Below are 144,179 nucleotides of genomic sequence, written 5' to 3' on the forward strand. Positions count from 1 at the left end.
ACAGCTAGATGTGAATGATAATCTTTGGCTAGGCTGTCATCCTAATAGCATTGGCCAAGAACAAGAAACTGCTGGCCTCTTGAGTTGAACTGCTTAAAACTGTTCTGAGTGTCCTCAAGATCCCTGACCTACATGGCTGTCCTGCTCAACTCTAGGGAGGCAGGGGACAGTGGGGAATCAGAAAGGGCAGATCTACTCTATAAACTTACATCGGTATAACTACATCACTCAGGGGTGTGAAAAATCCACACCCCTGAACGATGCAGTTACACCGACCTAACCTCCAGGGTAGACAGCACTATGTCATCAGGAGAGCTTCTCCTATCAACATAGCTACTGCATCTTGTGGAGGTGGATTAACTACGCCAACGGTAGAAGCTCTGCCATCGGCATAAGTAATGTCTTCACTAAAGTGCTACAGCAGTGCAGCTACGCTGCTGTAGCATTTTAAGTGTAGACCTGCCCAAACTCTATACGGTATAGAGAAATGAGTGGGGCAGCTAGGTATCAAGGGACATTGGGGTATTTAGCAGCTTCACAAGGCACTGGGGGAAAGTGTATGCTTTGATGTGAAAAAGATCCTTAACCTTTTCTCCTGGCAGAATCAAAGTGGCTCCAAACTGAATTACAGAAATGCTTTAACTTGTCAACTTGTATTGACTGAAAATTAGAGCTGGGCAAAATTCTTCATCCAAAACTTTTTTTCACTGAAAAAATGCAGATTCAGGTCAACTGAAACATTTTGTGAATTCCGGCTGAATTCACTGAATTGTTTCAGTCAAAGAAAAAAAATTGAAACGTTTTGTTTTGACATTTTCAGAATGAAATATTTCCATTTTTCAATTCCAAACACCTTTTTGTTTGGAATTTTACTGCAATTTAATTTTTTTAAAAGGGTTAACAAAACCTGAAAAGGAAACAAAACATTTAATTTAAGATTAAACTAAACATTGAGTTTGACCAGAAACAATTATTTTTTAGTCCAGCCACCAAATTAAAAAAAATCAGTTATTTGCACATCTCTACTTAATATATAAATGTTTAATGTTAAAGGATTCCTCTCCACTGTGTTTGCTTGTTTGGTGCTCACTAACCTCTGCGTTTGTCATTAGTGCTTGAATCACTGAAGGAGTGATCAGGAGTTCAAGGGACAAGGTCAAGCTGATGTCTGAATTACCTGGCTCAGCAACCTCAAAGACCGGATCTTCTAACTGCTACAGACGTAGTGTCTGGGAACAAGGACTTAGAATCTAATTCAGAGGCCAACTTCTTCAGTATATTCCCTGCCACCGAAGTTGGGAGCTTTTTCTCTTGGCCCTGTTTGTTCACTTGGTATCAGGGAGGAGCTGAATGCTTGAGAATGACTTGTGACCACTCCAGGCGATTACCTGAGGTTTCCTATAATAAGGGTAGGTTATTATCTCTTTCAGTGCCTGCTCAGAACTTGAAGACAATGGCATCACTTATGCAGAGATCTGAAATTCACCAGGGTTTGCTATTCTGTAAAAGAACAGAACTGTGGGCCAGTTGCCAGCATCAGCTACAACTGTGATTCCTGTATTGCTTTTCTGGTTTGTCTGGGGTGGAGCAGTAGAATGAAGAATTTCCAGGCATGCAAAACTGCTTGTATATTTCCAAACTTATTGAAACATAGGTGCAGCTAGGATTACCAAGAATTACATTACAAATCTGTTACATAAATTAGAGACAGTCTTTCCCTGCCTGCCATGCCAAATAATTTGGCAATTGGCATAGTCAGCACAATATTGTAATTCTTGCTATGGGCTACATTATTTCAAAACACTGCAGAGAATAACACCTACATGCATTGTGCAATTTCTCTGTATGCAGGCTACAATAATATAGCATTGTGAAATGCCCTTTTTATTTAGGTCGCATTCTGTAATCGCTCTTGCTGATAAGTAGAGCGGGTGGGAAACAGTTTTCCTGTCCCATGAATATTTTCAAAAGTTCAAAAAATGTTCCCAGCTCAAATCAGGATGAAAAATTGAAATCTCAAAAATATACAGACATAAAAACATTTTTTTTAATTTTGGGTCAATCGAATAGTTGATTTCAATAATTTAAAAATGTTTTTGATTTTTACCCTTTTTGAAACCCTTGTCAGTCTCATTACCTTACATTTTGAAATGAAAAGTCTTGAACCAGAAAACTGAAATTGAGAAAATGTTGAAACAAAATGTCTCAACAATTCAGAAACTTTTTTTCTCCGCATTTTTTCAAATTGGGAAATTTGTTGAACCCAAGCCTGTTTCACAAACAGTTTTGGTTTTGATGAACTGGCATTTCTTGACAAATTCCTGAGTAGCTCTACTAATAAGTATCATATGTATACTCCTTGCCATTCTGAATTAGGTGCAAAACAGCAACATCCCTCTGACACAAACATATCTTAATTATATTTAGGGATATTTTATGCTTTAGGGGAGGATTTCATGGGAAGTCTATTGTTGTGGGGAATCTCTGTAGAATGGAAGGGTGCTTTAACTTATGTTCTGTAGAATGCATCAACTACAGTGGCAAAAAAGTCCAGAATAAAATCCAATTTCTAGTGTTAGGTAATGTATTGTATTTGCTTAATATAGTTATCCTTAAATTTTACCTTGTTTAATCATGAATGTTGGCAACCTCAGAATGTACAGTTAGGGCCTGATTCTCTGCTGTTCTGTATCTTATGCAGTCATTATATTAGGGCAAAATGAGTGTAAATCAGTAGCACTTTGAGTTGGCAGCATTCTACATCCACTTGGCAATGATACAATTGACTCCTTAATGTGCAGGGAAATAGAAAAACAGGCCCTTAGGCTATGTCTAGACTAAAATTTGTGGCCCTGTTTTAATGAGAGTTAATTGATTGCTGAGTAAATTAACACATCTACAAAAGCGAGTCTTGATAATCTACATACATTTGCTCTAAGACACAAACATTTGTGGCTTAGGCTAGTATACAAATGTTTGCGGCGCATTTGGACTACCATTTATAAATGTATTAGTGAATTTCAGTTAACTGGCAATCAATTAACTGGAGTTAAATCACAATCCAGGCAAATCCCAAGGGACATAACCTTCCTGGAGAGAGAGCACCACCTGTGTCAATATTTTATTAGGTCTTCAAGATGGTTTGGCTGGACATTCAGATGCAGCCTGGCCAAACTCCCCTGGAAACAGGAAACCATGTCACATATTTACCGTTAATTAAAACAGTTTTCTGTTCCATTACAGAGCTCTTCTATCAATGATTCTATCAACCCAAGGGCACTAAGTTGCCTTATCAGATGCCACACACTTGCTCGATGCACTGAATCAAAGGCCTGATGGAAGTCTATAAAAAGTGCTGCACAGAGCTTATTAAATTCAACCATCTTCTCAAAACATTATCACAAGGTGAAGATCTGATCAAGAGTGGGATGACTATGTCGAAAGCCACAGTAAGTGTCCCGGCCTTTGCCACAAAGTAGATAGCTGATTCCAAACATTAACACTGAAGCAAAGAATTCCCTTTGCCTCTATAATTGCTACATTTATCACCCGTTTTGAACAGAGGCAAAATAATACTCTTCTAGTTATTGGGGGATGATATTAGTGCACCAGACTGGCTGGAAGAATCTATGCAGCCCCATCACAACAATACTCTCATTTGTCTTTAGCAACTCAAGGATGATGTTACAAACCGCTGGTGCCTTCCCAAACTCGAGCCAATGGACTGTGATCTGGATCTCTTCTTGATTGAAAGAAGGTGGCTGAACCAGAACTTCCTGCCCAGGGGCAGCTCTATGTGTTTTGCTGCCCCAAGCACAGCAGTCAGGCAGCTTTCGGCGCCATGCCTGCGGGAGGTCCGCCAGTCCCGCGGCTTCCGCGTACCCACTGCCGAATTGCCGCTGAATCCGCGGGACCGGCGGACCTCCCGCAGGCAAGCCGCCGAAGGCAGCCTGACTGCCGCCCTCACCACGACCGGCAGGCCGCCCCAGGCACATGCTTGCTGCGCTGGTGCCTGGAGCCGCCCCTGTTCCTGCCACACTTCCAACTGGCAGTGGTCAACAATTTGAGTTAAAACAGGACCACAAATGCTAATCTCTGAGGCTTGTCTATACGAGGACAAAGGTATTTTATTCAGTCTATTTATCTTAGTCAAGCTAGTTTAACTCAATTGGAAATGTCATTTAACACAAATGTAGGTACAGTTTAACACCTTTAGCTTCATTCAAATATGTCAATTATAGCTAAGGCAGAACCTTAGGCTGTAAGTTGATCTGCTAACGCTTGATTGAAAAAAGCACCTTTTTCCTAGTCTAGACCAGGCCTAAATGTGTATCTAGACCAAAGCAGAGAAGCCATCTGAGGGTTTGGCATGAAACAGGAAATAAATTCTGGTTCCTGGGTTAAGCTTATTCAGAGTCAAGAGAGCAGTTCATTCCTGGCACAGTTCCAATAGAGAGCTGCTCAGTCACTGAAGAATTTGTAAATTCAACTCTTAAATATTAAGGGCCAGATTTACAAAGATATTTAGGTGCCTAAATATAAGCTATACCCCAGTGGGATCTACAAAAGCACATAAGCAGGTTAGGCACCCAACTCCCTTAGGCACTTTTGGAAATTCTACTAGCTGCCTATCTGCATCTTTAGGTACCTAAGTACCTTTGTAAATCAGGCTCTAAAAAATTACACGATATGAGGGTCAGTACTGACATCAAAGCAAGTGAAATTCAAAAAATACTGCAAAGAACTGGGTGTGCTGAAAGGAGCAGCTTCTGCTTATATTCTCCAGGCCCAATGGACACTGCTTCAGAAACCCATGTCTCTACAAATACTTTACAGAAGCAAGAAATAGACACAGACTTTGACTTGATGAGCTTACAGTCTAGTGTTGGAGAGGGTGAGAAGAGTAGGGAAACAAACAGTAAGGAGGGATGAGTGAGGAAATGTTATAGTGATAAAAATCTCCCAGCTACTCCGTGAAGGCACATGCACATCTTTGTTCAAGTCATGCCCCCCAGTAATAATAGGTAGTAATTATTAACTGACTTCTTGAGGATACCATGGAAAAAGTGAGTCTTTCAGAGGGAATAGATAGAACAAACAGAATGTAGAGGCTTAGTGGATCAGAACCAGGAAGGTAATTAAATTTGTTCCAAACTGTGATATTAACTCCTTCCTTCTTCCCTATCCCTCCAACCAGCAACCTCTTGCCTCACCACCATCTTACTATCCATATCTCCAACCAGACAAATGTCCAGCCCCATTCAGTATAAAGAAAGGTTCAGGAACATTGGCTGTGCAGATCCCAGGGGGCTCCTGAGGTTGTGAAGACATGATGTTGCTGAATCTCCTCTGGCTAATCCCTATGGAAATTCTCTTCTTCCCCAGGGGCTAGGGCTGGGCAAATATTTATATCAAATATTCTGAATTAATTACAATCTTTAATTTAAATATGCAATGGGCAAGTATATATTTGAACAGCACATGGGAGTACTAGTCACGCTGGGAGACAGTACACAGTATATTATTTCATCAGGGAAAGTACTCATTCACGTTTCTTATCCATTATTATATGGTGCTGAGCACAATCCAGGCAGTCAGAAAGCATACACATATCCTTGGCGACAAGCATACACATATCCGAATTGGCGGGTAGTAATCGATCTATTGGGGATAGATATATCGCGTCTCGTCTAGACGCGATATATCGATCCCCGAACGCGCGTCCGTCAACTCCAGAACTCCACCAGGGCGAGCGGCGGTAGCAGAGTCAACGGGGGAGCCGCGGCCGTCGATCCCACGCCGTGAGGACCCGAGGTAAGTCGAAATAAGATACGTCGACTTCAGCTACGCTATTCCCGTAGCTGAAGTTGCGTATCTTACATCAACCCCCAACCCTAGTGTAGACCAGCTCTAAATCAAACATAGGTGTAAGTGGCTGGGTTGGATTTCTGAGATCAGAACTCAATAGCACAGCCTTCCTTTTAATTAATTAATGTGAGCTGATTGCATATTTTACTGCAAAATATGGCTCCATCAAGTTAATAATGGCTCTTTATTAGCACACTCTAGCAGTGGTGGCTTTTGGTAAACTGAAATACATTGTGTAATGAAATCACCATATTCTAGTAAATAGTGGATGAGGAAAAGGAAAAGTAGGCACTACAGTTCCAGAGTGCAATGCATAGCTGTGTTGTTTACAGCAATGATCTCCAGAATATAATGAAAATACTAACTGTGATATTTAGGGCCACATCCTCAGCAGCTCTAAATCAGCACAGCTCCATTTAAGTCAATGAAGCTACACTATTTATACTACTTGAGGAGTTGGCCCCATAGGGTCTACTGTCATAAGTAGACGCTCAACTAAGAACACAGTTTGTCCTTTTTAGATATCATAACACCGTATGAACATATGATGATGAAGTGCAATAAAATCCCACAAGGAGTGCAAAGCATAATTTATGCTCCTTGTGCAGAGGGGAGTTAACAATGGTATACATTCTTCTGCACAAGTTACAGGCTGCAGGAAATCATTCTTCAGATTTGACTTACCATGGATAACATTTGTAAATCATACCAAATGCAGTTAAGGGGAATCACATGCCCCCAGATCAACTCACATATCAGGCTGTTCAGAAAGATAGCAGAAATCGGGGTAAGTGTGGATAGTTTGTTCCTTTATTCACTATACTCATAACGAGGCTTTGTTTGTTATACTTTTTGTCCCAATAATAGCTGTCACAAAGAACATGATGCGATCATGAAATAGGTCACTGAAGTGTATCAGTTGAATATATGAGCAGAGGCTGATTTTACCTTTTGCAAACAACCCTTTATTGTGCAACATATCAAAACATTAAATATTTGCTTATAACTAACATTTCATCCCAACTGGTGCAAGTGCTATGGGTGATATTTCTTATGTTGTTGATGTGGCATACAGAGCATCTTATTTCAGATTAAAGCTAGTGAGCTTACTATAGAAGGTGTTGCAGAAAAGGAACAAAAACACAGATTTATTCACAACTCTGAGTTCTTAAAAACTAATGTCTGGGCCCTGAGCTGTAGATTTGCAGCATCAGAACATCAAGTTTATTAGTAAAGTGGGAATTACTGTCAACATATCTTGTTTGTGAAATGCAGCGACTGCTACATTTGTATGTTTGTCATTTTACAGCTAACACCAGGCGCTCTCACAGTAGTGGAAAGACACTTTCCTTAAAAAAAATATGGGTTTTTTTTTAATCCAACCCCCTGTCAGTCTTTGATCCCACATATAGGTCTGCTATCCACCTGAAGCTACCAGTGGGGCGGAGCATGCAGGTACAGAGTTTGACTCTGCAGTATGCTACTCTACCTGTGTGTCTGATTCACCCAAATCTAAGAGGGCTCATTACACAACTAGAAGCCATTCACTGCTCTGTTTGTATGAATGTGCAGGGCATTTGTCCTTATTGTGTTTCCAGACACTTTGACACAGACCTTCAAGATAACTGCTAAACTGAAAGTAGTTTCGGGGATCAAATGCCATTTGCATGGTGTGGATACTTTGCTTTAGGCAGTATATGCACCACTCCTGAGTGCATGGCTCCTGGTTACGTGCTTTCTGGTGCTCCCTCCTGGGTTCAGTGTTACCTCAGAATTGGGAACATAACCGGTGGGAAAGAAGGGGTATCTTTATGCAGCCTTTCTACATCACCCCCTGAAGGCAGGAGGAATAAGCCCTGCAGCAGCTGACACTTCTATCTCTGCCTCAGATTATGCATGAAGCTAGACCCGTATGACCAGACCAACCACAGGAGCTACAGCAGGGAAGGTGAAGGAATGGTTTAATTGGGGGCTATTACAGAGACTAGCAGCAGTGGGAGGGAAAGAAGAAAAGAAGCATCTCCTGTTTTCCTCATTGGCACAAGAAAGTTTGGTGTGGACTGCACTAGAGGAAGGAAAGTTGTAGGGCTGAAACCACTCATTCAACCCATCCCATTCCCCCCAGTGATTGTGTAACCCACACACCTTCTGGGTGTGGTGTTCTGTCCCATCTAGTGGCACTGAGACCACTTAAAGAAAGAGCAGTTGGTGAGTCTGCTCTACAGCCTTAGCTAATAGCCAGTTGGCTTTTAACTCATGTGGTAGAAGCTCATGCACTAAACTCCAGAGGTCCCTGGTTCAATCCCACCTGCTGATGACCAGTGTCTGTCGGTGTTATAATTGCACCTATGTTGTCTTGGTTTACTTTTATATTTTAAAATATATTTCCTATATGCCATAAATTACACTGTATTAGCTTAACATTATTTAAACTTCATTATTAGATTTCTGGAATAATTTTAAAGTAGTCTACAAACAGCTTTGTTGTAATTAAATTAATTAGGGAACAAAGTATGGTGAATTTTGGTTATCTAAGTCAGCCATTTCACAGAGATGAAAGAGAATCCACTGAGGTATCCAAGTTAAGCAGCTTCTATGGCGTGTAATGGTCAATCATCAGCAAGCTTTGATCCTTCCATGTGCTGGGAAATACAAAAATCTCAACCCTGAAGATATAGGCTGGTGTCTACTTTTTATGTTGCCTTTTCTGTTCCACTGCCGTACGCAAGGCCTGCAGAATCAGGTGTGAGTTATTCAGGATGTTGTATTCACTTAGATTTACCAGCTGGTGGTAATTCTCATCAGTGTATCTCACTGAGAATGTATTATATGGGGAAGTGCAACTAGTAACATCAACTTTGCCCCCCTCCAACTCTGAGCAGCAGCGCTTCATACCTAGGAAAAAGATTCAAAAGGACATTGCTGTGGTATTGGGTTTATCGCAGTTGGATGACAACATTTTACACTAATAATAAACAGATTTGTGAGAGACAGAATGAAACATGAGACTGAAACAAGGGCTGAGCATCTCATAGCAAGGGACAGTTGATGATACAAGTAACAATGAAAATGGTAACTTTAACCAGTGGAGAAGTTCATGGAATTGAAATGACCAACGGGGACCCAGCCAGTAGAAAGAGTCATCAAATGAGAAATGGGGATCCAGTCAGTGGGTAGACCGGCCATGCTGACCCTTAGTTAAATGCTTTGCAGCTGTTAACAACTTACCAGGTGCTTTATAATATTGGAAGGTGTCATTCACAAGTGGGAAAAATACCACGATGGGGCTTCCTGGGGTTTCTGAATCTTGAAACAGGTAACACTCCTTTAAATTTTTCCTATCTTCCTCACTCAGGAAAACTTTGGGGAATGGGATTTTCTGATCTGCATAGTATTTACAGGCCTGGTCCAGAGGCTAGAGCATTACAGAAGTGAACAGTATTAGAGCCCAAAGAGGTTAAGATTCTAGGATACCTATAAGATACTCCTGGCACACCTGTGAGGCTGCATGTAGTTTGAGACCCATGGACTATGTTAAATAGCATCTACTATGTATTGTTGCTACCCTCCCCCCCACACCGCGAGTACTCAACACAAAATCATCACATGATACAAATAGAACTCAGTAACTGTTACAAACTGTAAATAGAGTTTTAAAGCTAGACTTATAACTTGAAATATAGATTGATAAGAATTCTTAAAACAGGGTCTTGAATAGGACCGCTATAACAAAAGTTTAGAGTAAAGCATGAAGTGTCAGAACAGGAAAGAGGCTGCATTAAATACAATTTATGGAATTCAGTCAGAAAAAACTACATTAAGAAAATGTTTTGGTTTCATGGTTAAGTGCTCAAACGTCAGGAAACAAAGTTTGGTTTGCGCATGCAACCCCATACCCTTGTATATAAGTATCATGATAATATTTTTAATTTGATTACATTTTCATTAGCTATAATACTCTGACTCAAGTAACATAATATATCTTACTTGATTCACAACCTGAAATGCACACATCTAGCATCTATACTATTCTATATATGCTAAACAAATAGAAAATAGTTTGTATCAACATGCTAAAATCTCAGCATCCTTCCTACATGAAACTCATTTTATCCCAGTGGATGCCATAAGATGAAATGATGCTTTGTTAGGCGTACATACTGTGTATCATATAACTTGAAAAGTAGGGGCATAGCTATTGTCACTCACAAAAAAAACAGTCTATTCAAATATGTCAATAGCCTCATGTTACAAAGATGGTCAATGTAAGCACATGGCATTCCCACGCAGTCCCTAACAAAGTAAATACACTTAATATAAATATTCAAATTTACTCCTTCCCTGGGCTAAGGCTTTATAGGTAACTTAATTAACTTAACCACAAAACCTAAGATTCTGCTTCAATTCTCCCCCAAAGATAGCTTCCAGAGCTTTCCCTGTAGTATCCCCCATTCCCAGCCTGTAAAATTCTTCTGCTCCAGAGAGGCTGTCATGTCATAGATATAGATATACACATACACACACACAGATACATTATTACACACACACATATATATACACACATACACATCTAGTTGGAGGCAGCAGAAATTACTCTTCATCTTTATTCACACTTCTAGAATCTGAGTTTAGTGTGACTCAACAGAAGATCCTTGCATTCCTATGCAGCATCTTTGAATTTTCCACAATATTAGCCATCTTGTCTGAGCTGAAGTCATAATCAATTCAGTGTATATCACGACAGGTCCCTTTTACAACTCTGGTGGAAAACAGACTGATGTCTTTCAGAAGATTCAATACATTCATAAATCAACATCAGACATTCCCAGCATAATAGAGGGCATTGGAACAATTTCATTAACTGCTACACTGAAAGACTCACCGCAGGTGGAATGCATCTCACAAATCTCTGGCACTAAAAGAATTCTACAACCATATCCTTTCCTTTTTTTTTTTTTTTTTTTTTCAGTTTCTAAGCCCTAGTGATGTGTGATGATGAGATCACATGAAGATGGAAGTGAAATGTTTTAATTAACTGCAATGTGTGGATCAATGGTCTGAAACAAGGATTCATACCACTGAAATTGGCAGCTGAATTTTCTCTCTCCTGGAATCACCTTCCTCTTCTAATGCTTGGAAATGGAAATATAGGGATTAAAATGTAATTAATTTAATAAATTAGTTGAAATAACATAATATTTTTAGCTATTAAGTATTGGAAGGTCACAGGCAAAAGGCTATCACTGGAGAAAACAAATGATAAATTGACTCATCTCACCAATGTCTGCGATCCTGCACTGTAACTTAAATGCAGGATGACATCCACTTTCCTCTCTAGCCTTAAAAGTGGTGGGCAGCTGGTATTGATGAAAAATCCAGCATCTACCATGCCAAGGAGATCTGGTTGCTCGCTCAGCTGGTTGGGAGACATGTCTAACACAGTATCTAAAAGGCAAATATTTTTTGTCATAAGAAAAACAATGTATGAGCAAATCTGCAACTTCTTTAAAGAAAACAGAGTTGAAAAAGAAAGGGCTCATCCCACACTGCCAATTGAATTTCATTGCCATACTACTATAGCTCAGCTTTATCCTAAAGAAACAACCTTCTCTGATTTAGGATTCTCTGTGTTTGTTCTATTCCTGGCTCCCTTAAACAGTTCAACCCCATCCTTGACCTGCAGGGGGCACCCAACTCTCTCCTTCTGCCTGCCCATGGAGCCCCAGTCCAGCAAAGCTCATAAGCACATGCTAATCTTTAAACACATACTTGTCTACTTTGCTGGATTGGAGCCTTAGTCCTTTCTTTCTGCTCATAGAAAACTATGAACTTTGCTAAACGTCAGTTAGTTAAACTCAGTGACTGTACTCCAAGGAGACAGGAGTTAAGCCCTATCAAACTGATATCACTACAGATTTTCAGCCTTGCACAATTCAGGTGTTTGGTCAAACAATTGTTTTCTAAATTAGATTCAAATTTTGCTACTTATGGTGGGTTAGAAATTGATGCTCATACACTCTCCTCCAAGCCCAGGCCGCCTCACTAAATTCCACACCCGAAACCACCTCAAAAGATGCAGTTAAAAAACCCAATGCTATTACCTTTCCATCTACAAAACTTCTCATTCCCCAGGTAGTCATTATGCACCTGGAAGCCCTTGAGGAAATTGTGATATTGAGCAACTGACAGACGATCTGTTAAAGCATCTCGAAGAGCACTGGAAAAAGGGCCTTCGGGAGTGAGCATGCGAGTTTTCACCTCATGTGGCCTCGTAGGCAGCATAGGCTCTTCCTCTGTACAAGGGAGACAAGGAGAGGAAAAGCTTTGGTTCCATATAATTATTTTGGGGTGTTGGCCTTGTATTTAAGTGATGGTTGAGGCAGGTGTGAGGATGATTTATTTAACCAACAAACAATAACTTTTAAAGTAATCGTGGTACTGTTGTTGCTGTAATATTGCCTAGTTTTAGTCTCTGCGTTGGTCTCTGAAACTGGTTCTGGTCTGTGTGTGTGCTGGTCTGTGAGATTCAACAGCAAATGTGATGCTGCATCCTTTTCTGCAGGATGTGTGGCAACTTTCAACTGCCTGCTGAAGCTTAACCCTTTTTAACACACTCTGTAGTTTTAGTAATTATCATAATTGCAGCAATATTTCCTCCTGATTTGAATCCTCCTCCTTTAAGTCCATGCATCATGGTAATTCTCTTTCAGCTGAGGAGGGTCCCATCAGTGCTGCTCCTAGACCAGCCAAAAGAACTTTGCACAGCAGCAAAGGCATCCCCCTAGCTCCATCTGTGGCTTCTGCAGTAAGTGTTTAAAAAAAAAACCTTCCTGGAGAGAATATGTTCACACTATGTGACAGGCTTCACATGTCAGACAGGCATGAATCTCCAATTTAAACATGAATGAAAGGCAAAGTTGAGGTATACAAATGTCTCACCAATATCAACTATTCTGTCTCGAGTCCACCTGTGCCAGAAGTCCTCTGAACTGTTGGACAAACTCCAGATGTATAACAGGTTCAGAGAAAATACACTGCTCCACATGCCTGTGAAGGGAAAAAGATTTTATGGAAACTAATCTAGTGAACATTTGGAAGCATCTAATTGAAAACTGCCATTTGCCTTCCCCATCAACTTGTTCAATTTTCTTCCAGTTAATTTTTGAGGGAGCTTGAGGAGCATAATTCAAACATTCCTAAACCTTCAAGTTTTAATGTATTTGACATTTCAAAGGTGCTGATTTTAACTAATTGAAGAAGTCAACCACAGGGAGTGTTATATCTCTAACTTACCACAAGTAATGTTGCACTCGAAACAGAGGAAGTGATGGGAGAGAAATCCAGGTGTAGAAATACTCTCTCAGGAAGCTGAATAGAGCTTTATTGCAATAAGCCTGAGATCATCCCATCCACTTACCTTTTCTGGTGGTTCCCTAACTTCACTGTCTGTACAAAAGTCATCCCAGCCTTGAGTTGCCCTGAATCCCCTTTGAATGGGGATTCTCTGGTTGTCCAACAGTTTACCCTATCAAAAGGAAAAGTCCCCCTGGTATGTTGAAGGGTTGTGCCTCCCCAAACCCTCCCCATCCCCCTACATTCCAGCCACTCTTTTTTATCAACTTTTCTGCCCACACCCTCTCTCAAACTTCTCAGACTCGCACTTTTGGCATCTCAGATGGGAGCTGCTCTGAACAGCTCTCTCAAATGGTCCCATCTGGAACCACATGTACCATTTTAACATTACCTTTGAGCAAAACACTCTGTTTGACTTCGTTTTAAACATGCTTTTAGGATATGTAGGTTAAGACCTTACTACTTCCCAAGGAAGAGAAGATGGGAGTCAGCATGTGCATAGAATGTATTACCATCTCATTTTTAATACTGCTGATAAACCCATATCTCCATTAGCTGCATGCTGGCTAGAGACACGGGGTCAAAGCTAAACTTGGCTGTGGACTGAGAACTCAGAATGTCCTGAACTTAAGACTCTTTTTTTCCCCAAATAACTCCATTCTAACGAGGAGCTGGACGGTACTGGAATGAGGAAACTGGGGAAGGTGACTCTGATGTAGTAGGGGCTGACAACAGATGAAGATCCTGGAAGGGGAGACTGGGATGAGGCTCTAGAGGGAGTGACGGCTGGGGCTGGCCAGGTGCAGAGCCTGGGACAAAGATTCAGGAATGAGGTAGGAAAGAAGAGACAGGACTGAGACAGGGACAGGACAGACAGGTATGTGTCACCAATAGAGAACATTCCCTTCCAGACCAGGAATAGAACCAAATATTCCTGAATCTTATCACCCTCTGCCATCAGCAAATATCTATGAAACCCCTCTTGCAAAGTATGTGTCTCATCCTCTGCTAGTTCACATAAAGGATGACAACCTACTACTGCTACCAGTTATTCCCTTAGCTCAAGTGACAGAGGCTTGTGTGGTGGTCCTAAAGTTTCTAGCACTGCTGATGACCCAGGTGATAGTCAATATGATATCCTATGATGGATTTACTGCTTTTTCTTTTGCTTTTTTTAAATACCCAGGAAATTATATACAAAAACACTATGTTAAAGGAACATTAATTTGCCCTGTTGTGCATATGTATTATGATAGAATCCTCTATTACAGGATGGCATAATATTTTTTCCACAGAACCCTGCCTCATGTAATGCACAGGATGGACTTGCTCTGGGGATGAATCAGGGTTATGTAGTGAAGGAATCCATGTCTTGTCTGGTGCAGAAATTGAAAGGTGAGTAGTGAATGAGGCAGAGTATTGCAGAATGAGAAGGGATGGTCTTCTGTATAAGGCAATTGAATTCTGCTCTGGAGAATTGTATTCTCTCACTGCCTCTGCCACAAAGTTCCTGTATGATGTTGGGCAAATTACTTAAACCAAACTACTCACACGTAGTCACTAATTGTGTGTGCCTCACTTTCTGGGCGCCTGACTTGAGACTCTTGCATCTAATTTGCAGAAGCACTGAGCACACACAGCTGCATCTGAAGTCACTGGAAATTGCTTTGAACACATGAAGTGCTATCTAATGCTAACTACTCTGAAAAATCAGGCCCTAGGCATCTCAAATTGGGCACCCAAAATTAGTGGATGCTTTTGACCTTAATCTCTTTGTGCTTCAGTTCCCCATCTGTAAATTGGGAATAATACCACCTTCTCACCTCACATGGGATGTTGTGAATCTAATTCAAATAATGGTTTTGAAGCACTCAAATACTTCAGAGATAAGCACCACAGAAAAGCCCATGAGTTCATTAATAATCCTGTATCCAGAGCAGAGTTTGAATGGTGTGCAGTAAATAAGGCCTGGGGCCAGACATTGAACAATGAGGAGAAAACAAAATATTGAATAGTTGCTCATTGAGTGAGCACCATCCACTCTACAGACTGTTGGAGGCAGAGGTCCTGTGGAAAAATAGTATGGAAACGTCATTAAAGACTCTATCATAATTAAGAGTGGGGTGAAATTTTTTGTTTTAAACTTTTTTTCACCAAAATATGCAGATTCCAGTCAACTGAAACATTTCACAGACTCGTGTCAAATTTGCTGAATTTTTTCTGTAAAAAACAAAATACTGAAAAAATCTAAATCTATTGTTTTGACATTTTTTAAATGAAAAGTTACAATTTTTCTATTCAAAATCACTTATTTTGAATTTAATTTACTTTTTTTTAAAATAACCAAGATCAAAATGAAATGTTTCATTTTGGGTAAAGTGAAATGTTTCATGGTACCTGAAACAAACTGTTTTGACTTTTTTGTTTCACCAAAAAATGTGAAAAATATTTGGTTTGGTTTTGATTTTTCTGTTCAGCCACTAAACCAAAAAATCAGCTTGTTGTACAATTCTATCATATTGCATATGAACGAGGAGGCCAAATTATAGTTGCAAAGACAACTTTAATTGTGGCATTTCCTAACTTTTGATTACTTTATTTTGCAATCTTAACATTCCTTTAGCATACTTATTTGGATGAGATAGATAGATAGATAGATGGATGCATCTCCTGGCAGGCACTATCCTAGTACTGAATGTTACAGACCAACAAATATCCACTTCCTGGTTATGGTTTTGTGTTATTACAGTAGGTTGACATTTCGCAGGACAATACATCACCATGAAGGTAACAGATCCGGGTTTCGGGGAGCCTCCTTAACAGACGTCCCATAAAGAACTCGCTTCCGAAATCCTCCGTGCGAACAAATGCTCCATATTTCAGGAATCCTACCTCATAAGGAGTGAACTCAACCCATTCTGCAAACAGAGCCACAAAAAAGAAATTTAGAAATGTCTCCCAAATGACTGGAAAGAGAGAAACTGCTACTAAACGAATCAAAGAGTTTGAGATGGAATAAGCCTTCTGTTTTCTATCTGATCTTTGCAAAGTATAATTTACAAACTACCATCTAGATTGGACATTAGTAAACACTATTTCACTAGGAGGCTGGTGAAGCACTGGAATGGGTTAACTAGGGAGGTGATGGAATCTCCATCCTTAGAGATTTTTAAGGCCCGGCTTGACAAAGCCCTGGCTGGGATGATTTAGTTGGTGTTGGTCCAGCTTTGAGCAGGGGATTGGACTAGATGACCTCCTGAGATCTCTTCCAACCCTAATATTCTATGATTCTATGATCTTCTGGGCCAGATTTTCAAAGTTAGCTGCATGAAGCTGAATTCATTAATTTGTGTCTCTTTTATATGTGAAGTTACCTTATATGCAAGTTAGGCAATTAACTTGGCATGTGCACACACAAATACATTGTTTTGTGTGTGTACTCTAGGCCTGATTCTGCTTTCACTTTCACTGCTTTTACACCAGAAGTATTCCCCTGACATCAGTGGAGTTAGCAGAATCAGGCCTATTGTGCGCATAAATTAGGTGTATACAAATGTATACATGCAATTCAGCAGTGAAAGGAAGCCCAGTACTTGATTTGCTTTTTTCTCTTCTTGGCTGAAGAGAAAAAAACTGAAGTAGTGATGAGCAAGATTCAGTGAAGTCCTCTTGGGTCATGAAAACAGCATTTATTTCTCAAAATGTTTCCAATGGTTTCTTCTTCCAATCAGGCCAGATCATATTCTGAGAACAGCCTGTCATATGATATTTCTACACTTTTACTTCTAATCCTGATCAGAATCCTGAAATTTGGAATCCCCAAAACTCTCCTTGGCTATCTCTTTGGGTATGTCTACACAACAACCATGAGGCACAACTGCAGCACATGCAGGCATACCCGAACTAGCTTTGATCATGCTAGGTCACTAAAAATAGCAGTGTAGGCCTGGCAACATGGTGATGGCATGGGCTAGCCACCCAAGTACAATCCTGCCCAGGGCCCTATGTACATGTTCAGGTGGCTAGCCCATGCTATGCTGCCTATGCTGCCATGGCTAGCCTGCTATTTTTAGCAAGCTAGCTCCATTACGGCTAGTTTGGATAGGCCTACATGTGCTGTCCTGATTGCAGTGCACACATACCCTCTGCAAATGTTTGTACAGCACAAATGGGGCTGCGGTCTATAAGCGTTTCCAGAGCGCAAAGAACAAACAACAACAACTGAACAGGTATGCCTATGACAAAACCCAAACCGTGGTAGATTTATAATCAAACACATTGCTTGAACATCATTGTTACCTTTGAAATCTAGAGTGCTATATTTGTCCCGGACATTGACTGCCACATAGATGGGCAATGGATTCTGACCCTCTTTCACCGCTTCCCGCTGGTCCGAGAGTTTATGGTTCTCTTTCTGTTTTTGAAGAAAAATAGTTACCTGAGAATGCATGAAATGACACAGGAACCTCTCTACTGTGAACTAGATTGCAGCATTTATGCCCCAGCCCTGTACGCAAGGTGGCACAGAGCCTTGCCACCTTAGGAGAAACACTGGCAATGATTGTTCCTCAGGCAGATACAATCCCCCTGGGCTACTCAATGCACACAGGTGTACCCAGTCTGCACTTCCTGATATTTCAGCTTTGCTTTGTGAGCTGGTACAAGGAATGGAAGGAAGGGAAGAGCCACAACCCTGTCATCTCCCCCAACCCCTTTCAGGCAATTTGCTCCCCAGGGCGGAGTGGGGAGAAAATAGTCCTTACTTTTCTCTGACTGAAGGGATTGCTATCGAGGGAGACCCTTCAGTGGTCATATAAGGGGATGGTGAGTAGGTTTCTTCCATGACCCCATCACCCAGTGACTGCACAAGGGCCATCATAATCTGGTGCCTTGTCTGGTTTTAGAATATTATAGTGAAATATCTGAATCCCAACCAAGTTCTTCTCTATAAGGCTGTATTTGTAACCAGGGGGTCTGTCTGTCTGGGATATTCCAAAGTCCCATGAACAGCAGACAACTTTGATAGCTGCATGTCCTTGAAGATTATGGACAGTTTGACAGTTAAATAAACATGGTAGAGATTATTCAAAAGGAGGAAAAATTGGCTAAAGTGTGCAGAAGATTTCATATGATCTAGCATAAGACAGAGCCACCTAAACAGTATACACGCTAGTTTAATGAACAACATTCCATAAACAAACACACACATATATTATAGCGTATCAAGAGCACTGTATTTCAGTGCATCACTTAAAATGATAGTATAAAACTAACCTGTTTGCTATTCTGAAATATGTATAATTTAATTATTTCTAAAAGAAAAAAATCTACAAAATATAGTAGTATGCTTCATATAGTAGACCTTTTTGCAAGTTTCAGAAATGCTGATTTTGAGTTATCTAAGCACAAAAACAGCATAGAAAATCTTTAACTGGTAAAAAGTGTCATTATTTCACATTTGGCTATCTCAAGCCTGGGCAAAAAAACATTTTATGCTATTCTGTTGTAAAATGTAGTCTTGCACTTAGAACAAGCATAGACAACTTCACCCCCTAGTAATATTCTGATGAGTGTTTCCTCAATTACAGTTATAGCAGTGCTGATGCAACCCTAATTTCCATAGTGATTTTAAAAAGCATGCTTTACTTATTAAAAATCTTGTGATAACCTCCAGCTATATGAAATGCAACACAGAAAAAGCATCAATGATGTTGCACATGCCCACGTTCACTCACCTCTCTCTTAAGGTTGAGATGACATCACAGTGTACTACACAGATAATTGTGAGCTATAAGTCAAAACCCTGTGGCCATTCGACAGCTTTCAAAGATACATTTTCAATTTAAAAACTATACCTGAATAATCCCAATAATCCCAAATGGGGGTCACAAGCTATTGTGGTGGAATTTCATGGCTCCTATGGTTCAAGGCTGAATTTGGAGAGTGACCACACCTTTGCAGGTGCAATATCCACTCACAAAATTTGCACTCACACTTTTGTACCTGTAATTAAACTGTGGATGCAAAACAGGGTACATACATCTCTAGCTATGAGACTCTGGATGTAGATTAGGAGGTACTACTACTACTGCTCATAATACCTTGCTGTTACATAGGATTTTCATAGAAATGAAAATATTGTGATCTGCACCGCCAACTCTTTTTGCATGTGCAAATTGCATCTGCAAAAAAGAGGTCTGGCCTCCAGTTTAACATCACAAAGAAGTTAAGGATCTGCCGCACTTTCAGTGTTCCTGCAGCCAAAATACAATGTATTTAATGTCTGGCAGGGGTGTCCAAACTGGTTCATGAGCCGCATGAGACTCTTTTACAGTTAGAGTGCAGCTTGCTGAGCCCCCCATGCGCACCCCATTCTCCACCTACCAGACTGGGGCGGAGCTCAGGGCTTCTGCCCTGCAGAGAGGGGAGTCTTGGGGCTTTAGCCGGGTGGGGAGTGCCTTCCAGGGCTCTGGGCTTCACCAGGAGTGCAGCTGAAGCCCCCATCAGATGCGCCCCGTGGGGCTGAAGCCTCACTCCGGCTGGTACACCCTGGCTCTCGAACTTCTGAAGATTGTCATATGCGGCTCGGAGGGGCAGTAAGTTTGGCCACCCCAATATATGGTATCATTTTATACCTAACCATTCCAAAATAAATTTGATTCCAATAGAATTTCCTGATGCAGATAACTCTACAGCACCGCAGGGCATGCAATCTCTCCTCACAGATTTATTGCTCCTAATTCTTATAGAGAAAACATCTGCAGCTCTCTGAGAAAATAAATAGATACTGTACCCCATCATGCAGCATATATTCAATGATCAGCCCCCACAGATCTATAAATGATGTCCTGTATCCCTCTTGTTTACGCTGACACAGCTGCTGGTTAAAATATTTCATGCGATCCATAGAGAAACAACTCATCTTGCATTTGGTCGCACATTTCTGGGCTTCACGGATTTTCTCATCTAGATCCTTCTGTGACCAATAAGCATCTTTATACAAGTGTGACATGGTCCTGGGGAAAGGTAATATAGAAAGAAAAACATTAACATAAACAAAAAATAATTTACAAAAATTCTGTTGTTTTGTTAGAGTGTCAGTTTTAAGTGTTGTAGTTTGTGCACTACTTGATTTTTTTATAGCAGTTTGTGGGGGAAAATATCATTTGAGGTTTCTATGACTGTTCTATAAAAGGCCTGTGTGAGTAAAATTTTTTCTGGTGTTTGATATTTCCTTTTTCCAATGACTGCAGCATTTTAAAAGGTGAAATTAATAGGTGTGAATCTTTAGTTTGCATAGATTGGATAATTTATTGTAGAGTTGAAATTTTATTTTCTATGTTTATTTTTCATGATAAATATAAGTTCGTTTTGACTGATAGTATCCTGGCATCATATTATAGTCAGTCAGCATCAAGTTTATGGCACTCCTTAGAATATGGCTTTTCTGGATTCATTTCCTAATGCTTAGCAACCCCTTTGATTTTGCTGGCCTTGTGAGAGGAAAAGGCAAGATGAAATGTAGTCGTGTGGTTAAGGTCATGCCCTAAGACATAAGCAATATGGGTTCAAATCCCGGCTTTACTACAGGGTCTCTGTGTGATGATGGGCAAGTCATTTCTGTACCAAATGTGATGCCAATTTTGAAAAAGGGCTCCAGAGGTGATCCCGGCAATTACAGGCCGGTAAGCCTGACTTCAGTACCTGGCAACGGGATGAAACTATAGTAAAGAACAGAATTGTCAGACACATCGATGAAAATAATTTGTTGAGGAAGAGTCAAAATGGTTTTTGTAAAGGGAAATCATGCTTTACCAATCTACTAGAATTCTTTGAGGTGGTCAACAAGTATGTGGACAAGGGGGATCCAGTGGATATAGTGTACTTAGATTTTCAGAAACCCTTTAACAAGGTCCCACACCAAAGGCTCTTAAGCAAAGTAAGCTATCATGGGATAAGAGGGAAGGTCCTCTCATGGATCGGTAACTAGTTAAAAGATAGGAAACAAAGGGTAGGAATAAATGGTCAGTTTTCAGAATGGAGAGAGGTAAATAGTGGTGTCCCCCAGGGGTCTATACTGGTATCAGTATTAGTCAACATATTCATAAATGATCTGGAAAAAGGGGTAAATGGTGATGTGGCAAAATTTGCAGATGATACAAAACTATTCAAGATAGTTAAGTCCAAAGCAGACTGCAAAGGGCTACAAAGGGATCTCACAAAATTGGGTTGCGGGGCAATAAAATGGCAGATGAAATTCAATGTTGACAACTGCAAAATAACGCACATTAGAAAACATAATCCCAACTATATATATAAAATGATGGGGTCTGAATTAGCTGCTACCACTCAAGAAAGAGATCTTGGAGTCAATGTGCAGCAGCAATCAAATCAAAAAAGCTAGCAAAATGTTGGGAATAATTAAGAAAGGGATAGATAATAAGACAGAAAATATCATATTGCCTCTATATAAACCCATGGTATGTCCACATCTTGAATACTGTGTGCAGATGTGGTCACCCCATCTCAAAAAAGATATATTGGAATTGAAAAAGGTTCAGAAAGTCAACAAAAATTATTAGGGGTATGGAACAGCTTCCATATGAGGAGAGATTAATAAGATTGGGACTTTTCATCTTGGAAAAGAGATGACTAAAGGGGGATATGATAGAGGTCTATAAAATCATGACTGGTGTAGAGAAAGTAAATAAGAAAGTGTTATTTACTCCTTCTCATTACACAAGAACCAGGTGTCACCAAATGAAATTAATAGGCAGCAGGTTTAAAACAAATAAAAGGAAGTATTTCTTCACACAACATACAGTCAACCTGTGGAACTCTTTGTCAAAGGATGTGGTGAAGGCCAAGACTATAGGATTCAAAAAAGAACTAGATAAGTTCATGGAGGATAGGTCCATCAATGGTTATTGGCCAGAATGGGCCGGGATGGTGTCCCTAGCCTCTGTTTGCCAGAAGCTGGGAATGGGCGATGGAGATGGATCACTTGATGATTACCTGTTCTGTTCATTCCCTCTGGGGCACCTGGCATTGGCCACTGTCGGAAGATAGGATACTGGGCTAGATGGATGGCCGTTCTTATGTGAGAGCCACAGCTCCTTGCTTTTCTTTGATCACACACAGTCCCATTGTTAGGAGCATGTGGCATGATTACATTACCCTAATACCACTGCTTATTAGAGTCTCTCATCTTCCTGCTCTTTAATATAAGTTTGGGGAAGTTCAGAGCCACAGTCTGAGCCCAAAGTGTGAGGAAAAAAGATATGAGCCATAACATTTTGATGTCACATGATTTTTTGGGGGGGAGGCACTATATCTCAGAACCCCCTACTTCGAATTACCTCAAATTTGGATCATTAAGCCTACTCTGGATCCTCATGTTAGACAACAATTTTTAAGACACTTAGAATAAGCACGTGAGCCTGGTTAGCTCAGTTGGTAAAGCATCAGACTTTTAATCTGAGGGTCCAGGGTTCAAGTCCCTGGTCAGGTGATAAACTATTCACTAAATTCTTAATCTGTCTCTTTGGAGTCCTGCTTGATGTTACTTCAGGGGGGAGGGATAGCTCAGTGGTTTGAGCATTGGCCTGCTAAACCCAGGGTTGTGAGTTCAATCCTTGAGGGGGCCATTTAGGGATCTGGGGCAAAAATCTGTCTGGGGATTGGTCCAGCTTTGAGCAGGGGGTTGGACTAGATAACCTCCTGAGGTCCCTTCCAACACTGATATTCTATGTGAAATTTTAGAGCACTTAGAAAAATCAGCTGTTAAACCATGCTGATTAAACTTTCTCACTCTGGGCCAAAGGCTGCCAGACAGACAGACCAATGTTTAGGGTGAAACGGAACTGCACTGGGAGGGATAGTTGATCCCATCCCAAATGTATGTCATACAGGACGAATATGCACACTGCACTGCCATGCTTCCATTGTACAGCCAACCAGCCCCACCTCATAGTAGTGGTAGTCCCAACCAGCAACGGACAACAGTGGAAACAGGTTTGGACCCAAAGCTATAAACAACAACAAATCCCTAACAACAGTGCTTAAACACTACCCATTTTCTTCAGATACAGCTGGTGCAACATATTAAAGGATTTTAACTGCAGTAGATGGAAAGCTGGAAGATGTAATAAGTCATTTTGAGCAAGAGGCAGATAAAGAAATGTTAGACAAAGTCAAACTTTCAAATTAAGGTAATATTTAATGACCTGTAACTGAAAAGCAGTGTTAGATTTTCTTCAAATTTTGCAGAATCTTCACAGCCATTCTGGCAATTTTCAGACCAAACCAAAATGTCAAGACAACTTATGGGGAAGGGCTAAAATAAGGTTTTATAATGGAAATTGGTTGCACCCTGACCTATGGAGGCTCTCCATAATAGAAATAGGATTACAATCTTTATGATGGAGAGCTGCTATTAGCATCTCCATGATATTTTTTTACCAGAGCTCTTTGTATCAACATCTTACAGAAAGATTAAATAAAACCCCTGATTGCGTTCTGCTTACCACGTCGTGCCAGACAAACCACTCAGGTATGTTGCACAGTCTAAGACATTTAATTTCTTGAGACCCAATAGACTGCCATATGTCGTTGTAAATGATCTCATTCCAACACCTGTTGTCATGATGGCCACCACTGGAATCTGTTCAACACAAAGACAGAAAGATAGTGCAAACCAAGCGCACATGATTACTCAGAACTGGAAATGGACCGGAAATGGAACACTGGACCCAGTTCAATTCCAAAATTTCATAGTTAAGGCCTCTCTGTTTATTGGATCAGAACTGGAACAGCAAATCCAAATACATCTTCCCTCGGAATCAGATATGGATCCAAACCCAATGGGTCAACCCCGCCTCTATAGAGAAGGGCAGGAATCATAGTAAATTCAGGTGCTTTTATTAATGCAAGAAATGTAGTATTCACCCCCAGCCATTTCATTTCCTTATTGCTTCATTCTATTCTATTCCCCCTTTCTTTTTTTAAATCTCCTTATCAACCTGTGAGAAAATTCAAAAATATTGTTTAATCACCCCTGACAGGGACCTTTTTTTTTTTTTTTTTTCAGGATCATTAAGTTACTTAAACGAACAGAAATTTTGCTTTTGGAATTTACAAGCTTGCGACAGAGAGCAGGTGTTTTAAAAAATATTCACTGGAGAGGTTAACTGAGCCCCCTTGAAGGGGTTTATCACTCACTCCGCAATTGATGGAATTCAAGCAATGCATTAAATACTTGCTAATTAGTTTAGTTAATGTGCATGGGTATTTATCATTCAAGACCACTTATGGACAAGAATGGAACACACAGGTACGAGCCCCAGAACTGGAGATGGTGTACATATTACAAAATGGCCAGACATATGAGAGACACATATGGTGCTCCTTCCTCATAAAGACCTCATTGTGCTGCCTCTGCAGCACTGGGACCCCTTGCTGGGCAGTCAGACACCAGGCCAGGAGTTATATGTGTCTCATATGTGCCACTGCACTGCACAAACTTCTAAGACACAGATTGCATTTAGATACAGTAGTCTTTAATTAGCTAAGTAACTGAGGTCTTTGCAATTGGCCTAGAATTCAGGGGTTCGGAAACTCTGGTACTAGTACCACTGGCAGCACGTAAGCTTAATGTTCCATCCATTCACTTTACAACAATTTTTTAAGAAGCTAGTATGTGACTCAATACAGTTTGGGAGCCACACATAGTGTAGTCATCTTAGCCATATGGAAAATCGAGGAAACCTTCAGCAGACGCCTGAAAGGCAACTATCTAACCCAGCTTTCAAGTTTACCTCCCAAACGGCTGAGAGGATACACCTGTTCAGAAAAAGTGTCAACAACAATAATTTTTATACTTATGAAAACATAACTTAAGAGTCTTTTGGAACAGAAACACGTAGCTGCAGGGTGACAGGTTTCAGAGGGGTAGCTGTGTTAGTCTGTATCAGCAAAAACAACGAGGAGTCCTTGTGGCACCTTAGAGACTAACAAATTTATTTGGGCATAAGCTTTCGTGGGCTAGAACCCACTTCATCAGATGCATGGAGTGGAAAATACAGTAGCAGGTATATATATATATATGCATCTGATGAAGTGGGTTCTAGCCCATGAAAGCTTATGCCCAAATAAATGTGTTAGTCTCCAAAGTGCCACAAGGACTCCTCGTTGTTTTAGGTACAGGGGTTGCACATGCTCCAGCTATTATTTGTTTATTAGCCACATTTGCTGTCCAGTTTGCTGAGCACTCACATGAGGGAAGGAGAGAGTGGACACCCAGGATTCCACTTCACATACCTCATGGTCCTGCAGGTCCTCTTCTAGCTGGAGAACGTTTTTCAGGGCAGCAGCAACATACTTCTTTCTTTTGCACAGGAAATCCTTCTCCTCTGCACACAGGTCATACCCTATGCGCACATCTAGGTCTTGTGGACAGGAACAATGACTAGGACAAACACATGCATTCTTATTACATATTAATATTCATAGTCAATTTCAGGACTTACACTACAGAAAACCCTAAACATATGTATAGACAAAGCTTTTCCACACCCCTATATAATCAGGTTGATGTAACATAATAAGCAGAGAAGAGGATGATGTCAGTATTAGCTGATATTTTAATTTTATTTTCTAAAATTAGCTAAAGTTATATATTGTTGCAATTTACTGAAGTGGAACTTCTGCTTTACCTCTAAGGTTAAAAACCTAAAGGGCCAAATTTTCATAGGAGCCTCTTGAATGATGACTATAAAATTGGTGGAGTGTCATCACCCTCTTGTGGCTAAATACTACCACAGAATTACATTTACATTTTTAACATCTCTGAAGTATATGTAATCATGACGCCCTCTCCTGGCAGCAGTCCATACAGGATACAGGGTTTAATCCTGGCCCTATTGAAGTAAATGGGAGTTTTGTCATTGATTTCAGTGGGGCCAGGATTTCACTCTAGAAACTCTAAACTTCCTACTCAAGCATGGCTTTTCATAGCTAAGCACTAGTAGATTTCTTTCATGTCTAGTTTTAGTCACAAATTGCAAAGCACAATCTTACTCAAGGAGGAAAATTATGGGCATGTCAAATTTAAATTTTAAAAACAAAACTGTTTTTAAAGTTATCCAAGTGCAAAGATGAAAAGTGTATAGAAAACATTTTTTTCCTTCACCAAGATAACTCAGAAACAGGTACGTGGATTTTCTTCAGCATTTCAAATGAAATTAACTTTTGGACTAAAGGCTTGAAAAATTCAACAACAAAATATTAGTTACAAGCAGAATCCTGTGTAGCCTCAACAATCTGGACCTAAATTATTTAGCACAACTTTCTTATTTCTGTGCTAAATTCTACATTGGAATTGCAATTTCTGCTGCATTATGAAATGGATAATGAGGTTTTTATTGCAATAAACAATTTTAGAAGTTCACTGCACTGACTGTAATATTCATTTAAATATTTAATGCAATGCAAACTCGTTCTGAATTTATGTTGCGCTGGTGCAGAAGTCACCATTTACAGCAGAGTTCGGTACTGGAGTGCCATGCAGATCAGGAGTCATGCAGCACTACACTATTTTTCATTTTATATTAACATAGTTTTTGATGGTGATTAGTAGGATTATCCTTTCCTCATCAGATGCAGATCCCCATATCTAGCTGCACCAGCTATATTAAGGGAAAATCCTGTCCCTAGCTCAGTGGCTGCAGATGGCCATTGGTACAATGCTACTTGTAAGGTTCTGCGGCATGGAGAGGATGAGATCTGTGGACTCTATACAGGGAATCTGAGCTGCTGTGCATCCTAAGGACTGGCTTACAGAGCAAAGAATGTGGGCAGGACAGGGCTAGGCTGGAGGCAGTGGACCCATCACTATTCAGATCCACCAGAACATTCATGACAGAATGCAGGGGGAAGAGAACAGTGTAACACCAACAGACCCCGGTCATCATCGAGATCGAACCGGGGACCTCTGGAGCTTAGTGCGTGAGCCTCTACTGCATGAGCTAACAGCCATATGGCTGTTAGCTAAGGCTGTAGAAGACTCATTAATCTCTCTCTAAGTGGTCTCGGTGCCACAAGATGGGACAGAACATCCCACCCAGAAGGTGTGTGGGTTACAACAGCATGAGCTATGACAGCCTTAGAAGAGTACTGGTAAGCATGGAGCAGCTACTTTACACTGCTGAACCAGAGCAGAGAGAGAATTCCTTTTTCCCCACTCACAGAACCCAGCTACTTGGGCTTGGTGCAGTTGGGAAGGGTTTGCCCCTTAGGGCTGGTCTACACTGGGGGGGGATTGATCCAAGATACGCAACTTCAGCTACGCGAACAGCGTAGCTGAAGTCGAAGTATCTTGGATCGAATTACCTGGGGTCCACATGGCGCGGGATTGGCGGTCGCAGCTCCCCCGTCGACTGCGCTACCGCCGCTCGCTCTGGTGGAGTTCCGGAGTCGACGGTGAGCGCGTTCGGGGATCGATATATCGTGTCTTAACGAGACGCGATATATCGATCCCGGATAAATCGATTGCTACCCGCCGATACGGCAGGTAGTGAAGACGTACCCTTAGGGCAGGTCCACACTGGGGCGGGGGATCGATCTAGGAAACGCAACTTCAGCTACGAGAATAGCGTAGCTGAAGTCGACGTTTCCTAGATCGAACTAAATTTACTTACTGCGGGTCCACGCGGCGCAGGCAGGCTCCCCCGTCGACAGCGCTTCCTCCTCTCGGCGAGCAGGAGTTCCGCAGTCGACGGGGGAGCGCTTCTGGGATCGATCTATCGCGTCCAGATGAGACGCGATAAATCGATCCCAGAAGATCGATCTCTACCCGCCGAATTGGGCGGGTAGTGTGGACCTACCCTTAGTGATTATATTTAGTGAACTCAGTAATACAGGGCTGTTATTGGTGCTGTGACTGGAAGATAAATAAATTAATAAGCAGATATAACACTAAATTGAACTGCTTGGTATAGTGGGTATATAATTTTTGACTGCTTTGAAATTAGTTACACATTCTAAAAGAAAGTTATAGATAAGTTTATTGTTTGGCAGCCTGAGGTATTTTCATCAGCTTGAGCAGCAGAAACTAGTCATTATTGTCAGACAAGTTGATCAAGATGGCAGTGGTGGTGAGGGACTCCCCTATGAAAATCATGTGCTATTCTGCAGTGACTGCTGTACACAGAACTAAAAAGCCTTTTTTTAATGCAGAAAAAGAATAAATGTTGCTGTATTGTGATTGATTAAGGCCACGCTTCAAGAAGGCACTAAAGTACATGTTTAAGCCTCTCCCTGTTCAGGAAAGGACTTAAGAATGTATTTAACTTTAAGTAGGTACGTTAGTGCTCTCCTGAATAGGGATGCTTTCTTGAATTGGGGCCTTAATCTGCCCAAGCTATATATTACATAAGATTATGGATAACACTAAGGAAGTGGGCAACATATCAGTCAGTGTGTGCACAAATTGCTAGCTACCCTGTCTAATGTAGTTTCTATCTAATGTCCAGTGTCATATATTGGGTATGTGTTGTGCATTCTTTTAAAAAATACATTCTAGTTTTCAATCCAAAAATGTTTGTTTTTTTTAAAAATGCAGAAAGTGGCACGGGCAAAGCTTGGCTGACAATGTCACTGGCATCCAAAGAAACAGGAGAAAAGCTCTTACCAGTCTTCTGCCTTCACATGCAAATCAAATCTTTTCTCCTGAAAAACAAGAATGTAACTATGAAGGTACAATCATAGTTTTAAGCTTTCCTTCCTTCCCTTCAGCCTTGAGAGTGAGATTTATTTGCTCCCCAACAAGGCACAGCAGCCACAAAATTGAGTCCCCCACTAATCCAAGAGATGTATATAGCTTCAAAACCACTAATTTATTTGTAATAGAATTTATTCTTAGTAGCTCAGTATTCCCCAAAGGTTTCAGACAACTGTACCAATTTACCTGACTGTGACCTCATTGGCACCAGCCAGTTCCCTCCAGTGCCCATTCAATTATGCAAACCATCAAACACAATGAAGAGTGAAATCCTGAAGCTCCCAGATTCAGTCTCATAACTGCAAGACTTTGACTAGAAACAGTCAAAGATCTATTGTGTATTAGACAGTGCACAAATGAAAATAAGATATACCAGGCCCCAGCAGAAAGGCTCATGATTAAGGCAGAGAATGGAAGCCTAGCGTATGAGTCTCAAAAGCCTGAAGTACCAGAACTGGAGCTTGTTTCTGTGGTTAGGAAGCATATTGGATGCCAGGTTGTTTCAAAAAGGTTTTCCAGACTGAGAAACATTTCATTTTTTCTTAGAAGTAATATTTTTGGGGGAAATTGAAGTGCTTGTGCCCACATTTATGCAGGCAAAGCAATTAACTGCACATGCTAACCATGCTAATTGGTATTTGCATACACATTTTCTACCTGTATATGCAGTGGACAGGTTTCTGTGTGCAAATATGTGTAAGCCTGTTGCATGTGAATCTTAGCCTCTATTGTTTAAAAATGTGGTTGTTACAGTCCTTATAATATTTCTTTGTGTGTCTGTATTTTTTTGTTTTGTTTAGTGCAATGTGCTGTACATATAGTTGACATCAATACACCCTTCTGAGACAGAGAGAGCTAGATGGATAGCACTGATGGCAAGACAGATATTATAAACTGTACCAAGAAACTCCTCTTCATCTGAAGCAAAAGGACAACGGTTGCCTCTAAATCTATGAAGGCAGACTGGCCAGCTTACTGTATAGCTGAGGAGCTGTCCTGAGAGGCAGAGTTGGGGAGGGGGAGGGAGTGCGGCTGGGGAATTAAGGAGGCAGAATACATACAGGCTGGGGAATTGGGGCTCCCTGCTGTCCAGCCTGCCTCTCCTCTTTTTAAAGGACAGTTCAAGACACATTTACACAACACCAGTATTTTTTTAATCGCATTGGCCCAAATTGTCTCTTGGAGATCTGGACACTGAAAAGACAACGCTGTGGCACCATCCCCCTTCACCAGCCCCACAAAATGTCCCTTTACGGATGCTTGCTCAGTGCAGAAGGGGCTCAGCAAACTGTTTATGGGAGGTGGAGATGGAGCAAGGGAGGCGTCATACTCAGTGACACCCTTCTCTGCTCTGAACTCAGCTGTATTATCCATCTCTGTATCCTCTGTTAGCATGTGCAAGATGACCCAGCCAAATGACAACATGGCCTTGAGCAGCGCCTATGCTGCTATGGAAAAAGGAGCCAGAGAAGCTGTAGTCATCCCTGCAGCACAGATCCCAGCTCCATGGAGAAGGAAGCAGTTCCTTTCTCCAAGGTCTGAGGAGAAATTCATAGAGTTTTTCTCCCTCTTAGTACCCTCCTGCAGGTTTTTTCTGTGGGAGGGGATAATCTAGCTCTTTATTCTTACATTATAATTTTTTAATGGGTCACTGTTAATTCCTAAAGGCTGGCAGCCGGAACTCACCTCTGCTACTGTTACTCTCTCTCCCATGGGGAGCGAATTCAGCATTACAACTGGGGAGCCTGTGTTTATAGTGTAGGTACAGGTACGCTGGGGGGAAAAAAAGTTTATTTGCACAAAAAGGAAAGGTTTACCCTGCTCCCCCATCAAAATAGATCCTGTTATCTACATATTACTATTATGCTTATAAAGGACAGTTATAACATACAGCATTGTAACGCTTCTTCTTCGGTAGCATAACATTCAGTGTTGGCTCCATATACTTGACATAGTGGAACTTGGTAGGAAATGAAGGGCTAATGATAGCATCAGGGCCCAGTGTAAGATCCTGTGTTCCTTCATAGGAACTTTTCACCGTGAGGGAGAGGTCTTTCCCTGATGGAAAAAGAAAAAGCACACAGAGAACCTTATTATTATCTGACTGCAAAATTATGCTTACATGATCAAATTTAAGAAAATACTTAGGAGTTTTCTATATTGCATTCAAAGAGTCCATCTAATAAGCCAAGAAAAACATAATCCCTCTAGAAAAAGCCTACTACTCAGCTAAACAAAATGAAACCTAATGTATACAAGTGTGAAAGAACTAATGCTCATGAAAAATAACTACCATGCTTTTTCATACTAAAAAACTGGACATGGTAGTTAATTCCGGTTCACAGCTGTAGCTCATCTACTAAAATATTAATACTAAATATGATCTGCATAAAATAGTCAACTTCTGTCTGTAATAATAAGTGTCTGTATGATACACTAAACAATCTCTTCAAGCTTTTCCGCAACACACTGTATTTTATTGCCCTTGTTCCATGATTGTAATGTATGAAATACGCTCTTTTCTCTCTCAAAACACATAGGTTTACATTTTCAAAAGTGATGCCTGATTTTGGGTACCCAATTTGAGACACCTTGAGGGAGCCTGACTTTTAGGAAGTACTGAGCACCTGCCTACTGAAAATCAGGTCCTTTTCAGATGTCTTCAGTTTAACATTAATATCACCATCACTTTTAAAAATTTAGGCCATACAATACAGAGCGATTTATTCAATATGACATGGAGACATCAAAAATATTTGAATCAAAGGGATTAAAATAATCAAGCAAGATTTTTGACAAATGATATACATAGGTGGGATGTAGCTGAAATTAGGATAAGAAGGAGATTTGTATTGAAGGGGTTCATACGCATGGGGTTTTAAATGGAAATTTTTTTGCACTATATTCCAGTGAAACAAATTTCTACTATAGCATTTTATATCGTACACATTAACCAAGAGTTCTTGTTAAATGACCTCATAGACTTGTTTCTTTGGTTCCATTTGTTTTATGTTTAGTTCCTTCACAGACAATAAGTTGATATTATAATAATCTTCCTTATAGTTCTTACATGGGTTATTATAGCATCATAATGCTGACTGCTCAGCACATCTGAAAATTGTTCTGGCACTAAATCTGGATTTAGAAATCTACCTTTATGGGTTTTGTTGGTTTGTGTGGTGGTCTTGCCCCAATTCTACACCATGGCATGGATGCTCTACAATGGATTTGTTTATTGCATGTTAAACTAATACAATAGTTTAATAAATAAAATAATACAATACAAAGACTCTGAATTCCTTTCTGTAATTAAAGATGCAAAAATTTAGGGCTCTGAATTATTTCCTGTTTGCTAATGAAAACCATGTTGTAATATACATCAGCTAATGCAAGGGACCAAAGTTAAGGCTGCTATCATAGAAACATAACTCTGAATGTCCTGACACTTGTGTGATTAAAATCTTCTCTTTAGTGTTGTTTTAATGTAGGCTGTTTGCATACAGCCACATAGATGTATGTGATGGAGTCAATGTAATCCATAACAGAGATCACGCATCTTTCTGTAGTTGTTAAAAAGTTCAAATAATTTGAAAATATTATTTTATTCCATGCATTTATTGTAATGATCTATAGAACACATATCACTATAGCAGTGTAAGGATCTGGTTATTAACAGCCAGTTAATAAAGCAGTAACCTCACTTGATTTCTGCTGCTTCTTCTCATCCACCTGAACTTCCAAACAGCAAAGTGCACGAGACTGTAACAGAGAAGAACAATAAAACAACTCATCACAGAGAATGTCTCAGTTCGAGATTCCATTCCCCATCCTAATCTATTACTGTCTGAGCTGGCTGTGGGGTTTGAACACTGTGAAGGCAGCACTCTCAGTCCCTGGAAGAGCTAATTGCCTGGCACTGCTCAGCATTAAGCCCTCTAGTCAATGATGAGTGAAAGTGAAAGGCTCTGGGGGAGTCATATCTAATCGTCAGTGGGGGCTGATGACAAACTAAATGGTGTCTAGAGTTAAGTGTGTCAGGATGCAAAATGGCAGCACTTTTAGGGTCCTAACAGGGATACAAAAGACCAAACAAGGCAAAAACATAATTAGAGAAATCTACTGAGAGCACAGGAGTCATTGGTGGAAACAGCCCTTGTCTAAAATATTGTTATGAATTTTTAGGTGGCGGTAGTTCCTCTGTCACTGTATGAAATTGTGGTGGACTGATGTCTGGGGGGAGCTGACAGCTACACCTATCTCAGCGTCTCCCACTGTAGGGAATGGGGTGGGTGAACTGGCTGTGAGGAGGTTCACAGTTATACCACTTCCAGTTTTTGCAAGTAGGAGTTACTGTGTACATTTTTGGAAGAGTGCTGGCTTGAGGGAACTCACAGCTACTCCAATCACAGCCTCTCCTATAGTGGGACACTCTAGGATATACACTCTAAGAAATAGGGTGAAACAGCTGAATAGCCGAGAAATCATAGTTACTTCATTCCCAGCCTATCTCAACAGGAAAGAGAGGGTGTTGGCCTGCTGACTGTGGAGCTGCTCACAGCTTCTCTAGTCCCACCTGTATTACCAGTATTGCTATATGACAGGAAAGATCACAGAACAAAAAGTTACCACTAGTGCTCCATTAGTTATGATGGCTTCAGGAGGACCTGAACTAGGAAACAAAATGAAAAATACATATTTCACTGCTAGGTTAAATAAGGTGACCACTCTTTTCCCCCTGGATGTTTATCTTGCTTGTCACTCATATGGAAGTGTTGGGAGTGATAGCGAAGACCAGGCAACAAGAGTAACTGTGGCAGACATGTGATGCAAAGTTCCTCACAATGCTTGCTTTGACTATGCACACCTGCTACAGTTCCTGTTATTCTTGTTCTTCTAAGCAGAGCCTTACCATTGTGCCAAAACTGATTGATATGAAGAAATCACAATTTAAAAACAATTTCGATCATGCTTGATAATGGGGCTAAATAGTTTTTCACAGTGCTCTCACAGTCCCATAACCATGTAAATTGGACTCTTAGTTAAGCAAGTTAAATTCCACCTCTCAGGACAGGCCATGTTGTCAAGTACATTTAATCTACCAACATTATGCTAGTCCACTAGGATATACATGCTGGGAAGTGTCTTGATTCTAAGTGTGACACTACACCCCCATATTCTTCATAGAGATATTGTTATGATGTGATTATGACATAACTAAGATGTATTTTGGGCAAGATAAGGCATGTGAGATATCATTGGAAAGGTTATGATTTACTGAATATGACTATCCTATTTGTATGCATGTATCATTTCTGTATCTGAAGTTAGGAATATTGACTGTGTATCAATTACAAGTGGGTTTACGTGTGGGGAATGCCCACCAGTCAGAATGCAATCAGTCTAGAGCAGTGGTTTTTCAAACTTTTTTTCTGGCAACCCAGTTGAAGAAAATTGTGGGGTTTAGGGTGGGGGGGGGGCTCAGGGCTAGGGCAGAGGGTTGGGGTGTGGGGGTGAGGGCTGCAGGGTGGGTCTGGGAATGAGGGGTTCAGGGTGTGGGAGGGGCCTCTGGGCTGGGGGTTAGGGTGTGGGAGGGGGTCAGGGCTCTGGGGTGAGGCCGGGGATGAGAGGTTTGGGGTACAGGAGGGTTTGGGGGGGGCTCAGGGCTGGGGCAGGGGGTTGGGGTGCAGGAGGGGGTCAGGGATCTGGGCTGGGGGTGCAGGCTCTGGGGTGGGACCGGGGATGAGGGGTTTGGGGTGCAGGAAGGGGTTTGGGGGGAGCTCAGGGCTGGGGCAGGGGATTGAGGCACAGGGCTGGGACATCAGCTTACCTTGGGGGGCTCCCAGTCAGCGGTGCAGTGGGGGTGCTAAGGCAGCTTCCTGCCTGTCCTGGCACCGCAGACCCAAAAGACTCTGTGCCCCAAAAGCAGCCAGCAGCAGGTCCGGCTGCCAGGCACAGGCACCGCTCCCCCCCCTTCCCCCCCGCAGCTCCCATTAGCAGGGAACCAGCCCATGGGAGTGGGAAGCCAGTGCTCGGGGTGGGGGCAGCATGCGGAGCCCCATAGCCCCCCCACCTAGGAGCCAGACCCGCTGCTGGCCACTTTGAGGGGGCAGTGCGGTCAGAACAGGTAGGGACTAGCCTGCCTTAGCCGGGCGGCACTGCCGACGGGACTTTTAATGGCCTGGTCGGTGGTGTTGACCAGAGCTGCCGTGACCCAGGGCCTTACGTTCTGCGACCCAATACTGGGTAGTGACCCACAGTTTGAAAACCACTGGTCTAGATGGCTCACTGTGAGGAAAAGCCATTAGACAGAATAATAGGCCTTTGAAGATGCTAATCTCCCACCTTCCTGGGAAGGCTTCCTGAGGATGTTACAACTAGCCTTTGAGTTATGACTGAAAGGTCCTGTGATCAAGTCACCTGGTACTGGAATCCATCCTGGAATACCAGTGTTTTTCCACTGACTGGCGTGGGAACTAAGTTTGGAAACAAAGAGTTCCCGCCATATGCAAAGCTATTTAAGGCAGGAGAGTGACCTCAATGTGACTCACCTGTCATATGGAGATCTATGGATGAAAAAAGCTATGTTGTATTATTTATTTATCATTATTAATTATTAATTATTCAATTTAGTATATAGGGAAGAAAATTTCTGGGACTGAAGTGGTGCTGTGGGTGGCAAACAAAGGATTCTCAGCTTTGTGAGTATGAATTAGGATGAAAAATTAACCAAACAATTCAATTTACAAGTATGAGTCAAGAGATTTTCCACCACATCTGAGCTTGAGCATACATAAAAAGATTGATACAAATAAGTCTTCTGAAGAATATAACTAGGCCACAAATTGATGTTGTGCAGAGACTCGCCAATGCCAGGAAGAATTTTTTTACATTAAAGGTGATCAGATTATAGAACAAACACCCAGATTCTGCTGATACAGATAAGCTGTATACATGATTCCAGTGGGGAATTTACTAGAGTTCTGAATCCAATGGGTCTGGCAATTTTCTTTGGAGGCAGCAATTATATGAAGCAGGTTTCCAATTGCTGGTTTATTACTCTCTGAATTTTTGCATCTTCTAATTAATTTGTATTTCACTTACATGCTCTCCAAGGTAAATTCTACCTCTAGTTCCTCCTGTGCCTAAAAATAAAAAACACAGAAATGAGTGAAGTCACTATATGCTATTCTCTCCCTACAGGGTTTGTTCTCTGGTATGCAATAGAGGAGGAAGTGAGTGAAATTTAATGGCCTGTGAAATACAGAGGGTCAGATGAGATGTTTTAATGGTCCCTTCTGGCCTAAAACTCTATGAAGCTTCTGCAAATTAACACACATTTTTGTTTTTTGGTGTAGAGTCAGTCACTCTGCAGTTTGCTTCATCTTCTAGGGTCTTAATTTTTTTGTTCTTGACATTATTCTACTACCCAGTAGCTGCTCTTGCTATTAATATGGGAAGGTTAACAGGGTTATATGTCCTGTTACCCCATCTCTTTGACCTCTCTGAGGAATGTTAAAAAACAACTGCTATTACTGAATGATTAAGGGACATTGTTAACTCTCCTGCCCAATGTTCCTTATATTTGCATCAACAGCACCAATATGCCAGCAATATTGTTAAAACATAAATACAGTGGCCAGATGTCTAGATGCTAAGCTTTCCTGCTGTATGCCACTCCATTTCAGCTATATGTGATATTGTAATGTAATCATTTAGAAAATTTTTGTGAACTACAGAGCCCAGTCTTCCAAATAAGGATACTTAAATATATTTAGATCCTGTATTTACCTTTCAAATATGAATTCATGTTTTTAAATGCCAATTTAAGTGACCAAATGTGGGATTTAGAAATCTCATTCAGATGCCAGTATTTGAAAATTGTGTCCGAGTATATAATTTTTAGCTGAGTTTAGACTAGTACCAGATCTAGATGTTACAGTCACACAGTTGCTGGGTTAATGGAAAACTTGGACAACAGATCTCTGATTACAGCCATTGGGGTTGACAGGCTCTGGGAGGTTCGCTCTTAGTGGCAAGACCAGGAGAAAGGGTCTTTGCCAAGAGCATCATATGTTTGCCATGTTCCACTGGCCAAGTACGCTGAGGCCAAATTGCTCTGTATAAAGGTGAAGCAGTTTTACTGTGTAGTAGCTGAGACATACTGGAGGTATAGCTGGCCAATCCATGACATAGGAAGGAAAAATAGTAGTAGTAGTATGAGTAGCTGGCAGGAAACCGAGGCAAGTGTGTCTTTCTCACCCAGCCCTGCCTATTATTTTGGATCTCACCTTTGGGTCAGTCTTAAAGTATATGAGAACTCTTTCTCCAAGTGGAAGTTTAGCTACATCGAAGTACACAGTGAAGAGGTGATCATCCTGGGTAACGACATCCTCATCATAGACACTCAGCTCCAGCACGTTCTGGGAAGGGAGATGAGGGGATTTAGCAATCCTACATGCTGGCTTTCACAGAGCCCAGGAAGCAGGGACTCCTGGGGACAGTCTATTTTTACCTTGTGCAGGGAGAGGAAGAAAAGTGAAGGGATACGGAAATTTTGCAAATATCCAACTTTGAAGAAATCTATTCTAAATCTAAGTAATACAGTTTCCTCCCCAGTTCAATTTAAATGCTATAAGTTAGGTATGTGAGTGAATGATACATTCTGTTTCCGCAGCATAAGTAAGAAACCAGGCCCCTCCAATGAATTGTCACATATTAGCACTCCATGACAGCCAGGAACCTAATTGTCATGCCCTGTGTAGGAAAGATATCATGAGAGAGACAATGGAAAAACTGAAGGAATCTAGAAAATTCGTTAGAAGCCAAATCCCAGCTGCTCCTACATTCCTTGCTGTTCAGGGAGAAATGATTGGTGGATCTGCATGATGGTGGGTACACTGGCCACATGCCCAACCTCCACTGCATGGGACTGTACAGGGCCCCATGACCCCACAAATCCTGCTCCTGTGCAGTATAAACTCACCAGTTTCATTGCATATGGGACTTTTCACTTTGTGGAAGAGGGGGAAGGATTTGTCTCTAAGTTACAGGCCACACATACTGGGCTCCATTTTGCTCCCATTGACATCAATGCAAATGATGCTATTGACTTCAGTGTGATCCGGGGCAGGACCGCTATGGGTAGCCTGTAACTAAAGAGCAAAACCTGTCCTCTAGCACAAAGCTCAGGGCCACATACTTGGTCGAATTGATACAGTCTCACTGAGCAGGTAGGTGAACACTGCCTATGAATTGTGTAGCAGTGGTTACTGCAAGAATTCATTTATTGTCAAATTACGTTGAGTGGTAGAGTGAGCCAAAGCAAATGCCATGTAATCTGTAATAAGAATATGTGCTTTATTTTCTACACATCAGCATGCAGGTGACATAGTAATTACTATGGTAAAGTACCTACTAAATGCAATTCTAATGCTGTATGTGGGGATTTTATATTATTATGCCTAATTGCACAGCAATACCAAGTAAATCTTTTGTTGTCACATATAAGGAAATTATATTTACATGCCATATGTGTGCTGAAAAATTAAATACCTTTTACTAAAGAAATATTCCAAATATCCTGCAGTTTACCCAGCACTTTAGCTTGATACCAAGCTGCTAACAAAGGCTTTAACCTAAACTATAACATTTTTGACTTGTAAATGATTGGTATTTTTAACTTGATCTTTAACCTTACCTTTAAATTTTCCAGGTTTTCATATATTTTTTTCTTAATAACTAAATGTCCTGACAGTTAGTTAATATAATACTTAACTAGTTAATGTGTATAAAGCACTTTGAACATAAGTGGCATATAACTTTTAAGTGTTATTGTTACTATTCTAACAATGTAGTTTCACCATCACTTACTTGAAGTGTCATTACTACCTTAGCTGTTTTTTAAAGATTTGGATCTTAGAATCCTTTTGGTCATTTAATATTTAAAAACACCAACATGCAAAAAAAAATGTAGATTGTTGTTTTCTTCTGACAGAGTAATTTTATTAAGATTATAGAGATGGTATAAAGATGAGTACAATGAGACAACATATAGCGTAGTATTTGGCAACTGTAAATTCATTGAATCACTGCAGTTCAGCTGACAGAACTTACCAACGGTGCTGGCTTCTCCAGCAAGAGTATTCTATGGATAAAAGAACAGCACACTCTATTGACAGCAAAATGTGTATGGGAAATTAAATTCATTGTAGAAAATTAGGTTCCTTATGTGACACTAGTCACTGGCCTCTCTATCCCAATACAACCAGCTTTCCCACAATAACCCTTCTTCTGGCTTACATATTCCTCAGTTTAGTTGTAATGCACACAATTCACCAATTCAGGCCTCCCGGCTCAGCTTCACAGCTGAATGGAGTGCATTGTGTTCTGAGACTGAATCACTCTGATGGCAGATAGAACAGCAAAGTAAAAATCCGTGAGGAATCTCAACGCTTTAATGGTTCAAAATTTGTCAGGTATTGAGTAGATAAAACATTGCGGTATATAACATCCACTAAAGAATCAGTCAATTCAGCAGTAGTTAGTAGTGCTGGTTGGGAATTCTTCATCAAAATGTTTTTGGGGTTTGGGGGGTTGTTTATTTTTTGGTGGGGTTTTTTTGTTTGTTTGTTTTTTTTAATGGAAAATGCAGTTTCCACAAAATCAAAACTTTTCTGGGAAAATGTAGATTTTTCTGGAGTTTTGTATTTTCTTTTAGGAAAAATCTAAATGAAATGTTTAATTCAACATTAATCTGTATTTGCTTGAGTGGCTGCAATGCCTCATAGGATTTGTAGTTTGGGTGCCTTGCACCTCCATTCTCCTCTATGGACTGGACTTCCTGGTTAGACTCCATCTCCCATGATGCTCTGAAGACTCATCCTGGTTGAACAAGCATGATTCATACGAGGAGATGCAGTCCAGCTGGGGCTTTTGGCCCTTTTAGGAGAATGGGGGCATGAGACACCAAAATTACTACTCCCATAAGGCACTGCAGTAGCTCAGGAGGATACAGACTAATGTTGAGCCAAGCTGAAGCAACATGTTTTGATTTCATTCAACAAACTGAAGTGAAACATTTTGCTGTGGAAATGTGCAAATGTTTCATTTCAACATTTCCGAACCAAGTTTTTTTTGGAACTTTCCATGCCACAAAAAAAAAAAACAATCAATATTTTGATTCCCCCCAATTTGGAATTAAAAGAATTTCAGAATATGAGAATTTCCCGTGGGGTCAAAATTCTGAATAGTTACTAGCACTTATTGTTAGGTAACAATTCCTAGGATCACTGAATTTGTTATGATGATACACTGTTTCCCTCCGTGTTACACAGAGCATGTTGTCATTCAGTGCCTGTAGGGGGTTGTGTGGTAATGAAGTTTAAGAATAAGCCTGAATTTTGTGGCTCCTGTTTACTAGTGTAGTTTCCATTAACTCCGAAAAATAACAATTTCTTTATTAAGAATGAATTTTAGCTATCTTAATTTACCCCAGACACTTAAAATATGAATTCTCCAAACCAATAGTTATCAAAAATGAGAAAATGACCTCAAAAGAGTTTTACTGGGGGTATTTTAATCATCTAGTGTTTTAAACTGCAGGTTGTAGAAGACTTGAAAGTCCTACTTCTGCGTAAGTGGTAACAGATCTCCAGGCTGCTGAAAGAGGGGAATTCTTACTTTCTTACCTTGATCTGACTCTGGATCCTGAAGTAGAATGTTTCATTCCACACTGGGTTTCTGCAGTCGTTGACAGTTTTGGTCTGGATCTTTTCACATGTAGCTGTTGGCAATGACAGGTTGATGTAGCAATCAGAATGGCTTACTGTATAAAAAGAGGTACAGCATAAATGTTAATGTATCAATACTCCCCGTCTTAAGTGGCACTGAAGAAATTAGTGCACTGCACTAAAATTAAGTTGTATTTATTTAAAGACAGAGATTAGGGTAACTTATGTATAACATCTCAGGTTCTCAGCAGCAGGCCTGTGCCTTAATTCGGTTCTCATGTGCATATGCATTATGACACAGTCTTTAATTTCATGATCACATACTATTTTCCCACAGAACCCCTGCCACCACTATATTGTCTGAGTGCTTCACAAAATTGAATTAATTTATTCTAACATCACCTCTGTGTGATTAACGGATGCTATTATGCCCATTTTACAGATGGGGGACTGAGGCACAGAGAGATTGAAGTAAAAGTGTCCCAATTGGGTGCCCAATTTGAAATGCCCAGGAGCTGGTTTTTCATAGTACTTAGAATTATATAGCACTTTATATGTCCAGCGCACAGCTTTCATTGACTTCAGTTGAAGCAAGGTAGAATGGCCCATTAACTCACAGGAAAATGATAAAAGACAAACACCCTATCACCTATGGATTAACACTTTTCACAAAGCAATCGCTCTGACCTATCAGTCCTCATCCTCAAAGGAAACCTGCACAACACTTTCAAAAGACGAGCCTGGGAGCTTAAATTCTTTATTCTGCTAGACACTAAGAATCATGGACTGAACAGAGACACTGGATTTATGGCTTATTACAATAATCTGTAACCCACTAGCCCCCTCTTTTTGTCCTACAACTGCAGAGGTAGTAACTGGCCACTCTACCTTGAATGGTCCCTTACAATATGTGTTGCTTTTTTCCTGTCCTCCTATCCCCCAGTATTAACCCAGAAAACTGTGACATTAATTTTTGCCCTGATTTTCACCCATTTTTTGATTAAACATTGATAAATTCCCAGGAAATTTAAAAACAATAAAAACCAGAAATGAAGGGCCTTAAATATAGACAATAGATGTGAGCTAACTAGCAAAACTGTGCATTTAAAAGTTTCACTTTGATATTATTTTGCAACCTCTTCCCATAACCTTATTATCTTATGCCAGTTGATATGCATAAGAGTTTAAAAGAGCCCGTGATGAAACACTTCTGATTTAATGTGCCAGCATTGCTGTTTCATAATCCCAGAGTAAGTGCAGGATACTACAGTATGGAAACATAAAATTTGGTCTTTTGTGTGACTCCATGCTGTTTCCAGATCCATGGTGCAATCTTCTATGTGCAAAGCACGTCTTTTTAATCTGGGCAATAATTCAATTCTTGGTCAATATGACCAGTGTTTGACAAAACTATTCTATAGAAAGTGAGACACATTCCATACGGTGGTTTTAACTACATGCATATCATGTTAGGATTTACCTGTCTTTGTAGAGATGCAGCTTGGTACTATGTATTTCTTTGAAAACAACAAGGAGTCTGGTGGCACCTTAAAGACTAACAGATTTATTTGGGCATAAGCTTTCGTGGGTAAAAACCTCACTTCTTCAGATGCATAGAGTGAAAGTTACAGATGCAGGCATTATATACTGACACATGGAGAGCAGGGAGTTACTTCGCAAGTGGAGAACCAGTGTTGACAGGGCCAATTCAATCAGGGTGGATGTAGTCCACTCCCAATAATAGATGAGGAGGTGTCAATTCCAGGAGAGGAAAAGCTGCTTCTGTAATGAGCCAGCCACTCCCAGTCCCTATTCAAGCCGAGATTAATGGTGTTAAATTTGCAAATGAATTTTAGTTCTGCTGTTTCTCTTTGAAGTCTGTTTCTGAAGTTTTTTTGTTCAATGATAGTGACTTTTAAATCTGTAATAGAATGACCAGGGAGATTGAAGTGTTCACTTACTGGCTTTTGTATGTTACCATTCCTAATGTCCGATTTGTGTCCATTTATTCTTTTGCGGAGGGACTGTCCGGTTTGGCCAATGTACATGGCAGAGGGGCATTGCTGGCACATGATGGCATATATAACATTAGTAGATGTGCAGGTGAATGAGCCCTTGATGGTGTGGCTGATGTGGTTGGGTCCTCTGATGGTGTCGCCAGAGTAGATATGGGGACAGAGTAGGCAACGAGGTTTGCTACAGGGATTGGTTCCTGGGTTGGTGTTTCTGTGGTGTGGTGTGTAGTTGCTGGTGAGTATTTTCTTCAGGTTGGGGGGTTATCTGTAAACGAGGACTGGCCTGCCTCCCAAGGTCTGTGAGAGTGAGGGATCATTTTCCAGGATAGGTTGTAGATCGTGGATAATGCGCTGGAGAGGTTTTAGCTGGGGGCTGTATGTGATGGCCAGTGGTGTTCTGTTATTGTCCTTGTTGGGCCTGTCCTGTAGTAGGTGATTTCTGGGTACCCGTCTTGCTCTGTCAATCTGTTTCCTCACTTCCCCAGGTGGGTATTGTAGTTTTATGAATGCTTGATAAAGATCTTGTAGGTGTTTGTCTCTGTCTGAGGGGTTGGAGCAAATTCGGGCTTTGTATCTTAGGGCTTGGCTGTAGACAATGGATCGTGTGATGTGTCTTGGATGGAAGCTGGAGGCATGTAGGTACGTATAGCGGTCAGTAGGTTTCCGGTATAGGGTGGTGTTTATGTGACCATCACTTATTTGCACTGTAGTGTCCAGGAAGTGGATCTCTTGTGTGGACTGGTCCAGGCTCAGGTTGATGGTGGGGTGGAAATTGTTGAAGTCCAGGTGGAATTCTTCAAGGGCCTCCTTTCCGTGGGTCCATATGATGAAGATGTCATCAATGTAGCGCAAGTAGAGGAGGGGCACTAGGGGACGAGAGCTGAGGAAGCGTTGTTCTAAGTCAGCCATAAAAATGTTGGCATACTGTGGGGCTATGCGGGTACCCATAGCAGTGCCACTGACTTGAAGGTATAAGTTGTCCCCAAATCTGAAATGGTAGTGGGTGAGGACAAAGTCACAAAGCTCAGCCACCAGGCGTGCTGTGGCCTCATCAGGGATACTGTTCCTGACAGCTTGTAGTCCATCCTCATGTGGAATATTGGTGTAAAGTGCTTCTACATCCATGGTGGCCAGGATGGTGTTTTCAGGAAGAACACCAATGCATTGTAGTTTCCTGAGGAAGTCGGTGGTGTCTCGAAGATAGCTGGGAGTGCTGGTAGCGTAGGGTCTGAGGAGAGAGTCCAAATAGCCAGATAATCCTGCTGTAAGAGTGCCAGTGCCTGAGATGATGGGGCGTCCAGGGTTTCCGGGTTTATGGATCTTGGGTAGCAAATAGAATACCCCTGGTCGGGGTTCTGGGGGTGTGTCCATGTAGATTTGTTCCCGTACTGTAGCTGGGAATTTCTTGAGCAGATGGTGTAGTTTCTTTTGGTATTCCTCAGTGGGATCAGAGGATAGTGGCCTGTAGAATGTGATCTTGGAGAGTTGCCTGGCAGCCTCCTGTTCATAATCCGACCTATTCATTATGACTACAGCACCTCCTTTGTCAGCCCCTTTGATGATAATGTCAGAGTTGTTTCTGAGGCTGTGGATGGCATTGCGTTCTGTACGGCTGAGGTTATGGGACAAGTGATGTTGTTTGTCCACAATTTCAGCCTGTGCACGTCTGCGGAAGCACTCTATGTAGAGGTCCAGTCTGTCATTTCGACCATCAGGAGGAGTCCACGCAGAGTTCTTCTTCTTGTAGTGTTGGTAGAAGGGTTCCTGTGGGTCAGTGCACTGTTCAGTGGTGCGTTGAAAATATTCCTTGAGTCGGAGACGACGAAAGTAGGCTTCCAGATCACCGCAGAACTGTATCGTGTTCGTTAGGGTGACCAGATAGCAAATGTGAAAAATCAGGACAGGGGGTGGGAGGTAATAGAAGCCCATATTAAAAAAAGCCCCAAATATCGGGACTGTCCCTATAAAATCGGGACATCTGGTCACCCTACGTGTTCGTGGGGATGGTGGGACAGAAAGAGAGTCCCCGAGATAGGACAGACTCTTTTGCTGGGCTAAGTGTGTGGTTGGAAAGATTGACAATGTTGTTAGATGAGTTGAGGGTACCACTGTTGTAGCCCCCTGTGGCAGGTAGGAGTTTAGATAGCTTACTGTCCTTTTTCCTCTGTAGAGAAGTGAAGTGTGCATTGTAAATGGCTTGTCTCATTTTTGTAAAGTCCAGCCACATGGAAGTTTGTGTGGAAGGTTGATATTGTATGAGAGTCTCCAGTTTTGAGAGCTCATTCTTGATCTTCTCCTGTCTGCTGTACAGGATGCTGATCAGGTGGTTCCTCAGTTTCTTTGAGAGTGTGTGGCACAGTCTCTCACCATAATCAGTGTAGTATGTTGATTGCAATGGATTTTTTACCTTCAGTCCATTTGGTATGATGTCCATCTGTTTGCATTTGGAGAGGAAGATGATGTCTGTCTGTATCTGTGCAAATTTTTTTGTTGAGGTTGATGGATTTCCACTCCATACGGCTAAATTTAGTGCCTTGCATGGTGTCAAGTATCAGGGGGTAGCCGTGTTAGTCTGTATCTACAAAAACAACAAGGAGTCTGGTGGTACCTTAAAGACTAACAGATTTATTTGGGCATAAGCTTTCGTGGGTAAAAACCTCACTTCTTCAGACGCATAGAGTGAAAGTTACAGATGCAGGCATTATATACTGACACATGGAGAGCAGGGAGTTACTTTGCAAATGGAGAACCAGTGTTGACAGGGCCAATTCAATCAGGGTGGATGTAGTCCACTCCCAATAATAGATGAGGAGGTGTCAATTCCAGGAGAGGAAAAGCTGCTTCTGTAATGAGCCAGCCACTCCCAGTCCCTATTCAAGTCCAGATTAATGGTGTTAAATTTGCAAATGAATTTTAGTTCTGCTGTTTCTCTTTGTATTTCTTTGGTGTCTTCAGACCAGTTATATTGGCCTTATTAAATTTGTTGGCTATGTACTAGAGAGTCCTCTGAAATATACAATAATCTGCCCCGCCACTCTTGCACCCTGGCTTATGTATTTTTTTCCTGAGTGTGGCCTGGCAGGCAATGCTGTCTTTATTCTTTTATACTGAACTTATGTGTATGCTGGTAGTTTCTGTGCTATGCAATATACTGTAATATTTCAGTTGCTGAGGAAGTGGGGGAGCCAAACTGGGTCCCAAGACCATGCCATTTTGCATCCATACTATAATCAAAACACTGTAAACAGGATCATACCCCCTACATCCTTTTATCTATGCTAGCATAGCTGCACTGATTCAAAAAGAAGGTTCTGGTTACAGACCATCTATATTTTAAAATAGTTTCCCAGATATAGATAAGAGACAAATTTAGACCTCATTTCCTGCATGCAAGAGGCAAGGTCTTTTCGCCTCCCTGTTTCATATCACATTCCATCACTCTTTGTTCCACATGAATTTTTAAAAGATGCCATGTACATAGTACTTGTTTCATTACATATAGTAATATATAGCTGCCCCATTATGAGATTGCTAGACAAGCATTTGAAAATAAAGAGAATTCACCTTTGGGTCAGCAGCCATTGCTATCCAATAATAATATTAACATTAGCATTGGGGGTAATAGTTTTAGAAAGAACTTCGTTATTCATTTAATGTAAATGGATCAGAATCAAGATCAGAGAGGTAAAAACTGAGGAAAAAATAGAGTTGCCTTCTGCTATCATCAAGTAAAACATACTGCAAATAGAGATGCAAAGAGCAGAGGTGATGTGGAAAGTGATGTAAGCTAGACTGCCTTACACTTACAGACTTCCTGAGCCTAAATTTTCAAAAGAGGCCGTTGATTTGGGGTATCTCCATTTTTTAGTGTCCACCTTAGGCCTGATTTTCAGAGCTGCTGAAGCACCCCTTATCTCTGGAGCTGCAGGTACTCAGCACCTCTGAAAATCAGGCCGAACATGTCTCAAGCTAGGCACCAAACTCAGTGCCTATTTTTGAAAATGTGAGTCTCTTGTAACTACGTCACCCACTTACCAATGCGTAAGAGAACATAGAGGGAATTTAAATTGATTTAAGTAGTCAAGGAAATGGAGGAAGGTGTAAGGTGCCAGTTAAATCAGAGGTGATCTGCTTGCACTCACACTCTCGTATTAGTTTCTTTTTCCTGCATACCTCTCTTCTAGCCCCACCTGTGTGAGAGTTATACAATTTATACTCTGACTCAGTGGGCCAAATTCAAAAGTAATGTGGCAGGGCAGGAGCACAAGTTACATACAGGTAAGTGGGTGTGATGATGAGACAGTCTAAGTAAACAAGAACTACTTAGTCTACAGGAGCCCACACTGCTATAACATGCATATTGAGGGGCCTGAAAAAAGTGCAAATAACACCAATTTCGATTCCCACTGGACTCCCTCAGATTCACCTCTGAATTCAACCCTATGCCCATGTAAAGCAGCAGAGACATTGCAGATAGATACTGCAAGGTTTAGTTTGAAGAACCAGAGAGCTAAGCACACCCAAGAAGGGTAAAGTATATGGGAGTGTTCAGATTCCGAGCACAAACCACACGTAGGGTGAAGCCAAGAGAGAAAACATGTGATTAAAAAGTACAGACCTTGGAAGAAAGAGACTGCATAGGCATATCTTCAACTCCAGCTCTGCTCAGCACAAAGTGGCCTGAAAGCTTCCCCGAAGAGACAGCCAAGGGCTCTGGGCATAAAGCCAGAGTATGCAGCGCTACAGCATCTGCTCCCTCACCACTCTTTAGAAGAGGCACCTCAGGGACACAGAAGCAGGTCAGGGGCATGGTCAGGATGGGAGGGGGAGGGTCAGAGTGCACAGTGCTCTGTCGAAACCTGAGCTGGTATAATTGTTCTTATGGGACCCCTGCAGCCAGCTTAATTTAGGCTATGTCTACACTATCACTTATGTCAGCAAAACTCATGTCTCTCAGGGGTGTGAAAAAGACACCCCGCTGAGCAACATAAGTTTCGCCAGAATAAGTAGCAGTGTGCACAGCGCTATGTCAGTGGGAGAGCTTCTCCCGCCAACATAGCTACCGTCGCTGGGTGGGGGTGGTTTAATTATGTCAACAGGAGAGGTCTCTCCCGTCGGCACAGAGTGGCCACACAGTAAGGTGTAAGGTCTCTAGTGTAGACATAATATCAGATACCTTTGGGCAGCCCCAAAATCAGGGGAGATAGCCAGGTGAGGCAGCTTGGGGCAGCTGAGGATTTGGCCTGGCTATTTCATGTATGTATGGGGGGATAGTAGTAGCAAGTTATTGATCACGAGCTTGAGGTGGTCAGCTGTAATAAACTGTTGCCAAAACAAACTTTGAGCTTGATCCAATGCCCAAATGGAGTGAATGGAAAGGCCCCCATTGATTTTAATAGACATTGGACCAGGCCCTTTATGTTTTATATGACTGTCTTATTTTGACCTAAGAGTCGAATGCATTTTTTTTTAAAAAGTGTCTATAATACAAGGAAAGAGCTGTCTCATTAGATCTCAAAGTAAATAAGCCCCAAAGGAAATAAGCATCTTAGCAAACTTTATGAAGTGCATCTAAACTCACAGGTCAAGATGATTCTCTTAAGTGTATTGGAGAAAAACAGGTTGCCAGGTGGGCATGAAAATACTGCTTTTTTAAAACTAAGCTTGTCCAAAATGCATGGACTATTATCTCAGTGCACTCTAGAAACTGCCCTGTCAGTAGAAGACAGTACAGAAACATTTGTCTTTAAAACCAATCAGAGCAATCTTAACCCGGGTATAGCTCCATTTATTTCAATAATATAATAACAAAGATGCATTTGGCCCATCATGTTTTATTTATATGAGATGCTGGATTATTTCAGAAACACATGGTTTATGATATTGATATATATGTAAAAGAAAAACTAGTACCTTTTCATTCCTGGTAAACAATACACCTTGTGACACTTCTTAATTTGTTTTGAACAATATGTTGTCTTTCTTGCTACAAATGGAAGGTCATTTGACTAGTTATACTTGCACAATAACATAAATACTAGTTCTTAGGTCATGCTCTGATAATCAACTATACTGCGATACTGTAGCTGTTTATGTATACCCTAGTAATATCAATTACTTTCTTTTTTTGACTTATGGTGTTTGCAGTGTTCAGTTGTGCACTGATTACTTTCAGAAGTAGGAACAATTTCTAGGAAGAGTAGAGACACTCACGTGTATCTGCCCGACGGAGATTTCTCATTCGTATTATTCTTACAGCGAGCAAGTAACAAGGAGATAATTCCATCTGTAGAAGAATGATATATGAAAGAAAGGTTAAATTTAAAAGCACGATACCTAACAAATGAAGAACCTAATCAAGTATTGTATGACAATTAACATATTTTTGCTGAACATTTTATCAATCATTTTCTAGACTGATATATAGAGATTCACAAAATCAGGGATCATCATCACGAATCATGAATTTATTCCTTTATGTATTTATTGTTAATGAAATGCAACTGTCTTTTTCTGAAAAATTCAGGGCATACTTGTGAGTTTAGGTTTTTTCACTGAGTTTTTAGGGGAAAGAAGGAAAAATTGCAGGTTTTTTTTTTAAACAAATAGCACAATTTTAATTCTATGGAGCCCGCTGCTAACAGTTGCAGTACACAGGGTTTGGTCTTCTCAGATACAGGAGTCAGGAAAGTGGCAGGTATTCTCAGCAAAGCTCTTTTTAGTGTGTTGGAGCCTTCTAGAGGGAAAAACTTACTCCATGGTCCCCAGGTTTCTTCTAACCTCAAATTAGGTACTTTGATACCTCCCTTGTGCTACCCACCATGGTGCATTTATTGCTTTGAAGTAATTTGTTGTAAGTGCTTTGTAGACTTGAGCTAAACTCAACGGTGAGTGTACAGAAGTTTGTGAGAATCTTTCCTTCAGTTCTGAGTCATATGGGTTTGTGCTGCTTGAGATTCTGTGTGAATTTTACGTTCAAACAAAACCAGAATATCAAAATGAAACTCAAATAAAACCAGCAAGTTTAACCCTGTTTAACATAACAATTATGCCAACACAGAGATGTAAGTTCTAGCTCAAGCAGAACTAGCTTTCATCAAGCTACCACACTAAAAATAGAAGTGTTAACCGCAATGGCACAAGCTGAGGGATGGGGTAGCTGCCCAAGTACAATCCCTCTGAAATCCTAGGTATGTACTTGGAATGGCTAGCCCATCCCACTGCTTGCGCTGCCATAAGAACGGCCCTACTGGGTCAGACCAAGGATCCATCTAGCCCAGTATCCTGTCTTCTGACAGTGGCCAATGCCAGGTGCCCCAGAAGGAATGAACAGAACAGGTAATCATCAAGTGATCCATACCCTGTCGCTCATTCCCAGCTTCTGGCAAACAGAGGCTAGGGACACCCTTTCTGCCCATCCTGGCTAATAGCCATTGAGGGATCTATCCTCCATGAACTTATCTAGTTCTTTTTTGAACCCTGTTATGGTCTTGGCCTTCACAACATCCTCTGGCAAAGAGTTCCACAGGTTGACTGTGCATTGTGTGAAGAAATACTTCCTTTTATTTGTTTTAAACCTGCTGCCTATTAATTTCATTTGGTGTCCCCTAGTTCTTGTGTTATGAGAAGTAGTAAACAACACTTCCTTATCTACTTTCTCTATACCAGTCATGATTTTATAGACCTCAATCATATCTCCCCTTAGCCGTCTCTTTTCCAAGATGAAAAGTCCCAGTCTTATAAGTCTCTCCTCATACGGAAGCCGTTCCATACCCCTAATAATTTTTGTTGCCCTTTTCTGAACCTTTTCCAATTCCAATATATATATATTTGAGATGGGGTGACAACATCTGCACACAGTATTCAAGATGTGGGCATACCATGGATTTATACAGAGGCAATATCATATTTTCTGTTCTATTATCTATCCCTTTCTTGGTTACACTTCTATTTTTAGCATGCTATCTCTATCAGAGCTAACATGGGTAAGTCTACACAAGCTGGAAATTACATCTCCGACTCCGGGGTAGAAATACCCTGAGAATCTGGGCCGTAGGCTCCACCAGTTGCAATACAGCAGGAAACCCAGTAGTCCATGAACTCCGTTTTCAGGCTTTAGTCATTAAAAGGACAAGAAACAATAAGAAAATAAGAAGGAAGGTAACAATGTTGCTCATAATATGGCCTTCGGTGCTCTGAAACCCTCACCATAAAAAGCTTTTCTAGCTTAATAGGGGTTTGCAGCATCCCTATGTGATTTGAAGTCTCCTCCCAACGCACTACCACTAACAAGTAAATCCCAAACTCCTAAAAAGCTAATTGAGAGTTTTCTTTTGTTGGGAACTATTCCTGGTCTTCAAAACCTCAAAGTTTCCCTTTGTCTCCTATCCTTCTTTCTATGAGGAGAGAGCAATTTGTAGTCACCATATACCTCAAATGCCTAATTCCATCAAAGACAAAGACCCAGAAATCCACTTGAGTATCTCCAGGAGACTTTATGGCTAGAGGAGTTAGGTGCATCAATCCTATTGAAATCAGTGGGGTTATGGTGCCCAACTCCCTTAAGCTCCTTTGAAAATCCCAGCCATAGTCTTTTTTCTAAAATAAGATGTTTCCTGATGGTGTATTTACATATGCTGCATATAGTCAAGTCATCCTGGCAAAATGCTACTCTGACAGAGCCCGTAAACAATTCAGTATTTCCTATGACCAAGACACTTGGTGATAAGACCCACACACAGATGCTGCTGTTTCCTCATACTCCTAGGAACCCTTCCTCCAACAGTGAGCATATACATCCAAATCCTAGACCAGCATTTCTCAAACTGGGGTCCACGGACCCCTGGGGGTCTGGGAGGGTACTCCAGGGGGTCCACGGACCCCACTGATCAACTCCTCCACCTCCCTCCCACTGCCTCCTGCACGCTGGGGAACAGCTGTTCCGCAGCGTGCAGGAGGCGTTGGGAGGGAGGGGGAGGAGCAGGGATGGAGCACACTTGGGGAGGGGGCAGAAAGAGACATGGAAGAGGAGGGGTATGGGTGGAGAGGGGGCGGGAAGAGGTGGGGAAGGTGTGGGGACTTCGGGGGAGGAGTAGATTGAGGACGGGGCTTGGGGCTGAGCGGGAGGGTTTGGGGGTCTGCAAAAAATTTTAAATCAAAATGGGGGTCCTCGGGTTGCTGAAGTTTGAGATCCTCTGTCCTAGACCATAATTATTTTTATGAGCTGATTTCAGCTCAGACAGAAGCAGCCATCTATGTCTCCTACAACACTTCACAGACTACCTAGAATGTTGGCAAATATACAGGGAGAGTAGATGTTGAGACAGTTTCAGATGAAGAAAGGCTAGAAGATCTTCACCCAATGTGTCCATTAATTGAAAGAGCCTAGTCAAATTTCCAAATTTCTCAAAACAGTCTGCTAATGCATCAAACTGATACTCTGGCTAACCCCACAAATGTGATATTTTTATTTCAAATTGACACTAATGACTAGGCCATTTAAGGCCTTTACATTTTATTTATGTAGAAATTTATTATGTTCACAATGCAACAGCCTCTGGGCACCTTAATGTAAATAAAAATACTACAATGATTATGACTAGCAACAATAATAGGCAGTCATCCTCTTGTCCATCCATACCCCATCATTTGCAGACCTCCCAACTTAAGTCCACACCAAATGCATACTTGGGCAAATAAATAGATGAGCCTTACAGTGTACTTGGAGGGACAACTGTCTAACTGCATCGCATGAGCTCAGGAACTCCACAGATTAAAAAATAATAGTTACGTATGGGGTTTCACTCGATAAACCTCGATTTGGTTTGTTTTTCAAAATATATGAATACTCTTCAATACATTTTAAATGCTGTAAAGAATGTCATGAATCCACATGGTTGCCAAATTTTGTTTAAAAAAAATTATCCCACTAGTGAGTTAAGACGACAAATAGACTTTGTTACATCAAATCTGTTCTTCTTTCATGTGTGTTCCAAATCTTCCCACTCCTCCTTGCATACAGATGTCCTATTACATACTAAAACATGTGTCCTATGCTGAGGCCTTGCACATTGTCCCCACAGGGAGTTCTGATTATCCCCCTGATGATCCTTACAGATTCCACCATTTTCTTCCTTTTTAATTTTTTTAAATTTAATTCCACTCTACATGTCACTTCCCTCTATTTCAAGTAAGGCTGCCAAATTAATTATAAACAAATAGAAGGCAGTAACAAATTACTCAATAAGCTGTAAATAAGCATACTGTAATTAATACAACAATTAATCTCAAAAGAATTCAGAGTTTGTGCAAGGATTAACTAGTTAATGGAGCAAATTCAGTCATACTTACTCAAGCAAATGGAAGTTTTGCTTGAGTAAGGACTGACTGGCCCAATGTTTATAAAGTATTTTAAGATCCTTGGATGAAAACCAATATAGAAATGTAAAATGTTATTTTTATATTAACTTATTACCTTAAGTTAGTCAACAGAAGGGGAAAATTGCTTAAACAATCAGTATGACACTTATAACGCAATATCTTTGATCTAGTTTCATAAAAATATAAGATGGTTCATAAATATTATATTTTATTAATACCAATTATATATTATACATATGATAAAATATTTGAATTCTGCTACTTTGCCTATGTAAACTCAAAGAAAAGCAATTTCAGGTCCATTCTAATCTGCATAACACATCATTAACACTACAATTATATCATGCTTCACTTATAAGATGAAGGGTTGGATTCTCATTGATTTCACTGAGTTGGTTTGAAAATCCCACCCTTCCAGAAACAGGAATTTCCAGAGAAAGTTATAATCAACTGAAACCAGTGGTTTTGAATGTGTGTGTTATCTCACCAGCAGTGAAAGAATTGCTACTGCAATGCTCTAACACTCCGAGCAAGAATTATAGCGCAGATCATTAGAATATAATGAGATTTGTTTTATAAAGGAACTAAAGCTGAAGCCAAGATGCACATATAAATCAGTATAATTACACTGGTCTACAATTTTTGAGAAGTCGTCTGCTTCAGAGATAAAATGTGCTATTTATTATGTATTTTGATGTGCTGAATTCAAATATGACAATTAAAACAACTGATTGCTACTGTTTCTAAGATATTTAAGTTTTTACATTTTATGTCTATGTATATTGTGTAGATAGTAGTTTTAATCATAAATTGTAAACCTAGGTCTTTTCATGTGTTTATGGTTGCTTTACATGATAATATTTCACCTGTCCTGTTTATGTAACGCTTTAAAAATCAGCAAAAGGGTTATATAAATAGTTTTATAGTTAATGGAGATATCCTATCTCCTAGAGCTGGAAGGGACCTTAAAGGTCATTGAGTCCAGCCCCCTGCCTTCACTAGCAGGACCAAGTACTGATTTTGCCCCAGATCCCTAAGTGGCCCCCTCAAGGATTGAACTCACAACCCTGGGTTTAGCAGGCCAATGCTCAAACCACTAAGCTATCCCTCCCCCCATTTATTATGAAACAAAAGGCAAAAAACTATTATGTACATAGTTTAGTCCTATTCAGTGTCTACTCGGCGCTTCTTGGCTTGTCTCTTGTATTCATTAAATGGAGCATCTCTTGTCACTGTCCAGCAATAGTCTGCAAGCATTGATGGGCTCCATTTGCCCTGATAGCATTTCTCCATTGTTGCAATGTCCTGGTGAAATCGCTCGCCGTGCTCGTCGCTCACTGCTCCGCAGTTCGGTGGAAAAAAATCTAGATGAGAGTGCAAAAAATGTATCTTTAGTGACATGTTGCAACCAAGGCTTTTGTATGCCTTGAGGAGGTTTTCCACCAACAACCTGTAGTTGTCTGCCTTGTTGTTTCGGAGAAAATTGATTGCCACTAACTGGAAGGCTTTCCATGCCGTCTTTTCCTTGCCACGCAGTGCATGGTCAAATGCATCATCTCGAAGAAGTTCACGAATCTGAGGACCAACAAAGACACCTTCCTTTATCTTAGCTTCACTTAACCTTGGAAATTTTCCACGGAGGTACTTGAAAGCTGCTTGTGTTTTGTCAATGGCCTTGACAAAGTTCTTCATCAGACCCAGCTTGATGTGTAAGGGTGGTAACAAAATCTTCCTTGATTCAACAAGTGGTGGATGCTGAACACTTTTCCTCCCAGGCTCCAATGACTGTCGGAGTGGCCAATCTTTCTTGATGTAGTGGGAATCTCTTGCACGACTATCCCATTCGCAGAGAAAACAGCAGTACTTTGTGTATCCAGTCTGCAGACCAAGCAAGAGAGCAACAACCTTCAAATCGCCACAAAGCTGCCACTGATGTTGGTCATAGTTTATGCACCTCAAAAGTTGTTTCATGTTGTCATAGGTTTCCTTCATATGGACTGCATGACCAACTGGAATTGATGGCAAAACATTGCCATTATGCAGTAAAACAGCTTTAAGACTCATCTTCGATGAATCAATGAACAGTCTCCACTCATCTGGATCGTGAACGATGTTGAGGGCTGCCATCACACCATCGATGTTGTTGCAGGCTACAAGATCACCTTCCATGAAGAAGAATGGGACAAGATCCTTTTGACGGTCATGGAACATGGAAACCCTAACATCACCTGCCAGGAGATTGATGCATTTTGATGGTTCAGGACCAGAAGTTTCATCCTCTTCCTCTTCCTCGTCTGACTCAAGTGAGAATGATTCTGGTGCATCAGGAACCGGCAGTCCTTCTCCGTGGGGTACTGGGCGTATAGCTGATGGAATGTTTGGATAATGCACAGTCCACTTTTTCTTCTTTGACACAGCTTTCCCAACTGGAGGCACCATGCAGAAGTAACAATTGCTGGTATGATCTGTTGGCTCTCTCCAAATCATTGGCACTGCAAAAGGCATAGATTTCCTTTTCCTGTTCAACCACTGGCGAAGATTTGTTGCACAAGTGTTGTAGCATATGTGTGGGGCCCACCTCTTGTCCTGATCTCCAATTTTGCAGCCAAAATAAAGGTGATAGGCTTTCTTAACCATAGTGGTTATACTGCGCTTTTGTGATGCAAAAGTCACTTCACCACAAACATAGCAGAAGTTATCTGCACTCTTCACACAAGTACGAGGCATCTCTGCTCACTTTGGCTAAAAAGAAATGTGTCCCTTTGCAAAATCAAACACTGACAAATAAGAGAGCAAGACACTGTATGATTTCTAGAGCTGATATAGGGCAATTTGTTCAGCAGAGTGATGTAAGCTTCGTTATGATTGCATCATCCATGACTTCTAGGAATAACACGATGCAATTCATATCATGTATGACGCAATACCAGCTTCAGATTGCATCATTCATTGTTTTGCCTAAAAAGCAAGTACTGTCCAAACCCAGTCATAGATTTATTCATAGATCCAGTCAAAGATGTATTTTAGTCATTTCTGGTTTAAATTGAGATCCCTTCTCTTTATAACTCACTTATCTTCCGCCATTCCCAAGTCAAGGGTCGTATATACTGACCCAATAGCATATCTTGAAAACTAGAGCCAATCAACAATTGTAAGCATCATTTTCGTTCTCAGTGACCCAGAATTAGTAACGTTTGACTACATTTATTTCAGAAGCATTTTGGCTGTAGAGCAGTGTTATTGGTAACAAATAGAAGAACTTTTTTTTATATATAGGCTTTAATGATGGAGTCAAAATTTGGAGGGTCCCAAACAGAATTCTAAAGTGGAATGAACAAGGGAGTGACGTACAATACTTTAAATTACCTTGCCATCAAACTTAAGTTTCACTTGAGATAAAACAGAAACATTTATTCTTTGAGCAATTTACTACTAATTGTCAAGCCATCTTCATTTGAATGCCTGCAAAATAGCATGCACAAGCACATAACCCTGCATAATGTAGATGCAAGAAACATTGTATGTACTAAAGCCAATCTGACAGCTAAGTACATATATTCACATATTAGAATTTGCATGCAAACATTATGCAATCTAACTGGGTACAAGTCCATTTGAAATGTAGGCTATTAAATGCACTATGCACAAAATCTAATGAAAACTATTTTAAATCTATTATTTTTAGCAAAAAGAATAGGACAGTCCCCCAAATGAAAACCAAAACCCTCTTCCCTGTGCAAAATAACTAAGCGAAAAGAAGGGCTTTGCACAATGTGCTAAATGTCAACAGACTAGAGTCTTGTTGTACAAATGGGGAAGGAAACTCCTTAGTAAAGGACCCTCCATTATGAAAGTCCTGCCACAAGTCTTCAACTGTTTAAATCTAGGGACTGTTAGCCTGAATGCCACTGCTGACCTTAATTGTTATTGTAGCATATGGGGAAAGGAACGGTCAGGACCCAAATAATGTACTTCTTCATTAAAGATCAAAATCAGCACCTTGAGTTGTGCCCAGAAGCAAATAGGAAGCCTGTGCTGGTCCTGGAATATGATCTAATATGCTTCCATACAACTGATTCTGTGTAACAGGCAAGCAGCTGCATTCGGTTGTAAGTCCTCATATACTTCAGTGATGAGCACCAGATAAAAGCTTATAGTTGAGAGAAAAGAAAAGAGAAGACAGAAGCTTAAACAGGCAAAGAATATAGGTGTTCTTCAAGTGTAGCACCACATACAACACACTGCACTGTCCCAGTCTAGAAGTCACAAAGACCGATTACTGTGACAAGGTCTGGCTCTGCAAGAAGAAACTCCAAACATGTCATCAGAGAACAGATGACTATTTCTACCAAATTGGATGCAAACTAGACAAGTGTCTTCTAAAAACAGAGGGTTCACTGGATTTTTTAAAAAAACTTTACAAATTCCTCGTCAGGCGAAGAAGTATATTGAATGCAATCCTTCCCCACCCTTCATTAGTGCCTGATCATGTAAGTATCTAAGGGCATTCTATGCCTTGGCATCATGATATTCCCTTTGCCAGTCAATTATCCAAGTGACATGATACACAGAGCTAACATATACAAACCATCTAAATTCAGATTATGAGATTACAGCATTTACACAAAAAGCTTAGTACGGTGACAAAGCATCATGTTTAAAGCTTGTCTACATGAGAAAGTGGCATCAGTTTAAGTTAAGGCTTAATTTAAACAAAAGGCTATGTGAATGTTGTTATATCTGCTTAGGTAGAACCAATGCACCCTTCTCATGTAGGCATGGCCTGTGTATAAGAGGCTATGTCTGCACTATGATTTAGGTGTGAGATTCCCAGCTCACCTACATATACTCGAGCAAGCTCTCATCTCAACTACAGCACTAAAAATATTAGTTTGGCCGCAGTAGCATAGGCCCCGGCATCAGTGGCACAAGCTAGCTGCCCCAAGTACAAACCCACCTAAACCCTGTGGTACATATTCGGAGCAATTAGCCCATGCCACTGCCTGTGCTATGTAGCTACGCTACTACTTTTAGCACAACAACTTAGATGAGAGCTAGCACAAATATGTCTACATGAGCTGGGAATCACATCCCTAGTTCATAGTGTAGACATACCCAGAGAAACTAATTCACAAAACTAATCATAAAACTATGTTTTGTAGTGCACATTTATAATACTCCAGATGCAAAGAAGGGAAGATAGTAGAAGGGATCTCTAGAAGGACAGAGTTAGGATATTTTGGATACCTTAACTGCAAATGTCCATGTGACCCAGCAATCTCTTGGTGCCAACTGGCAGAGGACCTGGGGTGCATAAGTGTTACAAGGAGCCCCTGGTTCTGGTATGTGTGTATGGATAATATGTAATGAGTTATGTATATGTTGCATCCGAAGAAGTGGGTTGTAGCCCACGAAAGCTTATGCTCTAATAAATTTGTTAGTCTCTAAGGTGCCACAAGTACTCCTGTTCTTTTTGCGTATATGTACTGAAAATTATGTTCTTAAGATCTGTGGCTTGGGGCTGGCCACCAAACAGTGAGAACAGGTTTATTTCAGACAGAAGATGTTTATCTATCAATCTGCCTACATGTGAATTGAGTATTGTATACTCACAATGAATGCCTAAGTACAGACTGAGCCAAATGCTAATCAAATGATTGCAAAGTCCTCAGCAGAGCTCCTAGACAGGAAAACACAAGCAGTGGGTGGTTATCCTGTTTGCAAGCAAGACAATGGCTTTTTGGACTATCACTGTAGAGACAGAGAGATAAACTCTGTATCTTTCCACTGAGGAGTCAAGAAGACAGCATGGGAGTCTCATGAACGGAAGGTCACAGCCTGACTGTAATACACTGAACGGATTTTGGGTGAGCTTTGGCTCTATATGACATGACAATGTCTTGTTAGTTAAGTTCAGGTTCGGATATGCATCTCATGATTTTATTTTATATGTAAGCCTTTGTTTCTAATATTTTATTTGCTATTATTTGACTTTGTCTTTGTTAAATAAACTTATATTTGCTTTCTTTATGAACAAATCTAGGTGTCGTGTTATGCAGAGCTGTGTTCTTCAGCGTACTGGTAAGCTGCAGTGGGAACAGAGGATCTGGGAATTCTGTGAGTGTCCAATGGATCTGGGGCTGGGCACTCCAGGGAGACACTCTGAGCACCGGAGTATGCCTATTGTTAACCTGTTAAGAGCAAGCAGGGCCTGCGGAGGCTTGGAAGGCCGTGCTTGTGTTGCCAGAGGCTCTGGGTAACCATCACAGTCCATGCTTTCAAATTTTGGGGTATCATCAATTTAATGCTAAATTATTTTAATCTAATTTAGATCTGCTATGGAGAAGGTTTAGTTTGACCTTCTCCATTGCATTCTATAGAATTTCACTTTGGAGTTCCCAGTCATGCCCAATAACATGATGCTGAACTATAGCATATCTTTTAGAAAGACATTCAATATTGATTTAAAGATATCAAGTGATGGCAAATCCACCACATCCTTTGGTAATTTGTTCCAGTGGTTAATTACCCTTATATTTATCCTTTGCGTTACACTTGCAAATACCCTGGTAAAAATTTGTGCCTTAAGCATACTTTCATTGTTGTAATTGATTGATGTCATTTTGAACAAACCATATGGTTATTACAGCTGGTCAAACTATTTGTGATGAATTCAATACCCTTTTTTGATTAAGAAGTTATATGCAAACAAATCCAGATGTGTGTGCGTGTTCATTATTTATAAGCATGCATATAGGCTAAAATTGTTCAGTGAAATTATCAATTTGCTCTGAGTATTCATTAGTTGTGTTGCATGATTGGTTATCAAAGTCAAATGGCATTATTTCTGCTCCACAATTGGATGTCTCCAACATTTTAAACAGTAGAATAACGAAATTCCAGCGTAACTTTTCAGATAATCATTTGTGAAACTTCCAGAATTCATAAATATTTTCATTAATATCAGCCGACCATCCACATAATGAACAACTTGCGATTCACAAGAAACCAAACTGATATTTCCAGTCACAAATCATGGTTTTGTTAGTATTCAAATAGCTCTCTAGTACAATAGCTGTATTGCAACATTTAACAGCACAGATTTTCTCAGACTTTTTAACTGCATAGAATGTGGAAACAAATGTCTCTAGATTTCTAGGGGCCTCAGTTGTGTTCTATTTTGGATACCATTGCTGAACCTAAATTAGATCTTCATTTAAATCCCCCCTTATTCAGTTTTGAGCTGACTACAGCTGACTACTGCACAGACAGAGAGCAAACAGTGTAATAGAAGGTATGTCTACACTTTCAGCTGGGGGTATGATTCCCTGCTTGAGGAGACATACCCGTGCTAGCTCTGACGAAGCTCGCGTGCTGAAAACAGAGTGTAGCTGCAGCGGAACGGGCTAGCTGCCCCAAGTACATATCTGTCCAAGATGCTAGACATGTACTCGGGCCAGCTTGTGCTGCAACAACTACACTCTATTTTTAGCGCACTAGCTCAATCAGAGATAATGTGGATATGTCTCCTCACCCTGGGAATCGGTCCCCAGCAGAACTCTCACCAATGCCACTGACATCTAATAAGTACAAAAATGGATCCATCACTGACTTCCTAGGAATCCCAGAAGCAATACTGATGTATCCAAAATTCCTTCCTCCCTCTGAAGTCCTTTGTTATGCTGGTTTTCCTTCCAGAAGAGCTGAGGGTGAGCAAATATCCTGGAAATCGGGGTTTAAGCACCCAAAAGACCTTTAACCACCATGTCATGAAAGTAATACACATGGTCAGAGGCGACTCTATTGAAGCTGATGGGGTGGCGTCTACTTACACCACTGCTGAATGTGACTCAGAGTCAGTAACAAGAAATATTTTAGAGACGAAATTCCATCTTTTATAAGTAATGAAGGTAATAAGAGAAGGGACATTTTCCATGCATGAAATCTAGGGTGACCAGATGTCCCGATTTTATACAGACAGTCCCGATTTTTGGGTCTTTTTCTTATATAGGCTCCTATTACCCCCCCACCCGCTGTCCCCATTTTTCACATTTGCTGTCTGGTCACCCTAATCAAATCAAATGCAAAGAGAAATACAGAGAGCAATTTTGAAATTCCCAAAATTAAATAAGATGGTTCAAATGCTAAACCCAAGGGAGTTTCACCCACAAAACTTGAACTGCTGCTATCACTAGTTGTCACTGTAAATTGATACGCCATTAGGTCCCAACCTTTCCTCCCTCCAGCTACACGAGCTTGGTTTTGAAATCCTCTAATTGACAGTACCTTAAATTCAGTATTCCCCCGCGCTGCACACTGACTCCCATGCTCAGTTTTGACATTTCCCAAAGGATTTGTTTTAATGTTTAGATCCTGAAAAGAGAAGGGGGGAAAATAAAAACATTGTCAAGCTTTATCATGAGTTCATCGTTGCAGTAACCCATGCTGAACCCTCAAATTAGAATGGCTGTTCATTATGACCTACTATGTTTCAATACTCACACTGGTGTCCCTACTACCAGGTCATTTTGCACACACATGCTTTAATTGGCAGAACTGGGGTGCAAGATGGGTACGAAACCCCATGTAAGTGCCACCCTTTTCTATGAAACAATGGAGGAAGACTCCTCTCAGCTGTGGGACATCAAAGCAGCAGCAAACCTGCTTCCTATAGACTAACCCTGTAAAAAAGTTTTGCTTTTCTATCTCAAATCTCAGTTCTTTGCTTCCTACTTCCTCTACTTATATTTAAAATTAAAATAAAAACTATGAAAAATGCAAAACAAGACCACACAGAGGATCCGAATTCCTAATCTCTCTCTCTTCTTTTGTTTCCCTTCCTTTTCTTTCCCCATCGCCTGCTACCATGTCTCATTTAGACATCAAGGATGAAATCTTAGCTGCATTGAAGTCAATGTAAATTTTGCCATTAATTTCAGTGAAGCCAGGATTTCACTCTTCTGGCTGGGACATACTGTCGTGCTCCCCGTCGGGAAAGAATCATGCACAGCAGCTGGTACATAAATACTATAATAAAGCAGGACTCGTATTACCTGCTTTGTGCTGTACACATCTGAATTGAAACCTTAAACAAATTTGGTGTTAGGGCTTTCTTACCTGAGGTGAACTGGCACATGATGCCATTTTGGTCTCTGTTGCAAGCAAGTCATATGGTACTACTGGCACATGAGCTGGCAGTGGCTCCTGAAACATGTTTGCAGTCTTTACACTGGCAGGCGTCAGTGAAAAGTTGTTTTATAAATTGACTTAGAGCTCCACCCATCTCATTTCTGCAAGGAAAGATGGCCCCTCCCAGCCTCCTCCCACTACTATAGAGTGTGATTGAATGCACTGGATGAGTGTAAACCGGGGAGATTTATTTTGCAGCTGTATTGGGCAGTAGAGCCGGTAGGAAATTTTCCAATGGCATTTTTTAAATTGTAAAATGCTGATTTGTCAAAATTGAAATGTTCTGCAGAAACATTTTGTTTTCAGTAAAATTTGGACAGAAATCATGCAGGTTTTGGAGGGAAATCTACCTGGTTTCCTGCAATCTGAGCTGTCTCCTCTGCAGCCCACTTGGTGGGCTGCCAATGGAACTGGGAGCTTGGGGGGATACATCTTCTGCAGCAAGTGGCAGCCTGCAGCAGCAAATCCCAGAGTCTGGGTTGAAAGATTCAGGCTCGGGCTCTGTCTCTTAAAAATAGAGATGCAAATGTAGCAGCTCGGGCTGGAGCTCAGGTTCGGAAGCCTAAGGAGGGGCTGGGCTTCCGAGTCCCAGCTCCAGCCCAAGCCTGAGCCCAAGCATGAGTCTATGCAACTATTTTTACCATCATAGTGCAAGCCCAAGTCTATGGACCAAGGCACTGAGACTCATTGCTGCAGGCTGCCACTTGCTGTGTAGACATACTCGTGAACAGGGCCAGCTCCAGGCACCAGCCCACCAAGCTTGTGCTTGGGGCGGCACCTGGAGGGGGGCGGCGCGGTGCTCCGGCCGCCGGGGAGAGCGGGGCCACGGCCGGGCTCGCCGCCCTCCCCCCGGCGCTCTGGCTGCCGGGGAGAGCGGAGCCCCAGTCGGGGCTCGCCGCCGGGGAGAGCGGAGCCCCGGCCGGGGCTCGCCGCCGGGGAGAGCGGAGCCCCGGCCGGGCACTCCGCCCTCCTCCCAGGGCTCTGGCTGCCCTCCCCCCCGGCGCCCTCCCCCCCGGCCGCCGGGGAGAGCGGAGCCCCGACTGGGGCTCGCCGCCCTCCCCCCCGGCGCTCTGGCCGCCAGGGAGAGCGGAGCCCCGGCCGGGCACTCCGCCCTCCTCCCAGGGCTCAGGCCGTCCTCCCCCCTGGCACCCTCCCCCCCGGCCGCCGGGGAGAGCGGAGCCCCGGCCGGGGCTCACCACCCTCCCCCCAGGGCTCCGCCCGCCCTCCCCCCCGCGCCCTCCCCTGCCGCGCTGGGGGGGGTGTGTGTGGCCGGAGGCTTTTTTGCCTGGGGTGGCAAAAAAGCCAGAGCCGGCCCTGCTCGTGAAGTCCCGTTCCTTGGACTTGCAGGCTCCTGGCTTCTCAGCATCCCACAAGATGGGCAGCTGGAGTCCCTGGCAGGTTGAGAGCCTGGGAAACATTTCAGAAAGATCAATACAAAAGGGTTTTTTTGCTTTTTTTCCAAACCCAATTTCAGAACCCCCCATTCCATAGGGAATATTTGACATTTTGAGTTTTCATTCATTCATTCAAACATTTTCAAATTTCCCACAAAACGGGAATTCCAGGCTCCAAGCAGCTCTAGTGGGCAAGGGTGACCAGACCAAAAGGGTCTCCCATTCTTTGTAAAGCACTTTTAATCTAACAAGATCCTAAAAACCTTCTCTCTGTGTCTGCATGTGTCTGTACAACAAAATGCAGCTTTCTTTGTTGTGGAGAGAGTTAAACAACCCTCCCGCCCCGGTACTCTCAGGCTAGGTCCACACTACGGGGGGGGGGGGGGGGTGTCGACCTAAGATACGCAACTTCGGCAGCGAGTCGACCGCTGCCACTCCTCCGTCGACTCCGCTTCCGCCTCTCGCTGCGGTGGAGTTCCGGAGTCGACGGCAGAGCGATCGGGGATTGATTTTATCGCGTCTACACTAGACGCGATAAATCGATCCCCGATAGATCGATCGCTACCCGCAGATCTGGCGGGTAGTGAAGACGTGCCCTCAGTAGAGGAGGGGAAATTTAGGCTGAGTACATTTGGTCGAATCCCTACTAGACCAAAAGGGCAGGGAAACGAATAACATCTAAGCAGACAGAAGCTCACTTTTTAAGGTCTCCACCGAAAGGCAATGTGGAGGATCAGATTTTACAAAGCAGGAATTATTATTATTTTTGCAGGAGGCCTGTCAGGTAAAGTAAATTAAATAAAAAAATTAAGCTATATGCAGTTTCAGGTTTATTTTACAGAGTTCTTCTTCAACCAAAAGAATACAAACAAAAAGATCCACCACAATCTCTGGGCATATGCAACTTAAATTTAAAAAAAAAAAAAAAAAAGCCAACTTCACAGACAGAACTCTCTATTAACCAAATACAGTTCTTCTGCTTCTAGAGCTCCTTGCCCTGGCATCTAGGCAGGCATGCATACCTACAAACATAGATCTCACTCTCCAGTATAAAAGTAGCCAAGCCATTCCCGTTTAAGCTTCGGAGCACTCTAGGTTCAGCTGCACCTTATTGCCTCAGCTCATGGACACTCCCAACAGCACCTGTAAGAACTCCTGCTGGAACTGAACTCAAATACAAATTTGACTTTGTGGGGCTTCCCTATAGGAGCACTACAGAGACAGAGTACCCTGTGACTGTGGAGCACCTTCCAGGGGGAAACAAAAGACCTGTACTCCTATTATAGGCAGCTGACCAGGTATTCCCCACGTTGGTCAGTCCAGTAGAATGTCAGTGCACATAGCAACATAAACACTGAAACCCTGATGAGCTGGCTAGCCTGTCCACTGTGTTAAAATCACTGGGAGCTGGGTGTCTAGGAGCTTTTGAAAATCCCAGTAGGTGCCTATCTGGATCTTTAGGTGCCTAAATACCTTTAAAAACCTGGCCCTACATAAGTAAATGAAGCATACAGGTTGAGTGCCACATCCATCACAGCTAAGATCACACAAAAACCCTGGTTGCAGCCCTAGCACAGGGGCAATTAAATAGGCCAGACAAGGGTATGGCCATGTCCTTCATAGTTAGGACAGCACACTCACATATCACATGCAAGTACTGTGTGTAAATATGATGAGAGAAAAATTAATTTTAAATCTTCCCCCAGCTTTTAATTTACAATATACAATTTCTAGCAGTTATGTCTGAGACAAAGCCTGACTAGAGGTTTGGTAAAGGAACGGGTTTTAAATGTCAAAAAAATTCCCAAATCCTAGTGATCCACCGGGTCCTAATTGCACAAGATGCTTCTACTCTCTCCCTGGGAGAATTAAAGATTCAGGTGTCATGCGCTATGCCTCTGAGGCTACGCCTACACTTGGAGATGGGAGTTCCCAGTTTGAGTAGACACCCTCATGCTAGTTTTCAAGCATGCTAAAAACAGAAGTATACCCATGCGCTCACAGGCAAGGCAAACGACAGCAAGGGCTACCCGCTCTGAGTACAGACCCAGTGGATGTGTAAGCAGGGTGGCTAGCCCATACCACTGCCCGTGCCACCATAGCTACGCTACTATAAGCTAGCGCTAGTATGTCTACTCGAGCTGGGAATCACACCCCTAGCTCCAAGGGTAGATGTAGCCTAAGAGAAAGTGGGGGCTAGGGTGACTTTAAGCCAGCTTGGCACCTTCCTGATCCTGCACTGGGCTTGGCTGCGGCCTCTGGCATAATTTAGATATCTCTGGAGGCCTGTCTAAGTTATGGCAGCCTGTCTGCAGCTGCCTAAAATAGCGCCGCTGTGCCTGTGACATGCTCCTCCTACACCCAGCCCCACACTCACTATGCTTCCAGTGACAAGATTTAGAAGCTGGCCCTCAAAAGGCAGCCTTGTGACAATGGTAGGAACAAAGAGCAAGTGCAGGCTATGAGTGAATTTTGCAAGAAACAAATAGGCTGAAATACATTTGAATGAAACAGTGATTGAATACTCTTCAGTAATGAACACACTGGTAAAAATCCAAGTCTGTTCACAAACGCTGCCTGAAAAGAAAAACGATGAAATTCTCTAAATATTAGTTTGCCACAAATAGTTCCCTCATCTCTAATATATTTCAGTTTTCTCCATGTCTTGTATCATTACCATTTATTACTTTTAAGAACAATAGCAATTTGTTTTAAAAGATATATGGAAATATTTCTGTTTGCGCCCCAGAGTTGCTGAGCACCAGCAGCTCCTGTTGACTTTAACGAGTGTTGTGGAAACTCAACACCTTTGAAAATCAGGTCTGATCCAAAGCTTATTGAAGCACATTCAAATCTTTCCATTGACTACAATTAGCTTTGGATCAGGCCCTTAATGACTACCCCTCAGCATCCAACCAAGAGTATAGGCCCAATCTAGCAAAGCACTTAAGTACATCTTAACTTTAAATTCAAGTGTAGTCCTGTTGCTTAAATGCTTTGCCAGATTGGGGTTTAATAGTCTTCTCAGTGCCTCCTCAAACACAAGAATATTGAATAATTATAAACGAAGAGGCAGAGGTTATCCACAGCACTGCGTTTATGCAATTTCCTTGGATTCTTGTCTATATCGTGTAAAACTGGCTTTTCTAGCCCTTCCAGGAAGCCTGAAAAAGACATTATAAACCAGCATCATAGCTTTACCTTGGAATCTGTTACTATCATTGATGTCAACGTATAAAATGCTGCAGAAGTATTTTTGACACTTCTAGAATGACCTCTCTCATTATTTCTAATGCAGATAGAATCTCAATTAAAAAATCCTTTAAATTATTAACACTATTCCAGAACTCTCTTCACTTGCTTCATTTGCCTCTGTCATACTGAATCTTGTTCTTTTTAAAGTATATATGTTTACCTATAAATACAGAGATCAATGGGTATCCACAACAAACACATGAATCTACAGATTTTAGGTATGACTGATACCAACCAGGAAGTATACAAATATTTGATGCAACACCATTGCTGCACCAAATACTTGTAACCTTCCCTGTATATAATTATCATTCCTAAAACCTGTACATCTACTTGTATATTCACCTTCGTATTTATATGTAAATAAGTATGACTGGTGCAGTTGTGTATATTAGGTACATGAAATTTTGGTGTACAATTGTTATATTCACAAGTGTTATTTATTCAGTAAACAAATAAGAGACTGACAAAATTAATGATGTGTGTAGTATGTTGCTTTATCTCAAGGATATTCGTGTTTGTTTTTGTTTCGTTCGTATTATAATTACTGCAGTGCATTGACTAAAGCAGAACACTTCTCAAATGGGTTTTGGGGCAGTCTAATCCAAACTGTGATCTATGCCGTATCTTGTATTTCTCATATTTTGTTTCTCTACATTATCAGTGTAGGGTTCACTCTTGTGAGTCTTATGCCGATAGGTTCATCTGCTGCTATTGTTAGTATGCTCTATAAATATTTTTGTTACATTGTGAATTTGCAGGAGGGGCTTCAAGACCATAATAGGCTGTAGTTTTTGATGCATGTGTGACCAAAATGCATGGATCTGTGAAGAGACCCAGAAAATGTTTTGTGGCCTACTTGCTCATACCGTCTCTAGCCGAAGCTTGAGTTGTTTAAGATGTAACTGCACACTACGACGCACAAGAACAAACCATGTTATACAATTGCAAAGAAGCCAAACAAAATAGAAGAAATACAGACTAGGGAAGAGGTCACAGCTTGGATTAGACAGTTCCAAGATTGGTGGGAGAAGTGCTGGACTTTAACCAAATGAACAATGGGAATTGTGATTTTGAAGAAACAAACAACAATTTACCTTGAGTTAAAACAACATGCTATTGTATGTGCAAACATGTCAGTTTCCTATCTGTATAATGAAGGACCTTATGAGGATGCACCATTTCCTTACAATAAGAAAGGGAAAAATCAGAGGGAAAAACAAGAGAAGCTAAGAATGTTTATTAGCTGGGAGAGAGGGAGATACAGCAAGCAACAACCAACTGCAAAATGCCCACTTTAGGGGAGCAAGGGCTTGTCTCTTCCAAATGTATAGGGCTAATTACCAGAAAGGCAAGCTGGGAAAGGTTGGTGACCCTATACTGGAGACAGTCAGAAGTAAGCAGGCACTCACAATGTATATAACAGTAGCTTCTACATGGAGGACGGACAGGGATACAGGGGCAGAGTTATGGTTAGAATCTGAACTGTAGGATTTCCCAAAATTATAGTGTTTACTGGTTTGTTTTGCGTTTTTAAACTGGACCAGCCTGTTAAGATTGTTTTGAAGGACGCAGAGGAGGGAGACAACCTTCATCTGTTTTAACAATTTGTCTGTATCCTCTTTTATCTCTATTTCCATCTCTCACTTTCATTTTTTCCTCTTTTCCATTTTCTTTCAGATTATACGTTTTTTTTCTCCCATTTAATTCATCACTTCTTCATCTGTCTCTCCCACTTTGTCCTCCATTCTTTCAGTACTTACCAGGTCTTCTATATCTCTCCTTTCCATTATCTCCTTTTCCAAAAGACCTTAATTTTCCACCTTTAACTCTATGCTCTCTCACACATCTATTTTCCTCCCCAGCCCATCTCAACCGCTTATTATTTCCCTCCATTGCCAAGTCTCCTCCATAACTCTCTTTTTCAGTCGTCTTCAGGTATTGGTTATCCTTTCCCCCACCTTCAGCTCTCCTTCCATTCTCCCCTCCATATCATTTTCTCCCTTGGGTCTTCCCAAGTCTCTCTCCCTCTCTTTTTCCCCTTGCTTCTCCAAGGCAGTGGGAAACCCAGAATGTGCAAGTCTGAACAATGTGAGAGAGGCCGATGATCAAACGGTAGATTTGGAGTCATGCGCAGAGGTGACAAATGAAGTCACTAGAGTGGATGAGATCATTCAGAGATAGGATATGGGGGAAGGAAAGAAAAAGGCCCTGGACAGAACCCTATGGGATATCAGTAAAAAGGAAGAGAATTAGGTGCTGAAGGGCAAGTTGAAGGTGAGAAATCTGAGGTAACAAGAGACTTCAAAGAATGTGGTCAAAGAGGAGGAGGGAGATTGGGTGGTAGTTGGAGAGGGTTTTCTAAAGATAGGAAAGAGTATGGAATGTTTGAGGAGAGGAAAAGAAGCCACATGAGAGAGAGAAATTGAGGATGAGTAATAGGGGAAGGATGGTGTGAGGGAGATCAGGATGTGCGAGAAGATGTTACCTGTTAATCCACATACCAGAAGTTGAGAATGGGGAAGCTGCTTCTGCTGGAAGTGAGGCACTCATGCCTTCCCATTGGTCATTCTTGCTCAGGTCGCACTTTGGGGTATTATATGCAGACAGATGGTTTTTAATTTTTAAAAGCTTTAGTGTGAAAACAATGTATTGTTTCCGATGGCTTCTGTATGGGTGTCACAAATTCCAAATGACGCCACAGACAGGCTCAGAGCTGGGTGCTAAGAAACTTATGGCCCACCTCACTCTTACTGTTAATAGCCTTTCCATCATCACTCTTTTCAGTATAGAACAACAAGGATGGAAGCAAAATGATACTATGGACCAGTGTGGATATAACTATAGTACATGTCGCTGGTAAATTTCTTTATTTTCGCCTAGTGAGTGGCACCACAGACCTCTTGGGAGAGCATCTGCATTCCCAGGCATTTCAAGGTGTCCAAAATCTCACTGGTGGGGGTTTTTTTAGCTTCTTAGATGGTGCATATATGCTGAGTTCCACAGTTCTTTTGTGTAATGCACTCTTGCAATAATAGGAAATTCTGGGGAAATGCATACTAATTCCTTCATTCACATGCAGATAATTAATTTATAAGGAGAGGCTAGGACCACATAAGATTCAAAATGTGTTAATGATTAATTATTGTTGCATTCAAGTTTACAGTTCCACCCACCCTAGTAACTATGTGTTTTAATTTTTTAAAAAAAACTACAACAAATTAATAATACCATAAATTACAAATAACACCCTTAACAATGCTTGCACTAAAACTGCCAATAGGACACAATCCTGACCCTTTCAAATTCTTCTTGTCTTCTAGCCCATTTCCTGTCCTGCAAGGTGAATTCCATTAAAAAACAATGATTTCCTGTGGGGGGGGGGGCGGGGAGGGAAGAAGACACTACCTGCAGGAAAGCAGGGGTTTCAAAGGGCCGGGACTGTAGCTATCACCAGGATGCCTTCCATGCTTTAATGAAGCACAAATGTTAAAATAGAAAACAAGGCCAATTACCAACCAAAAAACCCCCAGAACAAACACCAAATCACACTTAATTGTTTGTAGTGGGAATTGCAGACACAGAATAATTATTTATTATTAAAATTTACAAAAAAGAAAAAGCCTCTAGTAAACACTGACTAGGACCAGTGGCAAGATGGAATCCAGAGGACTCAGCCATAACAGATGAACAGTTACCCAGAGCTATCCTCTAGGATCTCTCACAGACTAAGAAACAAATCCCAATGAATGGGCACTCCACCCCCACACCCTGAGATCCTGCATGAAAGAGCCTAGAAGGTGATTAGAGGGGTGAGGGAGCATGGGCGACGGGTGAACGTGTCATTGGGGGAGGCTAGCCCCCCCGCCCCTCCCCCTCTGCCCAAGGTCCCGCCCCTCCCCTTCCGCTCCCTCTTCCTCTGCCTGGAGCGCACATACTCCCCTCCGTGGCCGCCCCCCCCCCCCCATCCCTAGCATGCTGAGTGGGCAGCACGGCCGGAGTGCCTCCAGCCCCAGAGTGCCCAAAGTCCCGGAGTGCTGAGCGGGTGGCATGGTCCCAGTGCCCCCAGCGCCGGGTGGACAGACAGGTGGCATGGCGTGGCCCCAGCCCCAGCATCCTAGGCCTGCAAGCAGTGGCCCCAGCCTGCCTGCACCATCCTCTTGGCCACAGAAGAACAGGAAGGGAACTGGAAGCAGGCAGGAGGGGGCCTGGGGACGGAGCATGGGCAGGGCCACACCAGGCTGTTTGGGGAGGCACAGCCTTCCCATGCCTATGCTACCCGCCGCCTATGTGAGGGAGCTTGGCACAGCCAGGGGAGAAAGCCTGGGGGTGGTATCAGGGGCAGGAGGAGACTGGAGGACTGCTGAGTGGGAACCTGGAGCAGCCTCCCTTTAGTCCCATCTCCCCACTAGCTTCCATGGGTCTGTTCCCCATTCTGTCTCCCCTTTCGCCCAGCATCTCCATTCTCTTTCCCCTTTCAGTGCCCCCTACTCTGTCCCTCACCTCCCAAGTTCCCACACCACCATCTGCCTGGTAGCAACATTCATTGACTGCCTTCTCTTCTCCAGTGTCTGGGCACCAGAAGGAACAGAGATAATGGAGGCAGACAGGCCACCTCAGATTTGGTGCCACAATGGTCCCTGAGAGATGGGAGGCCTGCCAGATGCCTGAAATTGCAGCTGGGGCACAGGCGCAAGATGCATGACACTTGTCAGCCCTGAGTGTGTGCCTCTACACTGAGACCTCCCTAGCCATTACTATGCTCTTCCTGTCATTTGGCCAAGCCCCTGCCTCATCAATCACTGCAGCTCTCGGCAGGCAGGCAGATGGTTGGTATCTGTTCCCTCTTGGTCACGTTCCCTGATACTTCGTTCTACCCTCAGCTTGACTCTCAGCAATCCCCCCAGGCTCTCTGGTGTGATTGGGTCCTATGATAGTGTTGCTAGAGTAGATATGGGGACAGAGTAGGCAACGGGCTTTGTTGCAGGGATTGGTTTCTGGGTTAGTGTTTCTGTGGTGTGGTGTGTAGTTGCTGGTGAGTATTTGCTTCAGGCTTGGGGGCTGTCTGTAAGTGAGGACTGGCCTGCCTCCCAAGGCTTGTGAGAGTGGGGGATCGTTTTCCAGAATAGGTTGTAGATCGTTGATGATGAGCTGGAGAGGTTTTAGCTGGGGGCTGTACATGATGGCCAGTGGTGTTCTGTTATTTTCCTTGTTGGGCCTATCCTGTAGTAGGTTACTTCTGGGTACCCATCTCGCTCTGTCAATCTGTTTCCTCACTTCCCCAGGTGGGTATTGTAGTTTTAAGAACGCTTGATAGAGATCTTGTAGGTGTTTGTCTCTGTCTGAGAGATTGGAGCAAATGTGGTTGTATCTTAAGGCTTGGCTGTAGACGATGGATCATCTGATGTGTCCTGGATGGAAGCTGGAGGCATGTAGGTAAGTATAGCGGTCAGTAGGTTTCTGGTATAGAGTGGTGTTTATGTAACCATCCCTTATTTCCACTGTAGTGTCCAGGAAGTGGATCTCTTGTGTGGACTGGTCCAGGCTCAGGTTGATGGTGCAGTGGAAATTGTTAAAATCCAGGTGGAATTCTTCAAAGGTCTCCTTCCTGTGGGTCCATATGATGAAGATGTCATCAATGTAGCGTAAGTTGAGGAGGGGCGCTAGGGGAAGAGAGCTGAGGAAGTGTTGTTCTAAGTCAACCATAAAAATGTTGGCATACTGTGGGGCTATGCGGGTACCCATAGCAGTGCCACTGACTTGAAGGTATAGGTCGTCCCCAAATCTGAAATGGTTGTGGGTGAGGATAAAGTCACAAAGCTCAGCCACCAGGTGTGCTGTGGTTACATCAGGGATACTGTTCCTGACAGCTTGTAGTCCATCCTTGTGTGGAATATTGGTGTAAAGAACTTCTACATCCTGAAAACACCATCCTGGCCACCATGGAAGATCACGAATGCATTGTAGTTTCCTCAGGAAGTCAGTGGTGTTTCGAAGATAGCTAGGAGTGCTGGTAGCATAGGGTCTGAGGAGAGAGTCCAAATAGCCAGATAATCCTGCTGTAAGAGTGGCAATACTTGAGATGATGGGGCGTCCAGGATTTCCAGATTTATGGATCTTGGGTAGCAGATAGAATACTCCTGGTCAGGGCTCTGGGGGTGTGTCCGTGTAGATTTGTTCCTGTTCTATAGCAGGGAGTTTCTTGAGCAGATGGTGTCATTTCTTTTGGTACTCCTCAGTAGGATGGGAGGATAGTGACCTGTAGAATGAGGTGTTGGAGAGTTGTCTGGCAGCCTCCTATTCATAATCTGACCTGTTCATGATGACTACAGCACCTCCTTTGTCAGCCCTTTTGATTATAATGTCAGAGTTGTTTCTGAGGCTGTGGATGGCATTGCGTTCTGTACAGCTGAGGTTATGGGGCAAGTGATGCTGTTTGTTCACAATTTCAGCCTGTGCACATCTGCGGAGGCACTCTATGTAGAAGTCCAGTCTGTCATGACAAGTCTGTCAACAACTTGTCAGCTGTTGGGAATGGGCCACATCCACCCTAATTGAATTGGCCTTGTTAGCACTGACCCCCCACTTAGTAAGGCAACTCCCATATTTTCATGTGCAGTATATTTATACCTGCTACTGTATTTTCCACTCCATGCATCTGATGAAGTGGATTATAGCCCACGAAAGCTTAGGCCCAAATAAATTTGTTAGTCTCTAAGGTGCCACAAGGACTCCTCATGGTTTTTACTGATACAGACTAACACGGCTACCCCTCTGAAAGCACTCTCCAAATGGATAGAGATGAGATGCTGAATATGGTGAGAGGGAGGAGACAGAGGACAGCCTCATTCTGGGTTAGATTGTGCTCTGAGGGAGCATGTGTAGCGTGGCTACAGAGGGAGTAAAGCTTTCCCAACTCTTCTGTGTGGCTATGTTAGACCAGCCTGGATTGTGGATAATGAAGAGGGGCTGTGTGCCTGAAGCTCCCCTTGCCAGCAAATGGGTGGAGAGAAGATGGAGCCACAGCTCCACCCGCCCCCCCATGCCATGACCCATGCAGCTAATTGGATGCAAAGGGGTGAGGACACTGTACCCTGCAAAGGACTGTAGCAGATTACTGCCCACACACAGTGTGGAAAACACCAGAATAGCTGTGTCTCAAAGGCAGGGTGACCAGACGTCCCGTTTTTAAAGGGGCAATCCCGTATTTAAGCTCTCTTGCAAGTGTTCTGACTTTTTCTTAAAAACGGGGAAATTGTCCCGTATTTTCTGTCCCCTCCCCCCTCCCATCAGTGCTGGTGGGTCTTGCAACTGGCCAGATCCTTGCTCGCCAGCCACCCACCCACCCACCAGCGGTGAGTCGGGGGGTCCAGTGGCTGACGATGGGAGTGGGTGTGCAAGGCTGGTGGCGGGGCAAAGATGCAGCATGCGGGACTGGCAGATCACCCTGTTGGTCCGTCAGCACAGCCCCTGCTGCATGCTGGCTCTCGGCCAGCAGGGCTCCGCCCCCCCATCCTATTTCCGGCCAGTACTGGCTGTGCACTGCGAGCTGTGGTGACTGGTAAGTGCAGGCAGGTGGTGACTGGTTACGTGTTGCCTATGCTACCCACCCATCAGCCCTTTACTTGCTGCCCCTCTCAGTATCCTCTCCCTGCTTTGCCCCTTCTCCCCCCTTGCCCCACTACTCCTCCCTATCCCCCCCGGCGGGGCACATCCTGCTCCCAGCGCTGTGCGGAGAACCAGCCCCTGGTTGGAGCGCTCAGCTCACCAACAGCCTGGCGGCAGGCTTCTTCCTGCCCCACTGCCTCTGGCTAGGCCAGCACCCTGGAAAAGGCCCAAGATCCTCCGGACCATGGCGCTGACCAGGAGGAGCTGACCCCTGTATGTGCTAAAGCCCTGCACAGTGCTGGCACGGGGGCTAAGCTCTGGAGTGGCAGGGGTGGAAACGATTTGCAGCCTGTTCACACCCCAAACCTGCAGGCTCCATTGCAGCCCCAGGGGCAGAGTCTTAGCACCCTCTTCACCCGCCCCCCACCCCACCCTGAGTCCTGCCCCCAGGGAGCACAGGGCTGCTCCATCCCCTAGGTACCCTCCCCTGCTGAGCCACCTCTCTGGCTGGATTCAATGAAGCCCTTTCAGTCAGGTTCCCTGGGCCCTGGTGCACAATGCAGCCTTAGGGCTTGACCCCTTCATGCCTATCTGTAGCCAGAGACATCTGGGTTATGTCGGTGGCCAGCAGCAGCCTGGAGGTGTTTGCTGACTTTTGACACTGTGTGGGCAGGAAGGAACAAGCGGCTTCCAGCCACACGGGGAGGAGGGAAGATGAGCTCTGCAAAGACATGGGCCAGGTCATCCCTTCCCCCTCTCCTCCTTCCCTGCGGCTGGAAGCAGCTCCTGTCCCTTCCCTCCTGCACGGTGCCGAAAGGCTGCTGCTGGTCACATTCCGGTGTGAACCCTGGCAGAAATCTGGCATGTGACCCTGCATGCCCCCCCCCCCACCCCATGTGTTGCCTCAGGAAGACATGGCCCCAGGTACCAGAAGAGGCAGGTCCGTCCCAGGGGCCCAGCCAGGCATGGAGGGTGGAAAGCACCGGGCAGGAAGGATTGGATCGGTCGGTCACCCCCAGGCATGAGAGAAGTGTACAGGAGTGTGTGTGCGGGGGATAGGTGTGTGTGCATCACCCCTCCCCTTGTAAACCCTAAAGATTTTCAGTTAGCAATACCAGTTCGTAAGCACCCAGGTATCGTGGTGCTGGGTTCTGTTCTGAATAGAACAGAAGTAACGTCAACCTTTTAAAATGTTCATTTTCATTACTCCTGACCTAGATAACTGGCCATCTCCCTAAGCTCTCCCTCTTTCCAGAACCTTGAAATGGCTGGTTGTATCTCTTCTGTTGGTAATTTATTCTGGGTCCATTGTTTATGATGTCATGCTTTGGTTCCTAATTTCTGATCCTGTGTTCTCGCCTTTAGGAAGCTACATACATTGGGATAGTGAGAGGGATGCAATAACTTGCCCAGATGTCCTTGATAATATCTTGATTTTTTTCCTTTAGAGATTTGGAGGCCAATCACACTTTGATGCCATATTCATTACCCGACCTTGGCAATATACCCAGTGGTAGCATGGAATCTAGTGCATGTGACAAAGTCATAGAGTTAAGGCTAGAAGGGACCCCCAGACCATCTAGTCTAACCTCCTGCATATCACAAGCCACCAGCTCCACCCAGCACCCACATACTAAACCCAACAACCCAAATTAGACCAAAGTATTACAGTTCACAGGAAACTAGACTATTATGTCTTGTCTAGTTATGTCTGTCAGCTTAGAAAGCACCAGCCACAAGAGTGATTGGCCAGAGCTCAGTATTTCCCTACTTACTGAACACATCTGCTTTCTGCTGAGCATGTATTGACAGCATACCTGTGAGGCGGAGAACTCCCATCCTCATATGGGAGTGCTCTGCCTCACAGAGCTCAAGAGTCACGATCCTGGCTTATATTAGCACACTATTCTAATGCTTCTCTTGCCATCCAGTTACCTACAACTGTTCTCCCACAGAGGATAGTTAGCACTGAGGGGGTTGTGGCATCATCCCATATTGGACTATGAGCCTCTACTATTTCTCAAGGTCCACCTCCCTTGGAATATAATGTGTAATTATAAATTTATAATATGTGTTATATATATATATAATTATATATTATACATATATATTTTATGCAATTTACATATCTTTTAGCTCATCCCACTCATGAGGTATGTATGTGCTGAATTTCTTCTGCCTGACTGCCAATGCAGTGCTGCCTGCTGCCCATCTTCTAGCCACTTCCAGTCACATACTTCTGTCATTGTTGTGCCATCCTTAATCTGGGTGCCCCCTGCATCTTTGCCACTATTCTCATGAAGGAGACACTTGTAATTTATAAAAATAGAACAATGCTCACTTCTCTTGCACTTTGCCTTTTCTTGTGCCTTCTCACTCCCCTGCCCATCACCCCTCAGTTTTAGCCTTTTTAGTTCCAGATTTAAGTTTCTCCTAAGATTCCTGAATATCTTCCTAATAATGGCATTCCCGGAGACCTGATCATCATCTGAATATTAAGATACTCACACTTCTATAATGTCTGCTTTCACGGATGGAGCCCTGTTACATTTTACCTGTAATATAAGCAGTCACATGAGTGTTATAACCCTGAACTGTCATAAGGTGGCAGCTGTCCCCTGTCTCGCTGCCTCATCTACTCTAAATCTGTCTCCAAAACTGATTTGGAAATCTCTCCCACCCCAATCTCTTTCCTATTCCTCCTAATTTCTCTGTTCTATTTGCCATTCATTTCTGTAAGAGTTTTGTATGCAATATGTATGAAAATCAGTTGCATTTTTAAAGACCATTACTGTGGTGCTTAATCATGCTGATGTGCATTCACCTGCACTTTAATGCTAAATAGCTACTACTCAGGGTTAGAAATTGGCAGTACGAGGGTTATAATGTAAGTAGGCATCTTAAATCCAGAGACCTGGGATATGAAAGGGTGTGGTGGCAACTCCGGCATTATGCAATATCAAATCAAGCAGAACTGCATTAAAATACAGCAGCTGCCTTTCATCTTTTACTGGCAGTTGCCTGCTTTACCAGATGCCAAAACACAACTGATTTCATCACAGTAGCAAGATTAAAAATGCAAATGAATCATCATAAGACTATGCAAAATATTTTCAATAAATAGTGAAACTACTAAAAATTTCCATATTTTGTAACAATGTCAATGATTTTGTGCTTTAAAATACAGTAGGCCCATTCGGAGTTAAGCTTGACTTTGAAATTTCAAGGTTCCAAATTTGACTGATTATGTTTCAGATGTGAAAATACATTAAGTTGGGGGGGGGGGCCTTGGGGAGGGTGAGAAACACACGTCATAGGTCAGAATTGCCTGAAATGATGAGTGAAACATGTTGTTTGAAATGTAATTTAAATATTTTTCACCATTTAGCACAGCCTTAAGCACTATTTGCAAAAACTTTGATGACATTGCAAATGTTTGATATTTTTAAAGTTTATGCTGCTTTTAAAAAAAACGGCATACAGTTTTCATGAAAATTTTTGGCAACAATATTTAATCTACATATTGATCATTTTTGAGCAGCTCTATAAATTAGTAATAGTGAAGGGGCCAGACTCCTTGCCTCTTGAACAGGGATCAGTGGGCAGGGCTGCCTTGCATACCCTCCACGTAGGGCTACAGCCCCTTCCCTGTACAATTGCCAGAGCTGATTGAAAGCAGGGAAACAGGCAACATCACCCTCTACTCACACACACCCACTTACCATCAGTAAATAGACAAGAAGGATTTTAATAGAGCTTTCAGATTCCTTTGTTAAAGATTCAAGTCAGGAAATGAAAAATATCAAACTTCTCATAATAGTGTTGACTTAAATCTGGTCTACACACAAAGTTGCACTGGTTTAACTAAAGATGTGATGTTAAACCAGTTTAGTTAAAACTTGTCAACTTTGTGTGTGGGCACCCACATTTTCAGTTTGTTACGTATTGCAGAGTCCTGTATTGACAAAGCATAACTGCCTCAGAGAAACTGTCACTGGAAAAAATAGGTTTCAGCAGATGGGGAGGCGTGGGATGGAGCTGTTGGAAAGTGAGAAGGTGTGGCAGGCAGTTTGGAACTGTGAAATAAACTCTTTAGTTTGATGTTTCTGCTTAAAATGATCAGTATTAACAATGCTATTATTAGTATTACTATTGTTAATATTATTAATAATGACATTTAAAAGTCATCTATATACAGTATTTCAGAGGTAGTACCTCATCACCTTCTTAAGATGAATAGAGCAGTTCATACTTCTCAAAGCTATCATTTCAGGATGTCTGAAGACTCAGGGCTAGTCTACACATATAGTTGTTCCTGATTAACTCCATGTGTAGACTCTCTTATTCCAGATTATGAGTGTCATACATTAGGAGTTGAGCAAATCATTGGTTTTTCAGTTCAGTTGCCAAATGGGGCGGGGGGGGGGGGGGCGACAGGAAAAGAGTCTTTTAGAACTGAAAGTGTTTTTTGTTTTTGTTTTAAGGTTTTCTTGCCACAGCAAGAAACAGAATTTTTTTGCTTTGGATAAAAACAAAACACACACTACACAAATGCAAAACAAAACAAAAAATCCAAAATGAAACCAAATGTATCTCATCTTTCATTTTGTTTAGTTTTCATGGTGGCTTTCGATCCAAATCAATTTTTTTTTTCAGTTTCTCTTTTTGTTTGGGGTTTTTTCACACTTTTAAAAAACTAAATATAGTTACATTCCTAAATGAAAGCTAATAGGTAGAATGAGCAAGTTTTTAAGAGGCACGTCTGTAGTTATCAATATACAGTGCAGTCAAATATTTTAAATGTCACAGATCTAGCAAGTGCTTTTATAAGTCTGCAAATGGCTAGAAAGTTTAATTATTGTTTCACAGGCATTTCTGCAGGCCAAGAAAAGCAATACAAGAGAAGAGGGTATTCTTGTTGGGTCTGTAACTACTGTTTGCCATATACTTCTTCTCTCACTTCACTTCAAATCTTTCCACAGCAGATATTACTTTGCTGATTGCTAAACTGATTTCTGCTGTAGCTTCTCATGTTAATATTGATTTCACAAGAGGAGAAGTTCTTTATCAAGAATCTTTGTCTCTCTTCCTCAATTTGCCTCTTGGTCTTTTCCCATTCCATGATTTCTTTAGGAGCCTATTATCCATGTGAAGATTAAGCTGTGCTTCCATAGAGATTTCTTCAAGTTGTTTGAGCAACCTCTTTATGCATGATTTTATCTGGCCATTTTATGTGAATAATAGCTTGAAGCAGCCATTGGTGAAATATTTTCCAGTTCTTCAATGTGCAGGTGCTAACTTGCCTGTATTTTGTAAAGAAAGGCAAGAATGACTATAGTATGACAAACATACACCTTAGTAATGTTTTCAGTGATATTCTCCTGTGTCTAACCCAGATGGCACAATTTTCAGAATGAAAAATAGGTCATGAGAAATTCCAAAATGTGGGGGGGGGGGGATTCTGTTTTAGAACAAAAAATAAAAAAGTTTTGAAATTTCCTGTGGCAGGAAATTAAAAAAAAAATCATTTTGAAATAATCAAAAGGAAATTTCCTCTGGGAGCCCAAGCTCCAAGGCTCCCGGCTCAGCAGTGGCTCCCAGGGCTTCCACTTTCCCAACTCCACAGCAGGACATTCCAAGGGCAGAAGGGACCACTATGACCATCTAATCTGACCTCCTGTATAGAACTTCACCAATATAATTCTTAGAGTAGATCTTTTAGAAAAAATCCAATCTTGATTTAAAAATAGCCAGTGATGGCAAATCCATCACAACCCTTGGTAAATTGTTCCAGTGGTAAGTATGGCCTACATTCTTTCTTCCTAGATGTATACATTTAGTCATATTAAAAAGTATATTATTTGCTTGTGACCGGCTTACCAAGCAATCCAGATACTCTGTAGCAGTGACTTGTCCTCTTCATTATTTAACACTCCCCCAATTTTTGTGTCATCTGCAAAAGTTATCAGTGACGGTTTCATGTTTTCTTTCAGGTCATTAATAAAAATGTTAAATAGAGTAGGGCCAAGAACAGATCCCTTCAGGAACCCACTAGAAACACACTCATCCAATGATGATTCTGTTTACGATTACATTTTAAGATTTATCAGTTAGCCAACTTTTAATCCATTTAATGTGTGCCATGTTAATGTTATATCTTTTTTTTTTTAATCAGAATGTCATGCAGTACCAATTCAAATGCCTTCCAGAAGTCTAAGTATATTACACCAACGCTATTGCCTTCATCAGGCAAACTGTAATCTCATCAAAAACAATATCAAGTTAGTTTGACAGAATCTGTTATGCAGGACCAGCTGTAGGCACCAGCAAACCAAGCACGTGCTTGGGGCAGCACAATTTCAGAGGCGGCATTCTGGGCGCTCTCGGATATGCATAAACGTATGTTGACTGGCATTAATTCCATTGCACGTCTTTTAATTCTTGATTAATGGAGTCCTGTATCAGACATTCCATTTTCTTCCCCAGGATCAATGTCAGACTGTCATGCCTATGATTACCCAGGTCATCCCATTTACTGTGTTTAAATATTAGCACAACATGAGCTTCTTCCAGTCTTCTGGAACTTTCCCAGTGCTCCAAGGCTTATTGAAAAATCAACATTTATGGTGCAGTGAGCTCCTCAGCCAGCTCTTCTAAAACTATTGGATGCAAGTTATCTGGGCCTGCTGATTTCAAAATGGCTAACTTTAGTAGCTGCTGTTTAACATCCTCCTAATATACTAATGGAATGGAAAGTGTGTTATCATCGTCATATGATATGAGGCTGGAAGCCCTGGAACTCCTGGAGCCTCTGACCCTGGGGTAGACCACATGGCCACTTGCCATGGACCCTGGAGTCTCAGATCAAAGGCAATCTACCGGGCAGGCTGCCGAGGAGCCAGGCAGGTGAGCTGGCAGGAAATCAGGTGGATTTCAAAACCTGCCTGTGTTCCATTGGAAGAGTCATTGAAATCTTCACATTCCCGCAAAAGAGTTTGATTTCAATGAATCAGCATTTTCAGATGAAAAAATGTTCCATTGGAAAGTTTCTGACCAGCTCTAAAAACAGGTCTTATATAACTGTAGGTAACAATACCTTGATCAATGAGACACTCATACTCCATGGTTATGAGGCACATCATTTTTTGGGCATCAGAGGCAAAGTCATTGCCTCTCTGTCCTCAGTACTTCCTATTACACTTTGTCTGACATCAATTATACAAAAGTTAAAATAAAATATGAATTTACATAGTTACATCCTTCTGAAAAAGCTCAAGAAGCAGATCAGACAAGAGAGAATATGCATCAATATCTACCACAGATCCTGTTTTGTAATAGCTGAAGCCCTGAATCTCAACATTGTCCAGGAAAAAAATGCAGCTCCATACACAAGCTGACTGTTTTAAAAACAGCAAATCAGAGATGTACAGGCAAGCTACACTGCAGCAAGACTGACTGGATAGTTTATATATCTAGCCCAGATTCTGCTAACTGTTGCACCAATTCCCAAATATATGCCACTAAGTATATGTATGGGAGACAGGCTTTGTCATGGAGATATATTACCGCTTACACAATCAGATCTGCAAATAGGAGGCAATATGCAAGTACAGTTACCAGGCACAAAAGTCAGGAGGCAAGTCTATGAAAGGGCTGTTGTCACCCATCAAGGGACTGGTTGGAAATCAATTGTCTAATGTTCCTACAATTTTCGCACTAACAAACAGCTGTGGTTAACAGCAGGGTACATTCTTGCCATGCAGTGAGGCACTCACATAACATGGCCACTTAGCACAAAGTTCTACAAGATGATAGACCATTATCACAGGAGGCCTGTGTCAGCAACCAGTGCATAAATGTGTGCATATTCAGTTCCTATTACACACATCCTTGCTAGTATGTCCACCTGGAATTACCATGCTAACATCACTAATGAATACATGGACTCCACAGAAAACAAAGAGATGACCGGTGGAAAGAAATAGTCACAGTAGTGGGCCTAGAACTTAGGCACCTAAGCCACCTTATTACCAAAGAGAGGTTCCCAGTTGTGAGTCACAAGAAAAGCTAAGCGTCCCCAGACAGCCTGGACTTAGGCGCCTACCTCTGCAAGAGGGGCTCAGCTTAGGATACAGCCCCCTCACTGGTGTCTCTCATTGACTAGTTTAGGTGGCTTCCCTACTACTGTGCTGAGTTTTGTGGATCACACTCTAAGGTGCCTAAGTCTTTTCTTGTGAAAATGAGAGAGGCATGTGCCTCACTCCATGCAAAGTGATGGTGGTGCCAATGTCCATCTTGTAACTTTTAGTTCAGAGTCTAGGGCACTTGCCTGGGATATGGAAGACCTTGGTTCAATTCTCTCCTCGGCCTGATGGGGAGAAAGGAATTCACAAACGTCGACTTTCCAAAGTGCTGGGGGGTGGTGCTTGACTTCCAGCTCTGCCCCAGACCCCACCCCCACTCCACCCCTTCCCCCAAGGCCCCACCCCCACGCCACCTCTTCCCACTCCACCCTCGCCCAACCTCTTCCCACCCCCACTCTGCCTCTTCCCACCCCGTTCCACCCTCTCTCCCGAGCGCGCTGTGTTCTCGCTCCTCCCTCTCCCCCCAGAGCCTCCTGCACACCGCGAAACAGCTGATTGCAGTGGGGGAGATGCGCAGGGAGGAAGGAGGAAGCACTGATTGGCTGAGCCCACCGGCGGGCAGGAGGTGCTGGGGGGAGGGAGAGATTTTGATAGGGGGACTGCCAGTGGGTGCTGAGCACCCGTTTTATTTTCCGTGCGTGCTCCAGCCCTACAGCAGTGCTCTAATCACTGAGCTGTGGGATATTCTGATTTGGGGGTGGAGGGGCTCCCTGAATTGCTCCTGTTGATGCTGTTCTGCTGTGGATAAATAGTAAAAGAGTGATTGGCTCCCAGAAGTTATAGTTCAGGTGCCTCGTGTACTCATTCTCCTTTATGGGCCAGGTTCCTCAGCCAGGCTGCATCTCCCATGATACACCACAGCGGCTCAGTAGGAGGGTAAATCATAGTGCATCATGGGAGCTGTAGCCTGGCAGGAAACCTGGTCAATTGAGGAGAATGGAGGCATGAGGCACTGCAGTGGCATTTCTCAGTTGAAATTTTCAGTTTTCAGCCAAAAAGTCAAAATATTCTGTGGGAACAAAAAGGCCATCTTCTGACCAGCTCCGCTTTCAAGTGACATTTGAGGCTGCATGGGTGGCTACCAAAGAACAGAAGTTCATCAACACTGATATAAATGAAACCAGCTGGCTGGCAGTAAGAGCTCTAATACTTCCAGGTTTGGTGAGGCTTCCTCCTCCATAAGATTAAATTAAATAAATAACTGGTGTGTTGAGTTGGGCTGAATTTATCCAAAGATCTCATGCATGAACTAATCAGCTCTGAAGGTCCACAGGAGTTGAATATGGATTTAAAAAACTCAAAAAACTACAAAACCAAATATAGCTGGAAGCAAATGCACTTTGTTTCTCTCAGTAAGCCTTGGAAGAGCTATTTAGGAGGAATTGGGAGGACAGGAGAGGTCACATCATTACTTAAGCATATAATTAAATAATAGCAGACTATCATCAGGCTTCCATGGTCATCACTGGAGGCAGCACCACACAGTAGCTAGTGCTGACTGATCTGGAGGAAAAGTCAAATCACTCATGGATGCCAATCTGGTGATGTGACCAGAGAAGCTTGGAAATGTAGTGGGACTGATTTTCATTTACACCAACGCCCTTTCCACCATTATGACAGTATAAAGTGGCCTAAGTGTGCCTGAGAGATCAGCCCAAAATCAATAGGTGCTAATCGTGCAATGAGCCAAAAATTACACTTACACCCCATACCACACCTAGTCAGGGGCAGGGCACAATTTGGACGTTGGTTGATTAGCCCATCAGTTTAATTGGAAATATCCAGAGTTCATTCACTCTGGGCTAAAAGCATAGAATTTAGTGGATTACAAGAACTGTTCATTCCGATTGAAATATATTTATTTGGATGTATTTTCAAGATGTTCTTTGGTACCCAGAGCTAACACTTCAAATGTTGGGTCTATTGCATCCACCAAGATGTTGACAGCAGCCAGAGTTGCTGGAAGGACTACAAGAGGGGGAAGATTGGCCCAGACAGCCCTTCATGGTGGGGGCGACAGCCAGGCCAAATTTGAGTGAGTGGCAGTGCAAGCTGGTGCATGGGGTCACTATGCCACACAAATTTGGCCAGGCCACCCCTCCATCATGAAGGAGGAGTGGCCAGGCGAAGGGAAAGGGCTCCGTTATGCCACCTGGTTTCAGTCACAGGTTACAAAATGGCTTCTAAAATGCATAGGCCTGTTAACAATTGTCTCCTATTTGAGGCCTTCTAACGATCCACATATCTATTTCTCCCCCTCTCCCCTCTTCCCCCCCAGACTCTTATTTCTGAGTTTTCCTTGGACATTTCCCTTTGGATTTCCCTCTACCAGCTCAACCTCAGCATGTCTAAGCAGCCACTGGTTTGGGGTAACACATGAGATGCATTGCAAGTTAGCACACCATCAAAGTTCAGTTTCAAAGGCTTGTGCCCTTCCCTTCCTTCCTTCCTGACCATGAGACAGGCTGTGGAATGCTCAGGGTGAACTCCTATCTCACTTCAAGTTAATGGCAAATATCCCATTCGCTCTAATGAGACCAAGATTTCACTCTTGTCTACGGGCGCTGCTGGTATCTAGCCAACAGTGGCTCTTCTCTATTAATGTTACCACAATGCCTAGTAATGCTGCTTCCCACTATTAGGGTAGTGCTACTGCAGGTCAGGGACAGTACCCAGAATGGACTAAGATGTACTTGGAGCTTTTTCACGTGCATTTCCCTTCCTTCATAGATTCATAGATTCATAGATTCTAGGACTGGAAGGGACCTCGAGAGGTCATCGAGTCCAGTCCCCTGCCCGCATGGCAGGACCAAATACTGTCTAGACCATCCCTGATAGACATTTATCTAACCTACTCTTAAATATCTCCAGAGTTACTTCTGGCCACAGGATGGTGAGAAGAATTTGTTATTGTGGTGGAGAGGTAGAGGCTGACATTTTTAAAGCATATTAAAAACAAGGTGTGTAATAATAAAACCCAGGATTTGGCTGGTATAAGAGCATGTTAAAAATCAGCCACCCTGCCTTGTTCTTACTGAAGCCAATGGCAATACTTCTATTGGGAGTTTTGGTATGGACTTCAATAGGAGCAAAGTTAGTTTTAGCTAATAAAAAAGCTTATTATAAATTAAGTCTGTCACATTAAAAAAAACCCTCGGGATTTGACTAATAAGAAGCCTATAAGAGCTCAGGCATTAGCAAATGTAACACAAAGAGGCTAGTGTGATTTCTTTTTAAAAGTCATCTTTGACTCCTAAAATGAAAATCTTTTTCTCAGGAAAAAGGATTGCTAAATACATAAAAGATTATGTGAAAGAGACTGCTATATGTTTCATTTGTAGCTTTTTTTATTTGTAGTTGTCAGATGAAGGTTTACTTCCATGAACTAAGACAGTGATCAGATGAGAAGTCCCAGCTGAAGTTCCCAGTATTAGCAGAAGTATAGTTATTGCCTCCAATAATTCCATGTCTCAATCAGAAACAACCAAAATGAAATTAGCCTAAAGGAGAACATCCCACACTCATTAGCTGAATGACTTGGCTGCACTTTAATGCAAATGAAAATAAAATTACATGTACACTATGCAAACTCCTCGGGAGTAATAATGCCTTATTGCAAAAAGAATACCCATACCCAAACTAAACTCTCAGATTTGTTTGTGAGGAGGTGTGTGTTGGGATTCTGAACTAAACTACCTAAAACATTAACCCACAGGACACAAGCTTGCAATCTTCAGAAACTGTGGAGCACATTCTTCTTTCTGATCAGCCCCTTTGTGCCACTCAGGTAGCGCAAAGGAGCTGAAATCTCTCTATAACTAGCCAACAGAGAATTCCCTTAGTGGTGGAGAATTCTTAGCTGGTGCCAAGCCAGAGGTGCTGACTCCTGCACCAATAGCTTTCAGTATAAAGGAGTCTGAGGAGAGGGAGGGGCTATGCTCCACTCCACTGATCCTGAGCTGGCATATGGCTCCTTATCAAACAGCTTTGACAGGCTTTTTCTGTTATGTTAAATCTCTCCAAATGTTGGGGGAAATTGCGTGAAATTCAGGTTTCACTAGATGAACTGTCATTGAAAGCAAAGGAAGCTCAGGAGGAGTATACTGGCTGGCAAAGTATCATGAATGCAAACTAAGTTTGAATCTCCAAACTCTCCAATCATTTATTTTAACCTGGGGTCCACATCAGATCAAGTAGTTTTGAAAAGAAACTGTCGTGCCCCAGGCAGATTTTGTAGGAACAGCACATATGCTTATGAATGTCTTGGCACTGTCCTGTGCCTTGTAAATCAAAAGTAGCTAATGGCAATTGTATAGGTGTCAATAAATCAGTTTGTAAGATCTAGAGAAAATTTAAGGTGGCAATTATATCAGAGCAGGGGACAGTGTCCCATCTCCGGCTGTCACAGATCGGCTACATGCCATTATAGGCAGTCCCATCATATCGTCCCCTCCAAAAATGTAACAAGCTCAGTCTTGAAACAATTTAGGTTTTTTGTCCCCACTGCTCCCCTTGGAAGGTTGTTCCAGAACTTCACCCCTTGGATGGTTAGAAACCATCATCTAATTTCAAGCCTAAACTTGTTGATGGCCGGTTTATATCTACATGTTCGTGTCGACACTGGTGCTCTTAACTTAAATAATTCCTCTCCCTCCCTGGTATATATCCGTCTGATGTATTTATAGAGCGCAATCATATCTCCCCTCAGCCTTTGTTTGGTTAGGCTAAACAAGCCAAGCTCTTTGAGTCACCTCTTATAAGGTAGGTTTTCCATTCCCCTGATCATTCTAGTAGCCCTTCTCTGTACTTTTCATATTGGAAGCGTGTAAAGGTGGTGTAAAGCCAACTTTGCAATGCCTTCTTGAGACATGTTGTGTAATCCTGTGGCTCAGGCATCACTCTCTGTATTAGATGCAATAGATGAAAAGGAAACTTTTGAATAATAATCTATATTGAAATATATGTATTTGCTAAATGTAGATACTTTTACTTTAATTACACACACTTCTTCGAGTGCTGCGTGAAAATTACCTCCCTACAGCTCAGCCTTGTCCTTCCTCTCCATGCCAGATTCTTTTCTGGAGTTGGCCAGTCCCATTCTCCAAACATATACAGCTCCTGTGGGTTATCCCTCTCCCTACACCATGTAGCCACTGAGCAATTCCCACTTGGCTCCTGCTTCCAGCCATTCCCCCAACCCTTCAGAAATACTTTACTTTAATTATTTTGCCTGGAAAATCCAGTTAATTTTTCAAAACAAATTCTAGTAAATATTTTACAGGGAAAAAAAGATGTTTCCCAATGGGCCACATTGCAGTCTGTGATCTCCTGCACAAAGAGGTCCGTAGGCACATCAGTTGTAAGTAAAAAGGGTTTTGCAGGTGCATACAGAGGAAAGAAGGCAACACAGTGTACTCCTGTGTTACCTTGTAGTGCTACTGGCATCAGCAATTCCTCTTTGCTACAAGTGAGAATTAGGGGGCATTGCATGGATCCTGGAACATTGGGTCAGAGTTGGAGAATAGCCACTGAGGAGCAAAATGCTGCATATATAGTTTGATGCTAGTGTAGTTCAGATAATCTGCAGTGCATATATATGTATATATACACATATATATATATATATACACACACATATATATATATATACACACACATATATATATATATACACACACATATCTATATGGTATTCAGTTATACTCATTACTTTAAGAGCCAGATTCTGATACCTTCCATGATCAGGCCTGTCACAAGGTGGCCACTTCCCAGGTGCCCCCTCATGTCCTCAGGTTGGCTCTGCCTCAATTTCTCTCTTCCGGAGTCCCCAGTAACTCCTAGCAAGCTTTCCAAGTAAATTAACCCCTCAAGGGCTATTTATAGAATTATAAAAGCCTCACAATCATAATCCAGCATTCTCTAGCACCCTCCATCTTCCAAGTCCCAACAGTCCATCAACACAAAAGTATGGCTCTGGCATCTCTCACTCCATTTAGATGTTCATATAGGCCTCCAGCATCTCTCACCACATCTCACCTGTATGGCTCTGATATCTTTCATCACTTGTCAATTCCCTGATATCGCAGGGTCTTGGGCATTGGTGCACCTCGGCCCCTTCTATTCTCTGCCTGTGGCACATAATAGTTTAGTCACCTGAGGACTGTAATAGTTTGGTTTGATGTGTGGGTGTTGAGTGGTGCTGGCGGCCTGGGATGTACAAAAGATCAGACTGAATAATCTGGTGACCCATTCCGGCCTTAAATTCTATGATTCGATAACCATTACACTTGCTGTCAGGGCCCTAGTGCCACCCCACAAAAGCAGGCAGAGATCCACACACACACCCTTCTGCAGACGATGTCCCCAAACATCTTAGGGTGTAAAAGCCTAGCTGAGAGATACCATAGGTGATGCTAGTATTGTCAGAGCTCACACAGCTGATCAACTGTCAGCCCATGAATTATAAACAGGCACGGTGCTGGTCCTATGCTTTTTCAGTGTGAGTACAAGCATCTCCTGGGGGAGAGAGACCTGAAAGTGTCTTGCCCCAGGTCCACTCACTCCCCTTTTCCGCCACTCCACTGCATGAGGCACCATGCGCGACACCATGCCATTCCCTAGTCCACAAAGAGAAACAAATTAGTGGGCTCAACAGAGTGGTAAATGGATGAAATGTAATGGCCTGTGCTATGCAGGAGGTCAGGACAGAGGATCTAATGATCCTTCCAGCCTTAAAAATCTATTAATTGTCATGAAACCGGAAAGCACCTTTATTACCTTTACACTGGCAGGAGCCTGAGCGATTGCAGCTTCAAGGCTGAGCTTTCCAGTCTGAGTCCAGGGACAATCTTCATCACGACCTGTCAGAAAGCTTTACCAATGAAATAAGTCAGGAACCTTGTGCTGTGAGTAGGAAGATGGAAACGGGTAGCAAGGACCCAGTCTGGGGAAGAGGAGGCTGGAGTTAGGATTGGATAAGTTAGCCTGTCATCTGAAGAGGTGGGGGCCAGTCAGCAAAGGCCAGGAAAAGCATAATGTGGAACTGCAGGAAAAGGCATGAGTTTATGTGCTGTCCGTTGGATTGTTGCCATCTTGGTGGAGGCTGCAGCCTCATGGTACGTGGCATGCAATTTTATGTCCATCACATTCATATTTTGGTTACAATTATCATTTAATCAGAGTTCATTGTACACTAGATGCATGCATCAGTATGTGATGTTTGATTATTAGTACCTTCTTTTCTTGAAGCACTTTTGTTGCTTGTGAATAATACATGAGTGTTTACAGAGGTAGATAAATGATCTCATGTATAACTCAGATTCATGTGTCTCATTATAGCTGCTTTTTGATTTTTCAAGTGTGGTCCATCTCCTATTTCATGCTTACACATACATCATTTAATGTACTCACAGGAAGGGTATCAACTCAATTGTTCTTTGCTAAATGCAGTTTAGTTGTGACCACAGTTTAACATGCATTGTTTTGACAGTGTTATGAAAATTAATTGGCACTGCTTTTATTTTACAGAAGTCTCCTCAGCTGTTTCATTGCACATGCTCTGTGTCAGTGTACTGGATCATCAGCTAGTCAATAGCATATAGGACAGCATAATTACCACGCTGTAATTTAATTATATACCAGTGCACCTAGTAGCTGCGTTTGATATTATGTGATTGTATAGCAGCTAACCCCCCAGTGCAGTCCACTGCATATTGGTATTTTACTCCTTTCCCCTCTTGTGTATATGCATTCAGATATGATCTTGAAGTATATGAAAACATACTAGTTGTTGCCATAAGATTCCTGCTTCACTCACTGTGTTGAACAAGAGCTAAGATGAGGTTGATCAAATTTCACTTTGGGTGGATAACTTCAGCTCACACCCACATGAACAGGAAAAAAGAGACACTGTTGGAGGCTGATGGTCTTCTTCAAACATCACACGACTGGTCTGACTAATAAGCGCATGGGCGTAATTATAAACTTAAAGGCCACCATCAAACAAAACATTTATAAAAACAACAGGTGAAAGGCAACGTGTTAATGCTGATGAAACTGTGAGGAAAGTGAATCTCCTTGATACTCTATGCTACATTGAGCATAGCAATTCATGAAAGAATACACTTGACCGAGCTGTTTTTAAAAGGCTAGATATTATTTAATTAATGTGATAGTGAGAACAAAACCGAAATAAATGACTTTAATCAATAATGTCATATGATCCTCTTATGAGTGGCGAGGATTTTATGGATTTTGTTAACATGGATGCCAATGAAACAACAGGAGATTTTATAGATGAAAAGGTACTAGGCACTCTAAAGAGAACAGTTGCTGAAAATAAACAGATAGCTGAGGAGGAGTTACACTGATTGCCCTATGCACACAGCAGTATCCTTGCATTTTCTCCACAACAGTGAAATGGAGCCAGAAAAGTAGACTAGTCGGTGTGTGAGTAAAACTATTAGACAGAGAGTCAATTCACAGAGCAGACATTCCTGACTTAAACCAGAATTACTGAGGTTTTAAAAGATTATTTACATGCTCGTTTACTGTGCTGTCATTTTTATTATGGCTTTTAAATGTGTATATTATGTATAGTATTTCATAAAATACCATGAACTGTCCTTTACTTAAAACAAATACCTAGGTCATGACTCAATTAACTTTATTTCCTGGGATGGCTACTTAATTGGAATGAATCAGAATCCACCAAAGCATCCCAAGTTAAACATCTATTGGTCTGGCCAAACATGAGAAAGCTTTAGTCACTTCCAAGTGGTAGAAGATAGAGCATTCAGGAGGATTAGAGCAACAAGGTGGGTGAGGTAATATTTTTTACTGGACTGACTTCTGAGAGACAAGTTTTCAAGCTTATACAGAGCTCTTCTTCAGGTCTGGGAAATGTACTTAGGCTACCCTTGCAGATGTAGAGCGCTGTGAGTTAAACCCGCCTTCGGAGAGCGCAGTAGGGAAAGCGCTGCAGTCTGTCCACACTGACAGCTGCTTGCGCACTGGTGTGGCCACATTTATGGCACTTGCAGCAGCATTGGGAGCGATGCATTATGGGCAGCTATCCCAGCATGCAAGTGACTGCAACATGCTCTTCAAATGGGGGGGTGTGTGGAGTGTGACAGGGAGTGTGTTGTGTGTATGTGGTGGGAAGAGAGTGGGTTTTTGGGGGGCTAAGAGCATGTCAGCATGCTGTCTTGTAAGTTCAGACAGCAGCAGACCCCTCCTCCCCACCGCCTCTCTCTCTCTCTCTCTCTCACACACAGCATTCCACAGTAACGGCTTGCATGCCGGCTGTCAGAAATGGAGCTTTGAAAGGGCATTTCCACATTCCTACAGGAGTTCAAAACAATGACAAGAGTGGCCACTTGACTTAAGGGGATTATGGGACGTTTCCAGAGGCCGATCAGAACGCAGTAACCTAACACCTCATTCACACTGATGCCCGTGCGTTGTAGCCAAGGCGCAGCAAACGTTATTCCTCTCACCGAGGTGGAGTACCAGCAGCGCTGTAGCTGCGGAGACAGAGCGCTCTACGTGCCTTGCCAGTGTGGACGGGGAGTGAGCTAGGGCACCCGGAGCTCCTTTATTGGGCTGTAACTTGCAAGTGTAGCCAAGCTCTTAGTATCACAGCTAAATACAAGGCGGAACAGATTGTTTAGCATAAGTAGTTGACACATATTTCAAGGGATCATTCAAGGTAAAGTAGCCTCTTAGCACCTTACCAGTCAGAGGGGAAAAGGGTGGGGGAAAGATGGAGGGGGGGAGGGATAGTGAGTTATAGATTGTTGTAATAAGCCATAAATCCAGCATCTCTGTTCAGTCCATGACTTTACTGTCTAGCAAAGTTATGAATTTAAGCTCCCAGGCTCATCTTTTAAAGGAATTGTGCAGGTTTCCTTTGAGGATGAGGGCTGAGAGATCAGATATGGAGTGATCGCTTTGTGAAAAGCGTTCAGCACAAGTGATAGGGTATTTTTGTCTTTATCATTTTTCTGTGTGAGCTCATTCAAAAGTATAGTGATTGTCTGGTTTCACCTACATAGTTGTTATTGGGGCATTTAGTGCACTGGATGAGGTACATGACATGTTGCGATAGGCATGTGTAGAACCCATGGATCTTGAAAGAAGTGTTGAGTGGGGCGTTGATCATTGTAGCATTGGAGATATGTCTGCAGGTTTTCCATCTGTTGTTCTGGCAGGGTCTGATGCCGCTTTGAGTTAGTGTGTCCTTGTCTGTGAGGATGATGATCTGGGAGAGATTGGGGGGTTGTTTGAAGGCCAGAAGAGGGGTTTCAGGAAAGATTTCTTTCAGGAGGATGACTGTGCTTGGGATGGGGACTGGGTCTGAGATTGTTTTCTCCGCCTCACAGCTGCATGCAAGGCCTGAAGAATCAAGTTTTCATTATTCTGGATGTTGTAATTAGTTAGTTTCAGCAGCTTGTTGAAATCTTGTGCCTTCAGTGAGACCTCCCTTGTAGAATATGGGGAATAGAAACTGGAGACATCAACTTTGCCCAGTTCTATTTCTGATGCACTGCGTTCCACACCTGGGGAATGAAAAAAACAGAAACAATGGGTTTCACTACTGAGGCCCTGTTATACCCTGTGGTACATATCCATCTAATACACTGTGTCAAGAACAGCCCAGAGGGTGCTGACAGATTTAATTGCCAATCCAGTACTTTGATCTCTGGAACATCAGTCTCAAATCTGAACCCTAATGCAATGAGTGTGAGGATGAAGGAGACTGCCTTGCTGTCAGCACCTCCTACTGTCCAGTCCATGGAAAGTCATTTATAGGGGTCTTACAGAGGACTGCATGTCTACCACCCAGTCTGGAGAAGAAGAGGTTTCAATGACAGTGAGGAAAAAATAAAACGGGACGTTGAGAGCAGGAAGTAGTAGAAAACTGGTATCTCCAGAAATGATCATAAAAAGAAAAAACTGTGATTCATCCAGTAGTTTTGCAACATAAACAACCACCTCCTCAAATGGCCCACAGTATAAAGTACAAACAGCCTCCTCCCATGTCTGCTTCACCCCATCAGAAAAAACCTTCCCAACAATCATCTGAAATCAAACAACTGCTCAACTTAAAAGATATGCTTTGCGCTGCACTCTAAAGGCTGTTAAACTTGGACTTTGGAAGATGTCAACAAGGAGCACTTTTCCTCCAGACCTCAGTTGTGTGTAGAACCCATAGCCAGATCCTAAAGTCCTCAAGGTTTTATAAATGAAACCCCGCACCTTGAATTTCTCCCACAGTGCACAGGAAGTCAGTACAATTCACAAACCACAGGTATAATGTGCGAATGTGAGCTCACTCCACTGAGCAGATGGTCCACTATATTTTGTACTCACTGAAGTTTTTGAGTGGTCTGCAAAAGTATCCCCAAGCACAGCACAGTGCATTAGACTGAGCAGGAAGAGACAAAGTCATGAATGATGGTGGCTGACTCCATATCATCAGAGAAAGGCCACGTCATCTTAGCTAACTACAGACACAAAAAATAGTGGCACATACCCACATTCATATGATTAACATATCCTTTTTCAACATGACACAGTTACCACTACTCCCTCATAATCCATGAGTAGATGACGGTCCAAAAGTATCCTAAAACTGTGAATCATTGTGGCCAATAGAAGGAGCAGTGGAGATTAGTATAGGAACAGAATTTTGTTTCAGGGAAAACATTGTGAAGGCGTACAATTGTTTTCTATGTCATCAATTGACACTTAATACCAAGGTGAACAAAAAATTCTTTTCAAACGCTTAATCAAGTCTAATGATTCTGAATTTGCTCTGAAATTCTGCTCTGCTCCTTGGATCTATTGCAAAGTCTGCTAATCAGTTTCATCTCCTTCTTATCCAGATCCCTGTCTGAGGTAAACCCTGGAATAACAAGAAAACTGCAGTACCCAAATCTGATGAAAAAAGTTACGTAAAGCTGAGTAACACCAACATATGGAGAGAATTACAACCTCAAATGCCTCACCTTTTCCCACAGCTGCCTCAAGTAACTTACATGTTGAACACATGATTTATATTGAAAGCCTAGCTCTCAGCCATCCAAGACTTAAATAATTTGTTGTGGCCTTCCAAATTGTTCAACAAAGGCCTAAAAAACAAGTCATGGAATAAAAAAATATTGTAAAGGTGTCTGAACCTATATTAAACTGAATGTTTTCTATAACCTCAATGTTAAACTTTTGTGGTCTTGATTAATTTACGCTAATACTTGGTGAGATAACACCAAATTTGAGTCAGACTAAGGTAAATGTGAGACTAAAATAAGGGCTGTCATACAGAACAAATGAGTAGAGCTGGGTGAAATTTTTCAAACAGAATCTTTTTTTCAGTGAAAAATTCAGACTCTGCAACACGGAAACGTTTCATGAATTCACATAAAATTCTCTGAAATGTTCATATTGGGGGAAAAGTTTTGATATTTTTGAACTGAAACATTTTGATTTTTTGATTCAAAACCATTTTTATTTTAAATGTCCTTTATTTTCACTTTTTAAAATTTTAAAATGAAAAAAGCTTGAAATTGAAACAAAACATTTCATTTCAGATGAAACATTTCATTCAGCTTGAATTTAAAAAAAAAAACTTTTCAATTCGTCACAAATTTTGAAAAAAATTGGTTTTGGCTGAATCCAAAACAAATTTTTATTTTTGAGTTTTTGGGAATTGCCAGAAAACTGAAAATTTTTGCCCAAACTCTATAAATGAGTGATATTACTGGCTGAAACTGGTCATTTAGAAGTCAGTCATGTTGAAAGTAGAAAAAGGGACCCAGACAAGAAAAATGTTTATTGGTATGAAATAAAACACAAAGCTCTAGAGAGTGAGCAGGCTGCTCATGCTGACTGTAATGCAATGACTGACTGCTGTTTACTTACCAGGTGCTATGTATCTTTGGAAGCTGTCATTCACAAGTGGGAAATAAAGCAGTATGGGAGCACCTGGGTTCTCTCCATCTTCAAACATATAACACTCCTTTAGATTCTTCCTTTCTTCCTCATTCAACACAGGCTTAGGAAATGGGATTCCTTGCTCTGAGAAGTACGTGGAGGCCTGGTCCAGAGGCTAGATCACCGTAGAACAGAACAAACATTAGAACCAACAAATAGACAAAAGTCAGGATGGGATTGTACTGGGATGCCAATAGGAATGCAAGCGACTGGAGACACATGGGTTACATTAAAAGGGTTTAGGGTGACCAGATGTCCAGATACATTTGTCCAGATATCCGCCGGCAGCGCTGGTTTCTTTTTTGCTCCACCGGCAGGACTGACTCGGCTTTTTTTTTTTTTTTTTGCACCCCCCCATGTGTTCCGATATTTTCTTTCCCTCATCTGGTCACCCTAAAAAGGTTGCTGACAATACATTTTACTTTGTTCCTTGGAGGGCTGTCCAAAAATAATCTTACTGCACAAAACAGGAAAACACTTAGTAGAGATTGCAAAGACAGTTCAAAATTATACTATTCATTTAAAGACACAAGTGGCCAAGAGAGTTGTAAAATAGGAATTTGACTGGGAACAACACAGCAAGAATTCAAAGGAAAGAATGGTGTTACCGAAGATAATGTCTGCATTTAAATATAGATGGGTCAAGGAGGTGGCCGGCAGATCTGGTTTAGACGCAGTTTTAGGGTTTGTGTTTGAGGACAAATCAGAAGTAGAACTCTCAGTCAAAATCTGACTCTAATGCACTGAAATCTAGTGAGCTGTTCTCATAAAACAAGTCTGACATTTAAATGGGAACACCAACAAGCATGTGAAGAATTTTTTCATTCATTAAATCACACTTGGATAACTCAGGAAGTAAATAAATAAAAAAGACCAAATAAAGTTTTATCAAACTTTTTTTTCAATCACATGTGGACTGAAAATGAACATTCAAACCCTAATGGCTGTCAGAGAGTTGAATTTGTTCCTTAAAATATGGGACAGGTTTCTAATGGAAGTGGCATCTCAACCATCACTACTGCTTAGTGCCACGCCACACAATGCTTTAATTAAATGTAGTGCATAGACCATTGTTCCCAAAACAGGGATACATGCCACTATCTACAAAGTAGTTCAAATTAGATCAAGATTTTTCCTCCTGGAATCACCTTTCTCTTCTAATATTTAAAAGTAGGAAGTTACTAACACTGGCTAATAAAGACTTACAGACAACTGGCCATTACTGAAGAAAACAAAGGAGAAGCTGACCACTCTTACCATTGTCTGTGATCCTCCACTGTAGTTCAAATGCAGGATGACATCCACTTTCCTCTCTGGTCTCATAAGTGGTGGGTAACTGGTATCAAAGAAGAATGCAGTATCTACCAGCTCCAGATGCTCTGCAGTGTGTCTCAGTTGATTAGGCAAAGAGTCTAGCATAGTGTCTGAAAGGTAAGTATTTCTTATAAATGAACCATCGCAGGAGCAGATCTGCTACCTCTTGAATTTCAAGGGTCAGACAGAAAAGAGAAGTACAGCTTCCCTCCCGCCCAAGGCATGCACAATTTCCTTTGCTTTGTGACAGCTATACCACTATAGCTTGCCTGTGCCATACAGCAGTGGTTCTCAACATTTTTTGCACTGTGATCCCATGTTACAAGAGGGGAGAGTTTCAGGACCCCACCTCCTATCATTTGGGGACCCCTTTTTATCTAGGCAAAAAGGAAAGTTGTTAAAATCTAGCTGGAGCTATGGAATTCCCTTTCTCACTCCCCCGGAGGGCCATGACCCTCAGGCTGAGAATCCATGCCTTGACATGGGTCCTCTCTGATATAGATGGTCATTCCATTTCTGGTATCCTCCTATTACTTCACCCCAGGCACTGGCTCTAGTAGCCCGCCTCTCCTAGGTTGAGAAGGCATTTCTTCTGACCGTCCATTCAGTCTCTTCTGTCTGTTCATCAAAATCTATGAATCATGCCAAACCTGAGAGAGCTTTTCCATGTGACCTACAGCAAAATGAGTGGGGTCCCACTAAAGCAATTCTACTAAGCACTTTCAGCTCCAAACAATTCAATAGATGAATCAAATAGTTCTGTTAAAAATTAGCTTCAAGTTTTGCAATTTGGGGTGAACGGATTTTAAAAAATGAAGCTAATTCATTCTCCCTGTCGTATTCAGGATGCATGAGTTAAACATAAAGCCCATTCAGTTCCCTCCAAGACATACAAGTTTCCCTAACTAAATTCCAGACCCCCAAATTATCTCAAAGGAAGCCACTCAAAACTGAGTGGCAGTACTATACCTTTCCATTTAGAAAACTGCTCATGCTGTGTGTACTCGTTGTGCATCTGAAAACCCCTTAAGAAACTGTGGTACTTTGATACCGCTGGGCGATCTGTTAAAATATCTCGAAGTGCATTGGAAATGCCTCCTGCAGGAGTGTACATACAAGTAGCCATCTCATGTGGCCTCTCAGGTAGATCAGGCTCTTCCTCTGAAGAAAGGTGGTAGAAATATCATAAATTATCCATGTCGTAGGGGCAGGTAGAGGGGGAGGTGTGGAATAGTCTTCTGCAATAGTAGTAATAATAATAATTTATTATTTATATAATTTTCTAAACATGCGCCTAAGGTCTGGATTCAAAGCCCGCTGAAGTCAATGGGAGTCTTTCAACAGACAACAATGGGCTTTAGATCAGGACCTTAATGCACCTTCAGAATGAGGGCTGAGATTCAAATTAGACAATGTTGTCATGATATTCTTTTCCTTGGGGGAAGCAATTGGAAGAACTGGCCCAGACTATTTCATCTCCCTTGATCTGGGTTTTCTGAAGACCATTTGTGACACAGTTTCACTGCCTGTGTGGTATATTGGATACATGCACTCAAAACTGTAGAAGGGCTCATTTGTAAAGGTCCAAATAAAATAAATATGTATACATTACAAAAAATAAAACAACAACATTCAAATCCAGTAGGCCTAAAGCCCATATTAATAGTTTCCTGGACCCAGCAAAACTAACATTTCCCTCCCCTGCTCTACTTACTCCCACAGAACCCCAACACTAAGGGCAAGTCTACACTTAAAACACTGGACCAGCGCAGCTGTAGCACTTCAGTGAAGACACTACTGACACCAATGGGAGAGGTTCTCCTATTGGCATAGGTACTTCACCTCCACCTTCACAAAAGGTAGTAGCTATGTCAACAGGAGAAGCCCTCCTATCAACATAGCACTGTCTTCACCAGGGGGTCATGTCAGTTTAATTGGATCGCTCAGGGGTGGATTTCATATACTCATAAACAACATAGTTATAACGACATAATTCCCTAGTGTAAGACCTAGCTTAGGAAAACGGGGGAAAATAGACTGACTTTGTAACGTGACCTCAAAGTCAGCAAATGCAGAGAAAAGCGGAGGCAAATTGTAGAGTCAAAGACCCCTCATTGAAAATGCCCTATCAGCCCCACCCATTTACACCCAAAGGTGTTAGCTTGTGCAGTCCAGCTGACCTTAGTTGCCGCTGTTTCACACAAGGAATAAGGTAGTGTCCAACGTAGTCCAGGGGAAATGTTTAGAGTAAAAAGCAACATTTTGAATTGCATCTGGAAACAAACTGGGGGGCTAGCAGAGATTCCAGAACACAGGCAAAATATGCTTTATGTGGGAAGCAACACTAAGTGCTTTTCTGCATGAACACTAAGTTCAGTAGAGGAAATTCTTCTTCCCGGTCTTTATGAGACAACATCTTGAGACTACCTCATTTTTTCTTAGCTCCTTCTCATGAGGCCCTACACTATGGCAACTCTCCTTCACCTAAAGAGTATCTTATAATTGCTGCTTCAAGATCAATCAAAGAGAGTGCTATTCAGCAACACCACGCACTGCTTACCTTTCCTGGCCCTGCCCTGGCCCTGAGAATGAGCACACTGCCAAGGTATAGTTCTCACATCAGATGAGCATACAGAAGCAATCAAAACAAAATGGAAGGGAAAGCCAGATTTACCTATTTCAGTCACTCTGTCTTGGGTCCATCTGTGCCAGAAGTCCTCTGAATTGTCAGCTGCATGCCATGCATCCAAGAGATTCTTGGAAAATACACTACTCCACATTCCTATCAAGGGGAAGAGATTTAATAGCAACATATGAGTCCAAGTGAAGACTGATGCATTTGTAGTGAACATGACCTTTTGTCCCTCCCCACAAACCTGTTTCACGTTTCTTTCTAATTTTAACATATAGCCCAGGCTTCTACAACTAGATTCCTGGAGCAGGAAAAGAAGGATGTAAAGCAAGTCTCTCCTGAGGGTGCAACGTCTGCAGATCTGATATGAGTTAAATTTGCAAAGCTGATTTACACCCATATTTATAATCACTGTAAATTATCAAAATAAGAGACCTCCGAAATTGGACTATCACCTAGATCCAAATATTGGCACATTCCTCAATCCAGCTTTTGCTCCTCAGCTGTTGGAACTCTGTATTTCAATGAGAGAGGTGGTTCAAAAATGGTAAAAACTTCACAGGATATTTCAAAGTTGTTTCCATTTCCTAGTGTTTGACCTGGAACAATTTGTTTTTCTTTTTCCCTGAAATATGTCTTTGACAATTTTGAATTTTAATTTGTCCCCTTTCTCTTTTTTCCCTCCCTTTTTGTCATTGAATGCAGTAGAATAAAAAAATCTCCAAAGTCAGGCTCCCCCATTCCCAACTTATTTTGTTTTTTTTCCTTTTGCCATTCTGTAACTTTTCAAGACTTTTTCCACTTTGGAAAAGTTACAGAGTGGCCGAAGGAAACAGAGAAAAGAAAAGTAAAAAAGTGTGGGGGGTGAGGGAGAACCGTAGATATCATTCATTCTACTGCATTCAGTAGCAAACAGGAATGGAAGGGTGGAAAAGTGGGAGGGAACACAGTTCAAAATATTTAGTTTGATTAAAAACCCAGAACATTAAAAATACATAAATAACCTTTTTCAAAAGTCTTTGTTTTAATAGAAAGGCATTTTAATAAAAAAAAATTCAAATTAAAACTCTCTCTAATCAGCACTAATTCAGGGAATCAGCCACAGAGGTTATCATTAGAGTGGATGGGACACAGTTTTCCCATCCCACAAATATTTTTGAGAGTTCACATTTTTCCGCCCATTTCTGAAAGTCAAAAATCTCAAAAATATTTGCAAACCAAAATTCCAAAATTTCCCCCACTTCAGGTCAATTCAAACATTTTGTTTTGATAATTTTGCATTTTGATTTCAACTTTTTTCTTTTATTAGACCCTTTCCCCCATCTAATTAGATTACATTTCAAAACAAAAATCATTTTGAAGCAGAAAACCAACATGACAATATACTTTCCCATTTTGACAATTTCCAACTTTTTTTTTCCGTTAAGTCAGGAAATTTCACAGTTTCAGTTTGGACAAATCAGCATTATTCAATGAAAACAATTTGTCAAAAAAAATTCTGAGGTGCTCTAGTCCTTATCTCTCTAACAGCCAGAAGATAGCAGACTTTCTATATCTCTATTTATTCTCTTTTTTCAAATTTCTGTGGATATATAATTTTCTTTTATACCTTGCTTCTCCAGCTTCTTTCATAACCCCCCGTTTGCTACTATATATTGTTTATACATGTAACTATTCTTTAAATCCTTGAAGAGATGTTGGCATACAGTATGAATGAAAGACATTACTACTGGGCTTAGACATGCTGCTATTTATTGGGCTAAATTTTCAATGTTATGGTGCTGTATTCCTCAGGGTTATAAATTAACAATAGAGCTATGCCCTAAGGGGCTGAACTGCAGGGATTTGGAATATAAAAGTGTGTGATGTTTTCTGCAAACCTCAGGTGTTAAAGATGTATAAAACCTTATATCTGCTCCGAATCTATCATTTGGAATCACAAGAAAATGAAACCAAGTGCAACTGTTTAGAACAATTAGGAAGATTTAGAATCACATTTAACTTTATCTGCTGCTCATTAAGGTATAGAAACATTTTCTGCAATTAATACTGCACCACTACAATCAGTCACAGAACAGTGGCTTGCCAGGCACTGGTTTCCATTGCTATTAGTGTTCTTATTAGGTAAACACTTTCCCAAGTGAATAAGACACCTTGCATGAAGCAGATCCGAGATTCTGGGAGCTTCTTCATCAGCCGGCCCATGAAGAACTCACTTCCAAAATCCTCCGCACGAATAAAGGCTCCATATTTCAGGAATCCCACCTCATAGGGGGTGAACTCCACCCACTCTGCAAACAGAGCCACAAAAAACTATTTAACTGCAGTGGGTAACTAGACATGGTGTTAGCCAGCAGGTAAAGAGAGTTAAAAGTAGAATAAACCTTCTGAGTTTCAGCTTTTTCAAGGTGAACTATGTTATAGGAACCACCAATGTTTGTAACTAGCCATTTTTATTTACTATGAGTGCCACTGAAGGACATGGAGAGTGACTTAGGACTTAACAAATGGAGGGGGTAGCTCTGTCCTCAAAATGGGCCAGACAGTGGCCTTAATTCATTTTCAATTTACATGAGCTTTGTCACCGGAGGTACAAGGTCCACCCAGTCTGGGGGTTGTGGCAGCTCAAGGAACCCCAAACCCCTCCATGGGGGAGCCTGCAGCCAATCAACCAAAGTAGCAGAAGAGGGGCAAGGCTAGGAGCAATGGGGAGGAGTAATGAGTCAGCATGTTCCCATGGCAACCTATAGTGACAGGGCTCCTATGCAGCCCCAAATGACAATTCAAGTAGCTCTCCCCTGACAGGACCTAAAGGTGGGCAGCATTGCAAACACTGGGGAGCATCTCCTGGGGCATAGCCACTCTTGCAAAGAGAATGGATGGGAACTCTCAGTGGAATGGGATTAGTGCTCTGTGGATATAAACATTTTATTTCAAATGGGTAAAAGGTATATTTACAATTAATCTGGCAATGGTCAGAACACTCATGTACCAAGTAAATGTAAGCGATACATATAGGGTGATATTTGTCCCTATGCAAGGGCCAGCAAGAGGTCTATGCATCACTTAAATCCCATGTACACCCTCTAAATCAGAATTATGAATGTGTCAAATGAAGACCGAGAATAGTGTAACACCACTTTGTTTTCCACTTCCTGTCCATTTCAGATTCATTGATGGAGCAATATTGGGTCTGAAAGAGAACATAGATTCAACTTCCTTTTCATTGAGGAAAGGGTTTGTTCCTCCAATGAAAGGGAGACCAGGATGTAATTTGACTTCTATTCCTTTTGATTTGTCATGCAAAAGAAGCACTGAACTAGTGGTGAGTGATCTCCAAAAGGTTCAGAGAATTAGTTTCTTTAAGGGCCTATAAGTTCAGATACTTAACTGAATATCTAGACCTCTGAGGTCTGCAAGATGTGTCTGGAAATCTCATGAGAATGGGCTCTTACAAGATTTCCACAATCCCTGCTTCCAATCAGGCTGATGGAGTAATACTGGGAGAACAGCCTATTTCACCATAATCCTGCACATTTAACTTCAGGCCCTGGCTAGATCCCAGTGTAGATGTGCACACACATAAGGAAACACAATAATATATGTATGCTAAAGTATGCAAACTTTGTTAACCCTCCTAATAGGATTGTTTCAGTCACAGGGTGAAAGTTTGGAAGGTTCCCGTGTTATCCCATTGGTGTGTCCAAGCCTAAGTAGGACCTTCTTAGATTTAAACTCAGCTGTAATTCTGAAATATAATCATTACCTCTAAAATCTTTAGTGGTAATGTTGTCCTTGACATTGAGAGCCAGGTAGATGGGCAGTGGGTTCTGACCCCAATTCACTGCCTGTTGCTGATCTGAGAGTTTATGTTCATCTTTCTGTTTTTGAAGAAAAAATGGTTAACTGAGAAACAACAGCAATGACACAAGAACCTACTGTAATACTTGCTTATAGAATCACAGAGTTCTATTGGGATACTGCAGGTACCAACTCCAGCACACACTGACAGGACTGAACTTTCTGCTAACCCCGACTCCTCCCTCAGGTCAGATCAACAACATAACACACAAGACAACAACTTAACACTAAGATAAGGCTATAGCTCCATGTACTGGTGGAGGTGCTGCCTACATTAATCATTGCACTACCACAACATCTGAGTTTGGAAGTCACTGAAATGTCTGAATTCCCTCCTAGGTTTTCCTCTATGTACTTCACTCACAGGAAGAGAGATTTGGGTAGAAGTCAGGGGCCTCTGAGTGGTCTTGGTTAAGATGGATCCTATTAACCAGCCTACACTCTATTTCAATGTGTGATACTAGAATTTGCAGACTACACAGTATATCCTTAGCATTGCATTTTCATGTATTGTGCAAAAAATAGGATAGACAATGCTATTTCTACTGTTCTCCTATATTTGAATGTCATCTTTTTAAAATATGATTTTGTCAAGCCACCATGTCAATGACACTCCTCCCAAATTAATTCCAATTAATTGTTTTTTTTAGAAAAAGCCAATATTGAGATACAGTAGAACCTCAACATTATGAACACCAGAGTTATGAACTGACCAGTCAACCACACACCTCATTTGGAACCAGAAGTACACAATCAGGCAGCACCAGAGACAAAAATAAAAAAGCAAATACAGTACAATATTGTGTTAAACATAAACTACTAAGAAATAAAGGGATAGCAGCACTTTTCTTCTGCATAGTAAAGTTTCAAAGCTGTATTAAGTCAATGTTTAGTTGTAAGCTTTTGAAAGAACAACCATAACGTTTTGTTCAGAGTTACAAATATTTCAGAGTTACAAACAACCTCCGTTTCCAAGGTGTTCGTAACTCTGAGGTTCTACTGTATCTATAGTGGGGGGAAAAATCTGAAATGAAATTTTTTTTTTAAATGATCTCTCAAAACAGCGAAACAGAATTTTATCAAATTTTACAAAATAACTTCTGGCCCGAGAATAAGAAAGAAAAATGTCACATGAAAAAGGGGTTTGGCTTTGCCCATAAAATTTGAAAGGGCTTCTTTCACCATTAGTGTGGCAATACCACTGAGACACTATGATTTTTCAAGCTTTGCTTGTGCACATCTTACAATAACTTTCAAAGTTAGCCACAGAAACACCTGCTTGAGATAAAATCCAAAACAGCTGCCACAAGCTGATGAACAGCAATTTTAAAGGTCCTGTAAGTTTAAGGTCTGACAGAGCCATAGATCCACTATATATTTTTAATGACTGCATTGAACATACAATGTATTTTAATACAGTTGAACCTCACTAACATACACCTTGCTAAATCACACCCCTTATAACCACCACAAAAATTGACAGTCTCCAGTTCTCAGCAAAGATTTAATAGCTGATGCTCTAGGGGAGCTTCAGCACACTAAGATTTGGTTATTTTTTTACAAAATATGCTACAGAACATTTACTAGTATATGCAGTGTTGTGGCTGTGTCGATCCCAGGATATTTGAAAGGCAAGATGGGTGAGATAATATGTTTTATTGGACCAACTTCTGTTAGTGAGCTCTGGCTAACTGTCTCACTAATCCAATAAAAGATATTACCTCCCCCACTTTCTCTCTTTAATTTACTAATATACTCTGGATTACAGATGCTCTCCGGGTTACGCAAACCTGATTTACGCAAATCCGCACTTATGGAAAAAAATCCGTCAGCTAGACAGTTTTTTGTTTTTTATTTTTTTATTTTTTTTTGCATAATGGTTGGGTATACGTTCCCGATTTATGCAAAATTCGAGTTATGCAAGGCATTCCGGAACAGAACGCTTGCGTAAATTGGGGAGCGTCCATATTAACTTATCAGTGGGTCTCAGTCTTCTCCATACTAATACCCCTTTTCCATAACAAAAACTTGCCCACACACATCTGAATTCCCCTTTCATTTAATCAGGATCTAGCCAGGTTCCCCTCTGCCATTTCACTCTGTGAGAAGGGCAAGAGGGTTGCAACCCTTCAGATTGTGAACCTCTGTCCTAAATAATTAGCCTGAAACTACAGTTGAGAAAATACATGAAAATGCAGTACGTGTTTCATTGCCCTTGATTTGTTTCTCTTTTGTTGTTCATTTATTCACTAAGTCACAAAATTTAGTAACTCTCTCTGTATCTCACTGTCATTAGCATGTGATCATAAGGTCCTATTCTGTGCATGAGATATTGATTTGCCATCAACCCAGTGGAATTTCTTTGAGTGAATAACTCTATAAAGATATTGTATGGGTCTCTCTTCCTAGGGTTTAATTCTCTCTTAATTTTTAGAAAGAGACCATAATCCTTAGTGAAAAGAGGGATGTATACAGTACCCCATCATTCAACATGGATTCAATCATGAGCCCCCAGAGATCTATAAAAGATGTCTTGTATCCTGCTTGGGTGCGTTGACTCAGCTCCCTATGATAATTCTTCAGACTTTCCAAGGAAAAAGCACTCATTTTGGATTTGGATGCTTGCTTCCGAGCTTCAATGATTAGTTCCCCTAGATCCTTATGTGACCAATCATCATCTGCATACAAGTTTGTCATGGTCCTGGGAACAGAAAATACTATGTTAAAGACAACAGTGAATTAGAATTAGGAGCCTGTGAAACTCAAAGGATCTATGTGGCAAAGCTTCATGCAAAGTTTTTTTCAGATTCACTTCACTTAAGCTAACTCACACCACCTATGTTTTGTTTAGAGTTTCAGAGATGAACAAATTCCAAAGCCCAGAGGGAAACTCATCTGACAACATTGGGTTTGGGGTCAGAGATGTGCAAATCCACATGATTTCCAAGTTTCAACATGGTTTCCACTCCAACGCAAAAAAATTCAGTCTAGGTTCACTGTCAAAACTCAGCACAGGTTTGCTTGAAACCTTACCCAAGATTGAGGAAATGTTCACAAATCTCAGGTAAACTCTCCTTGTTTCATTTGGTAATTTTTACACCACTCCATTCAGAATACATACTGTACGGTACACTATCCAATGACTCCCCACTGGTATTCATGAATGGGGTTAAATTACCTAAAATGATAATTATTTTTGCTAGCTGAAATCTAAGTGCCAGGAAAAGAACTATTAGCTAGAAAATAAGAAAAAATTAGGTTTAGGCGAAAATGTTCTGAAGTACTTAAGTGACATAGGAGCCTAAGTCTCATTTTCAAAAGTGACATGGGAGCCTAAATCTCATTGATTTTCAATGAGACTTAAGGTCCCAAGTGCCTAAATCACGTTTTAAAATGGAACTTAGGCAACTTTGAAAATTTTACCCTTAGGCCGTGTCTACGGGGACTGTAGCTGAATAGCTAGGATGCTGTAGCTATGCTGGCATAACCCTGTAATGTATTTCCAAGCAAGATAACACATTCCTTGAGCACTTCTCTCTCTCCCAGAAGCTTATAGAAGGATCAAATAAAACCTTATAAAATGACCTCCTTACCACGTTGTGCCAGATGAACCAGTGATGTATGAAACACAGTCCAGAACATTCAGTTTCTGAAGACCCAAAATGCTGCCATACATGGCTGTCAAAGCTCTTATCCCACCTCCTGTTGTTGTCACAGCAACAACTGGCACCTGTTCAACACACACAAAAGCAGAAAGTTGGTGACAAACAACAATGAGGAGCATTAATGGTTAAAAAGGAGAAAGATCAGCAAAAGGTGAGCAAAAAATGTGAGTGGTTACAGCATTCCCATAAACTCTGGCACAGCAAAATAATACAAGGGCGGCCCTGCATATGCTTCATTCTAAATTGTTTGATACTCTCCTTGCTGCTGAATACAGTGAAGTTCAGATTCTTCCATTGTCAAAGTGGGTTTTTTTTTAAATATGTATGGTAATTGGGATCAAACTCAGCTTTGGGATTCTCCTAAACAGGGTATTCACCTGGGGGCCAACATAGGAATAGCCAGTCCAGACTAGAACATTGGTCTGTCAAACGTGAGATCTCCTTGGCCTGAACAGGACGTGGAGAGAAGACTTCCTCATGGAACACCCTTCTCCTGAGCCAAATGGGGGCCTGAAGGGGGTAGAACACTCATGTGCCTATTGTCCTGGCCTGGGGAAAGGAGAGAAAAGGATCCCCTGGGTATCGCCTTTCTACACAGGACACATCCTACTTCCTCAGTCCCCCTCCAACAACACACCACTCATCATAACTAGCACCAGCAGTGACTCCCACTGAAACACCATGAAAGACTCCCAATTGATTTCAATGGGCTTTGGACCAGGCTTTTTGTACCCAATAGGCTGAGCATTCATCTGGGGCAATACAAGACATAAGAGTCTTCTGCCTCAACTACCTCATGGTCCTTCAGATCCTCTTCTAACTGAAGAACCTTCTTCAGAGCAGCAGCAACCACTTTCTTCCGATTCTTCAGGAAATTCTGTTCCTCTGTGCACAGGTCAAATCCCAAACGTACATCTAGTTTTCTTGAGCTGTTAAACAGGCCCTGAGTCCTGAAGCCAAGGCAAAACCCACAAATTATTACCTGTTGTAGTCATCTCTCTCTCTCTCTCTCTCCCCCCCACTCTCTCTCTCTCTCTATATATATATATATAAAACCTTTGATATATTTACAGAAAAGACATTCCAACACCTCTGTACAGACAGACTAATGTAAGAAATGAAAGAGAGAGCAATATGTGCTTAAATTTAATTCCATGAGTGGTCAATGGGACTAGGAGCATGTTTAAAGCTAAGCATGGGTTTATGTGCTTTGCTGGATCGGCACCAAAAAGCTCAGCCCCTTGCCGGGTAGAGCCCAAAATTGTGTACCGTAGAAGAACAAGGCTGTGGAAAGGGCGATGACACTAGACCAGCCAGTGTGTGTGCAGATTTCTAATTGCTAGTTTGACTGGTGCTTCTATGGCATCTAATAAAAGAGTTTCATTAAAATGATTAGCCTATTCGCAATGTGTTGTGTTTCATTACATATTCTCATCTGCTGTTGAAATCAATTACAGATTATTATGTTTTGTTAAATGATTGCAGCAAGACATTATTCCCCGCAAGGTAAGGGAAGAGCTCTGCTGACATTATCCACTTCCAAAGAACAAATGGCCTTCTCTTGCAACTGACAGACCCCCATGCCTGTACAGAGCTCTGTTGATTTCAGTTGGGCTCTGCGGGGGTCCATCCACACAGATCCAAAAGCAAGATTGGGACTCTCTTACCATTCTTTTGTCTTCACATGCAAATCAAACGTCCTGGTCTGAAAATCGAGAATGGGAAAATTATAAGAGCCATCATATTTTTAAGCTTGTGTGTCCTCTCAGCCTTGGTATGAGTTTTACCTGCTCCACAATTAGCACTGAAGCCACAGAGCCTGACCATAAATAATTCGAGAAAGATAGTTATAGATAGACTCAAAACTAGAGCTGCGCGAATAACTGATTTTTTGGTTTACTGAACAATGAAAAAAATGGGGGGGGGGGGAATTGTTTCGAATAGACCCAAAATGAATTTTTTTCCAATTTTTTGGCTAACTGAAAAGTTTTAAAAAATTGTTTTGGGTTGAATTAAATGTTTCAGTCAACACAAAATAAAATGTTTCACTTTCAAGTTTTTAAATCTTTATTACAACTAAAATTGAGGCAAATTTCGAAACAGAGTTATTTTGAATTGAAAAATCAAAAGCCTTTCATTTAAAAAATAAGGTTTTTCATTTTTTTAATTTATTGGGGGGGGTTTTCAACTGAAACAACACAGCAAATTCAACACAAATTTGTGAAAAGTCTTCATCAACTCGAATCTGTATTTTTCATAAAAAAGTTTCATCTGAAAAATTTCACACAGTTCTACTCAACACCACTAGTTAATTCTCAGTCTAATATTTTAACTCAATGTTTCCAATGTTTTCAGGCACCTGTACCAGTTTAAAAGACTTAAGGCCTCAGCCAGTAATTACCACCTTTAATTAAACTATGGCATACCAATATATGCTCTAAATCCCAGGCTAATTAGTCGTGGACATGGGTTAATAATGGGCCAGAACCTCAGCTATTATAAATCAGCATAGTTCCATTGAGGTCAATAAGAATATGCTAATTTAGACCATCTGAGATTCCAACCCTCTGGGTGCAAACTGATTTTTTACATGCATTTATCCTACATGTTTGTGTGGATTTCACTCTGGTTTTTTGTTGTTGTTTTAATTTGGACTCCATTTCTCATCTTCCCTGATGAAAAAGGAAGGCATGGAAGAAGTAAATCCCTCCCCAAAGCAGGCAGAGCTAGGCTGATGCACAGAGCACAAAGAAATTCTCCTATTATAGGAAAGTCTGGTAGCACCACCTTTTATTAAGGTTGCCCAAAATTCCCATTATAGACCCTGTGTTTTCAATTGTTTGTAACTTTGCCAGGCTTTAATGTTTGGGCTAAAATTTTCCATGCTGGGTTTCTGCCTCAGGATGAATATTTTTCGAAAGTTTCAGACAATATGATTCAGTCATTTCCGGGAATGAGTTTAAGGAAAAATTAATTTTTTTGTTCATGTTAGAAAAATTCTTACAACATTTTCATTGGAAGTTGCAGTGCCCCAATGCTTTGGAGCAGGGACTTGAAATTTGGCCTTTCTGTCAAGGATGTGCCATTTGTTATTCCCATGAAAATCCACCCAAATTTGACTAAATTGTAATTCTGTGAAACAAAAGCCAGACCAAGAAGAAAAACAAAAGTAGATTGGGATAAGGAGCTGGGGTGACAGGGTGAAACTGGGACTCGAAACTGTGAGGGAGGTAAAAAAGGAACATAGTGGGATTTGGGAGGGGGGTGAGACTAGAACTGACGGGGGAAGGATACTGGGACTGGAAGGTGGGGGGGGGGGGACTGGGAGGCAGTGGGACACAGACTGCAGGAAGATTGGGATTGAAGCTCTGAGTGGGTGGAGAATGGGACTGAGAGTTGGAGTGACGACTGGAACTGGCTAGGCAAGGAGATTGGGATTGAAATGTGAAGACGGTGTGGAAAAGAGGGGACTAGGCCATGGACAGGTGGAAAGAGATGAAGGAGAAGGGATCAGTCTTGGTGGCAATGGACAGAAGGATCTTTGACCACTAGATGTGCTAACCTCCAGAGCTTGGAATGGGACCCAATATTCCTGAATCTCTAAATTCCTCTGCTGTCAGCAAATATCTGTGAAACCCACTAGCAAAGGGCATGTGTCACATCCCCTTCTAGTGCTGTTCCATATAGAGAATGACAACCTACTACTGCTATCAGTTACTCCGTTAGCTCAAGAGGCAGATGTCTGGGCAGTGACTGTAAAAGTTCCAACTCTGATGATGATCCATATGGGTGTCAATATGATGCTATATGATGGAATTTCTGTTTTTTCAGTTTGCCATTTTTAAAACATCAGAAATTACAATTACAAAAAACCATTAAAAGAATATTAAGTTTTCACTGTCAAGCACTCACAAGTTAGGAAATGCCACAATTAAGGTTACCGGTGCAACCTTAATTTGGCCTTTTGTGCATCCACATGATGATACAGTCTTAAATTTTTGATTACAAACTATTTTTCCCCACAGGACCCTGGTTCATTCAGTGCTCAGAATGGATCTGTTCTGAGGATGCATCTGGGTTGTATAGTAAAGAAGTCTTTTGTCTATGGGATCCCTGTCTCATTTGTTGCAGAAGTTGGAAGGTGTGTAGTGAATGGTGTGCAGAGAATTACAGGAAGAGAAAGGATGGTCTCATGGTTAAGGCAGTTGAATGCTGTTCTAAAGAACTGGCCACTGCAGAAGTCATGGAGTTCTTGGAAAGTCACGGAATCCATGACTTCCATGACCTCCATGACAAACTCGCAGCCTTAGTGATGAGCACCATACAAAATCCCATGAGGAAATTAATAATTTTGTCTGTGGAGCAGGGTTTGAATAGTGGGCAGTAAAGGCTTGAGGCCACAAATTTAACAATGAGGAGATATCAAAATATTGAACTGCTGCTTATTAAATGAGTACCATCCATCCTGTGAGCTGAATGAGGCAAAGGTCCTGTGGAAAAAATAGCATGTAGTCATATAATTAAAAACTGTATTATAATGCATATGCTTAAGGGAACCGAACTGAAGTTATACAGGCAATTTCCTAACTTTCAAGTGCTTGACTTTGCAACCTTCATGTTCTTTTAACATGTGTATGTGTCTGTGTGTATGCAACAACATATAAACTGACTGGAGTTTAGCAACAATGCAAAGTTGTTTCCCTGTAAGTTGAAAGCATCCTGGTTTGGTATTTATTCTATCGAGACTGGTGAGTGGACACTCACCTCTCCTATTGTTACTTTATCTTGAATGGGAAGTGAATTCAGAGCTAGAGTCAGGGACTCACTTTCATCTTGACTTGAGGAAGTCTAAAAAGAAAATGGTAGGGGAGGTTAATTGTAATACAACAAGGAGGAAATGGTTAAACATTTCGCCCCCACACTTCCAAGTCCCCAGAAAAGATAAATGAATGAGCTGTGTTCATAAAGGTCCGTGATGATAACGTACCACAGAGAGCTGTCTCATCTTTGGCAGTGCAATGCCCAGTTCTGAGTGATTATACTTGATATAGTGGAATCTGGCAGGAGAAGCAGGACAAAGGCAGGAGCTCAGTGAAAGGTTCTGGGTTCCTTCATAGGATCCTTCCACTGTAAAAGCGAATTTTCTTTCTAAACAGGTGACAAAACAAACATTGAACCCATGATTATCACATCTTTAACTAATTTAAAACAACATTTCAGAGTTCTCTACATTGAGTTCATAATGTGGATGCTGCTTAATAAGCCAATAATGTTCCAAGACACCATATAAACCATGTATCCATAATTTTTTATAGCCATAATAAACATTGTCTAGGGGCCCAGTCCTGTGAGCACCATCAACTCCCAGTGAAGTCAATGAGGGGACTTGGCATCTCTCACAGTCAGGCCATAAGGCATTTACACTGTAGAATACAAGGGAGTTCTGGATAAAAGGGATTCAGGTAATTGGGAGGATTGCCCTATAAGAGAGTCATTCACTTAGTTATATTACACTCCAATACAGAAAAGCTCTTCTACTTTATGTTATATTAATTTTGACAGTCAGTGGTTTAGGTTACATAAATAATTATACTGATTTATATGTGCATCTTGGCTTCAGCTTTAGTTCCTTTATAAAACAAATCTCATTATATTCTAATGATCTGCCCTATAATTCTTGCTCGGAGTGTTAGAGCATTGCAGTAGCAATTCTTTCACTGCTGGTGAGATAACACACACATTCAAAACCACTGGTTTCAGTTGATTATAACTTTCTCTGGAAATTCCTGTTTCTGGAAGGGTGGGATTTTCAAACCAACTCAGTGAAATCAATGAGAATCCAACCCTTCATCTACTTGATTATTCTTTAGTTAGCAAGGGAGTGTTAAAACATTTTTAGCTCTTATGCAATGTTTTAGACACTTTTTGCACTCAGAGAATTCAAAAGTTTGTCCATATAAACTTAAAATTGGTATTTACAGTAGATAGGTTTGGTTTGGGCTCACCTCTCCCCTCTCTATGAACAACAGGAAAAGTACCACATCAATCCACATATTTAAGGCTATATAGGCCAACCATGAAATCCCTAAAAGGATTTTCTCAGTCAAGGAACTTGGGCTCTGATCTAGCATGAGAGCAAGCGTCCCTGACTTCAATGTGGTGATCCGCGTGCTTACATGTTTTGCTGGATCAGGGACCAACACAGAATATTTTAAAAGTTGCATTGCAAATCCATAAGGCTATGGATATAGAGGAAACAAAATGGCTATGCACAGCCCAAGATGTGCAATGAGTATCTCGGGTAATATAGAGTATATTTCAGGTCTCAAACTGCTGGTATTTGTGTCTGAAAAAGGGCAATTAGAAATTTTTAAATTGAGAAAAGAGTTTTGTTTCTCACCCCACTTACTCCCATCTTCTCTGAACTCAAACACCTGGAGGCATTTCACTCCAACTCTTGGAATAGATCAGGCATGGAAAATTTCCTCTCTGTATATGAATGTTTCAGAAAGCTATGAGCATCCAACAACAGGATGCTGTGATGGAAACTATTCTGTTTAATTAACTATAGTTGGTGTTCAACTGTGAATGATGTAATACTCCCTATATGTTGTCTGATCAATTAGAACCTGATCCAAAGCCCATAGGAAATGTTGGGAGTTTCTCCTTTCCTTTAAAACACCGAATGCCCTTTCTGTAATGCATATAAACAAATCACCCCAGAAATGGCAGATATTTTTCTGTTGAAATTTTGCTATAAAATTTTAACCAGTTTCATCCAACTCTACCAGTTAAGGAAATACTAACCTGGGGATTCCTTCTTTATCCTCCCCTCATTCACCTGAACTTCCAGACAGGAAACTTCACGAGACTGTAACAGAGACAATGAATAAAAGATAGATAAAATGACACAGACAAAACTAAGTGTGATTTCCCTGCTAGTCTCTTGCTATCCAGGTGGAAAGGAGGCGGGAGTGTTGTGCAGACTGCAAGATCAGCCCTTGGGAGGACTAATTACTTCATGATGCTCTGCAACAGCTTCCAATGAAAGTCTCTGGAGAGATTCATGTCTAGTCCTCGGCTGAAAGGATGGTGGGCTGAGACTTACTATATGACTTCTAGGATGGGTGTATACGGATGGAGAAAACAGAAGTATCCTCAGGCCTGCACCAAGGAGACAATAGATTCTCCAGGGGGAAAAAATGAGAGAAAGCTACGGAAATAACAGCTGTAATTGAATGGACCAGCCATAGAAGAAGCTTTACAGTTATATAGATATATTGCTACCTCATACCAGCCACACTGTAGGTAATGGTGTATGGGAAATTTTACAGCTATTCCAATTTTAGCTTCTCCCAACAGGAGTCACTCTAGATAATGGTGCGGGAACGCTGGCTGTGAGGATGCTCACAGCTGTACCATTCTAGTCTGTGCCATCCGGTGACACTCTGTGGGACTTTGGAGGAGCACAGCTTGGGGCAGTTCACAGCTCTTCCAGTTCAGTTTCTCCTAACATGGGAGATGTGTGGGAGAGCTGACTGTCATGTTCACTGGGATCCAATGCCAGCCTATTCCTCAGAAGAGATTTTGTGTTGGAAGGATAACTGTGGGGCAACTCGTTCTCTGTTCAAAGCAGTATGATGTGCATTACTATACAGTAGAGCAGGGGTTGGCAACCTTTGGCGGTGTGCCGAGTCTTCATTTATTCACTCTAATTTAAGGTTTCGCGTGCCAGTAATACATTTTAATGTTTTTAGAAGGGCTCTTTCTATAAGTCTATAATATATAACTAAACTATTGTTGTATGTAAAGTAAATAAGGTTTTAAAAATGCTTAAGAAGCTTGATTTAAAATTAAATTAAAATGCAGAGCCCCCCGGACCAGTGGCCAGGACCCGGGCAGTGTGGGTGCCACTGAAAATCAGCTCGTGTGCCGCCTTTGGCACGCATGCCATAGGTTGCCTACCCCTGCAATAGAGGAAAGATAATAGAAAATAAAAATTACCACTAATACACCATTCGTAGCGATGTTTTCAGGAAGATCTGGACTAAAAATAAAAAGAAACATACTCAGTTCGTAACTAGTATTTAAATAATTTAAGGATATGAATTGCCATTTTTGTTCTTTATTTGTATTTTGCTTATTTTAATTTTTTTGTCACTTTTGGAAGTGTTGGGTCTGACAGTACAGGCTAGCAACAGGAGTAATTCTCAATGTATTTTCCAGTTTTCCTCACATTCCTGGGAAACTCTAAATAAATCTGGCTTTTTAATGCTCCTACTATTCCAGTACTAGAGCTCTGCTGAGCAGAGACTGCTCATTGTGCCGAAACAGGGTAGTTTTCAAATGTACATCAAGCTGAGTTTGCTGACAGATAGAAACCACTGAATTTATTCCATTGGCCAAAAATATCCATACTTGACCCTGGAGTTCCAGAGCTGAAAGGCTAATGAATTAGTCCAACATGGCATAATAAGCATAAGGAGACAATTTTCCCCCATTCACTTTGAACATCAATAACAAAACAATTTAAAACTGAGATATACATGCCCATATTATTTCACAGAAATGGGTTAGAATCTTTTTTAGTACTTAAATCTGTGTTAAATCCACATACAGACCAACTGGTGGGGGAAATCAGCAGACATTCCTGCACTTCACTCAATTTTCATTTTAGCTTTAAAATTCACCTGGATGCCTAAGTGTGACCTCATAAAAACAACATTGCCAACTATTCCGCTACTCAATGCCATATAGAAACATCCAGCTAGTGTCCAGTGAGGCTGAACATACACTATCAACTACATCCACATAGGTCTGGCCATGTTGCTTTAGGTGGAAGCAGGTGTACAAATCATGTTCCTTGTTGTTAATTAATCTCTAACGCCTCTAACAATTACGTTATTTGACAACGCTTGGATTTTACTCACCTGCTTTCCATTGTGAACTCAACCTCTAGCTCCTCCTTTCCCTAAAAATGAAAATGAATTAAGTCACTACATCATTACTCTTCTCCATAAAGATACTGTGTAAACCTGACCCCTTGATATGCATAGAACTTCTGCAAAGTAACTTTCCCCTCTCCTTGGTGCAAATGCAATGTGCTTCATTTTCTTCAGTTTCAATCTAAATTATATTATATCCATTATATTATTCTGCTTCCCAGTAGCTGATTTTCCCATTACAAGGAGAGGTTTTTGAGATAAGTCATACTTGTCACTCTCTTTTCCCTCTTTGGGAAATGATGAAGAGAGAGAAATATTTCTGAATGAGCAATAGACAGCTTCACCTGTCCTTGAAAATGTTCCTTACCTTAGCAGCAACAGTACCTAACCTGCTTGGTCACAAGACACCATATAAGTCACCAGACATTAAACTTTCCTTTTAACTGACCTTACATTCTATTGACAATAATTTGTCACTTAAGAAAACATGAAATACGGGCCCAATTTTCCAATATATGTACCCAAATCTGAATTTGGAGACTTAAATCATAAAATTGGCATTAACATTTCTCAATGTTGATCTGAGCACCCCAGCATAGAATCAGTTTGTATTTACCAAAAAGATGTGGATTTAAGTCCTATTTAGACATTCATGTTTGAACATTGGGCTCACGATACATAACTGCAGCATCAGTTGTTTCTGTGTCAGGGCAAAATAATACCTCATCCACAGATCAGAACCACTAGCTCCAACTACAAAAGAACCTCTAATACCATTCCGGGGTGATACCATAGTCTTTGGCTGGTTCAGCCTTGCTACGAAGATCAGCAATAAGACAGACTTGGTCAACAGTGTCAAATTCACACCAATGTCCTTTGAAAAACTGTGTGAAGGTGCTTGCCCACACTTTAATTTTAAATACAGAAAAAATGTTAAGGTGTCTTACAATGAAGTAAGCTGAGAAGTTGATATGGGGAGATGGCTAATACCATAAGTACACAGCAAGGAAAAAGCAAGTTCTGTATTACAAACATTTATGAGGAAAACTGAGACGAGTGTAAACTTCTCATCAAGTTCTGCATTTGATTTCAATCCTCACCTGTGGATTCACCTGAAAGTTCAGCCGAACTGTTTCTCCAAGTTGGATTTTAGATAAATCAAAGAAAACAGTGAGGAGATGGTCATCTGGGGTGTGATCATCTTCATCACAGACTTTCAGCTCCAGGATGTTCTAGAAACAAAAGTAAAATAATGCGTAAAAGTATAGGAAGCAGAAGTTCCAGCCCTCACATGTGGGGAAATGAGCTGCAGAATTAAAAGGTGAGTGATAAAATGAGACAGAGAAAACAGGAAAGGGGATGTTTGGCAGTGACCCAACTATGAATAAGTATATTTAAAGTCTAAATAAAATATTGCTTTGTTGCCCGCCCAGTTTTAGTGTCAAAAGCTAGAAGTGTGGTCAAATAATACTCAGCTGCCTATACATGAATTAAGACATGCAACCTCTACTGAGTTGGCTCAAAGATTTATCTACAGTAATCCCTGCTATCCAAAAAACTCTATTCTTATTCCCTCTGTGAGAAAGAAATGGAAGATGTAATGTTATATATTATACATATTTGGTAACCATTATATGGTCATTGCCAAGTATATCCATCCCAAGTACTATAGTGGGGCAGGGAAATTACTGTTAAGCTCCTGGTGATTACAGGATCAATCCATATTCATTTATTTCCAGTAATCCACACTGCAGGTCAGCTGGTGGTTATTTTTGTACCCAATAATGTAATAGCATATAATATAAAAGGAACTAGTATAATTACTGCATAATTATATACGCCCTATGTTCCCTCCTATTATGAGATGAAGAGGAGAACAAAACTGCACAAAAATGTGTGATGGGGCTGTGCAGAGGGGAAAATAGTTACCCTAAATATTCTCCTCTTCTGCAAACAATGTGAGGCTTGCTAACCAGTTTGGAAGTGTAATTCAATTTGCCATCCGCGAGCAATGGTAGGTAGGTGGAGATACATGTCCTCACATTTTGTACACAAAGGTATAAAAAACTCTCTAGTGGCAGCAAAGCATCTGAGTAGAAATGTGACATCTTGTGCAATACTAGTTGCTGCTCAATTGTGTCCACCCATCTTTTCCAGTATAACCAGCCCTTCCACATTATTCTGTTTGGTGTTCATGTACTACATGGGTTGTAGTGAGCACAGTTCACCAGCCTAGACCTTACAGCTCAGCATCCAGGTTGGGCTGAGGGGTTTCCTACCTTGAGGCTGCGGCACGCAGCTAGGATACAAAGCAGCACTTTCATTGCTGTGAAAAGTCTAATTTTACTATTTCCGAAATTGTAAGAGTACGAGTGTCATTTGAGGAGTTTTGCCTCTGGTATTTTTATCATCTAGGAAGAAAGGAGTTTGTAGAATGCAGTGGGCAGAAAACTTGAACAACCTGACTCAGTCTGCTTGGCAGGACTAGAGATCTACCAGCCCCTGACAGCAAGTTGTTCACAATGTCTTACCTTGACCTGACTCTGAATCCTGAAATGGAAGGTTTCATTCCATACTGGGTTTTTGGAGTTGACGACAGTTTTGGTCCGGGCCTTTTTGACTGAAGCAGTTGGTAGCCATAGGCTCACATAACAATCAGACTGGGTTACTGTGTAAGAAAGGTACAGATTAAATGGCAATGAAGTAATCTACTATATGTAGTATTAACTTATTTACCAAATTTACTCTATGTATACATGGAGATATAGAGAATTCAGTACACTACGGTAGCTGATCTTCCATCATGTCTGTCCAGTATGGCGCCCATTGCCCCAACCAATTTTCTTTTTTATCAAAACTATTAGCATTTTTAATTATTGGAAAAATAATGAATAAACTAAAACCTGTTCAAAATGCATAGCTATATTGTACTCTCTACAAAGGAGACAGAGAATCCGTTTTTATGCTTTGCATTATTTGGGGCTTCAAGGCTGAATCCCCACTCTGTCACTCCGAGTGCAGAAGGTGGAGGCCCGCAAGGATTCTAAAAATTAATACTAGCCACTCCAGGCTTGTATTAAACTCCCAAGGTTACAGCTTTTCCCTGACCTTGGCTTGGTAAATGCTGCCACCACCCAAATGCAAAAAAAAAAAAAAAACTTGGACCCAGGAAGGAGCACTTGGGAATTCCTCCCTGTGGGGTACCCTCAAGCCCTTTCACACACACCCTCTGGAGAAGAGCTGAGAAAGAAAACAAAGGAAATCAGCTGTTGCCACCAGCTAATCAAACAACCTCTTAGGAAATCAAACCTATGCACAAACCTCTTAGGAAATCAAAAACCCAATCTTGTTCTTAAAAAAGGTAAATTTTATTAAAAACAAAAAGAAAGGAAATACATCTGGAACTTAGGCTTTTTGCTAGATCTTAAAAAAAAACAATTACAAAAATTAAGCATCAAGATAGCTCTCTTGAGGTTCATATTAAAGGTTACAAGCAAAACAAAAGCATCTGGGGTTAGCACAAAGGAGATCCACAAGCCAAAATAAAGAAATAAACCTAATCGCGTCTATTTAAACATGTCCTGTCCAATGATTTTTTCTTGGTATGGAAGATGAATTTTATACCTGGTTCAAACCTTACACAGCATTCATGCTTATAGAATTTCTGCTCCGTGTCTCCTTCTCCGGAGAACAGACAGACAAAGGGAAAGCTTCTTTCCAAATTTTAAAAAGTTCTACTTTCCCATCGGCTCTTTTGGTCAGGTGCCAACTTCCTTTTCTTTACCTGGGGGACTTTTAACCCTTTACAGGTAAAGCAAGCAGAGAACAGCTACCAAGAGGGATTTTACAGCTAACTGGCTTGCTAGGTTTCCATCAAAGGGAGCTATCCCTCCCCCACTTCATTTATCACAGGGGCTTCAGAAAGGGTTAATAGTCTACAAATCATTATGTATCAGAAAAGATCTGCCCTGAACTGATCAAGGAACCATCTAGTGTTTGGCTCTCACTCTGAAGGAGAAAGGAGGGTATAAAGATCCTCTTTTCTTGAACCAGCCACATGGCAGGATTTCTCCCTAGTGCTTACCAGAACTGGGAGGAAATGCCTTGGCAGCATGGTCATATATGCACCATGCCCCCACTCCACAAAAAAATGTGCTCTGCTCTCTAAGGGGGTGCTCATCTTGTCAGCCAGCTAGCATATTTTCTGCTGTCAGCAGTGTGCGCTACTCGGGGGTACATTCTGTTCCTAATCAAAGAAATAGCAGGTACACTTGGCAGTACACTTCACTAGCCCCCTCTGCAACCATACGATGCATGAACAGTGCCACTACCACCATTCCCCTAAAATCAGGGCAGGATTGCGACTAAGAATCTCCCAATGCCAATTGGCAAGAGGATTACAAAAATATCCTGGTCCTGGTACGTACATTCTCATGCATCAACAAATATCATGAGAGAGCTTAAATGAAAGCCAGGGTCACATTGGTCATTAATATTGCTGTAAAATGTAAGGAGTCATGTATGTATATGGAAAATATGTTCCTAAAGTCTGTTTCAGGGCATAGTTGACAAACAGGTTTCCTGCCGGACAAAAGAGGTGTATTCACTTGTCTCTGTTGACATGTAAATTAAGTGTTGTAAGCCAACAAAATGGAAGCTCCATTTACATACAAAGTCAACAGGGGGATGTGAAATCAACAGGGAGGCAGTACACCAGAGAATAGGCTGCAGGGGGTTATTTGATTCTGGGTACAAACAATGAACTCTAGGGGGAAATGAGGAGAAGGCAAGGAAGACACCACTTTATCCTGTACCTAGGACGTAATCAGGCAGTCCAATTAGAAATGGGATCACAAGCTGCCCTGGTTGAAATGCTGCAAAGGTCATTTGGGGTGAGATAAACTTCTTTGATAGGAGGCTAGCCTGTTAAGTTTAGTCTCTAGAAATCGTATTATGATTTTGTTTGATACATAACCTTTTGTTGCACTTTGCACGTGGCTTTATTAATCTTCATCTTGTTGATTTCAGACCAATTCTCTAATTTGTCAAGGTCCTTTTGAATTCTAATCCTATCCTCCAAAGTGCTTACAACCACTCCCAGCTTGGTGTCATCTGCAAATTGTATAAGCTTACTCTCCACTGCATTATCCAAGTCATTAATGAAAATATTGAATAGTACCTGATCCAGGAAAGATGCCTGGGGGAGCCCACTAGATGCTTTCTTCTAAGCTGAACTTCATTAGGCCCTGCTGATTTGAATACATTTAATTTATCTAAATATTTTGTAACCTCGTCTTTCTCTATTTTGGTTTCCATACTTTCCCCCTGGTTGTTAATATTATGTGTTAAGTATCTGGTTCACAATTAACTTTTTTAGTGTAGACTGAAGCAAAATAGGCATTAAACACTTCATGCTTCCTAATGTCATCTGCTATTAGCATTTCTTCTCTGCTAAGTAGAGGACTTACACTTCCCTTCACCTTTCGCCTGTACCTCTCTGGTGCAAAGAGAATTCTAAAAAAATGTGCTAATGTCTCAACAGTTTGATGCCTATTCTTAATCCAAAATGCTTTACCTTTGCCTTCCACTATTTTATGTCTGGAAAAATCAGTCCTTCTTCCAAAATCAAAGACGACAGCATATGCTATATGCCTTCAACCACTGAATAGTGTCCATACCGGCAGCACACCGAATACTGTAGAAGGCTACTGCAGTACTGTATTACCTAAGCAAGGACTGTTTCATGCCTGTCAAAGGCATCAGAATTGTTTTGGATGCTTAGTGCTGGGTGCAGGAACCTGTTGCTTTTTGGGGCGGGGGCGGTATTTGGAGGAATGGCTGGTGTTGTGTGTTGAGGTGGCTTTTCCTCTTCCTCTGCCCCTGTCTGCCTGGATAGTGCAGTGAAGCTCTGAAATGGTGCAGTGTGACCCAGTGGGTGAGCCCTTATGGCCCACTTGAGGGTCACAGCCCATAGGCTGGGAAGAACTGATCTATAGTTTTGTTGTGAATCAGCTGAGCATTGGTAGGTCAGCAGAGGGAAGTTTGGTGAGTCTATTGATGGTAACTCTACAGCTGCTCTTTTCTCCCTGCTCAGGGAGGCGATGGGTGGCCAACAGGGGAGAATCCAGGGCAGTTGGGAGAGGTGCATCACAGAGGCAGGATTTCTGGGGCTGTTGGCAGGAGCAAAACATTTCAAGATAGTTGGAGGGTGTTATTGGAACCTACCAAGGTTCTACAACCCAAAGAGCTGTGACAGCTGAAGCCTGTATAGGGCTTGCCTGGGTTGGGGTACACCCAGGATGGTACCAGGGAGGGTCAGACTTTGCATTGCTACTCACTGAGGGGGAAAGGATTAAGTTTACTCTCAGGGCAGACTAAGGGCAGAGCTATACTACAGACCTATGTCAGTATAACTACATCACTCAACTGCATCATAACATCTTAACATAGCATCTTAACCTCCCATGTAAACAGCACTATGTTGGCAGGAGAGCTTCTCCCCCTAACATAGCTACCATCTCTTGGGGAGGTGGATTAACTATGCCAGCAGGAGAGCTCTCTCCCATGTGCATAGGAGCATCTTTACTTAAGTGCTACACTGATGCAATATTTTTAGTGTAGACCAGCCCCAAGAGTCTCCATGTCTGGATGAAATGAACAGAGTCATTAAGGAACTGCTTGAAACTGATCCAGATCAACAGGGTGTCCAGAGAAACAATGCAAACTCCAAATGACTCATGAATTGACACTCTCAGTAGGGAAGCTGAGCAGAGACCCCAGCTCGAGAACAAAGGATTGAGAGGTGTGAGATGGGGCAATAAGAGTGGGCTCTGGAAGAACCATGCAGCTCTCCCCTGGAACTAATGAAATCAGAGAGAGACAGAGCCTGAAAATGGAACTCACTACAGCTTGGCTGATGAATTGTGGCTTGATCATAATGGACTATGCTTTAAGCTTTATTTCTCTATAAGGCTACCATAAGGACTTTTAGTGCTGTGGTCCAGTTGACTAATAAATCCTACTCTGTTTTGAAAACACTGCTTGGGTGTTGCTGCAAATACCTAGGGTTCATTAGTCCCTGAAGACTGTCCAAGTCACCACTAGGAACTTATCTCAGTCGCACTTGCTGAGTGTGAAGCAGGAGTGCTGAAGTCCACTCAGTCTAGGAGGCAGGGTGTGCCCTACCCTAAAGGAAGGTTGAGACCCCTAAGGGATCTGCCACACTGAAGGGGTTGCTCCAAGAGATTGTTTAGAAGCTTGGGCATAGCACTGATCCTATGGATCTGTGACAACAGCATCGACAGCTTATCCGCTTTTGTTTCAAGAGTAGAAGATGACTGGTTTAGCAAGACAAAGAATCCAATTCTAGACGGATAGAGCTTTCCACAGGTTGGCAAGGAAATGCGTTAGTGCTTGGTATGGTAATTGTGACTGATTCCTGCTCCTTTTGCTTGCTGAGTATCCTCTTTTCTTACTAATACATCTGGCTTCACAACTTTCTGCAATGGGAACTCGTCAAACTGATGTATTTGCTTCTGTAGGGTCTGTCAGAATGGAGAAGGCCCTTTTCAGGACAGCTTTGAATCTTTACCTCTGCCTGCTCTTCATTTTTTACAAAAATTTTAAAAATATTATAGAATAGACCTGGTCAACATATTTTGCCCAAGTTTTGAATTTTTGGGGGAAAAAATTACCACGCCATAAGCTGGTCAAAAAAAAACAGCAACCAAAAAACCCCACCAAAGTCATTGCAATTTTTAACATTCTTGAACAGTTTGACTGTGTAACATTTGCCTTGGGAACCTGCTGCCCTAGGGATGAGTCTAAGTCAGCAAAAGTACACTTTTATAAGCAAAGTTTTATTACGGTTTGCGTAATTTCATTGTTTGCAATTTTATCTTGTCATGTGATTTCCATATGAGCCCAAAAGTGCAGCTGATGAAATTTGTAAAACTCTTTGCTATGCGAGTGAAAATGTGCCTAAGTGTCAAAGCAGCAGAGTAAAATGAGGGTGCTCTTTTGCATGACATTGTGTTGGTTTCAGTCTGGTTGTTTTAATTAGAGATGGGCTGACGCCACAACCTTCACATCTGGATTTGAATTTGCCCAAAAGTCAGGGGTATTTGGTGTGGGATTTTGCTTCAGTCAGTTATAGAATTATAGGCTAGCTATGAAATTTGGCTTCAGAACTGAGCTCCTTTATAGCTGAGGGATGTTCAGATCCGAGATTTCAGTATGGGATGATTTCTAGCACTACGCTGCTATATCGGATCATTCCCGAGCACTTTAGCTTCTTCAGGAGTGATGAGGTCTCTCTCTCTCTCTACCTGGTAAAAGAATTAAAATTATTTTTGATTGGGTTTATTTGCACAGCACTTTGCAAATATGACTTTGGCCCTTTTCACCATCATGACCATCCCAGGTCTTTTTGTAAAAGCAGCTGTATGCATGACACAATCTAAGGGAAGTTATATATGGATAAGAATAATCCTGTGGCAAAATTATACCCAAGTGTGAATGCACTTTGTTTCAGGCAATAGGACACAAAGGATAAATGTGAATCATAGGATTACACCACCCATTGTGCCCCACCCCTAAAACTGTATGAAGTGTACCCTAAAAAATGAAGGTCTATTACTAATGTATGATTAGCCAGCGAAAACTGCTGCAAGTGGCATGGAGAAAACGGGTCCTCCGTGCAAATCACTATATAGTGTTTATGAAGCTATTTGGAAAACTTTTCCATTTGAAATACACACCTACTCAAACATTTAAGCTACAGTACAATGGACACACCCAAATCTGGATATGCTGTGTCTTGTCTTGTCCCATTTGGTTTTGCTTGTGCCTTTACACTGTACATTCTATGGGTAGCCCTGATCTTGGGAATCACAAAGTCAATGGTTTTACTCTTCCTTTCCTCAATATTTGGAACTTGGAAGTGACAAAGCTATCTCGGGTCTGTTTGGTTGTTTGATTTTTGTTTGCTGCCCTTTCCCTCATACAGATAGACAGGAAAGTGTAAACCCATTGCTAAGGTTTAGCATTTCTGCGTAAGACTCCTGCATTCTAAACCCTGCTCTGATTCCCTCTGTGACTCTTAGTCAAGTCATGTAACCTCTCTGCCTCAGTTCCCCATCTGTAAAATGGGAAGAATAATGTTTCTCTCTCTTCCCCGTCGAGGATGGAGGAGGTTGTGATGATGAATATGTCAGTGCTTTAAAATCTCACACATCACCACCACCTCCTCCAATGGTCCTAGTAACTCCCATACTAAGAAAAACTTTTTTAAATATTGGAAACAGCACAGAGGTTCCAGCACAAGTAGCTAAGCTCCTTACACCCTGCAGCAGGAGACGTGGAAGGGACGGGGGGAAGCTGTTCTTGCCCCCTTTTTAATATAAAATGAGACATTTCATTTCTGAGTGACCCAACGGATCACTTCATTGACCCTCCCCAAAATTCTCAGACCAGCCTTGTGTACAGTGGTGTGATCACGCTTGGAGTTTGTAGAGAGCAACATATTGATTCACAGGCCCACCCAAAAATATTTAGGAGCAGAGTCCTGTTATCTGTGTGGTCTTTACAGGCTATTGTACAGTCCTGTGCATGTCTACAGCTTTGTATTCATGATAAATAATAGTAATTACATATAATTAAGACAAGGATCAGGAGATCTAGGTTCTATTCTTAGCTCTACCACAGTCCCTCTGGGTGACTTTAGACAAGTCACTAAACCTCTTTTTATTTCATTTCCCATCTGTAAAATATATCTCATGATACTTCCTAGGAGTGTCGCGAGGCTTAATTCATTCATGTTTGTGAGGTACTTTGAGGTCCTCAGGTGGAAGGCACTATAGAAATGCCAAGAATTGCTGTTATTACATTTTCTGCATAGCTTTCTTTTGTATTCTACCATGCTAGATACATGTACTCAGCAAAATGAAAAATCACTCAGTACTCACTTATTCACTCAGCTCTAATCATGGTATATCCAGTCCCTAAAAGTGTGTATGATGTGTCAGCCCTAGGATCAGTGTTGGGCAATATACTGGAAAAAGTAGAGTAGCATGCATATATAGGATCCAGGCCACTTTATTAGGCTATTAAACAAGTTACTAATTATCTTTTGGTATAGAAGCAGGGTTGGGTCTTAATTGCACGGTACCATCAGAGATCATTACAGCAACATGATCCAAGTCTGAAAATACCACGGCCACACCGACACATATTGCTCAAGACAATAATACCGATACCAGAGCAAGGAACCAAGTTTGATGTCCCCATAATAGGTATCACACAGAAACATACCTCATCAAACAAATCATGATAAATAATAGTACTTGGCACTTTTATATCTTTCATTCGAGGATCTCAAAGCACTTGACATGGTAGTTCAACAAACCCCCTTTTTACAGATGGGGAACCCGAGGCAGAGTCATGAATAGAAACCAGGCTTCCAAGCTTCCATATCTGCTCGCAGGGACATATCTGTGCAATGTCATAACACCTCAAGCACAGCATGCACCACAGGAAACAATGTATACCACTTTGGAATCTTATGTTTTTATAACACTACAACAGTTTATATGACCAGCATGTAAACTGGAAAAAAAAAATCAAACATTGGAGGCCATATTTCTTCAAAGATTTCCAGTCACTCTGTAATTTTAAATTGGAGGTGATTCAGCTGCTGGTCTAGACATGTGATGGTTACAATCATGGCAACACATTATTATTATTTCAGAGTGGTAGCTGTGTTAGTCTGTATCAGCAAAAACAACAAGGAGTCCTCTAAGGTGCCACAAGGACTCCTCGTTGTTTTTATTATTATTGGTGACCTTAGGCAATAATGTATTGCACATTGTATGAACCAGTACATAATGGTGGACAGCAGGACATTCCCACAGTATGGGATGGATCAAGTGAAATTATAACGTGTATATATATTTCCATTTAATCTTCCATAGTGCTAATTTGCATGGATGCTATAAATAAGCAAATAGTGAATGTGCCTAAACACCCCAAAGTCAACCATCAGACACAAAGGGAATGGTGCACCCAGCCCCTAATCAAGATCATGTGCCATTGTAAAACCACTTGCTTTAAAACCAGATCAATTTTATTGTGTCCAGATTACCACACTCTCACCCTCTTCCTGCTCCTAATCCCATGTGATCAATGAGCTGATGGAGAAATATTGAAATGTCAGTGATTTGCTGTATAAGTGATGTGCTTACTACTTGTGGTTGCACAAACCCACAGTGTCCAAAGTTCACTGACCTAGGATGATTCAAACAGCATGACAGACAGCTGCGTCTTTATACTACACAACTTTGTGTGCTGTGCATAAGAGCGGATTGTTAATCCTATGGCTAATATGGTGGTGGAACCATTCGAGGAGCAACAATGTGTGCCAGTGCATGCCATTAGTATGGAATCATAGAAATATTGGGCTGGAAGGGACTTGGAGAATTCCTGAAGTCCAGCCCCCAGCGCTGAGTCAGGACCAAGTAAACCAAAACCATCCACGACAGGTGTTTGCATAGGCACCGACTCCGTGGGTGCTCCGGGGCTGAAGCACCAATGGGGAAAAATTGGTGGGTGCTCTGCACCCACCGGCATCTCCCCTGCCCCAGCTCACCTCCGCTCCGCCTTCTCCCCTGAGCATGCTGCATCCTCACTTCTCCTCCCAGCGTGTGCCGCTGCGAAACAGTTGTTTCGCGGCGGCACACACTGGGAGGGAGCGGGAGGAGGGGGAACATGGCGTGCTCTGGGAAGAGACAGGGTGGGGGATTTGGGAGGGGGTGGAGTTGGGGCGGGGACTTTGGGGAAGGGGTTGGAATGGGGGCAGGGCAGGGGTGGGAGGGGTTGGGACAGGGGTGGAGTCAGGTCGGAGCCGGAGGCGAGCACCCACCAATGCTGGGAAAAGTTGGCGCCTATGGGTGTTTGTCTAGACTGTTCTTCAAAAATCTCCCATGATGGGCATTCACAACCTCCCTTGGAAGCCCATTCCAGAAACCCCTAGAAAGTTTTTCCTAATATCTAACCTAAATCTCCCTTGCTGCAGATTAAGCACATTATTTTTTGTCCTACCTTCAGGGGACATGGAGAACAACTGATCACGGTCATCTTTATAACAGCCCTTAACGTATTTGAAGACTTATCAGGCCTTCTTTTTTCAGGACTAAACATGCTCGGATTTTTTAACCTTTCTGCATAGGTCAGGTTTTCTAAACTTTTTATCATTTTCGTTATTCTCCTCTGGACTTTCTCCAATTTGTCCACATCTTTCTTAAAGTATGGTACACAGAACTGGACACAGTACTCCAGTCAAGGTATCATCACTGCCGATTAGAGTACTTTCCATGTCTTACATAAGACGCTCCTTTTAATACACTCCAGGATAATATTAGCTTTTTTTTTTTTTTTTGTAACTGCACCATATTGTTGTCTCATATTCAATTTGCGATCCACTATAAATCCCGGATTCTTTCCAGCAGTACTACGGCCTAGTCAGTTGTTCCCCATTCTGTAGCTGTGCCCCTCATTTTTCCTTCCTAACTTTCTGTTCTCCAAAATGTAGCAATCCCACCCAGTTTGGTGTCATCGACAGATTTTATAAGCACACTCTCCATTCCATTATACAAGTCATTAATAAAAATATTGAATAGTGCTAGTCCCAGGGCAGACCCCTACAAGCCCCCAACAGATAGGCCCTGCCAGTCTGACAGCAAACCACTGATAACTATTCTTTGAGTATGGTCTTTCAAGCAGTTGTGCACCCACCTGATAGTAATTTCTCTAAACCATATATCCCTAGCTTGCTTATGAGAATGTCATCTCGGACTCTGTCAAAAGCCTTACTAAAATCAGGATATATCATGTCTACTGCTGCCCCCCGCCTCCCATCCACTAGGTCAGTAACCTTGTCAAAGAAGAAAATTAGGTTGGTTTGGTATGATTTGTTCTTGACAAATCTATGCTGGCTATTCCTTATAAACCTGTTGCCCTCTAGGTGCTTACAAATTGATTGCTCAGTAATTTGTTCCAGTATCTTTTCAGTGTCAAAGTTGGGCTGACTAGTCTATAATTCCCTGGTTCTTTTTTGTTCCCCTTTTAAAAGATTTGTACTAATATGCCAGTATATCTATGTATTGTTTATTATACTGCCAGTAATCAGGTCTCTGATTTTCCTGAACACTAACACCACTGGCAATAACAGCAGTGGTGTTTTTGTGATATTTCCTGGGCAATGTTTATAGTGAGGTCTGGAAGGTCAGTGAGTCTGATAAGGATTAAAATAATCTGCATTCGTATCTAGTTATAAGCAACCAAGCCCCAGACATGGTCTAAAACGAGTTGTATGGCTGTAATGTGGGAGTAGAGAGTATCTAGGGCACAGACAATGGGCCAAATTCACAGATGGCCAATGGTGTTGTCAGTTATATATTGGTAAACAGATGCAAATTGGTATAAATAGGTGTAGCTTACATACTAATGGGACAGTGGAGGGTGAGGAGGAGTAGCAAGAGAGGGTATGAAGATGCAAGATAAAAAGTCTTTAAATAAAGACTTCAAATTGTCTTGGACAAAAACTCTTCCATGCTGAATGAACGCTCACTAAAACAACCATAAAGAAAAAGTGATGATAACTGCAATGTATCTACTTGGTGGGAGTTGCTAGTGAGATATTGAGGGAGTGGTGGTAGGAAAGGCCTTATTTAACATCTTCATTAATAATCTGGAAGAAGGAGTAATCAGATGATATTATATTGGGAGGCGTTCTAAACACCAGCTGAGACAGATAAATGATACAAAGAGATTAGAAACCTGAGCTGAAAATAACAAAATGAGGTTCATTATGGAAAAATGCAGAGTAAAATACCTGCAGAAAAATAACCTTAAATACAGATATTCAGTGGGAGAAAATAGGCTGGAAAGCTCTGATGGATAAAGCCACCTGTGGGTGATAATAGACTGAACAGGAGAAGTAGCAGTCCCTCACTGTCTGGCTCTTGAGCAATGACCTCTGGAATAATCTGTTCACTTCTGGGCACCACATTTCCCAAAAGATACCAACAAACTGAAGGGTGTTCTGAGAAGAGGAACAAAAATGGAGAAAGGGGGCAAGGACTGATTTATGAAGAATGATTTAAAAAGCTATGTACATACAGGTTGGTTCAGCAATAAGTAAGATAGATGTTCTATCTACAAGTATCCATAGGAGAGAGAATTACTTATAGTCATACACCAGGATTTGACTTGGACTAATGAGATGAAACTAAGAGAAGAAAATGTAATCTCAATATTAGGAAAGTGACACTATGGAGAAATCTCCCATGGACAGTGGTGGAGGCTCATCCTTCCAGAATGTCAAAACTAGACCAAACAAAACACGAGGGAAAGGTACTGTAGGCAGATGACTTGGTGATCTAATGAAGTCTTCCATCTTTCTATGATTCTATGAAAACTGGTGAGGCTTGTGTTATTTTACACCTTCCTATTAAGTTACTTATCCAGCTACACCCTTCCCTTTTGTTTCTTCACAGCATAAGTTACACCCAGCTGCCAACATGTAATTTACACCACCCTTTGTCACCTCTGAATTTGGCCCAAAGGGTTTAAACATTTTTTTTTTTTAAAAAGACAGACATTTTAGTTAAAACTTGTTCAATTATAATATTCTACCAATTTTTATGTATTTCATGGGGGCAGTTGTATTTTTGTCATAAGAGATCCCGTTAGTACATACAAATTAGATGCAGTGAATTACAGAGAACAAATATTACTGAAATTAAACAGCAGTCATTTAGGCCCTGATCCTGCAGCTTGATCCATGCAGGTGAACCCATGTATTTAGTAGGAGCCCCAAGAACTTCAACAAGGCTCTGCACAGGGTCCGTCCTCATTGTTTTAGTTGCAAGATTGGGGCTCAATACAGAAATACTTCATAGAGGATTTTTTCAGGGCAATGTTTGTAGTATTGAGTACTAGGGATGGTGAGTGAGGAGTTCTGCGAATGTGGGCATGGAAGTCAGAATCACAAGTGCCACCATTTTTACTGTCCACATTTCAACGCTGTGGATTAGTCACTTTTACTCACTCATCAGTAAGCACAGATTATCTGCAACTCCTACTTGCAAAATGCTCTCAATTAATCTCAAAACATCCTGAATCAGATACCAAAGGATGTCAAACCAATTTGTTTACAGCAGTAGCTTCCTGCATATTAATATCTGCCTCAGAAGGGGCGATGCACTGTGTTTTCAAAACTTTGTTTCTTTTCCTTCTTGATCTTTTGCACCTTGGAATTTTTTATCTGGGAGCCTGGTGTTCACCATATGAAGGATGTACCCAGTCCACCAAAGCTCTCCTTTCACAAGCATTGTTTCAATGTTGTTTGTGCAACTTCTCATTATTCATGATTTTATCTTGCCACTTTGTGTGAATAATAGCTTAGAGGAGTTGTTGATGAAATGCTTTCAGCATTTATTTGCAGGCAATAACTTGTCTATGTTTCACAGAGTAAGGTAGAAAGGCTGCAACATGGTAAACACACTTTTTGTCCAATACTGTTTCGGTTCCAGACTCCAGATTGCATTCTGTTATAGTGTGAATATGCCTTTTATATTCAAGCAATGACTTTAACAGGCAGCATGATCTAATAGAATAAGTATAGGACTGGGAACTTGGAACTTCTGACTTCTAATCCTGGCTCTTCCACTGCCTAGTCCTTTATCCAAAGATCTTCTTGAATTAGGAAGGGTAGTAATCCAACTGTAGGCAACTCCCACAAAAAAAGAAAATCAAATGCGAGGAAAGGATAAAGAGCATTGGCTTCCCTCCCTGAAGACATTTACGGAAAGAAAAGGAAAAGAGCTGGTGAAGGAATATGGTAAAGTCAATTTCAGGCAAGTGGCCAGGGCTCATTAGAGGGGAATTGTGTGGTGATAAAGGACCCAGAATTAGCTTGACAGGGTGAGATATTCTTCAGGCCCATAGGCCATTTCAATCTCCTCAAACAGAATTGAGATGAGGGAGGAACCTCCTTTTCTGCTCTGGGAGCGGTCCTGAAGGCTTCTATTCAGACTCCTGCACTGGGCCATTGGGAGAAGGGGCCTGGGCACTAACTTAGGAGTCCTCTCCCTTTACACTCAGCAACAGGAAAGGGATCTTTAGGTAAAATTTCATGTTCCTGATTACTTCACTCCCCTTCCACAGTGAGAGGGGAATCAGAAGGCTCTTCTTCACATCATTTGTCAGTGGGGAAGCCCATAGGGGACCCAAACAAAACACCAGTATCAGGAAACTAAAACTTCTGGATGGTGGCAATTCTGCTCATTTTATCTGAACCAAGGTAGTTCGGGCTGGTTCATGTAAAGGCATTTTGGTTTCAGCCTCTCTATTTAAAATAGATTCACGGATACAAGACAAATGACCACCTACTGTTTTCTGAAGAAGAGAGATCATCATTGTTCACAGCACTTTCTATTGTACTATGAATTTCATGTATTGTTTAAGAGTATCATTAAAGTACTAATTTGCATATCTATAACCTTCTGGGGCTTCTATGAGAGTAACTGGGAATAAAAACAATTAGCCAAGTGAGGGCTCAATTATGCCTTGAAGGCACAGACTGCATTGGGGGAAGGGCAGTGCCACACTGCCCAGTGGGAACTGCGGGAGGTAGTGTGTCTCCTAAAGAGACTGGTGCCTTTTCACTGCGGGTGACTAAAAAGTCCTGGAGATTGTCATTATGGACAGCAGAAACTGTCTCCTCAGGACATAAACAAGAAATGTATAAACAAATTTACACCAAGTGCTGGACTCTTTGAGAAAACACACAACACATGATACTGAAAGAAACGTGAAATTAAAGCTTGGCATTTTTCATTTAGTCATGTAACCTGTCTTAACCTATTTTGAGAAATGCAGCAGCTTCCATAATAGCAAGGTAAAGCACAAGATGCTGTTTTTATTAAAGCCGTAAGTAAAATTATTACTACACATTTGCAGTAAGAAAATCCCGTAAGAGAACAGATGTGAATTAGATTTCTTTTCCTTCCCCTCTGGCATAGTATCATCTATTCTCTTTAAACTAAGGTTATCTCAGAGAGAGATAATGCCTCTGGGCAGAAACCAGAAAGCTCTGCAAGGCTCCCCTCATTATTTTCCTCTGCATAATTTTGTCAAAGTTTGAGGTTTGCCCCCCTGAGGAAGATACTGGAGGTCTGACCCATACACCCCACCAATCCCCTGGGATCTACTGTGGGCACATATCTATCCACATGAAGGCCTTGTGCCCAGGGCCAGCGCAACCCATTAGGCGACCTAGGCGGTCGTCTAGGGCGCTACAATTTGGGGGGCGGCGACCGCGGCAGTATTTCGACGGTGGGACCTTCCGCCGCCTCTGTGGGGGGCGGCATTTCGGGGCGGGACCTTCCGCCGCCTAGGGTGGCAGAAAAGCTGGCGGCGCTCCTGCTTGTGCCTCTGCATTGGCTTTGGATTCCGTGAAGCTCCACCTTGGCTTCCTGACATTGTGTGTCCTTGGAAGCCACAAAGCCAGGGACCCTGGGTCTGGTGCCTCTCCTTCTGACCCCCACCTTCCTTAAAAGGAGTTCCTCAGTCCAAAGAGCTCTTCACAGAAAGGGAAATAATGCCTTTGGCTGTATTATATTTCACAGTACACAGGAGATGATGAACATCCCCCCTCTCGACTCATGAATCCCTAAACCTGCAGACACCACACTGTGCTCTTCAGAGGAATGGGGGACGGGGAGGGACAGCACTGTGAGGGTGCTTGACCCTTCAACCATCTGCCTGGGGAGAGCCACACAGAGAAGTTCCTGTCAGTGCGTGGATCCTAAGGGCAGACTCTGGACTTTGGTTCTCTGGAGTGTTCCAAGGTACTTTTGAATCTGACAGTGCTATATGATTTCGGTGGGACAAGACACTCTGCCAAAGCTTCTTGTGTACAATGTGGTAATTGGATTTTAGAATTTCACTGACAAAGGCTCCTATAATATACAAGCATGCATCTGACGAAGTGAGTATTCACCCACGAGTACTCCAAAATGTCTGTTAGTCTATAAGGTGCCACAGGACTCTTTGTCGCATAATATACAATGTCCTCTAAGTGTACACCTGGGATCTAGGTACAGCATAGGGATTCCTCTTTTCTTTTTGGTAACCTCTATGGTGTTTATGTTGCTTAGATATACAGCCAGTATTTTCACATCTCTGAGGAAGCTCTGGGAACTGGAGAGATACTCACGCAGGTCGGCCTTCCGCAGATTTTTCATTCTGATAACTTTTACACTGAGCAAGTTGCAAGGAGAGGGCTCCATCTGCTGAACAATGACAAACAAAGGACATGGAATGAACATACGCACAGAGAGAGAGAAATAATCTCCAGAGTAAGCTGAGTCAGCTATTGTTTCCTCTTAAATATTTCGATACTAATCACCAAAGAGTTTCTGGATGAAATTCTTCCCTGTGACATGTTCAGCTTCTTTCTCTGTGCAGGTTTATGGCCATGTAGAGCTGTGCTGTGCCTGGAACCACTGGTCAAGCCTCCAATTTGCCCAGATTCTTCCCTTTTTTTTTATTCTGGGTGAGCTAGGGGAGACTCCACTTTAGAGGTGTGAGGTTATTTATTATAACTTATTCCACTCACTAATAGTCAATAAAAAGAGCTGGGGAGAAGATTGTATTAACCAATCAATATGACAGGTGTGACTTAACATCTTATGATCCAATGACATGGAAATATATGGTGGCTCATAAATGTATTTTGTTTTATCAATACCAGTTAATATATATAAAATAAAGACACCAGTTCCACTGATCTGTGCAAATTCAAAGGAAGTCATTTCGCATCCACCATAATTTTATTAAATTAAATTTCAGCAGACTCTATTACTAACTCACTGAACAGCATTCCTTTTGTTTTGGGTTTTATGTAATCATTCGCTGCTAATCTGGTGAATTCCATGCAGAAGCAGCATATTCTGTATAGGAATGAACAATATGTCTTTTCCTTATTAAATCTTAAGTGATATTTCAAATACACTCTATATGGAGCTACAACTGAAAACCACATGAAAATTTCAACTATTTGAAAAATCTGCTGCCTCTCTTTTAGTTGAACTTCTCCTAAGAAGCATATTGCATATCCTTCAGAGTCTGCAATGGCTGGCAATTCATACCTAGATGCAGCAATTCCAGGGACCTCCAAAGCTGAAAGCATTTTAATCTAAAGCTCTGATGCTAGGAGCTGTAAAAACTCTCATTCTCTGTGGATTGGCACAGAAGGGGGAACTGTAACACTCACTAACCAGTGGGCTACACACAAGTAGAGAATCTCCACAGAAACCATCACATTCTGACATGATGTGACTATTTTGCATATTGTACAGTCAACAGGAGATAATGAAGCAGGACAAAAAATGCTAATATCAATACTGTTGACATTCTGCACCAGAGCCTCAGCTGATTCAAATCACCATAACTCCACTGATTTCAATAAAGCTATGCCAACTCACACCCTCTGAGGATCTGGCCCAGAATATCAACAAAAGTGGGTCTCAAAGACTCAGACCCCTGTAGAACACAGGAAGTGAAACTGACATCTTTAGAATTCTCTCCCTCAGTATCCTTGATTGGGCAACTTTTCCTTCAAAGAAGGAGCCAGAAAGAATATTTATCCTGGAAACATAGGGAAATCATTGGAAAACTGACGGGCACTTAACAATCCTGTCAGGAATGTGAGACATAAGGCTGACTCGGGCAAAACTCTTATCTTGGGTAAGGATCAGAGAAACATGGCACATGTCCACAAGCATGGGGGGCTGGAGGGTAAGGCGTTCCGTAAATGAATTTCCTTTTAAAGGAATTAAGATAGAAAATAATAAAAGTTCCATGCTCCAATCCACACACACACAAAAAGAAGCAGAACTTCACAGTGAAGAAAGGACAGAGGAAGGGATTCAAAGCAGAAACAAAAGGACATTTCACCTATGAAGCAGGGAATGTTGCTATCACTAATTAATTATTCAACTTTTTGGTGATGAGCAAATTCAATCCCACCTTCCACCCCCACTAAAAACACATAAAAACCTAACCTAGTTTGTTCTCCTGGTACTTTTTGCATAAGATCAGTTTTTTGCACTGCATTGTGCACTGATTCATCTGATGTCTATCTACCTTTCGCAATGGATTTCTTTGCATGCTTCATTTTGAAAGGAAGCAAGAGGGGGCAGTGGTAACATTTAAAAGGAAACATCTTTTCAGTTTCAGTTGTTGGTATAAATCATTATTGCAGGGTCATATGTGGACCCCCAAATTTAGAGGAATTCATTAACCCCTTAAGTGTTTTAACCTTTCCCACAGTTCCCCCTGTGTAACACCCCGATGCATGAAAAATGGGGTCATTTTTGATTACATCATTTCTTATACTGTGCCCATCACCATGTCATCTGACTACCTATTTGACACAGAGTTACGGTATTAATTGATCAAGCTGGAGGTATAGAGCAAACAAAACCCATCCAAGTGCCTTCATTGCTATGAAAGATGGTGTGGTAGGACAAAGGCTTCTCACAGCTGTAGCTAGAGAACAAATAGCAAGTCTGCCTACTATAGATTGCTTCTGTAGTTAAAGCAGAACTCTGAAAACAGCACAAACTGCAGAAGCTGCCTGCACATCTGAATCTCAAATACTCTTATTTTGTTCTTTCTTACCTGGTACGAACTGGTAGATAACCCCATTGTGATCTTTGCTGCATTCAAGTCAGAGGCTAAAAGTGGTCCTTGAGCGTAGGTCGCAGAGCTGACAGTGGCTCCCAAAGCAGGTTTATACTCTTTAAACAGGTAGAAGTGAATGAGCAGGTGCTTTATAAACTGACTCAGAGCCCCACCCTTCCATGACTTCCAAAAATTAAGTAATTCCCGTCTCCTTTCTCTCATTAGGTGTGGGAACTGGAAAGATTTTCTTTGTAGGTTTAGTGATTGGGGGGAAGGGACAATACAGCAAAAGGGGCCCTATCCTTCCAATTTTGGGTGCATAGCATATAAATAATTAATTAGATTTTATATTTATATAACCCCTTTCATTATAAATGATGCCAGAGTGCTTTTCAAACTAAAAAAAGGGGGGGGAGGTGAAATGTCATGATAGGGGGCCACTATAGACCACCAAAAGTGGAGGGGGTGGAGAATGAGGCATTTCTGGAAGAGAAAACAAAAATAATCAAAACACAAGACCTGGTACTAATGGGGGACTCTAACTACACAGATATCTGTAGGAAAAATAATATGGCAAAACACAAAATGCCCAATAAGTTCTGATAATGTACTGGGAACAACTTCTTGTTTCAGAAGGTGCAGGAAGTAACCAGAGGGACAGCCATTTTAGACTTGATTCGACTAATAGGGAGGAATGCACTGAGAATCTGAAGGCAATTTGGGTGAAAGTAATCATAAAATGATAAAATTCTTGATCCTAAAGAAAAGACGGAGGGAGAGCACCAGAATAAAGGCAATGGACTTCAAAAAAAGCAGACAAACTCAGAGAACTGGTAGGTAAGGTCCAATGAGAAGAAAATCTATGGGATAAAGGAGTTCAGAAGAGCTGGCAGCTTCTCAAGGAGACAATATTAAAGGTGTCAAGGTTCCTTCCCCACTCTGAACTTTAGGGTACAGATGTAGGGACCTGCATGAAAACCTCTAAGCTTCTCTACCAGCTTAGATCTGCTTTTGCTGCCACCACTCCCAATGTGCTAACTCCCTTCCCTGGGTAGCCTTGAGAGACTCCTCCACCAATTCCCTAGTGAACACTGATCCAAAACCCCTTGGATCTTAAAACAAGGAAAAATCAATCAGGTTCTTAAAAAGAAGGCTTTTAATTAAAGAAAGAAAGGTAAAAATCATCTCTGTAAAATCAGGATGGAAAATAACTTTACAGGGTAATCAAACTTAAAGAGCCCAGAGGAACCCCCTCTAGCCTTAGGTTCAAAGTTACAGCAAACAGAGATAAACACTCTAGCAAAAGGAACATTGACAAGTTGAGAAAACAAAGATAAAACTAACACGCTTTGCCTGGCTGTTACTTACAAGTTTGAAATATGAGAGACTTGTTCAGAAAGATTTGGAGAGCATGGATTGATGTCTGGTCCCTCTTAGTCCCAAGAGCGAACAACCCCCAAAACAAAAGAGCACAAACAAAAGCCTTCCCCCCCCCCCAAGATTTGAAAGTATCTTGTCCCCTTATTGGTCCTTTGGGTCAGGTGTCAGCCAGGTTACCTGAGCTTCTTAACTCTTTACAGGTAAAAGGATTTTGGTGTCTCTGGCCAGGAGGGATTATAGTATTGTACACAGGAGGGCTGTTACCCTTCCCTTTTAGTTATGACAAAAGGTATAACAGGAAACTATCCCACATAAAGTAGAAACATGGACAAAATGCTAAGGAAGAGTACAAAAGAATATAACAAGCATGTAGGGACAAAATCAGAGAGGCTAAGGCACAGAAAGAGTTACACCTGGCAAGGGACATGAAAGGAAATAAGGAGACGTTCTATTCAAAGAAAAATGTAGGTCCTCTACTTAGGGGGAAAGGAGAGCTAATAACTGATGGCATTAAGAAGGCTGAGGTATTTAATGCCTATTTTGCTTCAGTCTTCACAAAAAAGTAAGTTGTGACCAGATACTTAAGACAATTATTAACAGCAACAAGGGGGAAAGAGTACAAGCCAAAATAGAGAAAGAACAGGTTAAAAAATATTTAGATAAAGTCAGATGTAGGCAAGTCAGCAGGACCTGATGAAATTTACTCTAGTCTAGGGTACAAAAGGAACTAGCTAAAGTAATCTCAGAACTGCTAGTGATTATCTCTGAGAACTTATGGGTGAGGTCCCAGAGGACTGGAGAAGGGCAAACTAACCTACCTACTTCTAAAACAGGGAACAAAAAGGAACCAGGGAACTATAGGCCAGTCAATCTCACTTCCAGATCTGGAAAGATATTGGAACAAATTATTAAACAATTAATTTGTAAGCACCTAGAGGTTAATAGGGTTATAAATAATAGGTTTGCCATGATTTGTTCTTGACAAATCCATGGTGGCTATCTAATTTCCTTCTTTGATAAGGTTACTGGGCTAATGGATAGGGAGGAAGTTGCAGACATGATCTATCTTGATTTTAGTAAGGCTTTTGACACAGTCCCGAGTGACTTTCTCTTAACCAAAATAGGGAAATATGGTCAAGGTGAAATAACTATAAGGTGAGGATAAAACAGGTTGGAAGACTATCTCAAAGAGTAGTTATCAATGGTTCGCTGTCAAATTGGAAGGGTGTATCTAGGGGGGGTCCTGCAGGGGTCTGTCCTGGGTCCAGTATGTAGCGTGAGGACAGAAACACAGAGACATGCTGTAAGCAGCAACTAGAGCACTTCCTAACTAAGACGTTCCTATTTTTATTAAGCTCCTCGCTGCAACACATCTTTGTCTTCTCTGGTAATTGCGAAGGACTAGGAACTCTCTAACCACTCCACACCTCCCTTTCTTTATATTAACAGATTAAAACTTAATTGTACACCAATGGATATACACACAACAATTCAAAATAAACTTCAAATTCTTTAACACTATTTACACTACTATGTCCCTTTATCAACTGCATTTAAATAGTCTTGAACAGTATTCTAAAGACCAAGTCTTTGAGGGGAATCTGATCAGTCTTCTACACCATGTTCTCACTTCTCTTGAGTTTGTGCATGGAGTTCCTCACAGAGGGGGCTCACTTCCTGATAGAGTACCTGCAGGACCCAGATCCTCTTTTCATTGTGTTTGGAAAATATTGAAGATGAACCCAATTCCTCCCAAGAAATCCTCTTGGAATCTCCACTAGATAGGATCTGGGAGTTTCCACCAACTTCTGAACAGTTCCAAATGTCTGGGAGCTCTTAAGCCAAACTTTGTTCCCTGGTCTCAGTTCAGATGGTGCTTTTGTTCTGTGTGGAACACTGAAGTTTTGTTGTGGCAGAATTTTTATTTCAGCATCCTGTTTTCAAAATTCCTTCAGATCAGGCCATTTAGGTTTAAGCTGTATTGGCACCACATATAAAAGTGTCCTTAGTCATCTTCCTGTCAGAATTCTGTTGGAGATGGTCTAGACACAAGCAGCATTAACTGATATGACAGGGGTACTTTATTGGGGTCCACTGATTTTTGCAGAAGTCTTTTTAAAGTTTGCACTGCTCTCTCCGCCTCCTTGTTGCTCTGTAGGTAATGTGGTCTACTAGTACAATGATCAAAATCAAAGTCCTATGAAAACGCTAGGAATATTTCAGAGGTAAATTGAGGTGCATTATCAGATACGATAACTACAAAAAGTCCATGTCTTGCAAATATTTTATTTAGTTTCTGTATGACTTGTGCTGATTAAGTCTGTGTAAGCAAAGCCAATTCAATACATCTGGAGAAGTAACTAACTACAATAATGTATGTGTGTCCTTTCCAGAAAAACAAATCTGTGGTTTTACACTGCCAAGAATGTGCCGTCCTTTCAGAAGCAGGCCATCACCCATTTGAATGTCATTCTGGTCCTGTCGATATGGTAATAGGTCTCTTGGAAGTTGACTCCTTCACCCCCTCCCTCTTTGGCAGAGTTGAGTCAGTTTCTGGCAAGTATCATCCTTTAGTTGCTCATTTCTAATTTGCTGAAGGCAGCTGTCAATTCATGCTGGTATTGCTGCAACAACAAAGTAAACACAGACTGACATCTTTCTCTAAAGCCTTTGCTTCTTCCATTCATGTCTGAACTATTGGAGGTCTAAATAGAATGTCTGCTGCTATGAGTGCTCTCCCTAGTACGCTCAATGTTCAAGGAAATTTCATCAGACGCAGTTGAAATCTTTGAATCCTAGGTGGAAGATCATCCAGCTTTTGAATCCAATAATGCCACTAAGGGCTTGTTTCTGTGTTAAAATTCCAGTCAGACAGACATGCAGTGAACCATTCACAGGCGCAAGTGACTGCTACACCTTTCTTTTCCACTCAAGAATATAGCTGCCTGGTTTTTGTGAGGCTTCTCAATATGAACGCAACAGGTCTACTTGTGTGAGTACTGCTCCTGAACCCTGTAAAAATACGTCCACTGCTATCATTGTGGAATAGTTTAACAAATATTGTCCCAAAATAGATGGAGATGTCAGTAGTTCTTTTATCTTATTAAATATGTTTTGTTGTGGACTAGCCCAGATCCACATATTGTGACCATTAAAGAAATATCTTAAGATTTCTTGGTAAGAATCTCGCAAAATTATTTGTCATGCCCAGAAACATTTTTGGGTTCAGGTAAGGCAAGTAATGCTTTCAGTTTGCCTGAATCTGGCTGAAGTACCTGTTTGCTAATTATCACTCTGACAAATTTTATCTGCTCCTTTCCAAATTCAGAGTGAGGCCAGCTTGTTGGACACGTCAAAACTGCATGTAATCATTTTCCTCTCTCCCATATATCAACACATCATCTGCATAGCAAAGGATGCCAGGCAAACCTGACATGATCTGAGAGATTCTCTTTTGGAAATGTTCTGGTGCTGAAGACATGCCAAATGGAAGATGATTGAAACAGTACCTTCCAAACGGGGTGATGAATGTAGTTAATGATATAGATTCTTTAGCCAGAGTGATTTGCCAGAAGATGTTGTAGCATCTAACTTTGAGAAAATTTTGGCTTCTGGTAACTGAGTTAATGTCTGGTCAACTGTAGGAAGCACGTCTTTCTCTGTACATGCTTTTATTAAGTTGTGCAAGATCCACACAAATTTGGATTTTGCCATGGTGCGTTGATATTACAACCATCCCTGCACACCAGTCAGTAGGTTCTCCTATCTGGGAAATAATCCTCATATCTTCCATTCTCTTTAATTTTTCTTTTACTTTCCCTAGCAAGGATATAGGGATGTAGCATGGGCTATGAGAGCAAAGGGAGTCACTGATGGAACCAGTTTTATTTTGTATTCTCCTGGCGGCTTTGCAAGGCCTGTGAAAAGGTGTGGCTACATCTCCAGTACAGCTTGTGGTGGTGGTGTTGTGTGTGGGTTTTGGTTGTTGTTTTGTTTTGTTTTTGCCATTAATGCTTTCCAGTTTCTCTGCTAGGTGTAGTCCTTGTATTGCTGGCAATCCTAGTACAGGAGTTGTTAGTCCTTGTATTACATATTATTTTCCACTTTCCCCACTCACCCTCCACTCTGCTAGTCTGGGTGGAGGGAGTCTCTTTTCTTTCCTTTATTCCTTTAGAGAAAGGGATTCACTCACTTCTGACACCATGTAGTGTGAGGATATAAACACAAAAGGCCATGCTTTAAGCAGCAACTATAAAACTTCCTAACCAGAAAATTACCACATTTATTAAGCACTTTTGGGAAATTGGACTGGTTGGGGTTTTATCATCTTTTGTTTTGGGAGGAGGGATGGTCCACTCGTAACTCAAAATTAAATTAATCCAAAAATGTCAGATTTATTCTACATACTAAACTCCATCAGGGCTAGTGGACAGGACTGTTTACACTAAATTGGTGTGCAAAAAGTTCTCTTATTAGAGGGGGTCTCTAAATGTATTAGAACTTCCACAAGAGGTCTGGTGAATGTTACAAGCTCTTCCACATCTTTGATTTTTGACTCCTTTTGCCTTTAAGATTGTCTCAGTGAATTTTCTGAAAAAATCATGATTCCTCCCACCTTCATTTCCACCTGCCAACCTTGTAAGCAGCCAGCCACCAGAGCTCAGAATGGAGAAGGGTAACTAGTGGTGTCAGAATGGAGAGGGGTAACTAGTGGTGTTCCCCAAGGGTCAGTCCTAGGACCTATCCTATTCAATTTATTTATAAATGATCTGGAGAAAGGGGTAAACAGTGAGGTGGCAAAGTTTGCAGATGATACTAAACTACTCAAGATCGTTAAGACCAAAGCAGATTGTGAAGAACTTCAAAAAGATCTCACAAAACTAAGTGATTGGGCAACAAAATGGCAAATGAAATTTAATGTGGATAAATGTAAAGTAATGCACATTGGAAAAAATAACCCCAACTATACATACAACATGATGGGGGCTAATTTAGCTACAATGAGTCAGGAAAAAGATCTTGGCGTCATCGTGGATAGTTCTCTAAAGATGTCCACGCAGTGTGCAGAGGCGGTCAAAAAAGCAAACAGGATGTTAGGAATCATTAAAAAGGGGATAGAGAATAAGACTGAGAATATATTATTGCCCTTATATAAATCCATGGTACGCCCACATCTCGAATACTGTGTACAGATGTGGTCTCCTCACCTCAAAAAAGATATTCTAGCACTAGAAAAGGTTCAGAAAAGAGCAACTAAAATGATTAAGGGTTTAGAGAGGGTCCCATATGAGGAAAGATTAAAGAGGCTAGGACTCTTCAGTTTGGAAAAGAGAAGACTAAGGGGGGACATGATAGAGGTATATAAAATCATGAGTGATGTTGAGAAAGTGGATAAGGAAAAGTTATTTACTTATTCCCATAATACAAGAACTAGGGGTCACCAAATGAAATTAATAGGCAGCAGGTTTAAAACAAATAAAAGGAAGTTCTTCTTCACACAGCGCACAGTCAACTTGTGGAACTCCTTACCTGAGGAGGTTGTGAAGGCTAGGACTATAACAGCGTTTAAAAGAGAACTGGATAAATTCATGGAGGTTACGTCCATTAATGGCTATTAGCCACGATGGGTAAGGAATGGTGTCCCTAGACTCTGTTTGTCAGAGGGTGGAGATGGATGGCAGGAGAGAGATCACTTGATCATTGCCTGTTAGGTTCACTCCCTCTGGGGCACCTGGCATTGGCCACTGTCGGTAGACAGATACTGGGCTAGATGGACCTTTGGTCTGACCCAGTACGGCCTTTCTTATGTTCTTATGTTCTCTTCCTTTGAATTCTGGCTCCTGAAAGCTTCACCCTCCCATGCACTCCATCTGGAATCACTGCTCTCAGCCTCAGCAGGGACACCCTCACTGCCAAGGGGAAGTAAAT

General features: G+C 41.6%; 2 protein-coding genes and 1 non-coding gene across 3 annotated transcripts; 1 reads left to right on the top strand and 2 right to left on the bottom strand.

Moving 5' to 3' along the window:
* Positions 1-8,554: 8,554 nt before the first annotated feature.
* Positions 8,555-62,336, bottom strand: LOC135878147 (cytosolic phospholipase A2 epsilon-like). The gene is made up of 21 exons (XM_065403731.1): positions 62,241-62,336; positions 61,410-61,496; positions 48,957-49,029; positions 40,687-40,823; positions 37,288-37,419; positions 36,101-36,141; positions 33,626-33,668; positions 32,701-32,758; positions 30,891-31,057; positions 30,686-30,772; positions 28,910-28,947; positions 25,540-25,687; positions 23,748-23,884; positions 20,015-20,237; positions 17,521-17,635; positions 16,002-16,139; positions 12,808-12,915; positions 11,970-12,161; positions 11,147-11,313; positions 9,097-9,283; positions 8,555-8,763 (listed from the first exon to the last, which is right to left on the bottom strand). Exons 1-21 carry the CDS (start codon positions 62,334-62,336, stop codon positions 8,555-8,557), a joined length of 2,583 nt encoding a protein of 860 aa, XP_065259803.1.
* On the top strand, positions 22,660-22,732 carry TRNAK-UUU (transfer RNA lysine (anticodon UUU)). Its single transcript has one exon. It is a non-coding gene; the product is annotated as a tRNA-Lys (tRNA).
* A 30,697-nt stretch (positions 62,337-93,033) lies between the features above and the next one.
* LOC135878099 (cytosolic phospholipase A2 epsilon-like) lies at positions 93,034-136,895 on the bottom strand. Its single transcript, XM_065403668.1, has 20 exons — positions 136,869-136,895; positions 134,401-134,476; positions 118,655-118,791; positions 117,224-117,355; positions 116,109-116,149; positions 115,183-115,225; positions 113,986-114,049; positions 112,166-112,326; positions 111,943-112,026; positions 108,846-108,883; positions 107,972-108,128; positions 107,107-107,243; positions 105,992-106,214; positions 103,419-103,533; positions 101,806-101,943; positions 99,695-99,802; positions 97,990-98,181; positions 96,964-97,130; positions 95,635-95,821; positions 93,034-93,272 (listed from the first exon to the last, which is right to left on the bottom strand). Exons 1-20 carry the CDS (start codon positions 136,893-136,895, stop codon positions 93,034-93,036), a joined length of 2,466 nt encoding a protein of 821 aa, XP_065259740.1.
* Between the last annotated feature and the right edge of the window lie 7,284 nt (positions 136,896-144,179).

This window comes from Emys orbicularis, chromosome 4 (genome assembly GCF_028017835.1).
Source record: "Emys orbicularis isolate rEmyOrb1 chromosome 4, rEmyOrb1.hap1, whole genome shotgun sequence".
Classification (NCBI taxonomy): Eukaryota; Metazoa; Chordata; order Testudines; family Emydidae; genus Emys; species Emys orbicularis.

Coding starts and splice junctions, on each gene's coding strand:
- LOC135878147 (XM_065403731.1), bottom strand. CDS start 62,336: ATGTTTCAGGAGCCACTGCCAGCTCATGTGCCAGTAGTACCATATGAC. Junction 61,497..62,240: donor CATGTGCCAGTTCACCTCAG/GTAAGAAAGCCC, acceptor TTCTCTTTTCAG/GATCTAAACATTAAAACAAA. Junction 20,238..23,747: donor GGTTTGTCTGGCACGACGTG/GTAAGCAGAACG, acceptor ACCTTTCCCCAG/GACCATGTCACACTTGTATA.
- LOC135878099 (XM_065403668.1), bottom strand. CDS start 136,895: ATGGGGTTATCTACCAGTTCGTACCAG. Junction 134,477..136,868: donor TATCTACCAGTTCGTACCAG/GTAAGAAAGAAC, acceptor GTCATTGTTCAG/CAGATGGAGCCCTCTCCTTG. Junction 118,792..134,400: donor TCTGCGGAAGGCCGACCTGC/GTGAGTATCTCT, acceptor TTTCTTACACAG/TAACCCAGTCTGATTGTTAT.